A 129259-nucleotide genomic window follows, 5' to 3' on the forward strand; every position below is an offset into this window, starting at 1 on the left:
AGTCGATAACCTTCTCTTTTCCCCGATCACTTCCACTATTTCTTCTTTCTTGATCTATATTAACACAATTTAATATATTTTATCAACATTCTATTCAAATACAATTCATACACAATATTTTGGAAAATTTACATTTTTTTCCATAACTTTTCAAAAATGACACTTTTTCTCCAAAGCTCGTAAAAATAATATTCACTAAATTCTTAAATTCCAAACCTCACTAAATCATATTTCATGCTCATAACAGCCCTCAATTTCACAAAATTACAACTTTATGCACACTTTACTATCTTTCACAATTTAGTCATTTTTCAACATTTTTATCGAAATTTATCTAGTAAAACTCGTAATTAACACTTCAAACATTCATTATCTAACATCACTCATCAAATTACAACTATATCATGAATGGGTAAATTTTTAAACTTTAATTCCATTTAAAATAAATGGTAGAAACATGACATTCAAGCTTCAATAAGCATAAAAATACGAAAATAATTAAAAACGGGGCAAGAAATCACTTACAATTGAGCTTAGAAAAATCAAGAACCCTAGCTATGGTAACATGTAATTTTTGGCAGCAAGCTCCAATTTTGAAGAAGATGAACACTTATTTTCATCTTATTTTGTCTTTTATTCAATTTTGACAAAAATGCCCTTGACCCATTTACTTAGATATTTTTCTAGAATTACCCTTATGTGTCCATAACACTAATTTATGGTCTATTTGCCATATAAACGCTTCCAATTTCATGCAATAATTCAATTAAGTCACTTAATCACTAACTAGACACACTTTGCATTTTTTTTCTCAATTTAGTCCTAAAAATTCAATTAGACACTAAATCATTAAAATTTCCTATCCATATTTTCACACAATATTTCAATCAATCGGTAATTAATAAAAATTTATAAAATTAAATTATTTCACTTCGAATTTGTGGTTACGAAACCACTGTTCCGATTAGGCCCTATTTCGGGCTATCACAATAGCCCTAATAATCAATTACAAACTCAAAAATGTATATACAAATTAATATATCAAATTATGCTTGTGACCAAACAGGGAATTAAAGCTACTAATATGTCTTGACCCAACAGAGAATCCGAGATAATGTGTCCTCAACTCAATTGGGAATTAAAGAACTCTCCTCTCAATCCAACATAGAATACAAGAGTCAAATAAAATGCGCCAAATGCTAATTGTACCAAAGTGCTAGAATAATTCCCGACCCCTATAGCTCTAGAGAACTATCAAATAATGTGTGCCGAACACTAAAATTTTTTTCAATGCAAACAAATCTTATGACATATCAACTATATTTAAAGACTTTCGTTTAATAAAGCATTTTCACAAATTAACATTATCAAAAAATATATCATTCATTATTCCCAACTAATTAATATGGAATCACTTTAACACACATTAACCATTTTAAATTCATCAAATCATAGTAAATCATTTCACATCAATAATTCATCATGATACCACAATCAATGACATACCATTCTCAATATCAAACCAAACAGTGCATTATATAAATATCATTAAACCATCATTAATAATTCTTTAACACAAGGTAAATTGTATTATTTATTATTTTTATATTATTATTTATTTTATTTTATTTTATTATATATACTTAACACATTATTAAATATCTAACATTAATCAAAATTTCATTTAAATTAAAAGATACAGTAACACTTATCCCAAATCAAATGAACCAACTATTTCATCCATTAAACATATATTATTCACAAATCACCGTATCAGCCAAATATCAATAATAAATTCTCTAATCTAAACTATTTAATTAAGTCTTATAAAGAAAATGAATTAGGTTAGTACAAACTGTAACCGTCTTGTGTACTTTATTTTTCGAGGTTTCGATTATCTTTTTAGCTCATTACATTAGTATTTTAGAGTGTATTTGGATGGGCAGTGCGTTTATCTGCAGTTAATATAAAAATAACGGTGACGATGAGATTAAATACTGTAACAATATTGTAGCATAAGATAAAAAATAAACTAAATACACCACATTACACCCCACCGCTCATCCAAACTTACCCTTAGCTAGCTTGACTTGAGTTCTCCGGCACATGAGAATTAAGCTTTCTTTCACTATCTAACAACAATTGAACATAGCTAGTTTCCCATTACATTTTCTCCTCTGCCTTCACCCACGTCTTTCTCTCTATTTTCTTCTCTCTAAACCTTTTCTAATTTTTGTCAAATGGAGACGAAAAATTTAGCCCCCTACAGCCGGTTAATGCTTAGCATTCGAGTGGGTTTGTTGTCATTAAATAATAATGACACTTAGCACATCAACTTAATCTTATTACTCTCAACGACATCTAGCCATTATCTCTTAATTATTCTTTAAAATTTATTTCATAATATCAAATTTCTCCACTTAGTAATCGACTCAAGTTTAGCTTCCACTAACTTGGGCAAATTGCCTTTTAACTCCATTTTTATATTATGGTACAATTATAGTTAAACCCCTCCAAGTTTACCAAAATCTCAATTTAATTACTAAGTTTTCTGTCCTTCAGGGTTGCAATTTTGGTTACTTCTAGCAGGATCAAGTTGATTCGGATATTTTTAACAATATCTAGGTGGTTGCTCCACCTGAGGTTGTTGGTAATACTTTTTTAGGCCGAATGGTTGACCATATTGGTTGTAAGCAACATAACCCTGATATTATGCGATTACTTGTTGCTAATAATATTGCTCCTGATTAGAATACTCCCCCTAACAGTGTTGGTTATCTCCATACTGGTTAGAACACTAGTTTTGGAAACCCTTTTTGTATTTGAACTTTTTTTCTTGCACTTTTGAAATGTTCCTAGCCAGTCAAGCTATAGCTTCTTCCTCAAATTCCCACTAACAACACTAACTATTATAACAATTAAGTAACGCAAATGTTGGGGTAAATTGTGATGGTGGCTTACACCATGTATGGTGCAAAAAGCCACTGAGACTAGAGGCCTAGGATGATGTTTTAGCATAACGATGGCCAATGGTTGATCTTGTATCGTGTCTCTTCCCTTGATCTTTGAAAAGAGAGGTGCTTATAGAGGGTGGTTTAAAGTTTATTTGTCGTAAAATGATTGTCTTATTAGTAGAATCAAATTTAGACATAAGTTAAGGTATGACATAGATGTATCTTCATGCGAGGTTGGTGTGCTTGGAAAGTTGAGAGAACTAATAAAATTCGATTTGAGGTTGCATCTATCCTTGATTGAATTATGACGTTGCTTTTCATAGTGTGGGGTATCCAAGTACGGGGTGCTTATTATGTATAACAATAGTAAATGAACTTATAAATAATCTCATTTCACTAATATGTTAAAAGGGCGTTTGGTTCACAGAATGTAATATCACTTCTAATTATAGGATCACTAAAATGTAAAATTTTTTAGTACATTATCGGGTATGTTACATTACTTTATTTGGTTCATCTAATTGAAATGTAATTTTTTTTGTTATTTATTTGATAAAATATAAAATTAACTAAAAGTGCATTTTACTAGGCTATCATTACTATAAAATTTGCATTTTGTTTTTTCGGCATGAATAAAGAAAGAACTTGAAACAATTTTAGAAATCTTTAATATACAAATTAATCATACACACTTGAAATTTAGTTTTTCTTTTGAAGGATCAAATAAAGTTTATATGTGATATAAATTCAAGGTATAAAAAACCATGTGTTGATACATTATTTTAAGAGTGTATAAATTGGAATAATTAGAGAAATTTTAAGCTACAAAAACTATTGGTCACAGAAAAATAACCCAAGCACATTGTTTAAGAATAAAACAGGATGACTGGGAAAAAACAATTTTTGGGCATTGATCAACCCATACTAAAAAATTGAATGCAACTATCACTATAATTACCATGAAAAATTAAACACAGATATTTTAAATTTTATCTTAATTATGAAAAATATAATATATATATATCAAATAAAAATAAAAATAAAAATATATATCAAATAAAAATAAAAATAAAAATCACATTCTTTTCCTTTTTAATAAAGATTATTATTTAATACGATAAAATATATGATGAAATTTTTTAATTCTAAAAGTGAAGTTAAGAAAGCTAATTGAGTTCTTCCTTGATTGGTATCGATATTATTGTCTATACAAGAGGATATAGATTAAACCGTGTTGAAGTGCTTTTATCATCCCATTGAAGAGTTGGAAGGAATTATAGATAGTTAAAAGTAATTTGTATTCTTAAAAAAAAAGTGAAGTTAAGAAATTACCATGAATTTTATTTATATTTTTTAGATATTAATTAAGTATACTTATCATCTCCACCATATCGAATAATTATCTTTTAAATAAATATGTTTTATTTTATTTAAGGGGTAAAACTGACCAAAATTATTATTTTTTTAAAATTATCATAGAATGAAGATTACCCAAAATATAATATTACCTAAGGAAAAGTTGATAATAAAATGACTACACTTTTATATTATGCTGGAATCTCACAAAATCTCAGATTACTTGAAGTAAACATCTCTCAATATATCTTAGATTCCAATTATGATAAGATAATTAAACATCACATAAACCAAACATGCTGTTAGATTAATCCTTGAATTGCTTCAAATTGGTAACAAAATTCTACCGGTTTGATTTTAATATCAATCAATACCGATGGTACCAGTCTGTATCCACAAATACTAGTAGTCAACACCATTAAATGTGTTTCATTGGTCATTTGCAACTCTACATTTAGGTACAACAAAATTCAAGCTGCTCTGCATTCTTCAAAATTGTTCAAATGCCCCACATCTGAACCCACAATAACATCACTCATATATATAGAATCATTTATATTTATATATGTATAGACCCTGCTAGAATTTTCCAAATTTTCAACACCATCATAAAAATAAATAATAAACACAGAAGCAACAAAAGATGGCATACTTACTAATCTAAGAGTCCTCCTTCCATTCCTTGTTGTCCCTAATTGCGAAACTGAATCCCAGGGACGGAATCAATGTCTATTTTTTCCACGACCTGTGCTTGGCCTGCATTTGCATGGACTTTTTCTACTACTTGGTTTAAACCAGGCATGATTTTTGAAGCCTCCATTTGACTTGAAGTCGGATCAGTAATCTTTGAAGCAACATCGTCCCCGTTAGTCAATTTAACTGAATCAGTTTGATCGTCACAGACCACGGAGGAATTTTCAACATCTGGAACCTCATGGTTGCTATGAAGAGGATTTGCAGCCATTAACTGCTCATTTTTAGAATTATCAGCAACCTCGGGAGCCAATGCCACATCTGCAGAAGGCATCTCTCGCTCACTCGAGTCACTTGTTATCTTTGCATCTTTGAGATTATTCGTCGCCTCGGTACCTAATGTTTCTGAACCCAACGCAGTAAAAGAATCAGTTTGGATTGATTCGGGTTTATGCGAATCATCCGAACCAATAGCCGAATTGCTTGTAGGATTGTCTTGAGAACGATCAGCTTTTTTCCCCAAGAATTTTGTTTTCAACATTTTCTTCTTGAATCGTGATTTCTTTGGCTTAGGAGCCTTCACAGTCGTCTCATCAGGATTGCTAGCTGTCTCGATTGCCCTCTTTCTACAAGGAATAACCGTTAACTGAGAGTTGCCAAGTGCCCTATCAGTTAATTGAGATGTACTCAACTGAATAGCCAGTAGAGCAACTCTAGCAGCTTTGATCTCTGCTTCTTTTTTCGTTTTCGCTGAAGCTCCAATATACCGAATGCCTCCTATCTCAACTGTACATGAGTAGTGAGGCAATCGACCCGTTGCTTCATCCTTCTGAATCTGATAAACCGGAATAGCATAATTCATCTTCTGCGCATACTCCTGTAGTAGATTTTTGCACAAGCCTGTCTCGTGCTGAAGCAGACATCACATCGAAACTCATTAATCTACTACTCCAAAAAACTTACAACAAAATTATATTACTTATCATTGCAAGCTACGAATTTCAAGTATGAAGTGCAGTTCATAATTGAAAATGCCACCACTAAATGGATCTCATACCCGAAACCACATTACGACGAAATGAAGAAACTTACAACAGGTTGAGAGATGCTTTCATTAGCTTCACCGGCTTTGAACAACTCCAAGAGAGCCACTTCAGCTGCCGATTGCTCTGCAGCCTTGCGATTAAAAAACCCGGGTAACGAATCGTATTTAACATTGTTTACAGTTACAGTTGATCGGAAAGAAGGTTTATGGGACGGTCCTTCCTTGAAAGTCTCGTATACAGGTGTTGGAAGACCCACCTTTTGTGCATACTCCTGCAATTGGCTCTTGAAAACATAGCAATTCGAAACACCTGAAAATAATATAAGCATAAATGGAAGCAAAGGTAAGTTGCAGTCCCACTTAAATTGAAAATTAAGAGCTCTATAAGCATAATAAGGATCATTCCCTTAAAATAATCAACAGAGAGCTATGAACATTCTACTTAAATTCAAAACACTTAAACACAACATAATTCATCATAGTAATAATTGAATTCCCCCCCCAAAAAAAAGCTTTTCACGATAATTTTTTTTTTACAATTTATCAACTAATTGAATAAATTCTACATACATGATACACAGTAAATGATACTCAAATTAGATATAAATGTATCAATTTATTCAATTGGAAGAGAGATTAAAACCAGAAAAAAAAAAGTTAAAAAAGAAAAAAGAAATTCCAGCAAAGAAATAATTTTTTTAATACCTGAGAAGTTTTCGTTGGTGGGCATGACTTAATTTGATACTTGAAAGAATCTGACTAACTGAAACTTTGAAGGAAATAAGAAGAAAAATCATATATTTTGGGTTTGATTTTGATAGGAAGAGACTGTGAAAACTTTCTAGTAGCAATGAAGTGAACGAAAAAGGGTTTCTGATTCTCTTTAAAAGAGTTCCCCCAAAATTCGCGTACACGGGAGTTAATGAATGCGAATGATCATTACCGCACGATGTGATCTTAGGGGTTGAATCCTACTGTCAATGAAAATTTTCAGATTTTTTTTTTATTTTTGTAGCCAAAATAAAAACTTTCAGGTTTTTTTTTTCATTTCTTTTGGGTAAATTTTATAAATAGTCACTCAACTATCAGCTTTTTTTTTAGTCATCCAAGTTTAAAATTTTCTATTTTAATCACTAATTATATCAAAATTTAATATTTTAGTCAGGATGTTGACATATTAACACGACATTTTTTATTTGTATAGTAATAAATTCAATTCTTCAATAGTTATAGATTCTATCATTTCGGTCCTAATTAAAAAAAAACAACAAATTTAACCCTCAACTTTACACATTTTGTCAATTTAGTTTGATTCTTTAAAATTGAAAAAATTTTGAAAAAATATTTAAAATTTTTCAATAAAATAAATAAAAATTTATAAAAAAATGAATTCATATTTTTCTCTATTTTTGACATAAAATTTATTTATTAATACAAATTTTATAAATAAAAAATGTTCTTAAAAAACACACAAACAAGACTTAAATCATATTCAAACTATCCTTTTTTTAGTTTTATTTTATAAATAATATTTTATTTATTATACATCTGACTTTATTTTTTAATCCTTGCCAAATTTGTCAAGCACTAGCCATACCTTCCCTTACAACCACTGACACCAATAATCTTTACTCTGGACTTTTCGATCTCCACATCCTCCATCGTCGTGCCATCGAACTAGGAATTGGTTTGTGGAGTTGTTGACGTGGCCTTCCACCTTCTGGGTCTCCGATACTTTATTCTCACCTATATATTCCCAATCATGTTTGCTCTCAGGCACAACCTCAAATGCAATAATTTTTGTTTGGGGATAATGGCAAACCCCCTATACTTTAACAAAATTTTCAATGTGAAATCAATAGCTTTAATTTGTCCAATGTGGTACTTGTACTTTTTCTTGCGTTGTGTGAAGATGTCTTCATTTTTCCAATATAAATGAGTGGACTCGATTTTGTTAGGACTATGCATCGTGCTCTGTTAGTTGTTTTGAATGGGTACGAGACTCCTAGAACCTTTAGAGAACTCGAACTCAAGTTCCGTTAGCTTTGGATAGAGAATTTTAAACAAAGTCTTGCATTACCCAAAATAGTTGCTTCTATTTTTTTTCCAAAAAGAAAAGAAAATATCCTGATCTAAACAACAAAGGATTCAAATCCTGATGAAGTATTTAGGAAGTTGGTAAACAATGACAATCTTTCTACCTAAAATATCACAAGGGGGTCATTACTTGTAGGCAAGTGAAGATTTTGTAAAATGATGTCCTTTTTTCTATGATCAATACAGATGCTAATATTGATAACGATTATGATAACCTTGAGCAATAAGTAAACAAAGTAAAGCCAGACGGCCAGTTAAATAGAATTAGAAAAAGAATTTGGGTGGGTTATGGCATGGCTGCTTTTTGGTAATTAGGGTTGGGTCTAGTCGAATGATATTGCCCATATTTTGTGCAGGGCCAGGGGCCTAGCTAAACGTGAAAGGTGTTATTATCTTGTCTAGGCTTGGACTTCAGCCTATTAAAATTAACCCCAAATAAATAAAACCCAAATCGAATAAAAAGGGAAGTAACCCAAAATTTATCGTATTAGCTAGAATCTAGAAACCCTAAAACTGAAAGCAAAGCAGATACTTATTATAATTGTTGTTATTGTTGTTGTTGAGTTTTGCCATCACTTTTAGATCATGTTCTATTTGTTGATGTTTATGCTTGCAAGTTTTGATACCTTCTAATTTATATCATTGTAGGTTATGGAACGAAGTACCTATCGTCGATTGAGCAGTTTCCCTGTGCACTTCCCCACACACCTGAAATCAGTGTTCATGTGATCCCATTGGATTCAGTCCCACCGGGTAAGGCTGAAGTATCAATCGACCGCCTAAATTATTCTAGATTTATTCAAGGAATAAAGTAGAGATTTTAATAATTATATTAGTTATTAATGGAAAGCTTTAAATCTCTAACAACTCTAAACCCTCCAATTTCTTTGTTGCTTTGTTGCTTACTGTCTCTCTAAATTCCTAACAGCCGATCCACTTTTCTCCATCGACTCGTTATCCCAAACTCTCAGCTATAGCAGGTTAGTATTTCTAGGAAATGTTTTTATTTATTTATTTAGCTAAGTGATTTGAAAATTGTGGGAAGTTCCTGTTGATTGATCAATAATGCAGTTCAATGCTAAGGGATTCTAATAACAAGTTGCATTTGTATGTTTAACGCGTACAGTTTTGATAATTTTTGCTATTGCGTCTGTACTTTTTGTTTAATTTTATCAGGTATGCAATTGGAGTATCGAAATTTGGGTTAGCAAGTAAATCGGGCTAAATTGGAGCACAAACAATAGAAATTGGCTGAATTGAAATTTTTGAGAAATTTATGATTGATCAGATTTTCTATTTGACTTTGTAAAAGCTAGATTTAGAAAAAAAATTGATATAAAATCTGATTTGATGTGGTTGGTTGTTAGATGAATTAGATTAATTTTAGCATATCAGATGTATATACCTTGTATGGTTGGCTTTGGAAAACACACTGGAAGTTGAATGTAACAATTTATTTCTTTCTTTTCTTTCACGCGGCAGTGTTAATTCAAACATTCTGCTATTCTTTTTCCATTTTATTAATTTAGATTTAATTGTTTCTCAAGTCCTTTATCTGTTCTTCCATTCATCATTACCATTAAATTCCTTTTATAAACCAACAAGGCGGACATTAAAGGGGCCACAGGTGACTTGTGTATACAGAAGTAGGTTCTCCTTGAACCTTTGAAGGGAGCCCAAGATATTCTGGGAAGTTTGCTGCTTGAAAGCTGCCAGCACCTTCCACTACTTCAAAAGGGTAGTATCAACCTACTATTGACACTCCTTAGTGATCCTTTCCACTTCGATGGAGTGCCTCAGAGTGACCTTCTTTAGATTTGCCTCAACGATTATGTGCCTATCCTTTTCGACAGCGAGCTCAACTTCACACTCCTCTGCTTTAGTTTCCATCATCACCAGGCGCTCGGTGATGACTCACTGTTGCTCATTTATTATTTTATTTTTTTCTCTCACCTTTTTGTACAGCTCGCGTACCCTGTTTAGATCATCCCGAGTATCAACGAGCTCCTTATCACGGGCCTCCGTGTACCTCAATCCAAGAGTGCCAACCTTAGACAATAGACGGTGTAAAGATAAGGGTAAGTCCTCTACAGCCTCAACAGGCACCCTTTCACCTGTGGGAGCCATCGGAGAATTTTCGCAAACAGGGGAGAAAGAGTATCCTCGGTAATAGTAATCAATGAGCTCGCTTGGCCAACGATTGGCAAGTTCGTTAGAGGGGAAGAATGGATAGGGGTAACTATAGTAGCAAAGCCTCCACTATCAACCATCATCTTCTAGCGGTGCTCCAGTTAAGGACCACTACCTTCCTCCTCACTAGAGGGGTTGACATGTGTGGCCTAAGTTGAAGTCCTGCGCCTCTTGCCACTACCACTTATTAAAGCATCAATGTCAATGGCTTCATTATGCTCGTGTGAGATGCTATCACTATCAGTGTCGCTTAAACTACCTTTGCTGCCCTGATTGCCTTTTGCACCAACAAGAACAATAGAATCAGTAGAAGTGACAAGTGAGTACCTCTAACCCCCTCTCTTGCTCAAATTTTGGGAAGGCAAAGCGACGAAGCACTATCCTGTAATAGTGGTAGAAGTAGTTAGCGAGTTTCCTCATGCGCCCCGTCAATTTTATCTCCATAGGGTAGAGGGAATCAATGGGTTAAATGCACCTCATTGGTGGCCCACCAACTGATCACGCGACCTCTTAATTCTCGCCAACCCTCTAACCATTCGGGAAAAAATTCTCCAGACAGATACTCCTAGCAATTAGAACCTATAAACTAAAAAAATAGTTTCATCATTTTTTCTTTAAAAACAGAGAGAAAGCTCTCTCTCTCTCTTCTCCGGCCATGGGCCAACGTGCCGGCCGCCGGTCGTCGGCGCCAGCGCCGCCGTGCATGGCCGAAGAGAGACCAAAAGTTTCCCCTTTTTTGCTTTCTGCCCCTCGAGCACTCCGGTACCACCGAACAAAGGTAAAAAACCCTCTTTTTTTCTTTTATTTCAAATATAAATAATAAAATAGCAAGAAAAAGAACAAAAAGAAAAAGAAGGCCACCACCTTAAAACACGATTTCGGTTCTTTTATTTCTCAAAATGATGTTTTTTTTTTTGCTTTTGATTCACTAGTGTCTCCCCCTTTACAATGGTTTGCAATCGGTTTCTTTATACCGAAATAAAAAACGAAATCCCTCCAAAAATTACATTTTACTCGGCTTTTATAGCCGATTGCTATTGCTTGTATTGTCTTTGCTTGCTTTTTTCTTCTTTGCAGGTGGCGGTGCAAGTAGCCGATGTGGCGGTGGCGGTGGCGGTGGCAGGAGACCAAAAGTCTTCATGTGTGGCACTAAGGCTAGGGGGCAGGAGGCTGCGGCGCTAGGGTTTCAGTTTCTGAAACCCTAGGCTGACTTTGGGGGGATTGGGCTGTTGGGCCTCGGGCTGTAATGGGTATTGGGTTTGCTGGGCTTCGGGTTAAAATTTTGTAAAGGGACTGTTGGGTTTATTTTTGGGCCGGGCAAAATATGGGCCTTACACTATATACAAGAGTGAAGTGGATGATCTCTATTTATAATTTCTACCTCTTATATATCTAACGAATAATATTCACTCAAACGGAAGATCAATATCAATTTTAGTCTAAAATATCTACACTAAAGGAATTTAGCTTAAGTAAGGTGGTGGAGAGTTTTCTAAGTGCTTATAGAGTCTTTTTTGGGCATCGAAGGATTTGTCTCTCGCACCTTTTGGATGCCTCCATTGCATGATATTATTTGGATCATGCCCCATGTGGGTTTGGTAGCTACTCTAACCTTATTGCATGAACCTAATTCAATTAGTGGCTGAAATGGGCTTTAAGTTGCAGGGCTCAAATGAAAAACTGGGCTAAGCGTCTAATAGGAAATGCCTATTTTGTTGGTAAATTGATTAGGGACTTTTTTAGAAAATTGACCCTAAAATGTTTAAAAATTATGAAAATAACTTAAGTCACAAATTATTTAGGAAAACGACCTAAAATTTACAATGTTAACGGGTGCCACCACTTCCTAAGGTGGTAGCACCCCAACAACCCACTTAATTATGTTTGTCAATGATTAGTTGAGAATTTTTTTTTTGTGCCGCCACTTTCCAAGGCGGCACCCATATGAGCTTTTTTAAATATTGTATTTTCATAGGTATTGTCGAAGTAAAAAGAAAAAAAATTTAATTCTGGTGACAAGTTTTTAAGTGGTGGTACTAGTGTAGGAATTTTTTATTAATCTTTGGTGCTGCCTCCTTCAATGGAGGACCAGTTAGGAATTTTTTTAATATTTTTTGGTGTCGCCTACTTCTATTGAGGCACCAGTGTAGGAGTTTTTTTTCATATTTTTTGGTGTCGCCTCCTTCAATAGAGGCACCAAATTTTAGTAAAAAAATAAATTTGGTACCAACTCCAAATGTGGTGGCATCAGGAATTTTTTTTTGAATTTTTTGGTACCGTCAATTCATATGGAGTCACTGAATCAATAAAAAAAATAAAAATAAAAAATCTCTGGTGCCTACTCCACCAAATGTATGAAACATCAAAATTTTTAAAATAAAAAAATAACTACCAAATCAAACATATTTTTTATTTAAGTATCCAATTATATGGAAAAACACATTTATTTTTCTCATTATCTAAACAATTTTTCTTCCACTGGCCGTATTTCTATATATATGACTAACGGATCAAATATTGCTTAACATAATAACATTTCAACTATTACAATAATAATAATAAATTAATTAAAATTATCACATTATAGAGTTGATAATTTAGTTATATCAATATTTACTCCGGTTCTATCAACTTCTACTTGAATCAGTTCAATTAGGAACCCCACAGTATTCAACTTTGGTTGCTCTTGGGGGACAACATTCTGCCGGCACTTCCCCCCTTGAAAGTACTTCCCACACCGGCACTTCATCGTTTGAAAACCAGTGATTTTTTTTATTGATTGGGTCACCCCACATGAATTGGCAACACCAAAAAATTCAAAAAAAAATCCTCGTGCTGTTACATCTGGAATTGGCACCAAAATTTTTTTTACTAAAATTTGATGCCTCCATTAAAGGAGGCGACACTAGACCTGTCCATGGGCCGTCGGGCCGGGCCCGAAATATGGGAGGGTTCGTGTAAAAATATAGGCTCGAAATATGAGCTTGGGCAAAAAAACTAGGCCCGTTTAAAAAATGGGTCGGGCTCGGGCTCAACTTTTTTGGCCCGAGCCCGGCCTGGCCCGGCCCGGCCCGAATATAATAAATATATTTTTTATTTTTATTTTTTAATTTTTAATTTTAAAATAATTTAAAAATATTTTTATTTTTTTATTTTTAAAACATTTTTTTGTGTTTATTAAAAATCGGGCCGGGCCGGGCAGGGCTCGGGCTTATTATTTTTTTCTCGGGCCGGGCCTGGGCAAAATTTTAGGCACATATTTTGGGTCGGGCCGGGCCCGGGCCTAAGAGGTGGGCTAAATTTTTTTCCGGGCCCGGCCCGGCCCATGGATAGGTCTAGGCGGCACCAAAAAACATTAAAAAAAATTCTTAACCGGTGCCTCCATTGAAGGAAGCGGCACCATAAATTAATAAAAAAATTCCTACACTGGTGCCGCCACTTAAAAACCTGTCACCAAATTTTTTATTCTTTTTATTTCGGGATTACCCATGAAAATATGATATTTGAAAAAACTCATACGGGTGCAAAATTATTTTTTTTTAGCTAATCATTGACAAACATAATTGAGTGATGATTGGATGAGTTTTTGGGGTGGTGCTGTCTTGGGAAGTGGCGGCACCCATTAACACGGTAGATTTTAGGTCATTTTCCTAAACAATCTGGAACTTGGGTCATTTTTATAATTTTTTAATATTTTAAGGTTAGTTTTCTAAAAAAGCCTCGATTATCTTATACTGTACATATTTAAGGGTCAAGCTATTTGTCCAAATTAAAAAGTTTATTTGATATTTTGAGAGGGTTTGAATAAAAGAATTAGGCTCAAAATAGTTTTAAACAACAAAATGAGTCTCGTTTAAAGTATAAACTGAGTCTGAACTCTCATATTTAAGCCTCGAATTTGAATGGATTTATTTATCAAGTTTACACTGTTCTTCTATTTTTATATCATCTTAAAATTTAACATACATGCGCATGATTTGATTCTTACTGATCAGCTCTATGAACATTCGAACGCATATTAATTTTGATGTTCTTTTTCCTTCTGGATTTATCACGTTTATTTGATGATATTTGACAATTTCGTCTTTTTATGTGTGGGTGACCCCGATGTTATTTGGGCTTGGGATTAAAATTGGTTGGTTTAGTTTGTACATGGGTTATGAGATTTGGATTTAATATGTATATTATCTATAAATCTATAGTGGGTAAATTTCAAAAATAGTCATTAAATTTTGGTGAACTTTTTTTTACTACTAAATTATGAAAAATTATATTTTGATCACAAAAGTTATCGACTTATAATGTCTTGCTCACTTGTACATTAATAGTTGTTACAGCCTTAAGAGAAAACTAAGGTGACACATTAGTTCATGTGTTAATATCTAATTTGATCCCTAGACTAGAGTTAAAACATTCTATTTAGTGCTTTTACAACATTTTTTTTACAATAATTCTGAAAATGTTGTTAGTCATATAGCTTTATTTAAAATCTTGTTAATTAGTTAGCAGTTATATTTTCTGTTATCCTCTTTCTGTTATTTTTTCATTTCCACTTGTATATAACAGTATCTTTTGTATCAAATACATGAGCAATTTCTTTTTACTTTCATTCTACATGGTATCAGATGTGATATTTCTCTATTATAATTCCTTGTCCTTTCTTGTTTTCCAAACAATTTTCTTCTTGATTTTCCTTTCCTACGATGACCCTCCATGATCATACATTACCTTCTAGTCCATACTATCTTCATCCAAATGAAAACCCAGCTTTGGTTCTTGTTTCTCCCATCCTATCAAGCTCGAATTATCATTCTTGGTCTCGAGCAATGACAATGGCACTTTTATCCAAGAACAAGCTCCAGTTTGTTAATGGCACCATCACAGTTCCGCTTCGAACAGACCCTCTTTACTCAGCTTGGGAACGATGTAATACTATGGTGCTTTCTTGGTTGCACCATTCCATCTCACCTTCGATCATGAACAGTGTTCTTTGGCTTGATTTTGCTTCTGATGTTTGGCGCGATCTCCGGGAACGTTTTTCTCAGGGAGATGTTTTCCGCATTTCTGATCTTCAAGAAGAAATCAATGCATTCAAACAAGATGATCGCTCAGTCACTGATTATTTTACTGAGTTAAAGATCCTCTGGGATGAATTGATGAATTTTAGACCAATTCCAGTTTGTTCTTGTCCCACATCTTGCTCTTGTGGTGTTTTTGCTACTCTTCAAAAGTATCATGATAATGATTATGTGATTCGATTCCTTAAAGGTCTCTATGATCGTTTTGCTGCTGTTCGTTCTCAAATCATGCTCATTGATCCGTTGCCTACGATCAACAAAGCGTTTTCTTTGGTTATTCAACAAGAACGTCACCTACTTGCTGCTAGCTCTTCCCAACTGTTTGTCAGTAACACACTGCGCCAACATCCTTCTTCAAGGAAATCTCAGCCGAAATCGGCTTCTGACTCACGGCAGTGCACCTTTTGTGGCAAATCCAGGCATACTGTTGATACATGCTATGAGAAGCATGGTTATCCACCTGGTTACAAGTCTCGTGGTCGGACTTCTCGTGCAAACGCAGTACTTACTGATGGTGAGGCACCATCTTTGGACGCTTCACAGTCTGTTGCTATTTTGCCACCTGATTCTCCTGTTACTTTGACACAAGATCAGTTACAGCAGTTCCTTACACTGCTTCCATCTTCTACCTCCCCTACTCATGTTACCAATACCGCCTCTTCTTTACCTTTACAGCCTTCTGTATCTTCAGGTAACCTCTTTTCTTTTCAACCCCACCATTGGATCATTGATACTGGTGCAACTGATCACATTACATACTCTTTATCTTTTTTTGCCTCTTTTCATTCCATTAAACCAGTATATATTAATCTTCCAAATGGTACCAAAGTTTGTGCTCGAATTTCTGGTACAGTCATTTTTAGTAATAGCCTATACATTACTAATGTTCTTTATGTTCCCCAATTTACTTTCAATCTTTTATCTGTAACCAAACTCACTGCTACACTACCTTGCTCTTTTACTTTTCACAAAACTTATTGCTCTTTACAGGCCCTTCCATCTTTGACGATGATTGGTACAGCTAAAGTTCTACATGGTCTCTATATTTTGGACTCACCAGCTCAAACTCTCTCTATTACCACACCAATTGCCTTATCAGCTACCAACACGTCATGTTCCCTTTGGCATCCTCGTCTCGGTCATCTTTCTGACTCCAGATTGAAGCTACTTTCTCCTTACATACCTTCCTTGTCCATATCACCTAATGCACCTTGTAAAGCTTGTCATTTGGCAAAACAAAAGAAAATATCCTTTCCTGTAAGCACTTCTGTATCCAATGAAAAATTTGCCCTTGTTCATATGGATATTTGGGGCCCAACCGATATTGTTTCTATTACTGGTCATCGTTACTTTCTTACTATTGTTGATGATTTCAGTCGCTTTACTTGGATTATCTTATTAAGAACAAAATCTGAAGTTCGTACCCATATTCAGAATTTTTTTACCCTTGTTGAAACTCAATTTTCATCCAAAATTAAAGTCATTCGAACTGATAATGGCAGTGAGTTTGCCATTCCAGCTTTTTATGCTTCCAAAGGCGTTATTCATCAAACCTCTTGTGTTGAAACCCCGCAACAAAACGGTCTTGTTGAACGTAAGCACCAGCATATTCTCAATGTCTCACGAGCTCTATTATTTCATGCTGGTTTACCTAAGCATTTTTGGGGACATGCTGTTCTTCATTCATTTTTTCTTATCAACCGCACCCCAACACCTCTTTTAGCTAACCTCACTCCTTTTGACCATTTATACCAAACTAAACCATCTTTTCAGCACCTACGGGTTTTTGGCTGTCTTTGTTTTGCAATCACCCTTACTGCTCATCGCCACAAATTTGATCCTCGAGCTCGTGAGTGTGTTTTTCTTGGATTCCCACCACATGTCAAAGGTTACATTCTTTTTTATCTGTCAACTCATGTCATTTTTGTCTCAAAAAATGTTCATTTTCATGAGTATGTTTTTCCTTTTTCCTCTCAACCATCTTCTTCCTCCTCCATCCCACAATTAACCTTTGACCCCTCCATTACTTATGATTTGCCACTTCAACCACAGGTTTCACCTCCCGTACCCTCGCAACCCTCTAGGCCACCTCGTCTTAGGAAACCACCATCATATTTAGACCAATACCACTGTTTTTTAAGCAATGCTGCTACCAATTATTGTCAATACTCTACACCCTTTACCCTTGCTCTTAATGCCTCTTCTATACCAACTACATATTTACAAGCTAGTAAAATTCCTCATTGGCAAAAAGCAATGCAAGCTGAAATTTCTGCTCTTGAACAAAATAACACTTGGATCATTACGGATTTACCTCCAGGCAAGACTGCCATTGGCTGTAAATGGGTCTATCGAGTGAAATATCGAGCTGATGGTTCTATTGAGCGTTACAAGGCTCGCTTGGTTGCCAAGGGATTTACACAAACCGAGGGAGTCGATTATTTTGATACTTTTTCCCCTGTCGCCAAGCTTACTACTGTTCGTTTACTGCTTGCTATTGCTGCTTCCAAGAACTGGTTTTTGCACCAGCTTGATGTCAATAATGCGTTTTTGCATGGAGATTTGATTGAAGAAGTTTATATGGTTTTGCCCCCTGGTTTTGCTTCCTCTACTCCACATAAGGTCTGTAAATTGCAAAAGTCGTTATATGGCCTAAAGCAAGCAAGTCGCCAATGGTTTGCTAAACTCACAACAGCTCTCACTTCTATTGGTTATGTTCAATCTACTTCAGATTTCTCATTGTTTGTTAAAAAGGATGACACTTCTTTCACTGCCTTACTAGTTTATGTTGATGATGTTATTCTAGCTGGTGATCATTTCAATGAAATAACACGAGTAAAAGATTTTCTGGATTCTACTTTCAGCATAAAGGATTTAGGTGATCTGCAGTATTTTCTTGGTCTTGAAGTTGCTCGCAGTTCTGCTGGCATTTCTCTTTGTCAGCGAAAGTATACTCTTGACCTCCTGTCTGACTTTGGCTTCTCTGATTGCAAGCCTATTACGACTCCTATGGTTACCAAACTCCCTCGTGATGCTTCTGACGAATTGCTTCCTGATAATACTATCTTCAGAAAACTCATTGGTCGTCTACTGTATCTTGTCTCTACTCGACTTGACATCGCTTTTGCAATCTAGCAGTTGAGTCAGTTTTTGGATCAGCCCACAGTTGCTCATCTTCATGCTGCTCATCGTGTTCTCCGTTACCTGAAAGGCTGCCTTGATTTTGGACTTTTCTTTTCTGCTTCTTCCGCACCTATACTGAAGGCCTTTAGTGACTCGAACTGGGCTGGCTGTCCTCTTACAAGACGTTCTGTAACTGGTTATTGCCTTTTTTATGGAGATTCTCTTGTTAGTAGGAAAGCTAAGAAGCAAAGCACTATATCCCGATCCTCTTCCGAAGCAGAATATCGTGCCCTTACATCTACTGCTTGTGAAATTCAGTGGCTTCGATTTCTTCTATGTGACTTGCATTTATCTCTTCCTGGCCCTACTGCTCTGTTTTGTGACAACAGTTCTGCTCTTCAAATTGCTGCCAATCCTACATTTCATGAACGTACTAAACACATCGAAATTGACTGTCATCTTGTTCGTGAAAAGGTGTTGTCCGGTGTTGTTAAACTACTTCCTTGTTCTTCCAAGGACCAACTTACTGATATTTTCACTAAAGCCCTTGCTGCTGCTCCTTTTCAGTCTATTTTGTCCAAGCTAGGACTGTTTCCTATCCACTCACTAGCTTGAGGGGGCTGTTAGTCATATAGCTTTATTTAAAATCTTGTTAATTAGTTAGCAGTTAGCAGTTATATTTTCTGTTATCCTCTTTCTGTTATTTTTTCATTTCCACTTGTATATAACAGTATCTTTTGTATCAAATACATGAGCAATTTCTTTTTACTTTCATTCTACAAAATTTATAATAAAGTATTAAAATATAAAAAAAATCTTAAAATTTTCTAAAAATTATATAATAAACATGTATTTGCAAATTAAAAAAAAATATTTGTTTCTTGGATACAAACATTTGTACAATCTAGTCATAAATTTACTAAAACAAAAATCTATTCGTATAGCGTACAAACATTTAACTATTTTGCATAATATATTGGACATTAAAATTCTCCGAATTTTAAAAAAAATTTATATTTTTTAATTTTTTTCAAATTTATTGTTAAAAATGTTGTAAAAGTACCAAATTAAATGTTTTTAGCTATAATTTAGGATCAAATTGGACATTAACCCTTGAATTAATGTGTTATTTCACTTTTCTATTAAGGTTGCAACAATCAAAATGTGACTTTTTATATTTCGGTGACAAAAACAAAATCATCAAAGTTTAGTGACCATTTTTGTAATTTATCCTTCATAATACATATAAAAGTCAATATTTTTTAAACCAGACCGGTAGTTAAACCAATCAAGCCATTGATTCATTAGTCCAATCAATTAGATTAAAAAATATTATTAATATAAAAATAAATAATAATATTATAGATAATCTATTCAACATAATACGAAGTAAATATAAAATTCAAAAACACTTAGATAGTCTTCATTAGAAATTTACATTTTTTTACTTTTTTAATATAAAAATATTATTAATATAATATAAAAATATTATTTATTAGATTAAAGGTGTTTTTTTATATATGTAATAATTTAAAATAATTTTATTAATTTTATAATTATTATCTTTGAGTACATATTAAATTATATAGAAATCAAAACTAAAATCTAGTGTCATACATGTATTAGTGAAACATTTTTATTCACTCATTTATTCTTAGAAATTTATATGAGCATGTTTTTTTTTCCCTTAGACTCAGTTTGTAGATAAAAAAGTGTGATTCGACTAAACAAAATATATAATTATATTTTTTTCATATTTGATTCTCTATTTTTGGTATATTCCTTTTTTTTCATTTAAATTTTTTTGTTTCTTTTTAATGATAATCCTAGCCGTCATATTCAATTGTCGATTTCAACTTTTTTTTTATAATAATAACCGATGTCGCTTGACACAATGGTGACACCTAAAAAGATATTTTTTAGAAAAAGTTTAATGTGTTTCACCTGATATGTTGGAGGCACAAAAAAAAATTTAAAATATTTATCAATGTCGCCTAACATACTGACACCCTTTTTTTTAAAAAAAATTTTCGATGTTGCTTGACAGACTGGTGACACCCATTAAAAGAAAAATATATTTTTTCCGCCGTGAATGCTCGTATTTTTAATTGGTATTTTGAAAAATATATACTAGTGCCGCCTCGCACAATAACGATACCTAAAAAATTTATATATTTTTAAAAGCCAATGATTGATTAATGATGAGGGGCGTGTCCCGATGTGTTAATCAACACCAGCAATCACTATGAAGAACAAATCATTTACATACACAAAATTTTATTTTAGGTTATTTTTATAGATAATTAATTTTTTTGAGTCAGGTGAATAAAAAATCCACATTAGAACTCCAAAGGGTGAACCAAACCAAACCTCCTTTGTGAAATTGCACTTGCAAAAGAGAAGATTCGTGGACTCTACTTCAGCTTGAGAGAATGTGCAATCCCTGCTCACAAATCTATTTTTTTTCTTTGACTTTCAGCTTATATATTTTAAATTTAAAAAGAGACACTATTGTATAAAATGCTATTCATTAATAAAAAATATTATTTATTGTATTAATAAATTATTATTTAAAATAATAAGGTAATAAAAGTGAAAATATATATGTATGTATGTTTAATAATTTTCAAAATAAAAATATTGAAACTTATTAAATTTCAAAACTACACATAAATTTTGATTTAGTGTTTAATACTTTACATGAATTTTGATTTTATGTAGTTTTGCACTTCTAACACGATTATCAGTATAGCACAATTTTAAGTTTATATACTGCGTGCACAAGTGATTATATTTATTTAATATAAAAATAAATTGATTTATTTATTTCTTTAAATGTGCACGATTGAATCAAAATCAAAATTTTATGTATATTTTTTTTAACTACAATCAAAGTTTTATGTGTGTAATTGCACAAAATTAAAATTTGTGTATCGAATTGCACATTAAACTAATATTCATATATAAATTTAAGATTTATTTTAAAGTATTAATATTTTTTTACTATAATAAATCCATTAAAGAGAAAATAGAGAAGAAAGGGAAGGAAGTGTGTATTCATTAATGAAGTAAATCTTGTTACATGTATGAACATCTCTCTAATGGTGAATAGGGGTGAGTATTCGATCGGGTCGAGTCGAATTGAGCCAAAAAATTTCTAGTTAGTCGAGTTGATGAATCCTATTTTAGCAACCGAACTCAGTTTAAATTGTTTTCGAATCGAATCAAGTAAAAAAATTTCGAGTCGAGTTAACGAATCATATTATTTATACTCGATATTCTGTTTACATGGACCGATTATTTAACTAGTGGACAAAGTACAAGATTATTTAACTACATAAACAATATAATAGTTTTGCCTTTTAACTTAATAGGTGAACATTTATTAAAATGACGTAGTTTTACTTTTTAACTTAATGGTTTTGACTTTTAACTTTAGAAAAGGTAAACATTTATCAAAACGATATAGTTTTGCCTTTTTTTATTCAAATTTTTAGATAACTTGAATTGTGTAATTCATATTCGAGTTAAACCGAAAAACTTGATTTTTTATTCGAGTTTATCCGAATAAGTCGAACTGTTTAATTCAAAATTTGAATTTTTTATCAAGTTTTTCGAATCAAATCAGATTTTGCTCACCCTAGCTCCTAGTGAAAGATAACATTAAGAATAAGAAATTGGTTTTCACACCATTTCTATCTGCAGAAAGAATATAATAATACAAGTTCAACAATGGTGTCTAATAAGAAAGTGTCTATCTTGAAGACTTACTTAAATTCTTGTAGCTTGTAACAATTGATGATCCTTTTGATTGCTTAGAGTTCCTTAACTTGATTCCAAACAAGAATGACCGAAGCGGAATTCGAGACATCGATGATCTCCGAGACTTTGATGGTTGAGACATTGATGATATTAAGGACCCAAGTTCTTTCTCCAAGCTGTTCATTTGCTTCTCAACCTCATGCTTGAGTTGCCACACATGTTCAAACCCGGATTTTAATTCATTAGATACCTTGGTAAGTTCATGTTTCATGTTCGTAACTTCACCTTTGAACTTGGTTGCTTGATATACACTTATCAACTCATCGCCACTAGCTATTTCATTTTGGATTTTGCATATGGAGGTATATCTGCTTTCAATTTCATCTGTCAAAACTCCATTGTTTTCTAACCATAGTGTTAAGCCGGTTCTTATTTCTTGGAACTGACAATAAACGGGTCGGATTTCGGATTGCATATGTTCCATTCTTCCTTCATAATGGTTTCTTTTTCTCAATGTTGATAACTTGGCTTTCAAGTTATTGACTGAAGTTTGATATTTCTTTATTTGATTAAAAGCTGCACTAAATCTCAACCAAAACACGAGATTTTCCTCGAGTAATTCGTCGATACTTGATCTAATTTTGTTCTCCACGACTGATTGGCTTGTACGTTTGTTGTTTTCTCCTGCTTTCTCGGATGATTCTTTGGAACTTCCGTGTGTAGTTGACTCGACTTCGACTGTGATTTCTTTTCTAATGGATCTATCTTTCCCCTGCTCTGAAGGTGATGCTTCGATAGAATTGGTTAACGTAGATTGCTCGCTCGGACTTTCACGGTTTACTTCGTGGTCTTCTATTGAATATACATGCTTGTTTTCATCTAAAAACCCGATTTTTCGATGTAAAGATTGAACCTCTCTATCTCTAGAGGCCACTGCGTTCTTTAGTTCCTTTATCTGCATGGCCAATTCGAAGAACCCATCTCGGTTGTTCTTATCGACTTCATTAAGCTTCTTTTTTACCTCTTCATAGTTCTCAAGAACCGAAGAGTACTTGTCGACGACAACCTGTTCTCTGTCATCGAGTCCATCCAAGTACAACTGCCTCCAGTTCGGTTGCTCTTCTTCTTCGTCATCGGTCTCAATTTCATTGATCTCAGCATCTGGTATACTTCTTGCCATATCCGACAAGTATTGCTTCTTTGCTTTATCTTCTTTGGTAGAAACCAGACCCTTACTCGAATAAGCATCAAACACATTGCTTGTTTCACAAGCAACATTGTTTTTCCCTTCAGCTGAAACATCCTTATCTTTCAAAGCCTGCTCGATTTGATGATCTTCGGTTTCTCCGTCGACATCAGAATCGGCTTCAGCTTTTACTGATAAATGATCAACATTACAACTCAGTTCAGCCGAATGTGTTTTGAGGCCGTTCATTTCGTGTACAACAGTATCCACAAGATCTTTAACTTTACTTAATTCCCCTTCCAACAAGTTCATCCTGCTGTTTATGATTTCCCGGCCTTCCTTCTCGGCTTCCTTGTCTTCTTCCGGGACCTCATCCGCATCGGATTTTGATCTCTTTTCTAAATCCTTTTCAGACAAAAATGTAGTTTCCCAATTAACAACTCTTTGTACAAGCTCATCAATTTTCACTACAAGTTCAGACATCATACGAGAAGCATTATTCGAGCTTCCTTCGAGCTTCTCATCGGTCTCGTTCCACGATACTTCCGAAACATGTTTCTCTTTTTCAACAATAAGAACTTCATGAACCTTGTTATCAACATTCTTAATTGGAACATGCTTCTTTTGCTGATTTATTTGTGGAGCACTAAATCTATTCCTCAAAGCTTCAAATCCCAAATGTACATGCTTAATCTTTTCGGAATCCACATTCACATCCTCGATCGGCAACTCGTGTTTATCATCGGTAACGGATCCAAGCCCGAACTCAACCCGTAAATTGCTTACTCTCCTTTGCTTTTCAGCTACTTGATTATCCACTTCACAAAATTTCTTATACCCTTCCACATATGCTCTCTTCAAACACTCTCTTTCAGTTTCCATATCTGAAATCTCCTTCGACAACTTATCGATTTCATCGAGTGCCTCGTCTTTGTTCAACCCCGAACTCGGAACCGCTGATCCTAAAGCTTTGTTCACTTTTCCTTTATGAAACCAAACTCTCGAACCGGGATCTTTTTCATCATCAAGCGAATAAGGGACTTGTTCAGGGAAAACAGTAGCAATGGTTCGATTGGCACTTTGAAGATCTTTTGATAAATGATCATATCTTTCAGCTAATGCTTGGTAAGAACGGTAACATTCTTCAACAATGCTTACAAGTTCTGGTCTTTTCTTGAAATAAATTTCTGCCCTTTTTGCAAATGAATCCCCATCATCATCAATAATTTTCAACATGCTCCTCACTTTCTCCTCCATATCTGTCGTTCATTTTCAACAATCTTTTTAGAACAAAAATGGGTCCTCAAATATAAGTTTTAAACTATATTTTTCGTGTTAGATACATGGGTTAAACTACTTGGAAGGTCCCTGTATTATAGGAACTGCATCAAATTAGCCCCTTTATTATTAAATGGATTAATTTAGTCCTTATATTATTAAAAATAATAAAAAAATTCAAATTGTAATAGAGTTAACATTTATTATTTAAATCAATAAATGTTAATTTTGTTCCAATTTGACATTATTTGATTCTTTTTAATATTACAGTGGCTAAATGAATCTATTTAATAGTAAAGAGACTAATTTGATCAAATTCCTATAATATAGGGATCTCTCAAATTCATTCACGGATATATACAATATACAATGCTCATACCCGAAGTTTTTAAGAACAAATATTTAAGATAAAAATAGAAATGTCCTTCTCAATTTTGAAATTGGTCCCTCTAAAAAAATAAGAATTATGAATTTCAAAAGTGAGTAATTAAGGACAATTAAACGTAGTGTTAAACTCTTTCGTCAATTGTAATAATTTTGATCGATACAATAATAAATTTAACCCTCAATATTTATATATTTTATCAATTCAGTCTTAATTCTAAAAACTCCAACAAATTTAACTCAACAAATTGACAAAATGTGTAAAATTTAATAACTAAATTTATTATTATGTCAATTAAATTTATTTCGAAAATAACCTTTAAATTGTTCCGATCAATTTCGAAATTAAGAGGAACATAGCGGTGTTTTTACCGATATTTAGTCAAACAAAAGAAGGGTATGGACCAACCAATCTGGATTGTTGTGAATCTTGTGATATTTGTGCAAATAACCCAATAAATTTGTAAAAAAACGAAAGAAAACAAAAAGGGCATTTACCTTGAAGATTTTGTTCAAGCCATTTTGATTGCTTGGTCCTAATGTGGCTAACCCACCACCATGAATATGCATTGCTTGCAGCTTTCTGCAACATCATCATGTGTATTGGTATTTGCGTCTCCCTTTGGAAGGAAAAAGAAGAAGAACTAATTCCTTCCAAAAAGGGATTGCCTTGAAGATCATCAAGAATCAAACTTGGCTAAACCTGCATCAGATGGGTAAGAAATGGAAGGGAACATAGCTCGCCTTGTTTATGGCTTTCAATCTTTTTCATTCCCTCAATTATAGAAATAGGCATTTATCCATATGGCAGTACCTCCACTCTTCTTCATTTGCCTGCTTGGGATTTTCTTTTTATAATCATTTTCTTTTTCCTTTTTTCTCTTTCCATTCAGTTATCAGTTTTTCTTTTCTTTTCTTTTTTCCATGTGTACATTTTTTCTCAAGAAACAAACGCTGTTTTTTGGAAAGATGGTTCAAACACAAGTTTTGGGAAAATCTCGTTTTCCATTTTGTTCAACAGATTTGTTATAATGGATGCTTCTTGCCACAATCATACTGTTTTGATTTTTTTTTTGGCTTAATGACAAATTTAGCCACTAATATTTACATATTTTATCAAAATGGTCCTAATTATATTTTTGAAATTTTTTCTATCATTAACTTTATTATTTTTTCAAATTGCTTTCTTTTATAAATTTGATAAAAGTACAGTTAAAAAATTTAATGAGATGATGTAGAATTTTATATGTGGAATATTTAGAATGAGATGTAATTTATTACTTAGATAAGTCAATAAAATAATTACACGTAAAAAATAATAAAATAAATAAATAATTCATAAAGTTAAAAAATAACTCGAAAATAAATATAATTATCTAAAAAGAATTTTAAAATGAATGCACTCTCAGTATTTTCAGTTTATTTTATTAATTATCTTTTTGAAACCTTACAGGAAACAAATGTATGTATTCATTTTGAATTTTTTTAGATAATTATATTTATTTTTTAATTAAGAGTTATTTTTTTAATTTCATGTATGATTTATTTATTTTTTTTATTTTTCACATGTATTTATCTTAGTTTTTAAAAAAAGTTGATAGCCAAAAAAGCTCAAAAATACAATTATTATCATTTTAACAAAACATGTAAACGTTAGTGGCACTTTTTTTTAAAAAGATAAACTATTAATAATGGGATTAAATTATTAATAAGTTTACGTTTTAATCATTCAACTTCAAAAAGTTACAAAATAGTCGTTGAACTATTCAAATGTTTTCATTTAAGTCACTAAACTATTCGAAAGTTCGTATTTGTCACAGAACTATTAAGTTTTTTTAAAAATTTCGATTAGCGAGTTCTAAACAATAATTCAACAATCGATGCTTTGGATCATACTCATCAATGATTTAAATTTTAGTTTGCAAATTAATGACATTCAAGTTGTTTAATGAAAAAGCAATTAATAATAACAAAGAAGAATGAGAGTTTTCAATGACACAGGTGGTGGGAACGGAAAAGATCATACAATAACTATTTTAATAGTCCGATAACTTAAATAAAAATTTTCGAATAGTTAAATGATCATTTTATAACTTTTTAAAGTTGAAAAGTGTGAAGTGAAGCGAAGCGAAAATCAATTATCTTCGAACAAAAACAGCTTTGTGCACCATTTAGAGGTGCTCGTGGGCTGGGCCGGGCCGGGCCCATAAAAAATTTTTGACCCAAGTCCTAGGCCCGAACCCGGCCCAGCCCGAAATATGGGCATGAAATTTTGCCCAGGCCCGGCCCGGGAAAAATCATAAGCTCGGGCCCGGCCCAGCCCATTTTTTTAATAAATACCAAAAATTATTTTAAAAATTAAAAAAGTATTTTAAAAGTATTTTAAAATTAAAAATATTTTAAAATTAAAAATAATAAAAAAAGTATTTTAAAAATATTTTAAAATTAAAAAATTTAAAAAATAAATATATTTATTATATCGGGCGGAGCCAGGGCCGGGCCAGGCCAAAAAAGTGGTGCCCGAGACCGGCCCGTTTTCTAAACGGGCCTCGTTTTTTACCCAAGCCCATATTTCGGACCTATATTTTTACCCAAACCCTCCCATATTTCGGGCGGGCTGTCAGGCCAGGTCGGGCCGCCCGGCCATGAGCACCTCTAGCACCATTATAATGTCTTAATCATAGGGCAACAAGGACAGCCATTGATTTGGAGAAAGAAACTAATGTTTATATACAAAATACTTTATTCACATATTATTTACAGTAAATCATACAGCATAAAATCTGGTTCGATTTTTAGTAAGTACAAAAAACCATATTTACACTAAAGAATTCAATGCGCACACACACACACAACTTTCATGCTCCAAGTGAAGTCCTCCAACGAATCACACACACGCATAAATGAACAAACACCGATCTTCAGCTCCCGAAAGAAACAGCAGAAAAGGACATGTCTGGTCTGATATTCACATCGTGTTTGTCTCTTAGCTACCCTTTTTTGCTGCTCGTTAGTTGATAATAGCTCAGATTTCAGTTTTACAGTATATACAGCACCTTTATACAATATTTATATCGACGATGAAACACGAGACCAAGTTCTTCCAGTAGATGGAGTAATAGAATAAAGATCCATAAGGAATCTTCGTTAGTCCGGGATATTAGCTAGTCTGCAGAGATGAAAGCCACTGTTCCACGTAATTTTTGCTTGCTTCACATTGAAGAAACATAAGACACAGACAGAGTTAGCATAATGACATACACACTTGGACAAATTCTATGAAAGCTTACAGCATCACATTGGAGAACATAACACATTATAAACAAAAGATGAACAGCAGCTACCTAATCGTAACTACTCACCATTTCGGCCAAAGTAGGTCCTGAATTCTACATTATATACACACTCCTTACAAGAGCAACTTGCCAATAAAATCAATTATCTTCTGAATGACATTAAAATCGTGATGAGCTAGACTGAACAACAATAAAAGTTCATTGGAGGCTCGTCCAAAATCGAGATGAGCTATCAATGAGTTACAACGTCCAAAACCTCAAGTATTGTTAGTCCTCCCTACTTCCCTAATGCAATCTTGAACATTCTGTCAGCCCCTAGAAAAGAACCATGAAGGCCCTTGCACTAGGAGTCAAATTGCATTTTGTTCCGTCTACTCAAAAAATAGACAAATTAATCCCTATACGTTAGATAAAAGAAAAAATTGGTTCTTTTTAATAAAAATTCCATCCAATTATATTGTTAAAAAACCAGTGTAACTACAAATACCAGACTAATTTGTTCTATAATCTAAGATACAGGGACTAATTTGCCTATTTTTTTAGTATAGGAGGCAAAATTCAACCTGACTCCTAGTATAAAAGCTTCCATGGTAATATTTACAGTCGACCCATTGAACAATTCAAGCAATTCAACAGTATAAAAGTTCAACAAACAAAAAAAAAAAAAAACTAAACAAGTTCCATATGCGTTCATAGTGCCAAAAATAGTGTTAGCAAATGGAAAATGACCTGCAATGTGCTATCCTATCCTGCATCTTAACCTTTTTTCCATATACATATATATATAACATACTTACATAACAGTCAAATACTTGGGAAATTAGAAATGGACAATACCAGCAGAATAATAGTTAGGAATGTTGACAATGGCACCCAAAAGGTTGTTCTTTGGATCTTCCAACATATCATCTTGTCTATGACCATAACATGGAACCAACACAGCAAAGCTATTGTCTGATTCATCATCACTGTTGAAACCAGGTCCATGAGGTTCCATCCATCCAATGGAGTAATCTGAACCATCGGATTCGGACCCCGAAACACACCCTCCGTCCGATGGGACGATAACTACATCATATTCCCTATCTATCTTTCTTTCTTCACGGCTATGCCATTTCCTCCTAACTTTTCTAGATGAAGACGCCATATTAGCTCTCTTAACCAATGGAAACTTCAGATTATCCGAATCTAATAAACCGGAATCCGGCGAAGAACTTAAAGAAGATCCATTAGCAATTCTAGGTTCTTGATGTTTACCACTCCATAACCACCATGAAAGGTGAGTAAAAGCCACAGCCATATGTATATAATCAACTAAAGCGCAATCTAATATGCAAATCCCCAGCAAAATCCAAAATCAACAAATAGGCAATTTGATCACCACTTTCTGCATTTAAAAACAAAATCACATACTCAAACAAAACTGCATTGAAATCATAATTCTCTAAAGCAAAAGCAACCCTTTACTTTAAACCTTTATAATTAAATTGGATTCCTCTCAAATTTCCATTTTTTGAGCTAGAAAAAAAATAAAAAAAAAGGCAGTACAAAGAATTTAGACAAATTTCAAAGGAGAATAAGTGAATTTAGAAAAGAAAAAAAACCCTTTTCTGCTAAAAATAGATTTCTCAAATTTGACTATCTATTTTCCTCTCCTTTTTTCTTTTTCTTTTTTTTGTCAAATTTTCATTTACATTTTCTCAATCAGTACCGAACAGAATTTCAAATAAATCTGAAAATAAACCATTTAAAAATATACAAAAAAAAGGGGAAGACTTTTAAAGCTTTATCAGCAAAAGAGGAAAAGAAAAAAAGAACCCAAACATCGTTCCTTGTGTTTCAAATATAAAGAGGAAAATTCAATGGAGACTTGAAAGAACAAAAAGAAAAAAAAATCAATCAAAGTACCTTCAAAAAGCCACCCAAAGTAAAAGAAAAATACCACCTAGATTTTCAGATATTCTGCAAAGGAAAAAAAAAAGGAAAAAAGAAAACGGTGATGGAATCCAAATTCTACAAATTTTTTAACCTCACTTCACTTCCAAGAATCAATCTTTTTTTGCTTTAAAAAGAGAGATTCCCATGGAGAAAAAAGGAGAGTTCTTTTTGGGTTTATATTAATATCAGCCACTTATATATTTTAACAGCAGGTGAAAATAATAATATAATAATAATGTAAAATTATGATTTATTTACTAGGGAGTCTTATTCCATGAGCTCGAGAGTAGGGGAAAACTTTTGAAGTTAGTGAATTAAGGGTATTTTTGGGAGTTCAGATATAAACTTTTAGTTTTTTGTAGTTACGGATTACGGGAGAGGTGGGATTATTTTATTAGAAATGAGATTGGCCATAGAGGATTAACGACATTTGACTGAAATGGATTGCCAGGTCAGAAATGTGGGGCGGTAGAAAGGGTGATGTGGCGGGTTTGACCCGAAAGAAGCGTGTGAGTGTAGCTCAAGTAACCGATGCCCACTTCCCGGGAAATTCCAACCTCTTTGCGTTGTATTTTCTGTGCCTCTAATTTCCCCCATTTTCTCTAATTAAAAAATAATTTAAGGTTAAATATATTTACAAAAAAATAGGACTAAATTTAGTATTAAATCAATAAAAAGGGTCCATATTTAAAAAATTAAATATGAAATTGAAAAAAAATTATTAAGTTGATGGATAAAATATTGCTTTGTCCATGATAAGTTGAAGCCTTTGATATTCCCATACTTATCCTCTTTTAGCAAAAATGAATTATTTGTTTACAATGATTATCAATTCTTATTATTATTTTCTTAAAAAGATATTTGATTAAATTATTATTTCACTAATTTGGGGTTAGATTTAAATAAATAAAAATTATTTCGAGTTGGTTCGGTCTGAATTTAATTTAAATAATAAAGATATTTTAAGATTTAAATTTAACTGTGAAAATATATAAAATATTAATTAAAATATATTTTATTATTTGATTAGTTTGGTCCCTATATATTCTTTTAATTTTATAATTGTAGTTTGAAGACAAATGGAAGCAATTAAATCCTCGGTTAAATGTTGTTATTAGTCCTTTACTATATTCTTCAATTTGATCATTCATAGTTGTTATGCTTTTCAATTTTAAAATTTTAATATTAGTATATACTGCACCCGTTAAATTCATTACTTAGACTTTTTATAAGTAATATATGAAAATAATAAGTAAGATTTTGAAAATATTATAATTTAATAAATTTAACAGATACCGTTTGATAAGACTAGAATTTCAATTTTTGAAGGAAAAATAATTAAATTAAACTACAAAAACTAAATTCGTAACTTATGCACATTACAAGGACCAAAAACAAAATTTAACCTATTTTTTAGAAAAAAAGGATAAAGGTAAGGACAACATCATAAACCAAAATCTTTGGTTGGCTAACATTTCTCCACCAGAAGGAAAAATTGTCCAAAAATATTCCCAAAATCTTTCAAAAGAAATTCCCATTTTGTTTGAATCATTGAGACGACAACTCCCCCACCAATGGTGCACATGGAAAGATCTATTATGTGACAAAAGCTTATGCACTTTTTAAAATTTTCCAAATCACTATTATTTTTTAGTATAAAAATTTGGTATATTTTTAGTGCATGAGTAAATGTTGGCCATATATAATAAGATTGAGAAATAAATGATATGACTCTGGGAAATAAATGTGAAGCCTTAGGGACCCACATTTGTTTACAAGTGGGCCTAATTTTTCGGCTTGATTTGGACAGATAAATTATTGGACAAAAAAATTTGTTAAATGGATCTACATGAATCAAACTAAGTCATTGTGTAATATAAAAATGATTTTATTTTATTTTTTATCCATCATTAAATTCATAATCTTTTATATTGATAAAAATATTAATATTAATTAAATTAAGATTCAATCAACATAATTTTATTATTTTTAAATAATAACTCTAATAATTTGAATAAAAATAATAAAAAAAGAAAAATCATATCGCAATATGGATAGGTCTACTCCTTATAAGCTCACCATATTTGGACACAATTATTTGGTTAAATTTTGATACCAGTCCCTGTACTTTGTAAAAATTATAAATTTAATCTCCATACTATTCAAATTGATCAAATTTAATCCTTATACTTTTCAAATTTTAAAATTTTAATCCTAACTCAAATAATAGAAGATAAATTCGTTTAGTTAAATTCAATTACTAGTCCTATACAATGTGTACAATTGTAAATTTAATCTATATTCTCTAATTAGATCAGTCTAAATCCATATACTTTTAGATTTTCAATCCTAGTCTTGATGCAAATGCCAATCTTTAATCCATTAATTAAATTTTTATTGAGTAATATGTGAAAATAACAAATTAAAATGACATTATACATATCATAATATGTTTGTAGCATCCGATTTTGGAAATAAAAAAAACTGAAATTAATAAATTTAATAATTATCGTTTGACAAGAACAATTTTAAAATTTAAAAAATATAAAGACTGAAAATGACCAAATTAAAATACAAAAACTAAATATATAACTTTCATAAAGTACAACTACTGATAGCCTAATTGTTTAGTTTGAGTCACCTACATCTACAAGCTTTGGTTGGAATTATTGGTTGTTAAAAGTTAAAGCCAATCAACAACCTCTTCTAAGACATGTTATTTGGAAATTTTTAAGAAATCTAGGCTAGGGGAAATGAACTTTGATGAAAGAAATTTAAAAAATAAAAAGTACTTGAAGATAATATCAAAATAATCTAAATTTGGATGGCATAAATTTAATACTTCATCTAATACCAAGAACTCAATAACTTCCACGTATTTTAACACCATGGTCACTTCAATATGTCCTACACGTTTCAGCTTATGAAATCGGTTAAATTATAATCCAATTTTAATTAAATAAATTATTAAAAATATATATAAAACTCAATTCAACTGATTTTTCAGTTTCAAATTACTCCCTCAAAATTCAATTCAACCCTTTTGTTTAGTTCGGTTCTAACAACCATTAGCAACATGTTTAAAGTTTAAATTTTTTCTCGAACCCATCTCTCCTTATAAAATTTGTATGCTTATTTCAATAAAAAAACACTCAAAATCCCATGTGAAACTTAGTAAAGGAATAACTCTAGTAGCCAATGCTATAGTTCGCCTGACTACAATGCTTTCGAGCAAGTAACTCGTACACTTTCAGAAAATTTTCCAGGGTACTTGGAAATATATACTATACGGGCTAACCTGAAATTTTGTTTGTTCTTCTTGTTCCTCTTGTATTTTCCATCACAGGTAATGGCTGATCCTTAGTATCAGGTTGAATGACTGTTTTTTGGCCTTTCTTTCTAGGGTCAAGTTTTACAGCAGTTGGTTTGACCTGTAAGAATTCGAACTTGTCATTAGCAACAAGAGGAAAATTTTCTTACTTAAACATAGGCTACCATTGCTTCTGCTTTCGTTCATTTCAATCTTTGGGAAGAAGGCCCTCAAACAATCTTTAATGTACATAATATCAAAATGTGGAAATGAAAAGGTGTGCGGCAGGAAAGCATACCATTGTGTTCCCAATCTCTCGTAATGGCTGCTTTCTAGGTCCGCAATCTTCATTTGTATCGGGAATGTTTTTAACAGTTTTATTTTGAATCAGGATAGTATCATGAATCGTGCCTTTCAGTTCTTCAACAATATCTTCTGGCGTCTTTGGTTGTGGCATGTCGTCCAATTTGAAAGGAACTTTTTTATTATTCGTGCACTTGGCCAATGCGCAGCCACAAGATGCCCCGCAGCTGCTCCCTGCTGCTCGACATCCGCATTTGAGGGTCTTACACAAAGACTTTTTGGAACAGGAGCAGCACACACCTGAAGGTTTCTCTATCATTGAAGTATTTCCCTGAGAACACTCAGATTCAGATGCATCTGTGCCAGATGCATGAATATTACTCCCAATGGAAACAGAAGTCTGGACCAAGTCAGCCTGATTAACAAAAATCAAACCTCAACAATTAGATATTATAAAGTTAGAGAATCTTAATCCATGTTAGTATCTATGGTTTGAAATTAAAAGCACTATGCTACAGGAAACTGAACTAACTTGTGACCTATCTGCTGGAACGAGTTGTGCCTTTGACATTTTCATTTGGCTAACCATACAACTTAGTTTAGCAACTTCTTCTCTTAGATCTGTTAACTCTGAATCAGCTATGGAAGTTTCATTATCGCCTGTCCTGCAGCTTGAACTAGCAGGAAAGAACAGATTTAATAATCATTAGAGCAGTAGTAACAAAAGGACAAAGCAACCTTTTAGGTGAACGAAAAAGCAAGAGCGTGAGCCTACCTGGATTTTTCCTCCCTTAGCATCTCCAATTCCAGCTTGAGTTTCTTTATCTCATCAACCATCCTAGAAAACAATGTACACTTAAATCGATTTTATGTATAAACAAATCAAGCCAACAGTGAACTTTGAGCATGATCCCATAGCTGATTCAAACCAGGACTACAGGGGAATTATTGTTTACAGAACTCACTTTTCAATTCGATGTTCGTATTTTGAACATACTTCATCAAGCTTCAGTTTGGCTTCAAAGTCATTCTCAATACCCTGCATCAGTGCCATTACAGAAACACCATCATTACCATCATCAAACAATTGCCCCTACCCTCCCAGCCCCCATAGACACAAAATAAAGAGTGAGAAAAAGGGGGGAAACACTAAAATCAACTTTCAGATGCAGTATAAAATGGTGGAAAACTGCCTCTATCATTCAGTTAAAAAATAAAAAGAATAAGCATGACATCATGATGATCCATTTAACCGCTCAGGGTACATGTACAAATCCCTTTTCAACCAATTGCAACTAAGGTACATGTTTAAAAAGAAAGCATTTCTTCATGGATCTATAACACATACCTGAGTTCCAATGTTGATGCCGATTCTAGCACCTATTTATGGTTTACGCAAACGAGAAGTCAATAAATCATAATCAAACTAAATATATATATAGGAGGAGTTCTTATTTTCCAACCAGCTATTTTGCCGGATGTAGCCTTTCTAGATTCAGTTAGCTGTTTTAGACGTTTTGCTGCCACAAAAGCTTCTTTTGTTTTCTGCTGCAATACCTGAGATAGAGGCATAAAAGAAAAGGAAAAAAACTTAAGAATATATTTACCAAATACTAGTCAACAGAAAATAAAGTAAGGTAACATAAAAAGAAGACTGATATACATGCTTTTGCCTCTGAATGAGAGTTGAGAGCACATGCTTCTCATACTTGTTCCTCCTTTGCTCTTTCTTAAGCTGTTAAAAGGAAAATGAATAATTAACATATGATGAAGCCTTCCCAGTCAAAAACTGCTATCTCACAGGGTGTCTTCTTGAAATAACTAAGGAAGAACAGCTTATATTTTAACAGATGATGCGAAAAGGATGATTAGGTGAGCAATCATGGGCAGTTCTGAGATAGCGGCATATGCTTAATATTCAGCTTACAGAAGAAAACAAAGTAATTACCAGCATAGACACGTTAAAAGTTTTTGTTTTCTTTTTATTGTATGCCTCATGCAGAACATTTTTGTATGGTTGAATTGCTTAAGCATCTCACACTTTAAGAGTGAATACAAAATCTATTGAGCGTTCAGAGTAAAAGAGAAAAGCTCAGTAACATATGCCAGTGTATTAAAGATGCTAATCAGTAATCACAATACTTGAACACCACAAGGTCGTTCTCAACTACATATCTATGATAAGACAGAAAATATGATCCAGCACAGTCATTTTGAAAAGAAAGAATAAAATGCAAAACCTAAACATATAAGCATGGTAGTTCCTAGAATTTACGGTGATAACCAGAGCATCATTTAAGCACGGCTAATATGCAATAAATACCTACCTGAAGAATTTCCTTTTCAAGCGAAGCCTTGCATAACCTGAACTGCATCGATTCAAGCTTCATCTTGCATTGGAGCTGAACCTAAATAAAGGAAACTTCCAGCGATAATAAAAGCAACAAAATGAATATCATAGTTCTACACAAATGCTCATCTAAATCAAGTACTCACCTTTTGCACCTTTAATCTTTGAATCTCATCCTGGAACTGTTCTGACATTTCATCTGATTTAGGCTTTTTTGCCGAGAGTTGAGACTGTATGCCTAGTTTCCTCAACTCCACAATCTGAGAAAGTTGAACATAGCTTAGTATTGAACCTTGATTGTAGTTCCCCATTTAACGAAGATGTGAAACAAATACCTTCGCAGAGGTCTCTGAATTTCGAGAATGCCCTTGATCCAGTTTTTGAACACCAACACAGGAGTTTGGTGAAACATCAACCGCTTTGCTCCTTAGCTCCTCAATCGCCCTCTGCCATTCCAAAAACACGTTTATTAAAAGTTGAAGGCATAAAACTGAATTTTACATTTAATCATCTGATGCAGTCTTCATAAGATTTTTAGTTGCTTCCTCAATCACCACAAATCGATAATGTAAATGATAGAAGCACAATTCAATAGCATTTCCTCGGAATCATTAAAATCTCAATGCCTTAAATCATTACCCTGAATGTTCTTAGCAACCAAACAGATTCCACTAGATTAAAAAAATTTTAAAGAGGACAACAGTTTTGTTCACTCAACTGCAATCAGATCTATTACATTCCTGCATTTCAAAATAACTAAATAGACTCACTTAAAAAAAAACCAGAGATTCACCTTATAAAGAAAGAATTAGAACAAAAACGAAAACCAGAAAATCGAATCACTGAATCACCTTAAGAGTTTCGTTTTCTAGCTCCAAATCTCGGATCCTATTAGCCTGATTTCCCTTCTCACCCGATACGATCAAAGGCGAAGTAGAAGAATCGGCGGAGCCGCTCTTTTGCTTAGAACGACGATTTGGCTTCTTCATTTTCCTTTTTCTATTTCCTGAAAAGTGAACTGAAATCCGAAGCAACGATGATTCAGATGAAAATGATCGAAAACAAATATTATTGCAAAATAATCGATCAATCAATTATTTTCCAAGAAAAATAAGTGGAAAAAAGCAGGAATAGGATACCAGAGCTGCTCTTTGGTCTGCCTAAACTCAGCTTAGCGTCTGGAGTTGGGAGAAAGGAGCGCAATTCTTTCTAAAAATCAAATTTTGAATTTCGTTTTCGGGGAATAATAAAATATCCGCTAATGATAGTATTTTTATTGTATTATGATGCCACGTCAGCTTCTTCTAATGGAGAGTCTCTCTTTTTGTATATTAAAATTGAAGGTTATTCGACCAAAAAAAAATTAAATATTAAATGTTAATTTTGAATTTTATCTTTGATTTAAACAATAAAATGATATTTAAATTACATTAATTGTTTAAATTTGGTGTTTAAATCTTTTTTGTAAGAATTAATAAATAAATTATTAGATCCTTACTCATTTTATCCCAACTATTAATCTTATTAAAAAAATTTCAACCAATCACAATTTAGCATGAAAATATCTATTTATTTTTTAAAAAAATATTACTAAAATCCATAAATTCATTTAAAAATAATTTAAAATTATTAAATTTAAACGGTAAGTAAACCAGCTCCTATTCCACTTACTGACTACCTCCTCGTATACTTTCAAAATAAGCACTCTCAAATAGGTTATTTATCTATGTCATTGAAAAATCATATTTATTTCCTTAAAACCCTAAAAATTAAACTATGCTGAAGTCACCTAAATCATTAACTCTAAATCTACTAAACTCTAAATGTTAATTTTCAATTAAGGTTTAAGGTATTTGAGTGGGATAAGAGGAATGGAACCCTAAATGTTGAACCCAATTCATACACCTTCAATCCTATATGTTAATGTTTCAATTTAAAATTTAAAATTATGAGAAAATGAATTAGAGTTTTAGGGTCTGATATTTTTGTGAAATGGAAGAAAAGAAATGGGTTAAACACGTATTCATAAGCAAAACCGATTAGGGCCTAGACATTATGAGAGACAAAGTCTTTTGGTTAATCTCTCTGAAAAAGTAGTATGAACTTGACACCAACATATGTTAAGATCAATATAGTCACTTTAATCAAACTTTAACAACAATAATTAAATCCTCTAAAGAATCTGCACAAATTAGACCTCAGCACTTATAAATATCGATATCAGATTAAAGCTCCTCATCTCCTTCCCCTTAACACTAAAAAAACCCCAAACAAAAATTCTTTTCAACTTAAACCATAAATCTTTACAATTTTACTCAAACAGATATAAGTATTTTTTTATTACATTTATATATTAATTGAAATAACACTTCAAATGTATACTCTTGGAGTCTCAATAACTCAAATCCGATATCATAAAGGATTGGGAACATTTGAACAAGAATTAAAGAACTATTTGATAGAACCGAATCATAATAGTTTTTGTTGCACATATTATAAGCCTAATGGCAAGCAACAAATAATTTGGAAATGTTATATCGAGATTAAAGATGAACATATTTAGTGTAGAACTTCAATGAAATCGCCTGTAACTACAATAAAAAAATATATACTTTGTATCAAGTTCGACTATTAGAGAAGAAAAGAAATAAGTTTTAAATGATAGGAGGGATAAGGATCCTCTTAGTTAACTCAACAATGTATATTAATTATATAATTGCTCATTCTTTCCTTTGAGTTTCCCATTTTGATATATATAAGATTGGATAAAAAAAAATACTCCATTGTTGAAACATCATGGATATAGGGTTAAGATGGTTCTCATCACCATGCTCTTACTTAGCACAAGTGTCAAAGCCAGGGGCGAATTAAAATTTTTTTTTAACAAGGATAGGAAGTTAATTATACTTTTTTTATAGATCAAAATATGGGTTTATTATATATTAATTTAGAACTTTGTAATTGTAACGACCCGATAGTCAGGGGTGTCGGAAAGTGTATTTTCGAGACTCTGTTTCTGTAAATTGGACTCAAAAATATTTTAATAAGTATTTACGAAGCTAGTTGTGTAGTTAATTAGGTATTGGTTAAGAGAATTTGCTTGAATTAAGAGTGATTAGGTAAAAGGACTAAATTGCATATAAGATGAAAGTTAAATTATAGGTTAAAGAAAAATTAAAAGGACTAAAGAAGTGCATAAGAGTAAAAATTATATATGTATTAATAATAAATTAAAGTTAAAATATATATTATAATATATTTTACTTAAGTATTAAGTATATATATTTTATATTATAATAATAACAAATAAAGAAAGAAAAAGAAATAGAAAGAACAAACGAAAAAGAAAGAAACAGAAAGGAAAGAAAAGAAAAAGGGAAGGAAAGGAGAAAGCAAGTTAGGGTTTCAAAGATTCAAGTTTAATTGGTTAGTTAATTTAGTCTATTTTCTTGTAATTTTTATGTTTTTGAAATCCCGATATTAAATACTACCTGACTCATGTCGAAATTTTAGAAATTATTGAGCTTTTTAGTGTTTTCTATGTTGAATAATTTTAGTATTAGGGATTAAATTGATAGATTTTTAAGTTAGAAATGAAAAAGGATTGAATTGTAGAATAAATTATAAATTTTGAGTAATAGGGGCTAAATTGTGAAAAATTCAAAATTTAGGGATTTAAATGAAAATAGGGAGTTAAATTTAGTCTAAAGTGGAATTTTTATGAAAATAAAGAATTAAATGTAAAGAAATAAAGTTAGTCTCGGTTTAGGGACTAAATTGGAATTTAGGCAAATATTGAGTAAAAATTGAAATATTAAATATGAGATTGAATTGTATTGTATTGATGATTTTTTTAATTGTTTTAATTCCGTAGCTAACGTCATACCAGAATCCTCGACTAAAAAAGGAAAAGATAAAGTCGACGAGGAATAGCTCGGAATTTCTAGTTTGTATTTCTATAATCTGAAGCTAGTTATTAATTGTTGTGATTTTTATTTAATGTATATGGTAAGTGTGAGGTGAGTAATTGATATTTTGATAATTGATTGAATGAATTGAATTAGTAGATATATATATTGAATGGATTGATTTTTGAATTGAAATGAATATATGTGTAATTATGTGATTATATGAAAAATCAGTATTGGATATTGATTATATCTAAAATGTGAAATTAAACCCTATTAACTATATCGGGCTGAGTCGGATATAGATGGCATGCCATAAGTTTGGAAGAGTTCAGGGATTTCTTCGACTTCGAGTCGATGAGACACTGGGTGTCAATTTACTACTTTGGATTAATTCGATGAGACACTAGGTGTCAATTTACTTCGGTTTAGCCGATGAGACACTGGGTGTCAAATTATTACTTCAATTATCCGATGAGGCACTGGGTGTCAAATTGGTGTGTTTTGGTTGGATCCGTGTATTCTTCCAAGTCTGAGTCGTGTTAATAAGGGTAAATGAATAATAAAGTTTTGTGGTTGATATTGACATGGCATGGTATGAGAAATGGAAGTGAAATAGTAAATTGAAAATATATTGTGAAAAGCTATTTATATAGCAAGTATGTGAATTGAGATATTTGTGAAACAAATAAAATATGATATGGTTGTTGTAATAAATAAATATTAATATGTGTTTATATTTCAATTGTATATTGTAAATTCTTATCTTTAAATATTCGGATTATAAAAATACTATTGAGTTTTACTCAGCGTATGATTTGTTTTTCGTGCGCAGGTTAGGTACTTAATTTTGATTGCCGGTTCAGCATCCAACAACGATCCCGATCTCAAATGTGGTGATGCTTATCCTTTTGTGTCGGCATGTACCTAGGGTATCTAACTATTAATCATTTTGTGGATTGATTGTAAATAAGATTATAAGTTAATATTGGTTGGTTATATACATATAAATATGTATTTATGTTGAGGTCATATTATGGCATGTTTAAGTTAATGTTTAAATGAACATGAAATAGGCAAAATAGATTGAATTTGGCATGTTTACAAATTAGACTTGAATGATACTTTGATGATATGATTTGATGATATAATTGTGGTATCAATGAGGGTACATTGGTTAGACACCTAGGGTACATTGCTTAGGCACCTAGGATGTATGTTTTGATATAATTTGGATGTGTTTGATCGTATTTTGAATTGGTTAAATGAATGATCTTTTGAGTTGCTTATTGTCCAAGCTTACAGGGAATGGTAAACTTGTTGTTTAAGGTTCATTTTGAGTCCACACGGCCGGACACACGGGCATGTGACTAGACCGTGTGAGACATACGGCTAGCACACGGGCGTGCGAGGCCATTTTGAAAGGGCACATGGTTTGGCACACGGGCATGTGGCTTGACCGTGTAACCCAAGTTAGAAAGTTACACGAGTATAGATATGGGTTGGGACACAACCATGTGTCCCTATTTCGAATACCCACACTACCTGAGACACGGGCATGTCTCCTGACCGTGTGAACCCTGCAGCTTTGAAAATTTTTAATATTTCGCGAGAATTTTTTGAGTTTCTGAATTAGTCCCGACTTGTTTCTAACACGTATTTTGGGCCTCGAGGGCTCGAATAAGGGACAAAATGTATGAGTTTGATTGGTTTTGACTTGAATATTATATAATATGAAATGTTTGAAATTATGTCTGTTTGATCGGTGATGCTCCGAAATCCTATTCCGACGACGAATGTGGGTTAGGGATATTACAGTAAATTTTGAAGGAACTAAATAAAAAAATCATTTTTGGGAGAATTAATTTATATTTTTTTTTATTTATAAAATGACTGAATTAAAAAAATTTATTATAGGAGATCAAAGCTCAATTTCTCTATATATAAATTTATAGTTTATGATAAAAAGACTAAATTGAAAAAAAATATATTTTTAGGGCCAAACCCTTGACTACCCTCTTAAAATTCGCCACAAGTCGAAGCATTATTAACTATGAAAAAGATCTTACAGATTAATTGTTATTAAAATTTATTGTATTCCCTAAATCATATTTAAGGTTAAACTAGATGATGTTTCTATATCTAATTGATGTTCTAGGAAGTTCATTTTTGTAACAATAAGTAGGCATGGAAAGAAAATTAGTTTGAATATAAATGCAATAAGTGAATTATATTAAAGAAAAGAAAGATAATTAGATATTGTTATCGGTGTAGAAGGACATAAATTCGAGTGCGTTGAAGTACATTAATATCTTATTTAAAGGCTAGGAGGGGTCATCAGTAATTATAGGCATTCTATAAAAAAACAAATATGATAAAAACCTAAAATAATATTAATGTTAAAAAAGTAAAGCATTAAATTAACATTTATAAAAAATAAAACTTATAGCATATTTAAAGGTTATTAAAATTGAAGTAAAAATAATTCTTCGTATTTAAAATGAAAACCATTCATCTAAAAAGCTTTATTCAGACTAATAATTACATAAATAAATAATAAAAGTTATATAAACAACATTAAATAAATGACTAACTAAATATCCCAACCACTTTCAACTTAAAAGAAAAATAAAAAAAAAAGTACAATATTAGAAATAAAATCCCCACCGGAGGCAATATTTTTTCACCGAACCAATGAAAAATAAGCCCCCAGGGGAAAAGCTCCCATGCTCCTACCGCACCCCCGATTGTTGGGGTTCGGCAAGTTCCCATGGAACGCTAATAAACTAGTTCTCCAACTGTTAAAACGACGTCAACTCATCATCACTTTCAAGGATCCAACTCTTCATGTTGGATCCTTCTTGTATAGGTTAAAGGGCAAGGAAGAAAAAGAAAGAAAAAATAATCTAGGGAAAAGGAACTAACATCATAGTTTAACGGCGGCAGTTCTCTTTTTCTTCTGATGTTGTTGGAGCAAGGACGGTGGTTGTTTCCTTGTTGGTTGATTCATGTGGTTGACTAGCATTTCTTACTCGAAGCAATTTGTTGCTAATTGATGAAGCTGCTGATCGTATTGTGCTTGTTGGGCGCTCATCTGAATGTTTTGGAGGATCTACATTTTTTGGACTTTGGGGTGTTGTTGCAGTATTCTCTCGCTGTGAAGATGGTGGAGCAACAGGAACCAGTTGAACCACTGATTTTCTCCATTTCTTTCTCTTGTTAGGCTTTGGTGCATTATGTTTAGCCTGTCAAAAAAGAGTAATCTCAGCATGATTCTCTAAATCTATTGTCAACAACAGGCAAGAATTTTCCATATTTGAGTTATGTAAGGTCATAAATTGGTAGAAGTAAATTGGAGGCCAATTGGCTCATTTATTAAAAAATGATTAAATTAATCTCTGCATAATAGAACATACAAAATGAAATCTAACGTCTAATATAATGATCTTCATGGTACTTTTACCGCAAAATGAAATCTATCGTCAAATATAATGATCTTACCGCAAAATGAAATCTATCGTCAAATATAATGATCTCCATGGTACTTTTACCGTGATAAATCTTACCAATACGTTTCCAATGTCCGTGAGAGCTTTTCTTGCATCACCATTGTCATTTGTTTCAACTGCCTTCTCACTCTCTAATGCATTCTGTAATAGCACTGCACCATGAGCAACAAGGATCTTCTCTTCTTCATTAGTGCCAATATCATTTGCCATGTTTACTTCTATTTCTCTATTGGAACATTTGGCCGAAGAGCAATCACACGCCTGTCCACAACAACTTCCATTTGCTCTACAATGGCATTTTGATGTCTTGCACAAAGAGTTGTTACAATTGCAGCATAATAATCCATCAGTTCTCCCTTTAACCTCATTAACGTCTCCCTTGTTATTTTCCAAGTCATTGGCATCTGATTTATGAATTCCCATACTTAAAGCTTTGTCTCTAGCTCTATGAGCTTTTCTCCTATCCGGCTCTTTTTGGGATTTCACCCAGTCATCATCATCGCTCGCGTTCACGTCTGAATGTTCTGACGGAGATGTATCCATGTCCTCTGTAAAATTTACTGAGTTTCCCTGTTCCTATAATCATAATTTTCAAGTCAGAAGTAATTACTAGAAACCATTCCACTTTTTGTAAAGGAGGGGAGTGAAACCGACCAGTTTCCACAACTCATCAGTTTCGCCATTTGAGTGCGGGATGTAAGAATCCGCTGTTTCTCTAATGGAGTGTTTAATGATTGCATTCTGTTATAAGACTCATGTATACCAAATCAGAGTCTAGATTACAAGCACAAGGGACATCAAAGTAGAATATCGAAGAACCTTATTTTTAACACCAATAAGAAATGAAACTAACCTTCAATTTCACTTCACGCGTGAGAGCAGCCTTTTCTGCAGCAAGTTGTCTAGTTAGACCACTAAGTACCACCACCTTTTCATTCAGATCTTTCATTTCTGCATCTTTTTCTCGGCAATGAACTTCTTTATCTCGCAATGAGCACCTTCAAAGAAGGGATATCAGGTAAATACTTGAAGCAAAACTATGATAACGAAGCAAAAAGTGGAAGCAAATCAATTTAGTAAACAATGGAAATAGAAAGATTTCATGTGAATGCGATTTTTCTATTTGGAAAGATGCGTTACCTTGAGGATGATGCTAAATTGAAAAGATGATTCATAATATGTCTTGCATCACCAAGAGACCGAACATGGTTCCACCGTCCTCTTCCACTAAAAGTACGTTCACGTTCTTCAGCTTCAGACAGTTGTGAGGCCATAGCGACCAGAGTGCTAGAAGTAGCAGCAAGCATGTTTTCTAGAGCAAAAATCCTTGAGTTTCTTGCCTCAGCGGACATTGTCTCGTGATAATCTCTGCTGCATTTTGGTAGCATTAAAAGAAAAGTACCTTCACTAATATGGGAAGAAGAAAAAAGAAAAAAAACAATTTAAATTAAGAAGAGAAAAAACAAAAGCAAAAGTTTTAACCTTAATTCACTGTGCTTAAGTATCTCAGATTCTTCCTTCAGTCTTGAAACCTCCTTGGCCATCTTGGCTCTCCTATAGTACAAACAAACAGAACATATTTTGATATATCAACGCCATTATAATAAAAGCACCATAAGAAAGCTTCCATTTCCAAGCTGAGATCTTCCGTAATAGAAATTAATAGATATTAAGCCTTATGTTGAAAAAATTCTGTCATCCTCCACAAATCGAAGAGCATTTTGAAATCTAATTTATCTTTTACAGAATGACAAACAGTCATTTCTTTTCTTGCCTTTCCCTTGGAGGAGGGAGGAAGCACATTGGCAACCTTGGTCAATGCACAATCTTGTCTAAAATAAGTAGACAAGAAAATAAAGACGAAAAATAAAACTGAATACGAGACAATATAAAGAAATGTAAATGATCATGTTTTAACAAGCATTCAAACATCAAAGAAACAATTAAATGGTCAACCTTGTCAAACCAGAAGATCTAAAATAGTAGACATTAGCAACGTAGACCATAACTAAAACAATAATAAAGAAAGAAGGTTAAAGGCATTCAGCTCAGACTCCAAAGATTTAAAGCAGTGCACTCGTGAACCAGTGTTGAAGAGTACTAAAAGTAAATCCTGAATTGCAACAAATCAATGCTCAGACCATATAAGAGAAATAAACTGGAAGGCTAATCTATTTATAGCTTGAAATGGTATCTGCACATGGATTATTAAAAAGGACTCACTCTTCCACTTGATGTTCATATTCAGAGCGTACTTCATGTACCCGTACTGTGACCTCAAGTTCATGCTCCACAGTCTGCAGTATTGTCTTCAACAGAAGAAAACATTTTATATCAAAAAAGAAAGCCACTTAGAACATGAACTAAAATCTACAAGTAAAAAATATAACCCCTATCATGTCAATTCAGTAAGATATGTTAGACCAAAACTGATTGGTCTAAGCAATTCCAAATCATTCTAGTTAATCTGTTTGCTGCTATCAATACCTGAACTCCAGGACCATTGCCATTTCCAGCGCCTGCACATCAAATATATTATTGCCATTGAGTGATAATTACACCAAAAAGAAAAAGAGAGAGAGAGAGAATAAACTGCATGATGCAAAAATGGTTCTTACTAGAAGCTTCACGCGAGGAAGCCTTTCGGGATTCTAGAAGTTCCCTTAGCCTTTTTGTAGCCATAGCAGCCTCTTCAGTCTTCCTTTGCAAAACCTAACATGCATAAGGAAAGAGTGAATGCAGTTCCATAGAATTAGAAAGATCAAAGCTTTCCATGTAAAAATAAATGTCCCCCACCATCTTTTGCCTCTGATTTTGAGCTAAGAGCTTGTGCATCTCATACTCATTTCTTCTTCCCTCTTTCTTAAGCTGGTTGTCAGAAAAAAAGAGATTAATCATATGTTGAAAGAAAATTGTTGCTAGATACAATTCCCAGAATTTGCATGTACCTGATGGACCTCTTTCTCTCGCGATGCTTTCCATAGCCTAAACTGCTCGGATTCTTGCTTGATCTTTTGTTGCAGTTGAACCTAGAAAAATACACACACACATTATTTCTGGTAGCAAAAATTCTATTCCACTTTTGAAAGAAACAATTCCAGTTTTTAAGATGAAAAAATGGAGAGCTTGGGTCAATATTCACCTTCTGAGATTTGATTCTCTGAATCTCTTCCTGAAGTCTCTTGGCTGCTTCATCACTTCTTTGTTTTTGTCTCAAAAGCTGAGCTTGAGCATCTTGCTTCTTCTTCAACTCTGCAACCTGTAAAGCAAAAAGCTATATAGTAACTGATAACTGCTGTTGGTAGCAGGGGAAAAAAAATTCAAAACGCACCTGTGACTCAAGGACATTTAATTTGTGCAGGTATTCTTCCCTTAACTTTTGAGCACCAACATCAGAAGGAGAAGAAATATTGGCTAGATTTTGTCTGAGCTGATCAATTTCTTTCTGAAAATTGACAAATAAAAAGAAAAGGAATTAATATTATAGGATACCACTAATCACAAAATAACACTAACTTTAACAAGGGACTAACCTGCAAAGCCTTTTTCTCTAGTTCCAACTCATTAACTTTCTTCTCATAATGTTGTCTAAGAACTGAGGTGTCAGAACTTGTAAAACGTTTCATTTCAGCCTTAAACATATAAAAAGCCATTACGAAATATATAAAATGAAAGAACATGTGAAGGAGAAGGTAAAACCAAAATGGTCAGAAAAATATTTTGCATTTGAGTGATAACATAAACATCTTAACAAGTGATTCACAAAAAATTGTGGCAATAACTAGATCAAGCTGTTCTGCCTCTATAAGGACAGCAGGTCAAAAAATCCTGTAAACACTTCACTGCCAAATCTTCTTGAATCTTCTCATGTATTGGTAGCAGTAACATAAAAAAGAGAAACTGAACAACCAAAGTAAAACTGTAATGAACTAAGCACATTACCTCTTTCTGTTCAAGTCTTTTGTCCAACTCCATTAGTTCCAAGTCCAATTTTTCTTGGAGAGTAGAATGTTCAAGCTCCTTTTCATTATCCTCAATCTCATCTGGGTGAAGGAAGAATTATTCATATATGCCTTAGCTCTATGGTAAACTCTTGAAAAGTTGAAAAGTGAATCAAAGAAGAGTTGAAATGACAAAAATAGAAGAAGAGAAGAAATTAAGAATAACTTTGGCTGACAATTATGTGTTTACTTTTCAACAATGTAATACGTCTTATGATTGAACATACAAGAAAAGTTTAACAAATAAAAGGAGTTAAGTGTCTGACAAAATAATGAATAGTAACTAGAAGGTCACTACTTGCCCAATTTACCTGAAGAAAAATAATCATTTCCAGAAGAAAATAGCAAGTCCTTTGAGGTTTCATCTTCATCTTCATCTTCATCTTCATCTATGCAATCAGAAATTCGTTTACAGTTTGAGCTGCTTAAGCTTTTCACGCGTATCAATTCTCCTTCCAACTCTTGAATTTTCAAAAGATAAGTTTTCATCAAGTCAAAATCCTGGAATAATGCAAAAGCACGTGTGAACCAAAAATTATCTTTATTAAGGACTAGATTCAATAGCTGGCACAGACCTTACCTGATTCTGGTTAAATTCAATCTCATCCCATGATTTACCATTACGAACTAATTCAATTTTCATTATCAGTTTGTCTTTCTCAACCTGAAATATTAAATTTACATGAGATTCTGTTTTCTGTTTGACCAGCTACACAAGTATACTTCAAGCAAAAGGGAATTTTACATTTATAACAACTTAAACAACTAAAGACAAAAACAAAAGGGAAAGAACACCTGAGCATCAAGTGCACGTTGAGCTAATTGTTCATTAGTGAGTCTACGTTCTTGAAGCTCTTGTCGTAGCTCTCCATTGCTTGCTTCAAGTAAAGATACTTTGTGCTTGAGAATCTGGAGGGGGATAAAAACTTTAAGCAAGCAGGTAAAGAAAGTCTGGAGATATGTTTGGATGTTCTATGTAAAAGTACCTGAAGTTCATCAAATGATGCATTACCATCACCACGATAAAACAAAAGTTCAGCTTGCAATTGCTCAATTTGGCTCCGCATTGCTTGCAACTGAGATGCCATTGGATCACGGTTTACCTAATCAAGTAGAAGATGAGAGGTTGTTAGAACAAGAATTATAATACCCAACAAAGAACATTTCTTTTGCAAGTATTTACACGAGTGTCTTACAACTGCCTTATTCTGAATGTTTCGAGCACGATTGGCATATTTCAAGGTGTTTAGCGTTTCTTCAGCATTGGTGTCAGCCGGACTAACACAAGCTACAAGCAAATATAGAAAAAACAAATACTTCTGCATACTAAAAAATTGAAAGTAAAATCCTGTTACTAGTAATATATCAATAGTGACAACTTTTAATGCTATAAAAGATAAAAACAACATACCAATCATCACTGTTTTGCTGTTTCCTCCAAGAGAATCCTGAGAATTTAAAATTCCACAAAAAATGTTAGGTTCCCTTCTGGAGTAAGTAGTTTCATTGAAGGCCATTTTTATAAATATATTTTTATGTTTCATGCAAATTTAATTACAAAACAAGGAGAATTATAGCCAGTACATTTAAAACTAATAACATTCCAGATCCAAAGAAACACGAATATCACCACATCCAAGTAAAAAGTCTTAGAAAAGAAAACTGAACATATTTTCCTGTTCTTGATTTAAGAAACATCCATTTTCTAGATGTTAATGCTTTTCCATCATAAAATGTGACACAATAAGTCATGACTAAACGAGCTCACTTCTGATTGGCTAGTGCTTGACAAACAGTCTCCGCGTCACAAACGTATTGAGTATTTTTATGCATTAAACCTATGGCTAAATGAAAACTGAGTTATAACAATTTGATTTATCCTGTTCGACTTTTTTCTGAACAGTCTACTTCAACAAAATGAAAGCATCCAATTAAAATTACAAGTAGTTGAAATGATTGTTCATAAATATCTGGATAGATCACTATTTAAAAAAAATTTGCATTAATTAGAATAAAAAGAACCAAAGAGCCTGCCTGTAACAAGCGAGTCAACTTGCTATCACGATATGGTACATGTCCCCCTTCTTTCCTCTTCTTCTCATCTCCCAAGGCACTAATCACATTCCCTAGAGCTAGTAAACCTTTATTGATATGAATTCCTGAAAGAACAAAATGTCAAAATTTTAGATAAATAAATAAGTTTCATGTTGTGGCTTATTTAGAACCTATCACTATTTTAGTAAATAACATAAGGCATTGGAAAACAAATAATCAGATATACCTTCTTTAAACCGCATTCCATTTGCACCTGTTCGTTTTGCACGTTCTGAGCCAGCAAGGTCCACTAAATGAAGCTTTGCACATAAGATGTCATCAGCGGTATCATCATTTACCCCACTTAGGCAGCTAGCAATCTTCTTCTGCTCCATGCTTATTGTAAAGATCGCATGTGAACGACTGGAAACAGTGTGACGAGCATTGCATTTGAAATAAGCACAAATTTACAAAATATACGAAAATTACATGATTTATGACTATATAAACCTTATATATCTAATACATTGAACACAAACTAAAAAATCATTCTATACTCGTCAAAAACTAAGTAAATTGAGATATAAGCCAATTGCAGAACTTTTTTGTATCATTTAAATGATATTATTACAACGGTCGTGGTATTTTAAACCAAAGAGAATATTGATTCTGGTAAAACCAAAAAAAGGGCAAAAACTACTAAAACATATAGCTTCATAACCCTCACCTTGATTGGCTGTTCATATTGGTACTTCCTGTAGCACGAGATAAAGAACCTCGTGCTAAATTTGATGCCATCTCTTCTTTTGTCCGAACTTCTGCCTCAGTCACCCCAGAAAGTGTTATTCCTCCATTCCCTGCTTCCCTAATTTGTATCGGAGGTCTTCCAAGACCTGTAGGCTTCGGAAGGGATGCCCCTTCAACTTTAGACAATGAAGCTTGATGTGAGTCGAGTAAGTCGAACACTTCTTCCTTGAATATCTATCAAATTCAAATATTATACTGCATAAGTAGATTACCTGATAAAAAAAAAGTTAAAAGAAATATTTTTTAGCCAACGAAATTACCTCAATAAATGATACTCTTATCAAAAATTCCGTGGAGTGTTTCATTGTCTCAACTCTCCTAAATATGCTATCCATAACTTTAGGTATAATCCCACCATTACTTCCCTCCCCCGTGTAATTGGTTCCCATCGTATATGTTTTACCAGAACCCGTCTAAAGAAAACCAGAAATACAACATCATTGCTACTCAATAGTAAAATTTTATTGGGAAAAAAAACTTAATAATAATTAAGAAAACCCTCAATAAAACAAAATGAAACTAACCTGACCATATGCAAGTACAGTTGCATTATAACCATGAAAAAGTGCATCAATCAAAGGAGCAACACAATCATCATAAATAGCAAAAGAAGGCGATCCCGCTCCCCCATAAACGTAATCATAAGTAAAGGCATGAGACTCAATTTGAACCTATAATCGTAACCATAAAACAATAAATAAACAGGAATTTCTTTCGATATAAATTTTCAAATTCAATAACTTCATTATGATTAATACCTGAGGTTCGCCGGGAAGGACGGTGATGCAATCAGTGCATCCATGGAGAAGCTCTGCACTAATCAACGGTCGAATATTAACGGCGACTCTCACGGAATCGGGACTCTCCATCTCCTATATAATGCGATCAAAATCTAAATAAAAAAAAACCTAAATCAACGAAAAGAAAAAGGATAATCAAAGTATCAAACCATGAAAAACATCTTTAAAATTCACTGAAAATCAAATGCATCACATCTAAAATCCATTAACTGAGAAAATTAATTATTAAACCCTAAACCTGATTGAAGAACACAATGCTTGAAGGAGATGGAGCTTTTTTCTTTCTTTCTTCTTTTGTGTTTTTGGTTTTAAGTTTCTCTCAGACGTTAAAAATTTTGAATTTTCGGAGGAAAAAAAAGACGGAAGGTCTGAATTCAAAAATGTTAAATTGAGAGTAAGAGAGTTAATCTCACGTGACTTTCACGTGAGGTAACGTCCGACAACGAGACAGACAGGTAGGATAAGGTTAAAAATTGGGCGGTAGTTAGGGGCTTAGGCTTAAGGAGCGGTTAAGGTTGGCGCGCATTGGTCTAATCCTGTCTTAAACCTTTTTAAATCATTGATTATAACTAATTAAAACTGATTTTGAGTAAATTAAAGAAAATTAGATGGAGTTTGATTTACGTCACATGTTTTATTTTCCTATAAATAGAAGCCACATATTGGCGATAAGAAAAGGACACTTTAGTCAAATCAATTATTGTATCGAAAATGAAATTTATTGTAAAGAAAAAAAAAGTACTGAAAAATAAAATAAAATAAATACAGATTATCCCTCCTTTTTAGTTATTGCACGTAATAGATATATTTTTAATTTATAAATAATGTAATTTTATTTTAATATTTAATATAATTATATAAAGTAATATTATATAAGGTGTTTAATAAAATTAAATATATTAATTATTTTGATTACTAAAATTTTAAAATAATAAAACTTTAAAACCTTAATTAAAATCTTAATGAAATTTATAATGATAAATTTTAATTTTATATTATTCAAAATTTCGTAATATAAATTATATCTTTTATATTTAAAATTTAATAAGAAAATTAAAATATTATTCTAATATTAATGTAGTAATATTATAAATAATAATGTGTATATTTTTTCAAGTCAAAAGATTCCAAACTCATACTTATTTATGTACACACATATTATAAAATATGTATTATTAACCTAATAAAAATTTTAAAATCACGCATCCTTGTGTAATAGAATATATATCGTGTTTAAAAAAAATGCTTTTGGAGTATATAAATGTAAATAATTTGCAATATTACTCACTTTATCCAAACCCATTTTTGCTTAGAATAGTCTAAAATAAAAAATATATAAATTAGTAAATTTATCGATTTTTTTTATATTTTCAGTGTACTTTTATTTTGATTGATATTTTTTATTATATATTTTTTATATTCAGTCCATGTTCGGAATTTATAACTGTCCCTCCCAACAATATTGTTTTCAAGATTTGAACTTGAGTTTTTCTTTTAAAAATATAATATGCGCTTACCATTACACTCAAAAACTTATTAGTTTTTTATTATATTTTTTAAGTAAAAGTAAATTTACAATTGTAATTTAACTTTATATTAAATTTTACTCATTAACTTTTGTTTGATTAAATTTTATTAGTAAAATTTGATTTATTATTGAATTTTGTTATTCAAATTTAATTTAACATATTTTAGAGAGAGAATTAAATAAATTTTTTTAAAATTTTTTATTTTAATAGATAAAAATAATTAATATAATACTAGAAATTAATAAAACAAGTACTTTATAAAAAATAAAACTAAGTTATTCTCTTTTCGTTTTTTATGCATGTATTTATAAGTCTTTCTTCCAGGTTAGTTTATTAAATTTTAATACATTAAGAACTAATTTTTTTTAATTATTAAAATAAATTATTCGAAATAACACTTTTTTCTTGTTAAATTTTTGTTTTATATCATTAAAGTCAATATTGAGTGATAAAATTTTAATTAAAAAAATCACAATTTGTGATAAAAGTTAAAGTTTTGTGGTAAAATTCAAACGCATAAAAATTGAGTAACAAATTTGCCCATTTTTTCAACGTATCAGTAAATAATAATTAAAATATAGTGACAAATTTTAATATAACGAATTTACATTTAACCCTAAAATAACATATTATATAAGTAAAAGAATAAGTTAAGTGTCAAATTCAATAAATTAAGCTCACTTTATATTAATATAATAGAATTTTTTAAATGGTTCACCAATTTAATTAAATAAATTATAAGATAAAAAATGAAAAAAATTAGTTCAACCATTATACCAATTTACAGGTCAATTGATTTAATTCTTTTAATTGGGTCAATATTTTAATCGATTTTCGATTTAATTAATCCAATCAATTATTTGAGTTTAATTCAAACAACACTAAATGTTTCCCTTAGTATTAAGTTTCCTTTTTATATTTTATTTTTATAAAAGAAATTAAATAAACATTTTTTGTGCTTAATACGAAATTAAGTAATGAGATTTTAGTAATAATGTAAATAGTTGTATATGCTTAAAAACCTCGTGAGGTCAAAAAGGGAAGAGAGATTGTTCCAATGGATAAAATTCAACGCCACGTTAAGTATTTAGCAACCCCAAATCGCCGCATAAGGTTAAAAAAATATCACTACCTACGAACTTTACACCTTCAGAACTCGTTGTTAGATTAGACCACGTCCGCCTCAACAAATATCATTTCACTACCGTGTACGTTAGCTCTACTGTAGCGGCCGCTTCCGCCATCTCCACCCCCTTTCTCTTTAAAAGAAAATCTCAGCATCCCTTATCTCCAAAAAACAAAACAAAAAAAAAAAACACTCCGGGAAAGTATATTATATTTAGTCTCGACGGTAACGGATCTTATTTATTTATTCATTTTTTTCTCAGTTATATTAATTTATTTTGGTTCAATTTTGAAATTTCCCCTTTTTTCGATGGTAATTTTTGACCCTTTTTTTTTCTGTATTTCTAATTTCATGTTAAATTAGCGAATTATTTTTGTTTCGTCATTTATTTTTAGGTAATCAGGTTTAGTTTTTGTTTTGTCTGAATTTCATTTTTATAATCAGGCTTTTCTTTTACGATCTAGGGATTTTAGTTTGTGCTTCCTATAAATTATCCTTTTTAGTTACTCATTTCAGTTTCACTTGTTGCAATTCTTAACTTAGTTTGGTTCTTTTGTTGTAATTGAATCTTTAATTTCTATTTTCTTTTTGTTTCTTTTCTACTTGCAGGTATTAGTTGTTTGGAAAAATTTGTTGCTTGTTTGAGCTTTTTTTATGGTATAAAGTTAGTTGGAAGTAAGGTTGTATAAGGTGATATTGTCTTCCTGAAAGAATTTTGATCCCTTTCTTGTAAAAGGATATGGCGCTTGTTGCTACTATGCAATTGTCTAATGAACTGAAAGTTCACGATAGTCATGGATGCAGTCGCCAGAACATTGTATGTGATATTTAATCTTGTTGTTCAACCATTGGTATGTCTTCTTTTAAGTATTTGCTACTGAATATGTGAATGTCTACAGGGTGTTGTAGAAAAAGGCCGATTACATTTAGTTCGTACCAATCTTTCCTCGCATGCTATGGTATGATTTTCGTTTTCGCTGATGAATGAAGAGGCTTTTGTTTGCAATCTTTGTTTGGCTTTTAAATTATTACTCTCTATTTGCCAATTTTGTTCATTTACTTCTATATTGGCATACATGAGAGTTGGTTTGTGTCCGTGTGATACTACTTTTAAAAATTCTAATCTCTCAATAATGTCTGAGACATGAAAATTTCTTCTGTTTCTTATCCAGCGACAGGATGCTTGGAGTCTACATCTTTTGGGCAGTGCTTGTAGGCCCATAAGACCTGTATATTCCAGGTCTAATGTCATTCTCTGCCGATCTGTTCTGATTCCTACTGGGGGAAATGAGGTTCCTATACTAAAATCTGCGAGCATGTGTTTGACAAGGTGATCCATATTTGTTTCTTACTTTCTGTATTCTTGTAGATTTTTCTTCTTCTTTTTTTCTGTCTAAATACGAAAGTAGATACTTGGATTGTCAATCCTGTAGACATTTATGAATTACCTTATTTCTAACAGAACTCTAGCTAAATAGCTAAATTATTATGCATAGATTTCAGTTGTGCAGCCTTCCACAGCACCCTTCCCTACAGTAACCCTCCACAGATAAAGGCAATCATGTGTAACTCATCGACCCGACCTTGGTCTTCAAAATGCCATAGATTCATATGCTTTTTTATATTACAAAGATGCTTGAGCTGATCTACTACATTGAGCCTTTTCTTGCTTTCTAGTGCACTGATTTTCAGAAAGAATATTTGAGACTGACTCGTTTAAAGAATAAAGCCTTCTCAGTTTAGTTTTGTAATTTTTAAAATAAATGCAGTGCTAAACAGATATTTATCTTGGATAGGGATTTTCTTCTTTTATTTAGGGAGGTGCTAAGTGGTAGTTGGAAAACTTTCCTCACTAAGTTCTGAGAAGCATTTTTTCTCAACTTTGCTATTTATTTGAGAAGACTTGATAATGTCTTCTAATACTGATTATGCTATATTTCTCCTCCCCTTTTGGGGACAGCTAATTAGTTTTATAGTCAAATTAACGTTCTTTTTGGGTATAGTTAAGGGGATGAATTGAAGTTCTATTAGGTGAAGCTAGTTTAATGCTATTTTCTTGTATATCTTACAGCAACTTTTCCTTTTGTTCCTTAATATATAATCTCTGCTCTTTGATATGTCAGGGCATTTGGTAATTTACATGGAAGTCCTATAATACCTCAGTTGATCCCAGCGGTTGCGATTATTGCTTTTGCTGCTTGGGGTCTTGGGCCACTTATGCAGCTGGGCAGGGTTATCCTTTTCCATGTAAACACTTCACACTATTCTACATGCTTTTCTATTCTATGGTGGTTGAACTCTTTTATTAATTCTCTGTCTTGCTTTTTTCTACAGAGGAGCAATAGCAGTTGGAAGAAAAGTAGAACACATCATATTATGAGCTATTATCTTCGACCCATGCTGCTGTGTACTGGAGTGACACTTATCTGCAGGTGCCCCGAAAGGGATTAGAGTTGAATATTCATAGTTTTCCTGCCATTATGCTAGGTCTGACAATACTGTAGTTTCTTTCAGAGCATTAGATCCAGTAGTTTTACCCTCAGAAGCAAGTCAGGCTGTTAAGCAACGACTCCTACATTTTGTGCGATCATTATCAACAGTTCTTGCTTTTTCTTATTGTTTGTCAATGTGAGTTCAATGGACTGCTTTTACTTGGTATTCTTTAAACAAATGACTAATTTTGCTTATATATGTATGTTTTTTTTGTATTTCTATATTGATTAAATTGGACTACTTATCTTCATTTACCTTTTTGGTTGGAATGGGTTAGTTAGAGGATAGAAGAGGAGGCTCATGTGTGTAGATATTATTTCTGTGTTTACAGGGATTGGCATGCTAGTTTTTAAGAGTGCTTTGCTGCATGCGTATTAAGTTTTAACATTTCATCATTCTTGAGCATGTTATTAAGATAGCTTGTTGATTGTCCATTTATTTCTGCATGTCAGCCTAATTTTAGGAGCTTGAACTAATACGCAACCATGCATTTCTATTGCAGCCTGATTCAACAGGCCCAAAAATTCTTTTTGGAGATGAATGACTCCAATGATGCACGAAATGTATGTTCTGTCACTTTCTCATTATTCTACTTCTAAATTTTTTTTGAAGCACCTGCATCAGTTATCAAATTGCAGTGTGGTGGTAATGGTGTATCTTAGTTCTAGCAACTTAGGTCACTCTGATAATATTCCTGTAGTCTCTACCATTTGGTAAATGATACCCTGTCTGCAATGTTTTTCAGGAAACTTTTTAGTTTTGTTTTTTCCCTTAGATCATCTGTTAAACATCTGATGATTTGTGGAATAATAATGTATCTGAGAGCACTTACAGATTGCAATGGGCAAACCTGAAAACAAATTTTTGTTCTATTGATAGATGGGCTTTGACTTTGCTGGAAAAGCTGTTTATACTGCAGTATGGGTTGCTGCTGTATCATTGTTCATGGAGTTGTTAGGTTTTTCCACCCAAAGGTGGGTAACTGCTGGAGGACTTGGTACAGTATTGATCACCCTTGCTGGTCGTGAGGTAAATCAGCTGCCTTTATCCTTGTGATGCATAAAAGAGATTAAATTGCTTCTTATTTGTTGAAAAACCTCATTAGTGTCCTAGGTAATAAGTATCATGCATACAATGTAATTAAATATCAACCATGGATGAATATCAGACTGAAATCTGAAAGTATCTTGAGTGAATTATCCTAAAACTTCTGTGTTCATTGAGCCATAATTCTTCATGGTTGCCTTAAAAAGAAAATCGAGATATTCTTACATATCATAGTGTATATTATAATGTAAATTTACATAAGAATGGTGGTTAAAGCCTGTGGGGTTCCTTGATCTGTTTATTTCTTCGATGCACTCACAATATCATGTTTCTCAACTCTGGCATTACCTATTATTATTATGCATGTAACCAGTATGTTGGTTCTTGCCCATGATACATTCATGTTATCTTTATCTATATACTTATCAAGTTCTTAATTTGAAGCTCTTTTTGATCATTTTTCCGACTCAAATTTTTTTCTCGTGAATTCAGATATTTACAAATTTTCTTTCAAGTGTAATGATCCATGCAACAAGACCGTTTGTTGTCAATGAGTGGATTCAAACTAAAATAGACGGCTATGAAGTTTCAGGGACAGTCGAGGTTTGTGCTTACTTTGCCTCTGTTTAGCTATCCAAGGCATTGTACATCTTGATTGATTTTGTTTACTTTACTGTTTCAGCATGTAGGATGGTGGTCGCCAACAATTATAAGAGGCGATGACCGTGAAGCAGTTCACATTCCAAACCACAAGTTCACTGTGAATGTTGTGAGGAACATTAGCCAGAAGACTCATTGGCGCATCAAGAATTACTTTGCCATTAGTCATTTGGATGTTAACAAAATCAATGTAAGAGCCTGTAGTTCGTCTTGCTGTTAACTTGTAAAGTAAGGACTAGCTTGTCTTCCTTTTAGAGTTCATGAACCCTTGAAATTTTCTTCTATGCAGAATGTAGTAGCAGACATGCGGAAGGTTTTAGCCAAAAATCCTCAAGTAGAGCAGCAAAGATTGCATAGAAGAGTATTTTTGGAAAGTATCGATCCACAAAACCAGGCTCTTTTGGTGAGAGTTTTTACTTTTGGCATATTTTTCCCAAAAAAAATATTTCTCTGATTGCTTTTTGTTGAAATTGCTACATTGCAGTTTGTTCATAGATCTGATAGTTCATTTTGGCCCTTAAAGTTTATTTGAGCTGATGTAGCTTGTTCATAACAGTAGTTAAACTTCATTTTGGTCTATTGGCTGCCCATCTAAGCCCATTAGTTTATTTTGTCTTTCTTGCATTTATGTAATCGACATACTAACAAAATGCAAAATTTCAGCCTAGACTTTTGTGGCTGTTAACTCTTTGTTTTTTGGAGCAATGGAAATTGCTTCAGTTTGAAGTTTTTAACTCCTTTCTATTTGTTCATATTGTTTCAGATATTGGTATCTTGTTTTGTGAAAACTTCACATATTGAAGAATACCTGTGTGTTAAGGTAAACCCATTTGTACTTTGTGCTTCATGTAAAGATATGCTGATATAATATGAAATGGTGATTTAGAATCTCCATCTTAAAAAATAACATATATATTTATGAAATGGTGCATCATATATTATTGATAGTCCCTTTCTCCCATGGATAACAGTAGTGGATACGTTCCAAAAGCATGATAAAAAGAAGCATTGACAGTCTTTGCTCGGATGATAATATAATTTACGGTTAATTTATCCGTATGGCGTATGTACATTCATGACATGCATAGGTCCCGCGTACATTTGAAAAGCCTACATTCTGCTTGTATCTGATGATTGTATTGCAACAGGAAGCCATAATGTTGGATCTTCTCAGAGTTATTAGCCATCATCGTGCCCGGCTTGCCACCCCTATCCGCACAGTTCAGAAAATATACAGTGAGCCTGAAATTGAAGATATACCCTTTGCTGATACTATTTTCAGACGTTCTGGAGCGGCTACCAACCGTCCACTTCTCCTCATTGAACCCGATTATAAAATCAACAGTGATGACAAAGCCAAAGCTCCAACACGTGCAAACGAAGAAATACTAACTCCAACCTCAACATCTGACTCGAAGGGAAATACTAACTCCGGATCAGCATTGGACTCCAAAGAAGACAAGGTTATGGCTTCATCAACCAATAATTCTGGTTTAAGTTCAAACGAAAGTGGGAACTCGGTGCCTGTTGGTTCAGTTGAAGTCAACTCTGAAAAGCAACTCAGTGAGAGCAAGGGTGAAACCCGAAAGACAACAAGCTCGGGAAGGGTTCCAGTACCTAATCCACAATCCGCAAATGAAGAATCCGAAATCCCATTGGGTGATTCACAAGCAAAGCAGGATGTTGATAATAAGCCTGTACCGGTACCATCGGTAGCCAGGCCGGCTTCCTTGGAAGAGAACATCGTTCTTGGTGTTGCACTGGAGGGCTCAAAACTGACCCTTCCAATCGAGGAAGAAATGTCTGCAGAAATAGAGGAAATGGGCAGTCACCAGAGTGGAAGTAGGTCTCATTCGGTCGGCCAGGACAAGAAAGACAATGAGAAGTCGGTAGTTCATGGTGGCGCACCGAATAATTAGAGTGCTAAATCGCGCCTGATTGCCATTTATATATATATTTATAATGCTTAGCTGTGTTTTTTGAAGCTAGCATTATTGTTATTACCACTACTATTATTATTCATTGTGTACTCATCATTTGTAAATAGGTGGTTGGATTTAAAGGGAGAACTAAGTAGAGGGGGAAAGATACTAAGTTAGCATTCAATATTATTGTGGTATTTTGTTATTCAAGAATCTGATGACTCCAGTAGTTCCATATCTCGTTTTCTTCATTCCTTTCTTTTTAGGTAATATGCTGCATTCCCTTTTCTTTTCGCTTCAAGCTTTGATTCTTTTTCGATGAATAAATTCATAAATTGGTATTTAAATTATAATTTTTTTTCATTTTGGTGCATAAACTATTTTTGCCTATGTCAAACCGTTAAGTGTATTTAACTCAAAATTTGGTACTTAAACTATGCATTTTTTTCCATTTTAGTACCTAAATATTTTTTGGGTCACAAGTGATATTTAAACTATTTTTTTCCTAAATTGGTACTTTTGTTAATTCAAACATTAATTAAAGCATAGAGTCTATTAAAATTAACATGTGGCAAAAAAAAGACTTAAGTTTTATTCTTTTCCTTTTTCCTTTATTCTTTCTTTAAAACTAGCCACAAGTTTTCAATTTAATCGGTTCATTTGGTTCAATCAAATAAATTATTAAAAAATTATAAAAATAAAATATTTTAAAAAACAGAGAAAATTGATTCATTTGAATTTTTAGCTTGGTTTAATCGGTTTGTATCGGTTTCACCCTTACCTCCGGACCAGTGCCCGACTAGTTTCGGTCTAGTTCTAAAAATTGATTTTAATCAATAAATAACTTTTTCAATCCCATCAGGTAGAGTAAGCAAGTGGTGAAGTTCAAAAATAGAATTAATCGCCAATATCCAACCTTGGGATGACAAATTTTAAGCATTGCTAGTATTGCTAAACATTATGAAGGAGTAAGAAAGAAAAAATAGGAAAGTATAAAAAATAAAAAGAGATAGAATAATGTAAAAGAAAAAAGAAAATAAAAGAATTAAAAATATTTTTCAAAGTTTATATGATGTAATGGTTTATTATTGGTTGGAATTTTTTTAACGAATACAGTATTTTGGTGTAAATTGGGTAACATAATAACAGTTTAGGTACCACTTATGACCAAAAAACTATTTAAGTACCAAAAAGAAAAAATTTGTATAGTTTAAGTACCAATTTGTAGGTTAATCTCTTTTTAGAATAGATTTAAAAACAATTTAACTAATAGAAATATCAATTTGGAGAAAAAAAGTAGTTCATATATCACTTATGACGAAAAAGTTTAACTACCAAAATGAAAAAAAAAGTTTAAATACCAATTTGTAGATTAAGCCTAATTCAATTTGGTTCTCAAATTTTTTATATTAATTTTGGGTTTTTTGACAAAATGATTTTTTTTTCTTTTTTGGTGAAAAACAAATAAAAAAATTACAACCAACTAAATTAAAACAAAAATAATCTCTAGAAACAACTGCAATCCTTCTCTCCTGTCAAACCCATTTTGACTATTCAATCGATTTCTCTGTTTTCTTTAATTTCATTAATATTTTTAAAGATTTAATTTTTTAAATAAATCAATAACTCTGATATTACAATTTTCGTTTTTATCCCCAATAATATGGAAAAAAATTAATTATTTAAATAATATTGAATATTTCTTTTACCTAAATAATATTGACCTGGTGTTAGGAACCCAAATGGCATTTGAGAATTATTTATTTATTTATTTTAAGCTAAATCTACATTTGAAATGATGATTTGGAAAATATAAATTTGCGTGTGGCCCCATAAAATATAAATGAAGATTGTGAGGTGAATTCATTAAGTCATACACTAAAAGATTCTGTAGAGGAAAGTTAAGTTCGAATTACGTTAACAACTTTTTTTGTGTCATTCAGTGTACCCACATATATTGGCATACCTTTCTATTAGTTTTGAATTTTTCATTCAGTATTAGAGTCACATACCTAAAGTATTTGTGAGATCTTATGTCTGGTAGTTGTGCAATATAAGTATGAAAGAATACAATCTACTACATGTTCACCGCTCTCGAATAAGGGTGGGTTTGGATGGGCGATTGGGTGCGGTGCGGTGCGTTTAGCTTACTTTTTGTCTCACGCTACAGTATCGCTACAGTATCTAATCTCACCGCCACCGCTGTTTTTACACTAACCGCAGGTAAACGCACCGCCCATCCAAACTCACACTAAATCTAATTATGTCTATTGAAAAGTCTGGACGAGAGATCAATTCTAATCAGATGAGAGCCTCCTTGAACCGAAACAAATGGTATATGTACCATAAAGCTTGAAGCTACTTAAACCTCTAAAGAAGATAAGAGTAGTGAATTGCAAATCAAAGCATCATACCTTATTTTCAATAAAAGATTTGAAAGTGCTCACGAAGCATAGACTATTCTAGAAATTACACATGAAGAAAAACTTGAAATGCTTACCACCAAGTTTGAAGACCATTTCTGAATTTTATGATGAAATTTGCGATATAACTGATGAAGCTTCTTCTCTTGACGAGGAAAACTAGAAGGTGAAAATAGTTCGAAAGACACTACATTCGTTACCCTAGAAGTCTACAATTAAGGTGGCATCTATTGAGCATGTAAATGATGAGGCTAAATAGGTCACTACCATGCATGTAAATGAGCTGATACATTCATTACAGATTTTTGAAATGAATCCGGGAGAAGCTCAAAAAGTTGAAGTCCAGCATAATAGAAGCATTTCTTGTGATGTGAAAGCTGATGTTGGCACATTTAATGGCATAATTGCCTCTTTAAAGAGTTGCAAGAATAATCGTCTCTTATAAGGAATTTTGGTAAAGCTATCCAAAAGGAGTCAATGTAGAAAATTGTAGAAAATAGAAATAAAAAGAAAATAATTCAACGTGATGATACAGAAGTTATGAGCATGTCAAGTTTGAGTGCGTCAACACTCGTGATCAATAAAGTATTCACTTATCGTACAAGGATCTAAATTTTCTTCATGTGAATTATACATTTTTATTTCTGCTTTATAAACCTAAACAAGTAGATGTCTTAGGCTAAGTTACATTCTAGTCCAAACTCGGAAAAGAATTTTATAGATTGTTTTGTTAGGAATATTATTTAATAGAAACAAATAGCATTAAGTGAAAACAATGAAATTAAATAACTCTACTTAAGAAATAATCATCTGAAAGTAAAATCTCTTGAACTGAAATTAGGGGATCCTCGAAAAGCTTCAACCCAATTTGATTATCATTCGTACATTTCGCCATTTGATCAGCAACCATATTCTGAGATCTAAGGATGTGACTAATTCTTGTCTTCCAATGCCTCTTAAGGTAACAATTGATGAGACGTAATTCAACTAGATTACTACTGGCAGCTCTCCCTATAAGAACGGACTCCACAAGTAGTGCATTGTTACATTCTATCTCCAACTATCTGTAACCTTTCTCCCATGCAATAAGTAAACCTTCAAGAATCGCTCGAGCTTCAATGTGAAAGACCATTTCTTTACCAACTTTCAAGGTGCACAACAATTTTGAATGCATACATTCACAAAAATATAAATAATAAAGAATTTCTCATCACAAACTTAATCATATCTATTTATTGAGGTGTGTCGGATGATGCACATGCCATAAAATATTTCAAGGAATTTAGCAAATATTCATCTCCTCTATTTAATCTTTTTATTTTCATTTTTTTGTATTTAATTGCTTATCAACCTTATTAATATATACCTCATAGTCATTTACTAATTATGAGTTCTCAATAAAAGTAATTAAATAAATAACTTTTCTCCACATTTCTTCTGTATATTTGACTTATTTTCCCTTAATACAATACACATACACTAAAATCAATAAAACCTAAATTTACTAACATCTCATTTCGGGTACATTTATTTCACAAATAAACATAACTTGGGTTAAAACTCCACCTTACATATATAATAATATGAATAATCTTACAAAGGCTAACTGTTTATTCAACATACTTCATCTCTTCTCATTTGCTTTGGCTAAGTGAAAGGAAGCCTGCAAAACACAACGAAAAAACTAAGCATAAACTCTCATCCGCCAATAGAGTTCATTTGAGTTAAATTGAGATCTCAATTTACTATTGAGAATATATAAAATATCTAAACTTACCCTAATCTAAGAGAAGTATCAGAGCTATCATCCTCTAATGGAGGGCAGCTACTGCTGCAACTGCAAACATTTGTAACAGATTCTGATGACACACCTTCTTCCCCAACAACATCTGAATCTCTTTTTCTCTTGTACAATGTTGCCATCTGAAAACCCCCCCATAATTTCTTTTATGATATAATTTTGAAACAATAACAACAATACAGCTTGATAAACCAACTACCTACTTTCTCTTTAAGTTGCTTGTTCTCTTCCAACAACCTCGCTCCCTGCACATCAATATCAATTTTTGTGATCCCTAGTATTGTTGGACTTTTTAACGTCATTTCATTACAATAGTCAAGTCTATAATAATAGCAGCAACCATAAATTATAAACTACACTTTTTTTCTCAATTTTTTTTTTGTAAAATTAGTTGCATTTCTAAGTGAACCAATAAAATATTTAAATTTTATATTAAACCTATATTAATAGTATTTTATTAAATAAACATAATTTTTTTATTAAACATATAAGCTAAATCTCATTAATTAATAATATCATTAATATATTATAATTTTTAATTTAAGAATTTAAGAATTTATTAAAAAATTTAAATATAATTTAAATTTCAAATATTTAGATATTATTATAGATATATAACAGTCACATCTTCATAACATCCAAAATTTTGATGGACAAATAAGATTATTATAAAAATGGTTGACTATACTAACCTTAGTTTCAAGTGAAGAGATCTCGTTCATAATCCGATTGCTCTGTAAAATATTTTTAATTGTTAAAAAAAAAAATCAAGATGGGAAGCACAAATTAGTGAACATGTATATGTGTAAACCTTGGTTTCCAAAACGCATTTAAGTCCAGATTCAAGCATCCCCTCTAGTTGCTGCAATTCCTCGATGTTCAGTCCTTGAAGATCTTCCCCTCTCATCTGCCTGTTCAAAAGTTTAACTTAAAATTAAATATCAAATACCCTTTCGGATTGGTGTTTAAATCAGTCAGATTACTGATTCTCGATTTAATTAATCTAACCAATTCAAAATAAATAAATTTTTAAAAATAAAAATTATTAAAATAATAATTCAACTAATTTAATCGGTTTTTTAATCTCATTCGTATCATTTCCCAATTCAATCAAATTTTTATCAATCTCTAATCCATTCCTAATCTTAATTCAAACAACCAAACAGATTAGGGATTACTAACCTTAATTGGTGGGTCTTGTCAACTATTTCCTTGCTCAATCGTATGTTGTTATTGTTCTCCAGCTATAATAGAAAAATAGCATATTTACATTATCACTCCATTAAAAGCTATACTTTCAAAGATATTTGCAAACACATTCCATCTTTTAATATGAAAAAAGGTAAATAAATAAATAAAAACATTTTCGGTCCTTCTTAATACGAAAATAAGTAAATTAGTTTCTCTAAAAATTTAAAGTAATTTGATCTCTGCCAATTTCAAAAGTAGGCAACTAAGAACAAATAATCACAACGTTAATATTTTTTTGTCAATTGTACATATTTTTTTACCAATATAATAACAAATTTAGCATACAAAATTTATACTTGTTTCAATTTGGTCTTTACATTTACACAAAATATACAAACATTGAGGGCTAAATTTGTATCATACCAATCAAAATTACGTATAGTTGACGGAAAACATTAACATCATGATTAATTGTCTTTTGTTGTTTACTTTCGAAATTGAAAAAGATTAAATTACTTCATCTTTTTTCGAAGATTCAACTTATTTAATATCAAAATTGAAAAAGACCAAAAAAGTGTTTTTACCTACGAAATAACAATAGAAAGAAAATGTAAAGGAAAAATAGAAATAATAAGTAGATAATTAGAAGGATCTGAAGGCATGCAGGGAAAAATGAGATGAATTTTCGTAAAATACCTGGAGATCAAGAGAAGGTCGGCCCAATTTGTTGATATTGTTGGAGTGCAAATTATATCTTCCCAAAATATCTTTCATACTTCACATAAAGGGGAAAAAAATGATAACATTATTGTTTAGGTGAAGATTAACATGAAGCAAGAGGCAATTTCTAATACCAATTGCTGATATTTAGTTATAGTTATTACAAGATGAGAAAAGATTATACCCAAGAATGACTTTATATCAACACATGTGACTTCCACTCAAATCATAATCAAAATTGTATGAAAAATTAATTGAATTATTAAGACCTAATTAACAGTGAAATTAAACAATACTACCACAAAAACCTCCCTAAATTCGGCTTTACGAATTAAGTAATACCAACTTAGTTAAGTGAATGGGTGTTTAATTTTGATTAAAAATTAAAAATAAATTTATTTTTAAAAAGACTACAAATCTTTTTTAGCAATTAATTTTTTTAACTCAAAAATGGGTGTCTACTTTTTAGAATTAATATTTTGTATTATCAAGATTTATAGGCAATAATATGCTTTTCATTGATAAGGTTAACTAATTTTATCCATAGAAAAATATGACATATATCATATCAACATTAATAATAACACATTCAAGAATATGTGTATGAAGCCGATTGAGTTTTAGCTCGATTGGCATAGGCATTGTTGCCAATGCAAGAGGATATAGGTTTGAGCGCGCTGAAGTGCATTATCCTCTTATTTATGGGTTGGTAAGGGACTATGGGTAGTTTTAGGTATTATCTTAAAAAGAACAGATATAATCAGAATTTATAATAAGATTATTCAAAAAAAATGTGTATAAAAAATAACCCTTTAAACAAATATATATATATATAAGCCTTAGTACATGCATTCAACAGAAAGCATCATTTCATCCTCTAAATCATTCATAATATATTGTTTGGCTCATTCCATTACAGCATTCTTCTTATTTGTAAACAAGTAATTTGGCTTTTATAAATCATAACTGTTAGAGCCAATATAGAAAGGACTAAATCAAAACATATACTTTATTCTTTTAATATCATAGTTTTGATGGAAAATATCCCACATTTCGAAATATGCCTTTGATACTAACAAGTAGTCACTTCCCAAATCTATACAAATGGAACAACAAAAAAGGTGTCTATAAATTATATAAAACAACATATATTATATTGTATAGCAATATGTGTCACTAAAGATTCCCAACATATACCATCATGGAACAGTAATCTAAGGGCATAAGGATAGTAAAACAGGAAAAAGTACCAAAAATCATCTAAGAATGACAATCAATTAATAAGTTAAGCCATAAATCGTAAAATCCCAACATGAACACTACGTGACCGATGTATTGCCAACAAATATGTTTATAAACAGCTTTCATGATCCATGTAGAATGAAAAATTGAAGTAAAAAGTTTATAATCCATAAAGGGTTTCTTCATAAACTCAAAGTAGAGAAAGTTCATAGTCACAAAACCCAGGCCATAGCTATGAGATATTAATGGAAGGTTTTTCATCTTCATAAAGGGTACGATCTAAAAGAAGAACTTGCTGCAATAGTTACACATACAAATCTAAAAAAGAGAGTGCAAATTTTATATACCTGGAGCTAGCGAATTCAAATAGTTTCCCAGTTGCCGAGAAAATGATGAGAGCAACCTCAGCATCACAAAGAACTGAAAGCTCTTCAGCTTTCTTGAAAAGCCCTCTTCTTCTCTTAGAAAAAGTCACTTGCCTTGCAGTCAAGTTGTCAATCTTCTTGATCTTGATCTTCTCCCTTGCCATTTTTCTTCACTATCTTATCTTCTTCCTCAAAACAAAACAAAACAAAAAAAGTGATTCAAGTTTATCATTTCTCCATAGAAATAACAACTTGTATTATAATACGTAAGAATGACTTAAAAAAAGAAAGATCCAAGTGAGGTTTTCTTAATTTTTGTGCTTGTGTTCATAACAAAAAAAAAATTATATGAAAACCCTAGTGAAAAAAAAAAGAACATGTTCATCAGATCCAGGTGAATGAAATAGAAAAAAAGTACCAAAAACCCACTAATTTTAGCTCATTAACATGCACAAAAAAAATACAAAGGTCAAAGACTAGTGATTTATTTTCTGAAGTTTTACCTTATAAAGAAACTGGTATTTGGTTCTGAATTTGGAAGCTTGAAGTTCGGTAAAAGAAAGCAAAAGGCTCCCAATTAAAGAAAGTTAAAAACCCAGATGGAGAGAGAAAGAGGATGCTGAGCGTAAATTTGCTGCCTCAATAAAGGAAAGATTTAACTATTTTACCTTCCTTTTATATAAATAAATAATTAATTAACTGCAATTTCATATATATTTTTTAATATTTTCAAAAACCCTTTCCTTTTTGGTTAAAAGAGAAAAACTCGTTTTCTTTATTTTCTTCATTTCAACAAGCTTTTTTTGGGGGGTCTTTTTCATGTGAGGATGCCGGCTTTCCGTACATCATGGATAGTAATGATGGAAGGTATTAACCCCCACTTTGTAGCTACTGCACCAGCCTCCAATGGCACATCACTGCAACAGTATCTTTTTTTAAGACTTAATTTAAAAAAATACCCTCTAAATTATACCCGTATTTTCAAACCCCTACTTAAATTTTTTTTGGTCAAATGTGATATTTAAACTCAAGGGAAAAGCCATATATTTTTTTAGGAATCGAAATTAAATTATATTTTTTTTATATAGTAAAAATATAATTTTATTATTTTAATAATTTTTATTATTATAATTTTTAAATAATTAAATTAAATTTTTATTATTTTTAGAAGGTTAAAGTATAATTTTACCATTATTAATATAAAATTTTATAACTTAAAAAAGAAACTTAAATAAAAATTTTAAGGGGACCGAAATCCCTACTAACCCCCGGCTCCCCTTTGCTCAAATTTAACTTTTGTTACTCATTTTACCCAAAAGTTAACTCTATTAAAAAAAATTAACCAGAAAAATATTAAATGTAATAAAAAAAGTAATAGGTAAAAAAAATTACCTAACTTAAGAACCAACATTTGTATTTAATTAATATTAATTTAATACTTTCAATTATATATTGATTATTTATATATTTTTTTAAATTTAAAAATACTATTACGATTTTTTTAATTTTTCTTTATTTTTTGGAATTATTTTACATAAATAATTATGTGGTATTGCTTACATGGCATTTTTACCACAGGATGCTTGGTGATTGGGCGACATTATTATTTTTTTGTTGAATGAGAGAGTAATAATACAGTTAAATGAGACTTGTACATTTTTTTTACCTTTTTATTATATTTAATATTTTCTATTTTTCATTTCAAATTCCATCAAAAAAGGGTAAATCAAATAAATAAATAAAAAGATGTAATTTCACATTATCGCTATCCATTTTCAATAGGAGCATGACAAATTAGATTTTTCTTCCTTATTTTTAGCTTTTTCCTTCAGAAAAAATTCAAATCCAACTAAAATGTTAAAAATCAAGAGGAAAATAGATAAGGATGATGTGAAATCATTGTATACAATCTCTTTTCAAGTCAAATATTGATGACATGGCAACCCTCATGATTTTTTTTCTCGTAACAGTGTTAACTTTTGGGATAAATTTAGTAATGAAAGTTGAGTTTGAATATCATATTTGACCAAAAAGAGTTTATATACCATTTTAAGAACAAGAGTATAGTTTAGGGTTTTTTTATTAAATTCCGTTATGTTTAAACCGTTATTCGCTACAACAATAAAAAAAATCAAAACACATTTATTTATCAAATTTAATGTAAAATGTGCTTATTCTTTTAATTTTAGTTTTTATATAATATTTAAAATCAATTAAAAAAAACAATATGCGAAGGGTTTAAGTTTTTCTACACATGAATTCCTTAAAATCTGTGTTATTTAGGGTGAGTTTTGATGAGCGTTGCGTTTAGCTGCGGTTAGTGTAAAAGCAACGATGGCGGTGAGATTAGATACTGTAGCGATACTGTAGCGTGAGACAAAAAGTAAGCTAAACGCACCGCACCGCACCCAATCGCCCATCCAAAGCCACCCTTAATAAATACAATCTACTTTATTTAACGTAGTTTTACTTTTAAAATTATAATAAGGGAAATTATTTGATACTCTATCAGGGGAGGTCTTATAGAAATATGTTAAAATATTAAAAATAATATATATGTCATAATTTTAATACTGCTTGTAAAATAAAAGAAACTGTATATCAAATATTCACCCTTATAATAAATCTAAATTAATTATGAGTTTTCATATTATTTATCTTAAATAGATTTCAATGTAAATTTATTTAGGGTAAACTATTCTGCAAGTCACTCTAAAACAATATTATTTTTATTTTGGTCAATTTAGTCACTCTAATTAAGATAATGGTTCGATCCGTAATTGCCATTAAAAATTTCGTTAATCCACTAAAGGGTTGCTGATGTTGCATTTTTTGACTTCTGGCTAAAGCTAGGAATCTCTTTATAATTAGCGTAAAATATTTTTTTTCTGTTTATTTGCAACATAAAAACCGTCAATCCTCATCATCGCCTAACACCTAGCATAAAAACCACCAATCTTCATCACCACTCAACACCCACCGCCTCCATCTTTATCGCTCCTCACTCTACTGCCCCCGCACCATAAGATCCCTGCAACAAAGTATTTCACAATACCTTAATAGAAACTAAATTAATATTTTCTCTTACTTAATAGCAAAGTTTGCCTCTCTTTTTTTAGTGGAGTTCGATTTTTACCCTAAATATAAATTGAATTTGGTATTTTATTGTTAAGTTTCATTTCATTTCGTTCATGATAGTATATATTATAAGATTCAATCAAACCTTGACATATGAAATTATGCAAATAAAAAAAAACATTTATTACAATAAAATATCAATGAGATAATGTGTTTATAATGTAAAATTTGAAATTGTATGTATTTAGAATAAATCAATATTAGGTAGTTTCTTTGCAAAGATGTGGTTGGAAAATTTGAAGTAATATTATTATTACTAATGAATGTTTTTGGTGGAAAAATATGAGATTTAATTATAAAAAAATGTTTGGGGACAAATATGCTAATTCTTAAAAAAGAGTAGGGTTGTAATGAAAAAGTTGTAATCAAATTTGGGTTCAATTTTAAAATTATTTGTAATATTTAATGACTAAAAGTGTAATTGATCCATGCAGAACCCCTTTTATGCAATGGAAAAATCATGGAGGGTCTTCATTGCAATTATCCATTCCACAATTAAATTATAATTTTTTAAGTATTATTAAATTAATTTAATTAAAACATATTGAGTAAATGGTGGTCATAACTTTTACCTTAAAATACACGTTGGTAAATTTGTTTCAATTTATAATAATAGAGAAATTAATTAAATACACTATTAAACTTTAAAATTAAATAATTTTATAAATTAAATTAAATATTGAATAGTATTATTAAACTTATTTTAGATAATTGAAAAACAAAAGTGAAATATATTGTTTAAAGAAATCAGTACCGTGCTTAGGAAACATGTTTAGTCATGCGTATCACCTAGCGACCCGGAACTCGACTTGGAATCCAATCCAATTTTATCAGGTACGTCACATTGAGTGACCTTCAATTCACTCACTCTACGAGCTCATTCACCATACGGCTCGCAATTCCTCCAGCTCATCACTTCGCTCCCGCTTGCCACCTTTGCTAGCTAGTTGATCCGCAATTTGTCACCTCCCTATTCACCGACTAGCCAGTTCACCACTCTCCAGCTTCACCTCCCAGCTCATCTATTCGCGAGAAAGTCCCTTCAAAAATACCTATGAGGTTACGTGTCAAACTTAGAAAGGTAATATGCTATTGTGTTTGACAATATGTCTCATCAAGAAACTGTACCTTATAGATATGAAAATAATTCTCATGAGAAGGGGTTAGAAAAAAAACCCTCAACAAAAGGAAAAATATTGTGGTAATAAAGTATTTTAAATAATTAAAATTTCATTATTATCTATGTAAACAATATAGAGAAAAAGATGGTAGGAGTAAAACACGTTACGCAATCGTCTTGGAAAAAAATTCAATTCTGGTTTCTTAGTTGATGGGTCTTTTTTTTTTTGTTAAATCATAAAATAAAAAGTGTAGCGACGTAAAAATTTTGGTTTGGGGTCGCTAAATTGTGGCGATTTATTAGGAAATTGGAAATTGAAATTTGGTTTTAAAATAAACCGGGAGTCGCCACCGATCCTTTTTCTAGGTGTGATCGGACACCTATTAGATTTTTCTTTAAAAACGAGGAGAAGGCCGAGTTAAGGTCTACGTTAAAAGTCAGAGAAAAATTAGGGTTCGGGAGTCGGTTACGCGCGAGGAAGGTATTAGCACCCTCGCGACGCCCAAAAATTGGTATCTCCTAAACACGTGTTGTCTTGACTTTTAAAAATACGAGTTCAATGTTAAAATTTAGTCGTGATCCAATTAAAAGAGGACGAGAGATTTTAGTTTATTCCGGTTTTTTGAGAAGGATATGCCGTTTTAACACGAGTCAATTGACGTTCACCCAACATAGCGATGAACTCGATGACTTAATGTTAAATCGGTATATTTCCTTGTTTATTGAAATTAATTAGCAAAACAAGTATATGATTTTCGAAATAATGCAAAGTAAATTGATATGAAATAAAAATAAATAAATGATAGGGCTAGGCATATATTGAAACAAATAACCAATGTGACAATAATATTAAAATGATAAAGATCTATACGACATTTAGCGCAATACTAGAATTAAACACGAAATAGAAACAATGAAGATATACATAAGATGATATAAAAATATGTACATGGAAATGTATAAGAACTATATATAACTAGTAATATTAAAAATATATAGAACATATATAGAACATATACAATACGTACCTACCTTAGAAATGATAATAATAATAAAACTATTTTGTACACTACACAAATACATACACACATATATATATATAGATATATAAACAATAGTATTAAGAATATATAATATAATATTAGAAACATGTATATAATAGTGTAAAAGAAAAATATGACAAGTAAGACTAAAATATATATAATAATAATATAAAAAGTAGATAAAATATAATGATATAAAAATAAAATAAGAATAAAGTAATAGGTAATAATAAATACAATAACATTAAAAATGAGAAAAGGTAAGAAGAAGGACTAAAATTAAAATAAAATCGAAGTTATGGGGCCAATTTAAAATAAAAACAAAGAAAAGGGACTTAATTGTAACACACGTGCAACTTGGAGGGTCAAAAGCGCAATAAACCCAGGTATTAAAACGCTGCGCAGCGTGGGGGACCAGAATGAATTCGGGGCAAAACAGCGGGGCCAAATTTAAAATATAAAAAACTTGATTATAAAACGTTGAAAAAGCGGAGGGGCCAACTGCGCAAATAGCCCCTCCCTTAAAAAACGCGCGGATCCCCTCGTGGGTCGGGTCGGGTCGGTCCGACCCAGGGCAAAACGACGTCGTTTTATGCCCTGGGTCATTTACGCAAAACGACGCCGTTCTATTAACAGTATAAAAGCTAAGTTTCCTTTCTTATTTTCATTTCAGCTGAGTCTTAGAAAAAAAAAGGAGAAAGGGATTTTTCTCTCTGGGGAAGCCCAGAAATCGGCCAGGAAAGCCACCGCATGCCGTCGCAGCTCCACCGCGCCGGCCACCGTACACGGTGGCCAGAAATCGCCTTAGGTAAAAAAAATTTCTTCTTTTTTATTTTTTTGTATTTTAATATATATGCATATATAGGTGAATGTAAATCTGAAAATAAAGAAAAATGAGAAAATATTAGAAACCTTGATTTGTCTTTGCCGTTGTTCTCTTCTTCTTTCCCTTTTTGCTAGTAACGTTTCCGATTTTAGGGTGTTTAAATCTCTCCTTTTTGATGTTTGATCTATGCTACTTATGATGCTTTTGCTTTTGTATATTTGTTGTTGAAATCTGGTTTTGTTGAGATTTTTCGAATTTTAAACTGCCCAGTAAAAAGAAAGAAAGGCCAGCCCCCCTTATTTCAGTCCTTCATTTCGGGTTTTATAACCCCTTTTTACATCCTTTTTCTATTATTCTGTCCTGTTTTTTTGTCTTGATCTTGCAGGGTATGGAGGTGCTGGTGGTGGAGGAGGAGCATGCAGCGGCAGATGGTGTCAGACGCGTGGGGGTATGGGGCCGCTATAGTGGAGCAGTGTATGGGGCAGAAGCATGGGCGATGGCTAGGTATGGGGTGACCAGGGATGGTGCTGGTGTCAGAGGAGTAGAGGAGGCTGAAGAGGGGAGAGCGGCTAAAGACTTTGGTGGCTAGGGTTTGCTGCTGAAAATTTTAGATAGTGGGCTTGGGTTGTTAGGGTTTGTAAATTGGGCTCAGGTAGTTTTAGGATTGGGCTAGGTTGGTTTAGGGTATTGGGCTAGGTTAGTTGGGTTTTGGGGGTGGCCCAAAATTGGCCTGTACAGCTGCCCCTCTTTGCTCATTGTCGTGTAACGGGAATGGAGCAAAGACATAATGAAAGGCCAATTTTGCCTGGTCTTGCTGGGTCTTGACTTCATTGGTGCTCTTCTAGTTCAGATAATCTTCTTCCAGTCCACTGCATCTTGTAGCTTTAGATTCAATCCACTACATCCTCTGACATATGCCTTGTAGCTTCGATCTATTCCACTGTAACTTCAAAGATATGTGATTTGTGGCTTTGATCTGCTTCCATGTAGCTTCATAAAGATAAGATCTGCAGCTTCAATCTGCTCTTTCATCACTTTAGTGAGATGAGATTCGTGATCTTCTCTTTTGTAACTCTAGCGAGACAAGGCTTGATATCCTCGATCAGTTCCACTGCGACCTCAGGGAGACAAGACTTGCAATTTTTGACCGGTTCCACTATAGTTTCAGGGAGACCAAGTCTGGTGTCTTTCATCAACTTCAATTCTTTATTCTTACTTGGTATGTGATATTGAGCCCAACTCATTTCTCGCAATATGAATTGACTCTTTAAAAACAAAAACTAAAGATACCTCAACATGTGAACTGAGGCTCAACTTACTTTTCGCAATATGAGTTGATTGTTTTGACAACAGAAATTGAAATTACCTCAGCGTGTCCCGAGGCTCAACTCATGTCTCGCAATATGAGTTGAATTTTGAAAAGCAGAAATTGAAAATACCTCAATGTGTCTTGAGGCTCAACTCATTTCTCGCAATATGAATTGAATTTTGAAAAGCAAAAATTGAAAATACCTCAACGTGTCTTGAGGCTCAACTCATTTCTCGCAATATGAGTTGAATTTTGAAAACAGAAATTGAAATTACCTCAACGTGTCTTGAGGCTCAACTCATTTCTCGCAATATGAGTTGAATTTTGAAAAGCAGAAATTGAAAATACCTCAACGTGTCTTGAGGCTCAACTCATTTCTCGCAATATGAGTTGAATTTTGAAAAGCAAAAATTGAAAATACCTCAACGTGTCTTGAGGCTCAACTCATTTCTCGCAATATGAGTTGAATTTTGAAAACAGAAATTGAAATTACCTCAACGTGTCTTGAGGCTCAACTCATTTCTCGCAATATGAGTTGATTTTCCTTAGAAAGCATGAATATTAAACATCAAAATACCAAAACCAGTCCTTTGGTAGAACTCGGGTGTCTTTTCCTTTGATTCAGTACGACTCTCATTCAAGATTTCTTGCTTTACTGGATTACCTGTATATGCCATGCATGATGTCATCATGATATGCACATGTTTATCTTAAATGCCTTTATGCCTACATGATTATGCAGTGCTCTTTAAGCATATTGGTCGTATGTCATTTTCGCCATGATTGTTGAGGATCTGCGTTCATCGCTTTGATTCTCGACCTTCTCTTCAGGCCTCATACCTGTCTTCGAGCTTTACGAGTAATCGACGTTTCTCAGATATCACCCTTTTGCCCTTGGTTAAACTTTGTTCTTGCTTTGAAGATCTTGCACTTATCAAATTCTTATCCGGGTAATGCTTGACATTTCTTTTGTTTAGAGTATGTCATTTCACCATTTATCATTAAATAAACACATAATTAGATGCATGAAAATGGTCAGGTAGGGACAAAAAAGATATCTCATATTCCTTTATTTCAAATGTGACAAACAAAGAAAGTTAACCAATGAGAGTAAAAATGTCAAAAAGAAAGAAAAGTTCGTATTCAACGGATACAAATGCTCTAGATATTCAACACATGAACTCTTCCACGTTCCTCAATCAATAATCTTTTCGAGCATGGCTTCTTGCGTAGAAAATTTCGAGCTTTCAGAAGTGCTTCAAATACTGTAGTCTCACTACTTGACCTATCGTTCGACCGCCAGGTTTGTTTCATTAGGACGCCCTCTCGGGTTTTCATCCTAATCTTTTTGTACTAATCAAGACGCCCTTTTCGGGTTTTCGCCCTGATCCCTTTTTTTTTAGATGCCCTTTTCGGGTTTTCATCTTAAGCATAATATTTCTTCACCGCATTTGAATTCACCAGATTCGGTAACTCCTTCCCATCCATCTCGATAAGGATTAAAGTTCCTCCTGAGAATGCCTTTTTTACAACGTATGGTCCTTCCCAATTTGGTGCCCATTTTCCTCGCAGGTCTTTTTGTATTGGGAGAATCTTTCTCAGAACGAGTTCTCCTTCATGGAACTCTCTTGGTCGTACATTCTTGTCATGGGCTGCAATCATTCTCTTTTGGTACATTTGCCCATGACAAATTGCCCTTAGACGTTTTTCTTCAATGAGGTTCAACTGATCATATCGAGCTCGAACCCATTCTGCTTCTTCTAACTTTGATTCCATCAATACTCGCAGAGAGGGGATCTCAACCTCGATAGGTAGCACAGCTTCCATTCCATAGACTAGAGAGAAAGGAGTTGCTCCCGTAGATGTTCGCACAGATGTGCGATATGCAAACAAAGCAAATGAAAGTTTCTCGTGCCAATCTTTATATGTCTCAGTCATTTTCCCAATGATCCTCTTAATGTTCTTGTTAGCTGCTTCAACAGCCCCGTTCATCTTTGGGCGATAGGGCGAGGAATTATGATGCTTTATTTGGAACTGCTCGCACACTTCTTTCATCATCTTATTGTTCAGATTCGTGGCATTATCTGAGATGATTCTTTCAGGCAAACCATATCGGCAAATGATTTCCTTTTTCAAAAACTTGCACACTGCAGTCTTCGTCACATTGGCAAACGAAGCGGCTTCAATCCATTTTGTGAAGTAATCGATAACCATAAAAATAAATCGATGTCCATTTAAAGCTTTTGGAGAAATTGGCCCTATGACATCCATGCCCCACATAGAAAAAGGCCACGGAGAAGTCATGACATGAAGGGGTGAATGGGGCTAAATGAATTTTATCGCCGTAGATTGGACATTTGTGGCATTTTCTGGCAAAATTGATGCAGTCACTTTCCATTGTCAGCCAATAATAACCGAGTCTCATGATCTTTCTGGCCATATTGAAACCATTGGCATGCGTTCCGCAAATTCCCTCATGAACCTCTTCAAGTATTTTTCTGGCTTCAACATCATCCACACATCTCAAAAGCATCTGATCCTTTCCTCTTTTATACAGGATATCCCCATCAAGAACAAATCCCGCTGCCATACTTCTAATTGTTCTTTTATCGTTCTCATTCGCTTGTTCGGGATACCTTTGATTCTTGATATATTCTAAGATATCATGAAACCAAGGCCGTCCGTCTACTTCTTTCTCAATGCTACAACAGTGTGCAGGGACCTCGTATATGCTCATTTTGAGGGGCATTATTTCTGCTTCTCTACTTGCTTTGAACATTGAAGCCAAAGTGGCTAGGGCATCAGCTAGTTGGTTATCTTCTCGTGAGAAGTAATGAAAAGTTATTTCTTTGAATTCCTTGATCAATCCAGCCACTAAATCGTTGTACTTAATCAATTTTGAGTCCCTCAATTCCCATTCTCCACGGATTTGGTAAATCACTAGGGCTGAGTCCCCGTACACCTCCAAGATCTCGATGTTTCGTTCGATAGCTGCACGAAGCCCCATGATACATGCCTCATATTCTGCGATATTGTTGGTACAGAAGAAGTTCAGTCTTGCAGTGAACGGATAATGATTCCCGTCTGGTGATACCAGGATTGCTCCAATTCCATGCCCTAAAGCATTTGACGCACCATCAAAGCACATCTTCCATGACTTTTCTTTTGATGACTCGGATTCTATTTTTGTGATACACATTAAGTCTTCGTCTGGGAAATCGAATCTTAAAGGCTCATATTCCTCTGTCGTTCGAGTTGCTAAGAAGTCAGCTATTGCGCTCCCTTTTATTGACTTCTGACTTACATAGGCAATGTCATATTCCGAAAGGAGAATCTGCCATCGTGCCATTCTTCCTGATAGTGCCGGCGATTCCATCATGTATTTTATTGGGTCCAGCTTTGAAATTAGCCATGTCGTGTGATACAACATATATTGCCTGAGTCTCCGAGCTACCCAAACCAGAGCGCAACAATATTTCTCAATGGACGAATATTTTGCCTCATATTCAGTGAACTTTTTGCTGAGGTAGTAGATCGCCTTTTCTTTTCTCCCTGACTCATCATGTTGCCCCAGTACGCAACCCATTGAGTTTTCAAACACGGTCAGGTACAAAATTAAGGGTTTTCCAGGGGTCAGTGGTACTAGCACAGGAGGATTAGACAGATACCGTTTTATCTTATCGAAGGCCACTTGGCACTCCTCGTTCCATTCTCCCAGGTTATGTTTTCGAAGGAGTCGAAAAATTGGGTCGCATTGGTTGGTAAGTTGAGCAATGAATCGAGCAATGTAATTCAACCTCCCTAAAAATCCCCTGACTTCCTTTTGTGTGCGCGGGGGAGGTAATTCTTGGATGGCTTTTATTTTATCTAGATCAACTTCGATACCTCTTTCACTAACAATGAAGCCTAGCAATTTTCCCGAGGTAGCCCCGAATGTACATTTGGCTGGATTAAGCTTTAGCTGAAACTTTCTCAGCCTTTCGAACAACTTCTTGAGGTTCATTACATGTTCTTCTTCTCCTCGAGATTTAGCAATCATATCATCGACGTAGACCTCTATTTCCTTATGCATCATGTCATGGAATAATGTCACCATAGCCCTCTGATATGTTGCCCCAGCATTCTTTAACCCGAATGGCATCACCTTGTAGCAGAACGTTCCCCACATTGTTATGAAGGTAGTTTTCTCCATATCCTCAGGGGCCATCTTGATCTGATTATACCCCGAGAATCCATCCATGAAAGAAAATAATGAATGTTTTGCTGTGTTGTCCACCGTGTCAATACGTGGCAAGGGAAAATTATCTTTTCGGCTTGCTCGATTCAGGTCACGGTAATCCACGCACATTCGTACTTTTCCATCTTTCTTTGGTACCGGGACTATGTTAGCCACCCATTCTGGATATTTGGAGGCTTGTAGGAAGCCAGCGTCAGATTGCTTCTTGACTTCCTCTTTTATTTTCAACAGCATTTCGGGCCTCATCCGTCTTAATTTTTACTGGATCGGCTTGCATTCTGGCTTTAATGGGAGCTTATGGACCACTAAATCTTCATCTAGCCCTGGCATGTCCTGGTATGACCATGCGAAAACATCTTTGTATTCGTGGAGTAAAGTGATCAAACTATGCCTGGTACTTTCTGAAATAGAAGTCCCAATCTTCAATTCTTGTTTCCTCTCTTTAGTGCCCAAATTTATTGTTTCCACAGATTCTTCATGAGGCAGAACCTGTTTATCCTCTTGTTCCACCATTCTTAACAATTCAGGAGACGAGACATAATCTTCAGCATTTTTTTCAGCTTCAAATTCTCCTAAGCAAACAGCCTTCTCAAAATCAATTTCAAGATTCGTAACGGGCTTATTCATGTCGTCAATATCTGAGCACCTGAAAGTTGAATGGAAAAGGAAGCTATAGGGGGACATCCAAGTATTGGAAACAACGAACAAATGTTATGTCATGGCAAAGAGGCAAATGTAAGGATAGGCTATGAAATGAGAAAATGATTATGAAATTAGTGATAATGCGAAAAATCGTGACAAAATGCATCTTCATTGATATTCATTTAAATGATAAAGAGCGAATGCAAACTCTTACAAAAGAATTCTATTATATCTAAGGACACAATAGAAGGTTGATGTTTAGCATTACTCTGAAGGCTTATAAACTACAAGAAGCTCCTCAGCAATCCAATTGTTCAACATGAAACCAGGAGGGCAAGGGCGTATCCTCGAGACATCTTTACTTGCACCAGCTTCTTTGTCAATGACATTTATACTGACATTCTGAAAATCCCTTTCAATTAATCCCAACATGTTTCGTGGATCATCTTGTCCAGGGTACATCATTCCCGCAGATATAAATGTTTTTGACAAAGGAGGGTACTCTATTGGTTCCTATTCTGGTTCTCAGCCTAAAGTTCTTGCAATTCTTCTCTCTTGATCCTTCTTCCACTGTCTTCTTCTTTGGTGCATGTCAGGCTGGAACCCCAAACCGTATCGGGCCTTGTGGTGCACTGGCTTTAAAGCCCTCACTATTCCTTGCAGATGTCTCCCTAAACCTCTTCTCGCACGAGCTCCCCTTCCTACGGTCAACTTGACACCCATTCTGGTATTTCTCGACAGTTTTGGCATCGGAATTCTATTTCCATCAGCGACGAAAGTGGCATTGATGAATTCAAGGGATCGAAAGGAACATTCCACTGCGTCATTGCTTACTTCCAAGTATGGCGCATCAGCAGAGATAGATGCGACGATGTCTTCTTCGCCCTCGACTGTGACCAAACAGCCATCCATGATGAATTTCACCTTTTGATGGAGGGATGATGGGACTGCTCCAGCAGAATGAATCCAAGGTCTTCCCAAAAGGCAGTTATAAGAGGGTGTAATGTCCATGACTTGGAATTCGACCTCATAGATGTAGGGGCCCACTTCCAAAGGGATTTCGATCTTTCCCATGACTTCGCGCTTCGTCCCGTCGAATGCCCTTACCATGGAATGACAGGGCTTTAAGTAGGACAAATCCATCGGTATTCTAGAAAGTGTAGCCAATGGCATAACATTTATCGCTGACCCATTATCGATGAGTACGTTCGGTATTATGTAGCCCTTGCAGCGGGTCGTGATATGCAGCGCTTTCACCGAGCCTCTACCATTTGGCGGTATCTCATCATCACTAAAAGAGATAAAGTTGTCCGCATTCAGATTGTTTACCCACCTATCAAGCTTTTCGACAGATATGTTGTTGGCCACGTAAGCTTGATTTAACACCTTCAATAAAGCGTTCCGGTGTGGCTCTGAATTTAATAGTAGAGATAGAATTGAGATTCGTGCTGGCTGCTTGCTCAATTGTTCCACCACACTATATTCGATGTGCTTAATAAATTTCAAGAATTCTTGAGCTTCTTCCTCATTCACAGGCTTTTTAGTTTCTTGCACGGGTGGAATTTCTTGCTCGACTTCGACCTCGTACATCATTGCTTTCCCTTTTTGCTTCGAGTCGCTACTTTTCTTTACCGATTCAACTTTTTTAGAATAGCATCGTCCACTTCGAGTAAAATGACCTACCTCCCCAACATCTTCAGTTATGGCTTTGGACTTTTCAACTTCCGGTGTAACGATATTAACATCATATTTCCACGGTACTGTTTTGTTGTCCTTATACGGGAAAGGAGATGGTACTTCAATTACCATCTGTGGTTTCAATGGCTCTCTCATCGTGTCGTAATAAATTACCAACGGTCGATCAGCACTATAAGGGGGCCCTGATGATTGGCTATCAGAGACGCATACTTTTCTTTCGTTGGCATCTTCACTCTTGTTAAGGACCTTGATCTCCTTATTATCCATCCGGTCTTGAAGTAACCTTTTAAAGTCCTCGCATGACTGAATGTCGTGCCCAACAATCCCATGAAAATTGTAAAAACTTTGACCTTCTTCTCCAAAAACTCTATCAGAGTGACAGAGCAATCCTTTCTTAACCAATATCTCCCAGATTTTCTGCAGAGGCGTCCTTATTTCTGCCACACATCTTCTGACCTTCCATTCATCCTCTTTCCCCACTGTGCTCACATTCCCTTCGGTATGGTTAGGGAACGGGTTCCCCGTGGCGTTACTAGCACTATCGAATCGTAGGATACCCGCGTCAATGAGTCATTGAACTCTCCTTTTGAAAGCGAGACAGTTCTCAGTAGAGTGCCATTGGTTCCCTGCGTGGTATGCACAACTAGCGTTTGGATCGTACCACTTTGGGTATGGAGGTTTAAGGGGTGCCATGTAATGGGGAGAAATTAGCTGTTTTTCTAAAAGTTTTGGGTATAATTCCCCATACGACACAGGGATGGAGGTAAATTGCGGTCTCTCGGGATTATGCCTTGATTGGCTTTGGGCGGGTACCGTGTTTTGTGGGAAATTAGTGACGGGTCTTTGGTTGTTCGTGGCGTATACAGGGCAGGACGGATGTGGTGCTTGGTAGTAAGGGGTTTGAGGGGGATAATAGGAATTCAGGGGTGAAAATTTCGAGGTCGGGGTTGGTTAGGATACGAATTGGGAATGTAACGACTCCCAGTTCCCACAATGTGGGCTTCTGGCTCTTTTTTCCTTAAGGGTGCTGCTTTTCTTGAGCCTTCTGATCCTTCCATTCTACCGCTCTTGACAGTATTCTTTATGAGTTCACCGGATATTACAATATTCGCGAAATCTTTCGTGGCACTTCCCACTAGTTTGTCATAAAACGGTGCCTTTAAAGTATTGATAAAGAGAACGGTTATCTCCGTTTTTGTTAGTGAGGGTTCCACTTGAGCTGAGACGTCTCTCCATCTCTGCGCATACTGTCTAAAGGTCTCTGATGGCTTTTTCTCCATCATTTGCAAGGTCATACGGTCTGGCACCATATCCGATACATGCTTGTACTGTTCGTAAAATGCTGACGCCAAGTCCTTCCAGGATCGAATCTTTTCTCTACTAAGTTGATTGTACCACCGAAGAGCTGACCCTGTTAGACTATCTTGAAAGTAATGTATGAGTAGTTTATCCTCATTCACATAACCGGTCATTTTTCGACAGAACATAATTAGATGTGCTTTTGGGCACCTTGTCCCATCATACTTCTCAAAATCAAACACTTTGAACTTCGGGGGCAAAATTAGATCAGGTACCAAACTGAGTTCCTTGGCACCTAGTGCGGAGAAGACTTCAGTGCCTTCTATTGCTTTGAGTCTTTCCTCTAGACTCCTATATTTTGCGTCATGGTTATCCAATTTCAACTTGGCTACCTCTGCTGGGTCATCCAGATCTGGAACTAGTGGATTAGCAGAACTAGCCCCTGGGTTCGACGCTAACATTCCTTGCCCCAAATTAGTGGGTGGAGCAGGTGGCATGGGTCGATGCTCCAAGCCAGTGGGTTCCTCTTGAGTATACCCTCTTTGTATTGTATATGCGGGCGGTGGAGTGAATCCCGGGGGATAGAGTGGATCCTGATCATGGTGAATTCTTGACCGAGGTTCCATAACATCGGGGTTCTGCATGGGCCATTTTCCTTTGACCAAAGTTGTCATCATCTCCATCATTTTAGCCATCTGATCTCTTTGCTCGAGTGATTCCTCTCGAGATATCACCATTAGGTCTCTCGTCTCTTGTTGCGATTTGGCCAGTTGCTCTTGTAATTCCTTTTGAGCTTTTTCCATCCTTTCAATTCTCTCATTGAATTCATTTTCCATTACTCTAGCTTGTCGGCGCGTTTTATACGGATGACGTGGTTCCAGTCTTGAAGTCTGGCAACTGCGAATTGTACGTTTTAACCTCAGCGAACGAGTATGGGATATGCAATGAATGAACTGATGCATGAATGAATGCATGAATGTCAAATGAGTGTCAGTTATGAATGAAATGTAAGAAATTGGTGTTGATTTCAAGATAGCCCCATATTTAGGCATTTCATTTATCAACATAGTCTATTACACAAAGTTCTCATTTTTCCAACAGTTACACAAATTTCCTAGCCACATTGCCTTGTTTCTTCACTTGCTCTAAAAACTCTGATATGCTCGATCTTTGGCTCGGGGGGAATTGGCAACTGAGAACTTCGGCTTCATCTGATAATTGAACAACTTGCATAGCCACTTTACGAATTTCATTGATCAAGAAGTCAAGTTGCATTTCTTTTTCTTTGAGGGTTCCTTCATACGCGTGAATGTCCTTATCGTACTGCTCACTCTTTTCTTCTAGAGCCTTCAAGAGGTTATCTAATTGTTGTTGACGAGATTGCAGCATATTTTCTAGATCTCGTGTTTTCCTTTTTAATTCTTGATGTTCAGACTGACTATTCGCCAATTTTGCAGCCACTATTTCATACTCGGCGTTCTTCCTTCTTAACTCTATCACAGCGCGCGCAGCCTTTTCCTCCTCTTTCTTTGCTTTTCCCTTCCAAAACTCCATTCCTCCCTTGATATTGCTAATTTCTTCCTTCCATTCTGCTGTCGACTTGCCCAACCCGCTATTCTTTATAGTGTTTCTTAATTTCTTGTTTTCCAAATGAAGGTCCCTTAAGTCGTTTCTCACAATCTCGGCTTCTCTTTGTACTTTTTCAGTCCTGGACCTTTCAACCTGAACTTCAGTCTTCAGTTGATAGTTTTCTTCTTGAAGGGCACTAAGGTCCCGAGACATCTTGGCCTTTTCTCGTTCGAATTCTTGTCTTGCCATTTCTAGCTCAGACGGCGTTTCCTCCGAGAAAGGATTCTGGATGGTGTAGTTTGTTAATGAGATTTGCTGACTATTTACCCGTTGCTTCCTCCATATGTCGTAATCTTGGGTAAGGGTATCACCATACAAAGCTAATTCCATGAAATGAATTTCCTTCCAATACTTTGCAGTGTCTCGGACTCTCTTCATATATCCTTCACACGCGAAAGTGAACTCGAACTGTGCTAATCCTCCAGTTGCGGGGAAGAATTGTCGCGAAAAAAACTGCCTTTGGACTAATAGCGGGGCATATCCAACTCCTCCCCATAACCCGAGTAAAGGTACCCAATCTTGGCTTCCACATTTGTATAGCAGAACTGAAGGACGGATCCAGGGTGCTCTCCATGTTATATTCTCGGCGCGAAGATTCTGAAAAACTGATACCCAATGTTGCTTGGTGACTTCCTTCGACAACATATGGAACGGAGTGCGCTCTACCTTCCAGAAGTGACTCAAAATCCAAACATTGAGCAACTGCGCGCATCCGATAAATCGTCCCTCCCCTTTTCTTCGACAACTACCCAGGGACCTGAAGGTCTCGGCTAGGATGGTCGGGACAGGGTTGATTCCTTGTTTTAACCTTTCGAAGAAATCAACTACTGCAACTTCGAGATGTCCGAGAACTTTTGGGAAAATGACCAAACCGTAAATGGCCAAAGCGAATAGATTTACCCTTTTCAGCATGTTGGGATGGTTTAGAGCCAAATCTCGTAGGGAGGACCATGGAATGAAAATGGTTTCATTCTTCTTCTTTATCTGTTTTTCGGCCCATGCATCAGTCATGTCTGTTAGTCTCACTAACTTTTTCTTGACGGTCATCGGCTTAGGCTCCTTCACATATATTTTGCCGAATTGTACATTGTTGATGCGGAGTAAAGCAGCATACTCTTCTATGGTTGGAGTCATGTCTTCTTGATTGAAGGTGAAACACTGATAAGCTGGGTCCCAGAACCGAACCATGGCTTGAATCAACTGTTCGTCTACACGGATGGTGATCAGGTGAGCTATATCTCCATACCTCTCAGTGAAAATGTCTCTAGTGTCTGAATCCCACTGATTCCAAATTCGAACCAAATCCTCAATGTTATTTTGGCGAACATTTACAGTTATATGTTCGGGCAAATTGGCGACACACCCTTCCACTAGACTATCCCCCTTTTCTTTTTGAATTTTTAGAGACCAGTCCCGAACCATGGCACTCTTCTCGATTATTTGTGTAATTGACTCCTCCATCAGAAACCCGTTTTTTGGCAACCAACCTTTAGTCAACACCTTCTTAATATGATGCCTATGATGCATGATGAAAATAAAAGTGAAAACAAACAAACTTGGTTAGTAAACACAACAAATATAATTTGAAAAACAAATTAAACTACCCAATCCAATTATTTTGCACAAACAGTGTAACTGGATGGCAAAAGGTATTTTCCCCGTGTACTTGTTTTGGTAACAGAGGTTCGGCATGGCTCTAATTGGATAGCTCGTATGGTTCACTATATGCGGTTTTGGTTCTAGGTGGGTACTCGAATTGACCGTACTATCATCTGCTAAGATTAGCACAGAGCCTCGGTCATGGCCCATCATAGGCTTACGAGATCAATTCGAGGGATTACATTTACTTATGCCTATGCGGAGGGACAAGTTAACTCACGAAAGCATAAGTCATATGTAACCCGAAAGTATTCACTAGCCTGTGCGGAGGGACGAGTTAACTCACGAAGGCGTAGCGTTTACTTTCACTTAAACGGACGGAGCGCGGGTAGAGAGCTCATGTTATGCGAAAATGTAAGTACACGATGTGTGGGGAACAACTCATAAACCTTTACGTTTCACTTAAAGAAACTAAACCAAAATTAAAACCATAAAAATTGAAACACTGAAAAACAACCAAATAAGCAAGTTAGAAGAAATATTTACAGCACGATACAGATGCATGAATTTTGAAAACGAGATTTTTTGGATCATGACCAAATATTTACTTTGAACAAGGAAATTTAAAAATTTTGACAAAATGTGTTTAATTCCAGACACGACTCTCAATAAGGCTTTCCCCAGTGGAGTCGCCAGCTGTAGCGACGTAAAAATTTTGGTTTGGGGTCGCTAAATTGTGGCGATTTATTAGGAAATTGGAAATTGAAATTTGGTTTTAAAATAAACCAGAAGTCGCCACCGATCCTTTTTCTAGGTGTGATCGGACACCTATTAGATTTTTCTTTAAAAACGAGGAGAAGGCCGAGTTAAGGTCTACGTTAAAAGTCAGAGAAAAATTAGGGTTCGGGAGTCGGTTACGCGCGAGGAAGGTATTAGCACCCTCGCGACGCCCAAAAATTGGTATCTCCTAAACACGTGTTGTCTTGACTTTTAAAAATACGAGTTCAATGTTAAAATTTAGTCGTGATCCAATTAAAAGAGGACGTGAGATTTTAGTTTATTCCGATTTTTTGAGAAGGATATGCCGTTTTAACACGAGTCAATTGACGTTCACCCAACATAGCGATGAACTCGATGACTTAATGTTAAATCGGTATATTTCCTTGTTTATTGAAATTAATTAGCAAAACAAGTATATGATTTTCGAAATAATGCAAAGTAAATTGATATGAAATAAAAATAAATAAATGATAGGGCTAGGCATATATTGAAACAAATAACCAATGTGACAATAATATTAAAATGATAAAGATCTATACGACATTTAGTGCAATACTAGAATTAAACACGAAATAGAAACAATGAATATATACATAAGATGATATAAAAATATGTACATGGAAATGTATAAGAACTATATATAACTAGTAATATTAAAAATATATATAACATATATAGAACATATACAATACGTACCTACCTTAGAAATGATAATAATAATAAAACTATTTTGTACACTACACAAATACATACACACATATATATATAGATATATAAACAATAGTATTAAGAATATATAATATAATATTAGAAACATGTATATAATAGTGTAAAAGAAAAATATGACAAGTAAGACTAAAATATATATAATAATAATATAAAAAGTATATAAAATATAATGATATAAAAATAAAATAAGAATAAAGTAATAGGTAATAATAAATACAATAACATTAAAAATGAGAAAAGGTAAGAAAAAGGACTAAAATTAAAATAAAATTGAAGTTATGGGGCCAATTTAAAATAAAAACAAAGAAAAGGGACTTAATTGTAACATACGTGCAACTTGGAGGGTCAAAAGCGCAATAAACCCAGGTATTAAAACGCTGCGCAGCGTGGGGGACCAGAATGAATTCGGGGCAAAACAGCGGGGCCAAATTTAAAATATAAAAAACTTGATTATAAAATGTTGAAAAAGCGGAGGGGCCAACTGCGCAAATAGCCCCTCCCTTAAAAAACGCGCGGATCCCCTCGTGGGTCGGGTCGGGTCGGTCCGACCCAGGGCAAAACGACGTCGTTTTATGCCCTGGGTCATTTATGCAAAACGACGCCGTTCTATTAACAGTATAAAAGCTAAGTTTCCTTTCTTATTTTCATTTCAGCTGAGTCTTAGAAAAAAAAAAGGAGAAAGGGATTTTTCTCTCTGGGGAAGCCCAGAAACCGGCCAAGAAAGCCACCGCACGCCGTCGCAGCTCCACCGCGCCGGCCACCGTACAGGTGGCCGGAAATCGCCTTAGGTAAAAAAAATTTCTTCTTTTTTATTTTTTTGTATTTTAATATATATGCATATATAGGTGAATGTAAATCTGAAAATAAAGAAAAATGAGAAAATATTAGAAACCTTGATTTGTCTTTGCCGTTGTTCTCTTCTTCTTTCCCTTTTTGCTAGTAACGTTTCCGATTTTAGGGTGTTTAAATCTCTCATTTTTTATGTTTGATCTATGCTACTTATGATGCTTTTGCTTTTGTATATTTGTTGTTGAAATCTGGTTTTGTTGAGATTTTTCGAATTTTAAACTGCCCAGTAAAGAGAAAGAAAGGCCAGCCCCCTTATTTCAGTCCTTCATTTCGGGTTTTATAACCCTTTTTACATCTTTTTTCTATTATTCTGTCCTGTTTTTTGTCTTGATCTTGCAGGGTATGAAGGTGCTGGTGGTGGAGGAGGAGCATGCAGCGGCAGATGGTGTCAGACGCGTGGGGGTATGGGGCCGCTATAGTGGAGCAGTGTATGGGGCAGAAGCATGGGCGATGGCTAGGTATGGGGTGACCAGGGATGGTGCTGGTGTCAGAGGAGTAGAGGAGGCTGAAGAGGGGAGAGCGGCTGAAGACTTTGGTGGCTAGGGTTTGCTGCTGAAAATTTTAGATAGTGGGCTTGGGTTGTTAGGGTTTGTAAATTGGGCTCAGGTAGTTTTAGGATTGGGCTAGGTTGGTTTAGGGTATTGGGCTAGGTTAGTAGTTTTAGGATTGGGCTAGGTTGGTTTAGGGTATTGGGCTAGGTTAGTTGGGTTTTGGGGGTGGCCCAAAATTGGCCTGTACAAAAAGGAAAGAAAATAAATAAATTAATATAACATTTAAAATATTTTAAATTACTTAGTATTAATAACTGAATCAATTGGTCTAAATTGTTGTTTAAGCCCGGCACAGATTAAAAACACTAAACTCGAGCTAAATTTGACCTGCTCATATTAAAAATTTTTATATAAAAATAAATTTATAAAATATAATACACGAAATATACTACAAATTAAAATAAATATTTTCTAACAAATTGAAAATAAGTTAAAAAGATTATACTTAAGATAGTACTAAAATAATTGCAACTTAGCAAGTAAATATCTCCAAAATAGTAGCAAATTTAACAATAAAACAAGAGTTATACAATACTCAAACGATAACAATAAAATAGTAGCAATATAATAGCGAAATAGTAACAAAGCAATAGCAAAAAAAGAGAAGTTTAGGTTGATTCAAGCCAGGTCGAGCTTGAGGTAAAAAAAATCCTTCTTGAGGCCTGGACTAGTTTATTTAGAAAACGGATTTTTTTTTTGTTTAAGCCCATTTTTCGGACTTCTATTTTTATCCAAATCATCTCACTTTTTGAACGAGCCTTCAAGCCTAGGCAATGGTCTCGTCTATGATCAAGTCTAACTGAACTCTGATTTCATGTAAATACTTAAAATCGAAATCTGATTATAAAAAAATCAATAAAAATATAAAACAGGTGGTAAAAGTAAAAGAAATATTTATAATGAATGAAATAAGATAAATATAAAACATCATAAGAGAACTAAAAATAAATATAAATGACTAAAAAAAAGTAAAAGTGAATATAAAAAGTGACATATTCGAAAAAAATACAGGTGTGGAAGAAAAAAAATATCACCGAAGGGAAAAGATATTAATGCATTAAATGTAAGAGAAAAGTATTATATTTTTTTTATTTTTTCAAATTTTTTTCAAATTTTATAAGTGCCGCCAAGGTATCAAACAACACCAAAAAAAATTATTTTTATTTTTTCAACTTTTTCCTCTGTCATATTAAAAAAAGAAAAAGTTTACTGATGGGATGTCACCAATACATCATGTTACACTCAAAATTACTGTAACAAAAACATCATTTTCATAATTAATTTATTCCAACATTATTTTTATTAAAAAACCGAATAATGATAGTAAATATATCATATGGTTCAAGAGTCAAAGACATGTAACTGTCCCTAATTTATAAGAAAAATTAACTTAAACGTGAAATTATATAAAAAAATTGTAAATTTATAATAAATTGCGTAAATTATTTGTGAAAAATGGCTGTCCCAAATTTTGACTTTGTAATATAATAATTAATATATTTATAAATGTGAATTAATGAAATCACACTTTTCATTTTAAACACATTTTTCCATACTCAATGATTTTGTCATATAATTAGATGGGCAGTGCGTTAATTATAATTAGTATAAAAATAATGATGATAATAAAATTAAATATAATAATAATACTATAATATAAGACAAAAAAAATAAATGCGCGGCATTAAAAATAAAACCAATAACACAGTCAACCCCACGTTCTACAGCTATTACACAATTTAAATGCTACTGTGATGTCTCATACGGTAATCTATGCCACTTGCAAAAATATAAACATATCCATCTAAACATGATCAAAACCTTGCTTTAGTATATATATTTGTAATTTATTAAATGAAATATTTAAAATTATCCCGTCATAAATAATTTTTATTAATTTTAATGGAAAAATAAATAGTTTTTATCAGGTCCGTCCTTGGGGTCGTTTGGAGGTGTGGTTGCCTAGGGCCTAAGGTTGAAAGGAGTCTAAATATTATTTTCTAGTTGTTAAAGGGCTGATTTTTTTTTTTTTACTTTTAAAGGTCAATAAATTTTTTTTGCTAACTTTTAAGGGGCCCAAAAAACTTTTTTTTAGCTTTTAAGGGTCTAAAATTTTTTACCAACTTTTAAGGGACTTAAAAAAATTTTCCGACTTTTAAAGAACTTGAAATTCCATTTTATTGTTTTGTCAAGGGCCCTAAAAATATTAAAATCGGGCTTAGTTTTCATCAAATATACATATTGTCTTTAGACATTCACATATATATATATGAAAATTTATTTTATGAATCTTTCTTATCACGTTATCCATTGTTCCTGCCAATTAAAAATTCGAAATTTAATAAATAACTAAATCAAATTATTTAATTTTCCATTATCAGTATTTCAATAATTACACGAATGTTGTCACTTTTACGCATACATGATCTAATTGACACGTGTGAATTTCTTTTAATTATAATATCTAATAAAAAATATAATTGAGGTTGTTTATTAGCTTTGTTGTAGTACGACTTGGGTAGTTTAAATAGGTGGGCGAATGTGACATTTAGTTTGGAAAAATCGAAATTAAGAATAGAAATTTTTAACAAACGAGTCTTGAAATTGTTATTATTTTGACACAAGGAAAGAATGTGTAAAATTTATTTTCTTGTGTCGAAGGCTAGAAAGACAAAGAATACTCATTATAATTATTTGTTCTTCTCATTTAGATTTACCCTTTTAGTGATTTTATTTGTTTTTACCACATGAATTGTCGCTTTTTATGTAAATAATAATAATAATCAATTTGGATAAGAATTTTGATGATATATTCTCACTTTTCATCATAATGATTAAAAATAATATTAATTATTTATATTTTATATGTTAGTAAATTATATGCATTTTTTAAAAAACATTCTTACATTTATATTATATTTTGGATCCATATGGTTTAAATATGCTTCATTCTGAATTTGAGTTGTCACTTTAGATCGATAAAATAACCTAATTGATACAATATTGAGATTTGGAGGACTTAATTAGAATATTTTCAAAACTGTAAACCAATTTATAATCTAAGTCATAGTTTGTGAATGTTCAATACAATTACACTGTACAATTTAAATCAAATTGTTCATGTGGTAGGTACAAATTGTTCATGAGAGTAATAAAATGACCTAACTAATATGATATCTTTTATGCTTCATTCAAAGTGGAGATTACAAGAGATCATTATGTTTCGCTCCTAAGCACTGAGCTTAAAATCTCTCCCCAAGAAAACAAGCTTGAAGGTTGAATAGATCAATTCTCGAACATTCAAAAATTGTTAGAGTTTTGTGATCCGAATCTCTTCATTTGTTAAAAAAATAAAAGAGAGAGGCAAAATAGGGGATCTGTGCCCCTGCAATACGAACCATGCAACACGGCAAAATAGACATTGATTATAACAGGGTTGTTTAACCCTTAAATAGATGTAGTCGAACTCCTTTTGTATCGTGTGGTTTTCAACATAATGAATTCTCCTCCTCTGCTCGTGATTTTTTCCGATAAGAATTTTCCATGTAAAATCTGTATGTTTTTCTTTTTCTTTTTATTACTTTGCGATCATTCTACTGCCATTATAGACATTTATTATAACATAAACAAAGCCAAAAGCTAGCAACACCGTCCGTAAAACACATGGATCACACAATGAAGGAGAACAAGGAACTCTTATTTAAGGGTAGCTTTTGTTAAATTTTGTTAGCTCAATATGTTTATTTTCCATCAATCATATGATACATCACATAAGGGTAGCTTAATCAACATGCCAATTTGATAAATTTTGATAAAAAAATATTTACGATTTTAACCATTGGATTGAGATTTTTAAAACAAAATAGTTAAATGACATAATTTCTAACCTTTTAAGTACTTAGATTAAATCTCAAATTTTGTCAAAGTACGAAGCCTATCAGCAAATTTTCCCTATTTGAAAAATATCATAGAATAAAAATTACATCATTAATCCAACAATTTCAATTTTATTCTTGAAATTGACACCATAAAAAGAAAATATAGAGAAAATCTATCTCATTGATCATTTTTATGAAATGTAGAACCAAAAAAGTAAATCATTACTATGAAAAAGCTGAAGGTAGGGATAGTGAGTTTTTCAAGAGAGAGGAGGAAAAGAGTTGATGAGTTATGATGGTTAAAATCTGCTGTTAGTCCCTATACTTTAATAAAATTTGGGATTTAATCTTTGTACTTAAAAAAAAGTTAGAAATTAAGTCTTTCTAGTTCTTCAATTTAAAAATTCTAACCCAATCGTTATCTTCATTGGTTTTTTTGTTAAAATTTGTCAACTTACCGTGTTTATTTATTGTCAATCATATACCACGTCATATGAGGATAGTTTAACCAAAATTCCAAATTGACAAAATTTGATAGAAAATACTTGATAAAAAGACCTCTCTAGTCTCTCTCAAAAAATTGGAGCAATATAATACCGTTCAATTTTAAAAGTGAGTAACTAAGGACAATTAATTACAAAGTTAATGTTATTCTTCAATTGTGCATAATTTTGATTGGTACAATAACAAATTTAGCCCTCAATATTTATATATTTTGTCAATTTTATTTTAATTTTTAAAAAAGAAACAAATTTAGCCTCCACATTTACACATTTACAAAGACATTGCAAGCTAAATTTGTTAAATCATGACCAAATTGATAGAATATTTAAATTACGAGAGCTAAATTTGCTATTGCACCGGCCAAAATTATGTGAATAAAATCGACAGAAAACATTAACATTATGATTATTTGTCCTTAATTGTTCACTTTCGAAATTGGCAGAGATTAAATTACTCTGAATTTTTGAGATGAACCAATTTGCTCGATATTAAAATTAAGAGAGATGGGAGAGGTATTTTTACCAAAATACTTACAAAGAGACTAGGATAATATTTTGAAATCTAAAACTAAGGAGGACTCGATTTCTAACTTTTTAAGGACTAAATCTCCAATTTTGTCAAAGTACAGGAACTAACATCATATTTTAACCAATTATGATTTTAGTCTAGTAATGGGCTTTCTGACTGGGAAAAGACTCATTAACTCTCAGGAGAGTCGGCCCATGCAAACCATAGCCACATATCAATAAACAAAAAGCCCCCACCGAGTGCCCCCAGCGGCCACCTGCACTTTCAGAGTTTTTTTGGGCATTGAAAACCTACTTTAATAATGGAGTGGTAGAGGGGGGCGGGGGGGCCTGGGTATTGGCAAAGGTTACAGGTTTTGTTGGCATTTATAACTACTGAAACAGTTGGAAAGTGATGGAAGACAGCTCAATACTGGGCATCCTCGTTGTATCCTAGTTTTTCAATATTGGCATTCTTTCGTGGGGCACCCTTTTCTTAGGGACCAGTAATTTTTACACCTTTTTAAATGAATAAATAACTAATGCCTGGATTTAGGAATCGGTATAGATTAATGAAATCGGAAAAAATTTTGATTCAACTAATTCTTTTATATTTATGAATTTTATAATAATTTATTTAATTGAACAAGACGGACCGGTTAAATTGATTGAATTAACGAATTGGTGACTTGATCGAAGTTACAATTATCAATCTGATTCTTTAATTAAAATATTTAACTATTTGATATTTAAAAATGTTGAACATGTTTTTTTTTATTTCAATGTGTGAGATATTATTAAAAAAAATTACAACAATGTGAAATAGGTAAAAACTTACGTGAAACTCAATAACAAAAATCCAACCAAACTCAATCCCTAAAATCCCTAGTAATCAACTTCACTACCACCAAGTCTACCAAGATGAGGGACAACCCAATCAAACCCAATCCTTAAAACCCCTAGTAATCAACTTTGCTACCACCAAGTCAACGAAGAAGAGGGAGAAAATAGGGGTGGATAACTGATCGGTTTGGTTTAGAAATTTCTAAAATTAAAACAATCGACTTTCATTTTGTAAAAATTGAAATTGACCCAAGTTTTGATTAAAAAAAAAACATGATATTTTTTCGATTGAGTTGGTTTGCAAAAAAAAAAAAAAAATAATAAATTTTCTACTTATATATATATATATGGTGAATTACAAGAGGAAGGCAAAAACCCTAACAGCAACGCGACTAACGTTACTTAAATCTAGGTCATACTTGGGGCGATAAACACCCTGACCATCAGACCAACACACAGGCTACACCTAGGACGGTAAACCTATTAATTATGACTCGATAATTTGAGCCAAAATTTGACTCGATTTAATTTGGCTACCAAGAGTCAACCACTCGAACCCAAAGTAACTAAAATCCAAATTAACATAACCCAAAATAATTTACATACTAAACAAACCACACTTAAATGAACTAAACAATTGGCCCAAAATAATCTAAACTTGAAGTAACCATATTACAAAATTATTTGAATAACTTTAAACCCAAAATAACTTGAACTAAATCCATCCTAATTCACCTAACTAACAAAATCAACATATGAAACTAATTCCAAGCTTTGAAGATAAAATTTAAAATTTGGTTATGAAATATTTAAATTTTAATATTATTATAAGGATAATTATTTTGTTTGTTGTTTGCAAATACTCTACAAATAAATTTAAGAGGAAGTTATTTTCTTTTATCATTATTATTAATTATTTGATTATATTTAAAAACATATGGTAACTTACATATCAACCTCAATTAATATTGTAAAAATCGATCAACTGATAGAATTGATCAAACCATCATTTCTCAGTTCAACAATCGGTTCAACAATAATTAAATAAAAAATACAATAATTCATAAATTGTTCACTAGGTCTTTGTTTTGATTTTTTTTTAAATTTTGGGTAAACTACTAAAATAGTCACTTTTATTTTCCTCAAGTTATATTTTAGTCACTTAAGTTAACATGTTGTAACATTTTAGTCACTAAGCGTTAACGGCATGGAAAGCTGACGTGACACGTTAAATCATCATTTCAAACAAAAATTTTAGATTAAATTATATAATTGGTCCCACATTTATTCATTTTGAACAATTTATTTTTTTTCTTTTATGTTCTTTTAATTATTATTATTATTTTCCATTGGCAAACGAAAATATTGAGGCAACAGTCCATATTGATTCATAAACCCAAAATGAAAAAAAAAAAGTTTATGAGAGAGGTCCAACTTTATAAAATGTTACAGAAAGGCCCAATTGAGTCTACCTAAGTTTAGGTTTGAAAGTCAAGCAATTTAATAATCCTCACACTCGTGGGCTTGGCTCACGGTCCATTCCCTAGCTAATTTATAGCGTATTTGGTTCGCATATGAACAAAGTTCGATTCATTTCGGAAAAAAAATCGAGTTAATAAAATCGAGTTATTAGAATTAAGTTTTGAGTAGAGTTGAATTTTAAAATTCGGATAACAGATTAGTGTAAATACTCATTTAGTTCTCATCAATTTTGAAAATGAGCAAATTGATCTCTCTCTCAACAAAAATAAAAAAAGAAAAAAAATCAAAATAATTTTCAAAGATTCAAAATTTTATAAAATCCATTATAATGGATATCATATTGGAATTGTGGATGATGAAACGATTAATTTCTATATATTGTATTAGAGAACTATCGTCTTTTACTCTAGTTTGTACTGTGCATATATTAGTATGGTTAAATCATGTGTAATGGTAAACTAGAAGTTTACATTAGTATAGTTGAATGCATGCAAACTAAACATGAAGTTTACTATTCCAAATATACTAATTAGTTGGTATGATCGGTTAGACCATCTCGATCAATAATGACACGACAAAAAATTTACATACAAGTTTATTAAAAAACCCAAAGATTCTTTATTTTAAATATTTTTTAAGTGTTGCTTGTTCTCAAAGAATATGAATTATTATGATCTCACTTACAAAAATTGATCAGATTGAATCTCTAGCATTTCTGAGAGGAATATAGATGCATTTATCCAACAAGTGGATGTTTTAATTTCGGTAGATGCATCTACAAGTTATGAGTTATCAACTCGCAACCTGTAGTTTGTAAGATTACTTGTTTAATAATTTATTTACCAACAAAACTTTCAGATTATGTAATTGAGATGATTCTTGTTAATGTTGGTGCTTGATTATTATATGCTAGATTGTCAATGTGAGTAACTATCGAAAAAGCATGTTGTTTATTTATATAAAATGGTTTAACAAAATTAATAATTAAATGCATTCAATTTGCAGCTAAATTATTATTTTTAATAACAAATTTTTTGTATATAAAGATATGATATTTTATATGAATTAACACTTATACACAGCATGTCAATAAATAGGACAAGGTATCGATGTTGTCAAGAATATCAGTGAAGGGAGAATCAAGCCTAAGGGTAGATATGTGGTTTGCACGACCCATAGGATCCTATGGCCACATTGTGATTCTCATTCTAAATCTCGCACTCTCCCGACCGATTGTACCAACCATGACAAAAATAGAACAACGAAACCAAAAGGCAACATAAAAGCTAAAATATAAAAAAGGCAGAAAGTCACCCATCAACCAACCTCTGCACTTGACGTAGCCTTTGGCATCATGAGGCTTCCAACAGTGAGATGGTGGCAGGTGAACAACAGAGCCCGAGGAGCATCGTTGAGCCAAAAGAGACGGTACAGATACCAACCGAACCAGCGGTTACAAAACCACTCAGCCACCCCCTTCCAGGCAATCAGAAGATAAAACAACAAAGGGGACGATAATGACCGACAAACCACTTCAAAACATCACCGACAACCTCTTATACAACTAACCATTATATTTCCAATAATATCTTTCTTTCTTTTTTGGTGTTGGGGTAATATTGGAGCCCTTGAAAATAGTAGAAGTACTAAGATTCAATGTAAATGCGCAAAGCACTATGGTGCTCCTTATAAGCATTAAAATAAACTATTCCATTCTTTCGAGCTCATCTATCCTACACTAGGGTAAACCAAATAAATATAAAGTAGATGGCCACTTGCTTAGTCCATAAATTATTACATTCTTTTAATTTCCAAGGTAAATCTTCCTTTGTATAATCCAAATATGTTACCCATTTTGTAGGTTAAAAAATTCTTCTCTATGGTTGTTCAAAATAATTACCACAACAATGTAACAAAAGCCTATTAATATATTAAGATTAGATCCGGTCCGAAGGTCCGTCTGAAAAGTGAAAATGTTTGAATAAAAATATAGGTCCAAAAAATGGGTTAGGGCAAAAAAAAAGGTCCGTTTAGAAAACAGGTTGGGCCTTAAGTAAAGTTTTTTTGCCCGAGTTCGGCCCAGCCTGGATTTGCAAAAAAAAAACTGTTGTTTTGCTGCTATTTTCCATAGTTTTGCTGTTATTTTCCCACTATTTTATTGTCATTTCACTATTTTGTTGTTATTGTTTAGATATTGTATAACTCTTTTTATTATTATTAATTTTACTATTATTTTAGATAGGAGTGTTGAAATGGTTAACCGAACTGAATTAGTATTAATTAAATTAACTGAACTTTTTAATCATTTAACCGTTAACCAAACATAAAATTTTTCAGAAAGAATTAACTGAACCAAAATATTTCGATTAATTCAACCAAAATTTATATGTTTTTATTTTTTTGATAAAACAAATATAAAACATATAAAAATAAATTGATAATGTTAATTTAGATATACTAATAACATTATAGAAAGACTACGACCAGAATTAAACCTTTCCTTTTTCAAGCTTAGACTAAGGAAAAATTAGATAGAAAAATTATGGATCCAATGCTGAAAGATCTTTGACAGCCCGATTATTATTGGGTAAAGGCTCAATACCAATTTCAACCTAGAAAGAAAGAAAAAAATTATGATTTTTATGTATATAATTATAATTTAATTTCAAGATTTTTAATAAATAATATTATATCAAATGTAAATTTAGGTTAATTATATATGTTTATATGTAAAATACAAATAAAATTATTAATTGAGTTCAATAAATTAATTTAAAGATTATAACTTATTTTTAAATGTAATTATGAAAGAATTAATAACCGAAGAAAAATTAAATATAATTTAAAATATCTAATCTTGCTAATAATTAGTATTAATTGATATAAGTCAATGCAACCAATATGAACTGCTACCAGTATGATACTAACTACGTTGCTTAGAATACTCATATAAAAAATAAAATATTATAAAAAATAATTTAATTTCATATATAAAGTGATTTTGAAGAAAATTCCATAAACCTGAATTATATAATTTATTTTTAATTTCAAATAAGTTGATTTCATATTTTAAAATTCATTATATTTAGTGACTAAATTAAGTGCATGATTTATATGTTTCAATTAATATTTTCTAAAACACATATTTTTTTTATTAATTGCAATTTTTCCAATGAAAAAAAATAGTTTTTGAAAATAAAATCGAATAAAAAATTTCAAATTTGAGTTTTTATTTTGCAGGGTATTATTCGAATAATGTAATTATATCATATAATTGTATAATATTTTTAATTTTCAAAATAAATATATTCGTTAAAATTATTTTAAATGTTTTTGTTGACGCAAATAGGATGAATTTTGTTTATTTTAGTCATTATTTTGATGGACAGTGCGGTGCGGTGCGTTTAGCTTATTTTTTGTCTCATGCTATATTACCGTTACAGTGTCTAATCTCATCAATACCGTTGTTTTTACATTAATCGCAGATAAACACACCACCCATCTAAATTCGCCATTAAAAAGTAAACATATTAAAGATTTGGTGTTTTGAATAAATATTTTATAACATTGGACCCAACCCATCTAATTCATCTACATTTATATAGTAATAAAATTTTTACTGCATTTAAATTAATTATAAAATATATCATCAATATATTTAGTTAGTACATATAATAAATAATGAAATGTAAGGTTTGAAACTAATTAATAATAACATATGAAATAAGTACGGTATTAAAAAGAAAAAAAATTGCGAGTAGAATAAAATTTAAACACATAAATACATCTTATTGAGAATACTACATGCATTACAATTGTTTACTATGGTATTGCCATCAATCTTGAGTTTGTATCGAGTTGGCTTTTAATTAGATTTGTTCATGGATTGGGTTATCTACTCAAGCCAAAAGGCTTGCCTGAAATATGGGAGGGTATAAGCAAATACATTAGACTCAGAAAAGGGATTTGAGTAAAAAAAATTAGGTCTGTTTAAGATATGAGTTGAGCTTGGAATTGAACATTTATAGCTTGTAATGTTTTATATTATGTTATCTTTATATATTATGTAATTTATAACACATAAACAACTATAATGTAAACATTAGAACATATTAAGATAGCTGCATATAAAATTTTAATAAATAAGTGAATTTATTATTATTTTAAATAAAATGGCCGGGCTTAAATCCCATCACATATAAATTTTTATTGGTATTTTTAATAAATAAAAAGATTAAATAACCTCAAATAGTATAATTTATTTTAAATATGGAAAGATATTTTTATAAATATATTACTTTTGATATAGGTCCAAATATATTTTGATATATGTTTTATTAATGTATACAATTATTCTGACATATGTCCAAATATATTTTGATTATTAATTTGATCGTGTTTTAAAATATAATATTATTTATAATTTAATTTAATAATAATTAAAATGTTTTTATAAAGGATGTAATACATTATTTTTAATATATGATTATATTAAAATATAATATTATTTGTAATTTAATTTAATAATAATTAAAATATTTTTATAAAGGATATTTTTTCAAAAATAGGGATTTTTAGTTTATTTTTTCCTGAAATGGTAAATTTTGATTTGAAACATTGAATCTATGTGCCAGATCTTGACTGTCTACTTAACACAGTCATTTCCACTGTAAAGGAAAGTTGTTTTTTTCATTACACTAGTTAATTATCGAAAAAAATTTACTATTCATGATGAAAAGACCAAAAAGGCCCAAATTTCCTCTCCAATAAACTTAAAACTATATGTAATTTAATTAAAAAACAAACACCAATTTCGTCCATATGGACTTAAAAATTTCCAACATAAACAGTCAAAATAAAAGCTCAACAAATCGAAAATCCCAATCGTTTTGTTTTTTCTTATTTTCCAAACAGACCCTTAAGAAAATGGAGGAAAATGGCAGTAGAGCTGAAGCCCTACGCCTTCTAGGGATCGCCGAGAAGCTTCTCCAAAATCGTGATTTCAACGGCTCAAGGGAGTTCGCAATCTTAGCTCAAGAAACCGAGCCCTTATTAGACGGGTCGGATCAGGTCCTAGCCGTCGCCGATGTCCTCCTCGCCACCGACAAAAAAATAAACGGTCAACACGATTGGTACTCCATCTTGCAAGTTGATCGCCGATCCGAAGGCAACGATCTCATCAAGAAACAGTATCGTCGCTTAGCTCTCCTTCTTCACCCCGACAAAAACAAGTACCCTTTCGCCGATCATGCGTTTAAGTTTGTAGCCGATGCATGGTCCGTTTTATCGAACAGCTCAAAAAAATCTCAATTCGACAAAGAATTAAGCTTTTTCACCAGGATTGATTTCAGCAACGCCGGCGATCGTTCGAATCAGTCCGGGAAATTACCGGTCACTAGAAGAGGGAAAAATCAGGACGGTGTTCAACACCGGTCACCGAATTCCACAACCCAAAATGAAAACCAAAGGCCTAGATCGTCAACATTTTGGACAACTTGTCCGTACTGTTACAGGTTGTTCGAGTATCCTAAGTTCTACGAAGGTTGTTGTTTAAAGTGTCAGAATTGCCGGAGATCTTTTCACGCGGTTTCGATTCCGACACTTCCGCCGTTGGTCCCCGGGAAAGAAGCGTATTATTGTCGCTGGGGTTTTTTTCCGTTAGGGTTTATGTCCGGTAATCAAGAAGATGGAGCAAAACCACCGACCGGGTTTCCTAGTTGGATGCCTTCTACCATGCCTGGAGTCCAGCAAGAGAACGAAAGAAATGGAGGCAATGTGCCAGCTCCGTTGCAACCACCACTGCAAGCAGCTGTTCCACCAGCACCAGCAGCAGCTGTTCCTAAGACAACCGTGAAAAAGGTGGTTGAAAGGAACACTCCGGCGGCTGTTTCTGGTGGAAACGCGCCCAATTCCACCCCAAGGAAGAGAGGGAGACCAAGGAAGAATCCCCTTTGAGGTTTCGATTAGCAATGCAATGTTGTTTTTTTTTTCTTTTAAATATTTGCCTTAAAAGAAACCTGACGGAATTGCTGGAGTGTTTTATGAAGGGAGAACAAAGGGTAATAGCTGAAGATGAAACTTTGCTATGTTGGGTGGAAATTGTAGGTATTTCTGTGGTTTTTAATTGTTGTTGTTTGTAGATTGTAGATTGTTTTAATGTACTAACTAGCACATCGGTGATTATGTAACATTATGATATGCAGCAATAATATGTTAGCAAGTTCTTTAGTTACTGATTTCGAGCAATCTCTCTTGTTGTCGTTGAGTTGAACCGCTGTATTATCTTGTCAATGTCTTGTAGGGAAATATGGTTAGAGTACCACTGATATTGGTACTTTCCGAACTAGGAGATATTTCAGAACATTACCATAATTGTCGTTATCAGCCGCTCTACCAGTTGTTTGTTATGTTTCCTTCATTCCTTATTAACTTGTATTGTTAGACTTCATATTAATTTTAATAATGATAGCAATAGCAGTATTTGAATAGCCAAGGAATCCAGAGAGAGATCAAATTGCAGTGCTATTTGTGTTTTGGGCTTGTTTTGCCAAAGCACTTTTAATGGCTCGACATAGCAAGGAGAGATTGATCCCGGGTTACCCAGTCTTTTTATTCTGATTCGATCAGGTATGTTTGCCTCACTTGGTGATCATGCACTTCTAAATTAAGTTAAATCCTTGCTTCTGTTCATATAGGTCAAACCTGTAAGGTTGGTGCCGATCGCCGAGCAAAGAGCATGGTAAAAAAAGACCAAAACTAGGTGAGAAACCCCAAATGACATTTGGTATAGCTATATATAATCTCTTTATTCACATTGTTACTACCCCAAATGACAAGTAGCAGATGATGATCGATAAATACGGACTAGCCGAGGATGGCCAATTCTTTTTCTATGGTAGCCCCAATGAAGAAATCAAAATTAGTAATGCTACTTGCAAATATAGCCATAGAAATGTTTTATTACAATTTCATGTTGCAGGCTGTGACATACTGAGTGATGCAGTTTCTATTTTAACTTGTTTTTTGCAAGTTCTTGCTGATACTTTCTAACACAACTGCAGGCATATGGATACTATATTTGAACCGGAAGCTCGAGTTTTGAAGAAATCCGGTAACGGGTAAAAACGAAGGAGATTTTTCACTCCATATCTTACTCATCTTGTTGCTGTAGATTTTAGGCAACGAATTGATTTCAAGAGTACTTTGCCTTCAGCATAACCAGCGGGTGAGATGTTTAATAGTATGCTTTAGGACATGATATTAAAGCGATTGGTCCAGTAACAAATTATATTCGGTAAAAGTATCATAGAAGTCCCTGTATTAAAAGTTGGGTTATATTTTACCATTTTTACTTAAAAAATAACAAATTAGTCCTTATACATTTTCTTACAAAGTTTATGGATCTCTAAACTTAATTTTTAGACCTCATTGGCACGAAGGTAACTTGCTTATGCTGGAAATATATATTTATTGAATCAACAAATTTTTTTATGTAAAAAAACATTTTCTTTTTGAAAATTTATTGCAAACCCAATATAAATATAAATTTATGTGCAACTAATTACAATTAACTAGACCTGCTAATGGGTCGGGTAATTTGTCCAGGTCTATCGGAAAACAGAAAGATTTGGACAAAATATGAGACTTGAAAAATGAATTTGGGTAAAATTTTAGTTATATGGGTTGGGTCTTGAGTAAGATGTTTTTGGTCCAAGTTTGGTCTGACCTGAATATATTATGTTATAAAAAATATTATATTAATTATATGTGTTAAATAACATTTATATATATTTATATTAAATCACTAATCCAATAAGAATTAAATTCATTATTCAAAATCTAAAAAAAAAACATAAATAATTAACTCAACCTAAAATATAAAAAGGGTAAACTACACCCATGGTCACTTTTGTTTATTTTAGGTTACATTTCAGTTACTTATGTTCGAAATGTTACATTTTAGTAACTTACGTTATTGTGTTGTAACATTTTAGTCACTGAGCCGTTAATTGTCGTTAATGGTGTAATGGTAAGCTGACGTGGCACATTAAATTATTATTTCAAACAAAAATTTTAGGTTAAATTATACAATTGTTCTCCATAATTTTTCGTTTTGAGCAATTTAATTTTTTTATATTCTTTTAACTTTCTTTCTTTTTTCTTTTTTTTTCCATTATCTTCTACTTCTCCCCCTGTTTTTCTACATTCTTTATTTCTTTTAACATACCAGGAATTCGAATTGGTAGTGAAAAAGAAGTATGGTATGAGTTTATGGGTTTTGGTTATAGGCAAATGATGACAGTCGACTTCCTACTTCTTTTTTCATTGCCAATTTGACTTCCTAATATGTTAAAAGAAATGGGAAATGTATGAAAACAGAGGGAGAAACAAAAAAGAATGGAAAAAAAGAGGAAAGTTTAAAGAACATAAAAGAAAAAAATTAAATTACTTAAAACGAAAAAAATATGGGGATCAGTTGTATAATTTAACCTAAAATTTTGTTTGAAATGATGATTTAACGTGCCACGTCAGCTTACCGTTACACCATTAACGACGATTAATGGCTCAGTGACTAAAATGTTACAACACGATAACGTAAATGACTAAAACGTAACATTTCAAACATAAGTGACTAAAACGTAAACTAAGGTAAACAAAAGTGACCATGGGTGTAGTTTACCCATATAAAAATTTTAAAATTATATTTAATACAATAAAATATTTATCATATTTATTTTTGTTTTTAATATAATAAATCAATTACTATATTTATGGTAGTGTCTTTTAATATAAATATTTTTAATGTTTTAATTTAACATTTTTAGTGCATTTAGTATATTATATTTTTTAAAAGTTATTTTAAATAAAAGTTAATTTAAAAAATAAATCGAGTTGGGTTCAAATTTACCTTTCTTAAATTAGATCAGATTTTAACAAAAAGATAAACTTAATTTCCAGATCAAACTGGATTCAAACTTAAAAAATTAATCTAAATATTTTACATGAAACCGACTTGTATATTGCACAAGGACGAATTGAGCTAAACAAAATTCATTCAAAGTATATTACAAGGAAAATAATTGTACCATATAGTGATGCTATGTTATTTGTATTCTTTTTTTAATATTTTAATGTGACATGAACAATTTCGTCTTAAATTATAATATTTTTATTTTAAAAAGAATTAAATTCAAATAAAAATCAGGATGAAATTAATGAGATTGGGCTGAAAATTTTTTCATATTACAATCGCAAAATATCGAACCTAGACTTTCAAGTGTCAAAGTTTCATCGGCTATTGAGTCAACAACTTAAACACACGTGGATGTAAAAAGAAAATAATTGGTGAAAAAACATTCAGAAGAAAACAAGCGAAAACTTTAAATGAAGACAAAATAAAAATAGAAGTCGGAGCTGAATTTGCAGAGAGAATAAAACAGAGGAGACGATTCAAAAAGAAGCTTCAATCATGATCTCACAGTTCTTCGTGCTTTCTCAGCGAGGCGATAACATAGTGTTTCGCGATTGTCAGTTTCCTTTACTACTCTCATCTTCTTAATTTCTCTATGGATCTCAACTTCACTTTTCTCTTTCGGTTTTCTATGTTCTTTTTTCTTTACATTGAAATTTTAGCGATATGGGAATTGTAATTGCATCCTTTACTTTTAATTTAATCTGTGCGATAATTGAGTTTATAGATCTGGATGATTTCATTTCGATCCTTTCTCAGTTCTTCTAGGCTGTATCTTGAAATATAATTTATGTTAATTTAGCTCTCGATTTTGCCTTTCTTTTCGTTTTTTTTTTCTCCTAGCTTCGATGTCAGATACTTTTAGATTAGCCTTCAATGCTTTTTTACTGATAAAGAGCGATTCAAGGCTTGAATTGATTTTGCATGTTAACTTTTATGTAAAAATCAATAGGAATAATTGGCCTGTCATGTAAGAATTTCTGAATAATGAAATGCATGATGCCTATAGAAATATCACGGCATTTATTTTGAATTTTCATGATTGGCACTTAAGCATGTACGTAATTGCAAGATATGTATAGATTATTATTTATAAGATTGGTTTCCAGTTATGATTTGATTATGTTAAATGGAAAGATTTGTATAAAGCAAGACTCAAGAGATTAGTAATTGTTACCACAGATCGCGGTGAAGTAGCAAAGGGTAGTGCAGAGATATTCTTTCGTAAAGTTAAGTTTTGGAAAGAGGATGGTCAAGAGGAGGCGCCCCCTGTCTTTGTAGGTATTACCTTACTAAAGAATGTAATGACAGGCAGTATACTTTTATACTGGCTGAACAAATGATATGCATTAATTAGAGTAATCAACATATGATAGGTTCCGGTTTTAGTTTGATTCATTCTTCTCCTATTTTTGTTATCAAAAGCTGTTGTATTCCAATGCATATTTTACTTGATTATTGCAGTACCTCAGCTGTTGCAATGCCCTAATAACTTTGTGTAACTGTTTTCGATTGATAGAACGTGGATGGTGTGAGCTACTTCCATGTGAAGGTTGTTGGGCTGCTGTTTGTTGCAACCACAAGAGTTAATGTGTCCCCGTCTCTTGTCCTGGAACTTCTGCAAAGGATTGCTCGTGTTATTAAGGATTATTTAGGGGTTTTAAGTGAAGATTCACTTCGGAAAAACTTTGTACTTGTATATGAGTTGCTTGATGAAGTCATTGTAAGTTCTTTTTCATTCTAAACCTTTTAGTGTTATAGTCTCTCTATTTATTATAAAAAGGCTCACTGCTGTTAACCAACTATCAAAAGATTAGCCCATCATGGCTTAGCATCTAGAATTCCATATGAATTATAATATACTGCATTTTAGAATCTCTGTGTACATTAGAAAACATTTTTTCTCTGTTGTATATGTTTTATTACTCTGCTGAAGTGTACTGTTAGTTGTGCACTGTTCTTCTGAAAAGATTTAAACAGATTCTGCTACTGTTTCTATGTCATTTCTTTTCCATCTAGGACTTCGGTTATATGCAAACAACCTCTACTGAAGTTTTGAAGTCCTACATATTTAATGAGCCAATTGTGGTTGATGCTGCGCGTTTGCAACCTCTTGGCCCTGCTGCCATCTTTATGGTATGATGAGAGTGCTTGATTATCAACCCTTGTAATGGTACTCCATAAGTTTATCAACATGCACTTGTGAAGTTAATTTATCAAATTTGGATGCTTGCAGCAAGGAACTAAAAGGATGCCTGGCACAGCAATTACAAAATCTGTTGTAGCTAATGAGCCTGGAGGTCGGAAGAGAGAGGAAATTTTTGTGGATATAATTGAGAAAATCAGTGTTACATTTAGCTCTAGTGTGAGTAACTGTCTTTTTTATCAGATTCAATATTTTGAAGTGTTTAAATTTTTAGTTATTGGAAATTTTATAATCTAATACTGATGCATGAAGTCTATAGTGGGGTTGGTGTGATGGTGTCACACCAACTGGCTCCTGTTAAGTTTTTTGTGAATTATTTTAAATATTAGCGGTTTTGAGAAAAAAGCTTTTGCCTCATTCTCTTCCTTTCTGAACCAAATGAAGTTAAAAGCAGCTAATATATGTTCTTTCACTCCCCCATTATTTTCGATGCTTATTTACTCTCTCCAGTTGCTTGTTGCAGGTAATTGTTATTTTTAAACAAAAAATCACTCCACAATACATGTATAGATGCTCCAATGCACTGCATGATTGACTTATTAACCAATTGAGTGATGTTTTAAACAGGGATATATACTGACTTCTGAGATTGATGGCACTATTCAAATGAAAAGTTATCTGACAGGAAATCCAGAAATCCGATTAGCACTTAATGAAGACTTGAGTATTGGAAGAGGAGGGGAATCGGCCAATGGTATTGCCCTCTCTTGTTCCTATTGACCATGCATTATTTTGAGATTTGTGTTCCATAGAGTTGCTTCTAATTATTTATTTATTTTTTATTGATGAAGTCAATTTTTTAGGGTTATTGACTTGCTTCAACTTTAAGGAGTATTAGTTTATACCAGCATGATTCTCAACTTTAAATGTTGCAATTATTATCTTTGATATGAGTCTGACTGTTCTTCGCAATATGGTTATCCTACTTCGTGTACTTACCTTTCACCCACTATTTCAATCAATGATTTGTCATTCTACTGTGTCTGCTTGTTGTGACAGATTATAGGAGTTCATATGGTTCGGGGGCTGTGATCCTTGATGATTGTAATTTTCATGAATCAGTGCGCCTTGATAGTTTCGATATGGATAGGACTCTGGCTCTGGTGAGTGAAATCTAGATTATAGCTGCCGGAAAATCGTGGAGAGATTGAAGAGACCACTAAATATCTTTGCATCATTTTGGTTTATGTTTCATTCTACTATTGTCTTTTAGGTACCACCGGATGGTGAATTTCCTGTCATGAACTACCGAATGACACAGGAATTCAAGCCTCCTTTTCATATTAATTGCTTAATTGAAGAAGCAGGACACCTTAAGGTGAGCTTGTCTTGTTTGACCTCCATATGTCATAATGGTTCTATCATATGCTTTTTCCCCTATTTCATAATCATGCAATATTTCCCTAATAATAATAAGATAAAAGAACTTATTTCATCCATACGTAATCTATTTAGTTCTGTAATAGATTTGAAATATAGGGCATTATTCCTGATTCAATTATTTATGCTTTTCTATTGACATTTTAGGCTGAAGTGATTCTTAAAGTACGAGCAGAGTTCCCCTCAAACATTACTGCAAACACAGTTGTTTTAGAGATGCCACTTCCTAAATATACTACCAGGTATTTTCTTTTCCCTTGGGCTCTATCTTTTGAGGTGGGATAAAAATATAAATATATCTGTGGATTACATCTTTTGTGCTTGGTGTTTATAGAGCTAGTTTTGAGTTGGAACCTGGAGTTACTGGGCAAAGAACAGATTTCAAAGGAGCAAACAAGAAACTTGAATGGGATTTAGAAAAGGTGAAAAAAATTTAGAGATGGTTTCCACCATCAAATGTATTTTCCCTTTTCATATAATCATTATTTTGTAACCTTGACAGTTTGTTGGTGGAGTTGAACATACACTGCGTGCGAAGCTGACTTTTTCTCAGGAATTGCATGGTATGCATTGTCCATTATTTAATTTTTGGAAAGAATAATTTTTCTAAAGTCAATGTGACAAGTTCTTTTGTGAATGTTCTATATTTATATCTCATCGATGAAAGAATTATGGTTTAATTCAGCAAACATCATAAAGGAAGCTTGACCAGTTAGCATGACTTTCACAATACCGATGTATAATGTTTCAAGGCTTCAGGTAAAAATACTGTCTGGCGCTAATTGTCTTGAGATTGAGACTATTATATTCCAGCCGATCAAAACCAAAATTTTAATCATATCTATGATAAAGTCTGGGATGGCTCTAATTAGGAATTCCCAAATGTTATTTCATTTTATATTATGTTATAGAAATATTTTCCACCCCTTTAAATCTGATCAGCGCCATGATGGATATTCATTAATTTGGCCACTTAAATCAGGGATCATAACTCTGCTGAAAAGCTATCACCTATGAGGTCCTTTTTCTTGCCATCTTAAATGCTTTGATAAGATCATTTCGAATAAACAATATAAGGGCAACATAAGGGCCGTTGTTCATAGTAAAAGCTAACTCACGAGCCGTTTGATAGCACAGTGGACGAGGGTTCAAGTCTCAGCATTGTTTCTAAATCCTAATTCTGTCTCTAAGTTACTCCAATTACCTAATGCTAATAATTGCTCTTCTGGTGTAGGTGAAATACTTGCAGATAGCAAAGAAATCTAGTTCCTATAATCCATATCGATGGATGAGATATGTTACTCAGGCCAATTCATATGTTGCTCGAATATAATAAGGTGAAATCCCCCTTCCCCCCTAAAAAAAAGGTTCATATTTGTTATCTCCTGGATTATACACTATTTTTCTTCACCAGATTATACATTTTGTTGAACTATCCCATATATTCAAGTTGCTTCGTCTGTTGAATTTCTCTGTTTTGTATATTACGGGTCTTTGGATTGACAATTTGGTACAGTTTAATATTTGACAGAATTAGATATCACCTCCTACGATTTAGAGCTGTTCTTTTGGAAATCCTATGTATCCTGTAAGATTAGAGCTGTTGTGGCCTAAACGATCTTTTTATTCCGATGTGCAAGCTATGCACTCCATATGAGATAGATGTAGGTGAAAGTATGTAGGAGATCCCTATATCCCTGTATCAAATTGGTTAAATTGGTTCCTCTATTATTAAATGGATTAATTTAGTCTCTGTACTATATTAAAAAGAATTAAATAAGATCAAATCGGAATAGAGTTAACATTTAAAGGCATATAATTTACTATTTATCAAAGTTAATATTTTTAAAGTTTTTATGATTTTGTAAATATTTTTAGAATTGAATTGCAATTTAAAAACTATTTTTGAAAATATTTTTTATACAGCAGTACACTTTAGACTTATTCAATTTTTTAATAGTATAGAGATTAAATTGATACATTTAATAATAGATAAATTAATTTGATAAATTCTTATAATGTAGAAATCTATATGGTAATTTAATATATATATATAGCTCAAGGTATTAAGTGTCTCCTACCTTGCCGAAGCTGTAAAATTCAGGCTTCTTTACTGCACACCCCTTTATTATTTGCAGCAAATAGTATTGTCTGAATAGTTGTGCCTATTTACCGACAATCGTTATCCTTAACTGTGGGCTATCTGGTCTTTCTAGGCCATTACCCTTTTCTTCCTCAGAGCTCAGACAAAAATACAAATGCTTTACAGCCACCATTACCTTTTTCCCCGCCAAGATTTTTCCTAATTTGTCATCATTAAGCACAGGTTAAATCATAATAATAATTTTATGTTGAAGGTATCGCATGAGGCGGGATTTGCTTGGGGGGCTGCCTTTTACATTCCACATATCTTATTGGTTAACCAAAATAAGAACAAATATAATAATTATCAAAATTTCTGACTTTGAGTGCATAAAAATCCAAAACATTATTATATTAGGTTAAAATATGCTATTGCTCCTTATATTTTTATTTTTTAAATTTTAAAATTTAAGTTTAATTGTTAACACTTTTAATTTTTTTTATTAAATTTATTAGTATGATATTTTAAAATAAAAATGGCTCACTTAATAGTAATGTTGACGTTGTAGTCAATTTATTTTAACAAAATAATTTTAACAATGTTAACAAATTGGGTTTAAAATTAAAAAAATAAAAAATAGAGAGATTAAATTTTATAAAAAGTACAGATATTTATATCATATTTTAATCATTATATTATAGTCCTCGATTTTACTGTGACCAAGTTCCACATTATTACATACATGCTCTGGAAAATATGAAAGAAAGAGATCATCCTTGGATACCCCTGGCCACTTTAATAGCTTAATTTAAGCACATGACAATCGGTTTTTGTTCATACGTATTTATACGAGTAATCTCTGGTATCTATAAACATATTTCTGTATCTATATAGTGCTCATGGTGTTTTTATTTCATATTTTAATTAAGTTTTCAAGTCTAAAACAAAACCACATTTTCGTCAAAATGAGCTGAGATTTGGAACACTTATAATAGAAGTGAAGTGATAAGGTCCCGGTCTTGTAAAATTAGGTTGATCATGCTGAGGGATCGAATTGAATCAAAGGCTTATCCAATCTAGATAGCATGGACCTTAAATATGAAAACTGTTCAAAGGGGTGAAATTCAGAACAAAATTATTAGTTTATGTTTTGGTGACTCGATTTTAAAAAGTAAAATATTTAAAAGTTTTCATCTAAGTTATTAAACTATTCGAAAATTTTTATATAAGTCATTGAATTATTATGTTCCTTTTAAAAAGTCTGATTAATAAGCTACAAATGACGATTCGATGATCAGTACGATAAGTCAATATTCATCATAAGTAAAAGAACATATTTTAAATTTAAGTCTATTTAACGATCTATTTGACGGTCAATGTTAACGATTGGAAAGAAAAATGTTTGAATTTTGATTCATAAATTTGTGACATGAAAAAAAGATTAAATTATAAAAAAGAAAAAGAATAAAAGTTTTTGATTGACAGTTTAATGACTTAAATAAATAAATAAATTTAAAAATTTGATAATTTTTTAAAATGTAAATTTATAAAATTTTAATAACTTGGGTGTACGTTTAAAGAGAAGAATTTTAGATTGAATTTTCAACTTCTTGAATGGTAGCCAAATGCATACTTTATTGAAGAATTTATTCAATATTTTATTTTACTGACTGGTTTAATCCAGTCCAAAAGTTTATCATCTGAAAATCAACTTGCCAACCGAACATGAAGACCTTTAAACAAAGTCTACTAATATCCCTTCCTTTATCACTTTGTCCAAATTTCTTGTTTGGCCCTACTTTACAAAGTGTTTTACTTGGTTTAAAAGCTCCCCCAGGCCCCTATTATTCTAAGCTACACCACTCTATTCTCTTTATTTCTTCTCATTCTTCTGCTCTCCCACTGTTTCTCTCTTCACCCTTTGCCATTCATCTCCAAAGAAATTTATTATTTTAACCAGAGAGGAAACAAGAAACAATTTGGAGCCATTTAGTTAAAAAAATGAAAGGTGAATTTCTAGAACCCCAAAATGAAGGTGAAAACCCCAATAATAATATGTTTTCAAAGCTTCACCACCCTTTTTCTCATCACTTTCAACTCAGTCATGATTCCGATGACACCCCCACTCCCAAACGCCCGACCCGTGGCAGTGGCGGCGGAGGAAGCGACGGAGCTAGCATTGAAGTCAGCCGCAGACCTAGGGGCCGTCCTCCTGGTTCCAAAAACAAGCCCAAGCCACCACTTGTCGTCACTCCTGATCCTCACCCTCCCATGAGTCCTTACATTCTCGAAATTCCTAGTGGAAACGACGTCGTTGAAGCTCTCTCCCGTTTCTCTCGTCTCAAAAACATTGGACTCTGTGTTCTAACGGGATCCGGCGCCGTTTCAGATGTTACTCTTCGTCAACCTACGACTACTACTCCATCTCCAGCTACTGTTACTTTCCATGGCAGATTCGATATCTTATCCCTCTCCGCTACGTTCTTACCCCAAACGGCGTCGTGTCACGTGCCTAACTCGTTCTCCATCTCTTTAGCCGGTCCTCAAGGGCAGATCGTCGGGGGTTTCGTAGCCGGTTCGTTGGTTGCGGCTGCCACCGTGTTTATAGTAGCTGCCACGGTTAACAACCCTTCCTATCATCGTTTACCAGGAGAAGACGACGAAACAAGAAACACGGTGTCATCTAGTGGTGGTGATGATGGTGGTAAAGGACAGTCGCCGTCTTCTGGTGGTGGTGGAGATGGAAGTCGCGGTGGTGGGGCTGATTCTTGTGGTGTTTCAATGTATAGTTGTCACATGGGTAGTGGTTCAGATGTGATTTGGGCCCCTACCGCAAGACCACCACCGCCTCCACCGCCTTATTAATGAGTTCAAAGTTTTTGGCTTTTTCAGCTTTTCTTTTTCAAAAAGAAAAGAAAGGAAATTTAAAGGTTTCTTCACTTTGAAGCACTGTGAATCAATGGAGCTTAGGGTATCCCGTTTTCTTTTTTGTTCTTTCCATTTTGGGTAATGTAGTGTTCTGTTTCGTGAACATATTATTATCATTGCTTACCTTTCTTTAAATTTTAATCTGGAATTATTAGACAATCAATGGAAATTTGGTTTCTTCACATTTAGTTTTTCATTATATTCTAATATAGATCTGAATATTTTGAAGTAAATTTGACTTCAATAGAAAATTATATTTAAAGATAAATTAATATCATTTGGGCAAAAAATAAATTAATATAGTAATATAATTGAATTATAATAATGTTATTTTTAAAATTTGTATATGCAATTTTTTTTTGTTTATTTTACCAAATATGTTAAAATTTTATACATTAATTTTTAATAAAAAATAATTTTTTTACATGAATTTCTAGTTACTTTTACCTAATTTATCCTTTATTAAAATCATTATTATTTACATGAAAATAAAAAAATTCACATACCATCACTTTTGTTCTTTTTCTTTCAAAATTTATAATTATTGTTATTTGTTACTTTATTCTTGAGAAATGTGTTAAAAGAAGAGAAAAATGTAGAAGCGTAGGAGAGGAATGGAGAGGAGAGGGCTAAAAAGCAAAGAGTGGGGGTTAGCTTTAGCCATTGATTGAGCCTGGAAACTTGTGATACGTCAACATCAAAACTTTCTTCTTTTCTGTTTCTAAAACTGGGTTTTTTTTAAGTCTAGAAAATCTCGTTCACTACATTACAAATGCATCAGATTCATTTGTTTAATAATATATATATAGATAGGGCTGGAAGCTGAGAGCGTATCAGACTTGTTTTTGCTTCGGAGTTTGAAACTGATTAAACACATCTCTGCAAACTCACTGCTGCTGAAAGCTAATAATGCTTTTAACTTTGCTTCTTCATTGCATGAATTTGAACAGACAAGGGTGAGTTTCATTTGGTTTCACTCATTTTTTTAATTATTTATTATAATTCCATTTAGTTTTGTTGATATAAAGATTAGATAAGACGAAGATAACGGTGGTGTTGGCGGTAAGTAAGGTGGAACCGCCGTATGTCGGTGGAAGAAAAGAGGAGTGAACAGGGAGAGGGATGAGGAGGAAGATCCTTTCTTCGGTTGGGTTAAAGGTTTATATATATTTAAATATCATCGCGAGATGTTGGGTGCCATCTTCTCATATAAATATGTTAAAAATAAATTGTTTAAATAGGTTGTTTATCATAAATTTAAGTAGGGTAATAATTGAACATACTTTCAATCACTTTAGATGTTATATGATCGTTGTCATTAGAAATAATAATTTATGAACGAGCTCACAGAAGGGCGTAATTGAAAATTGGTTATGGGGAGTGTGCTTGAGAGGTTGTACTTAGTGGATGTCTTTTAGATCAATGAGTGTATGCGATGAGAAATTATTTTATAAACTCTTCTGATTATATTATTTATGATCTTATTCAGTTATTTAATACAATTTTAACAATTTTTTTCACATAATTTTCATGCTTTTTATCCTGAATCTTAAACTCAGAATCTCAAACCCTTAACCCAAAATCTTAAACTTTAAACTTAAAACACAAAATTTTAGGGATTATATTATTATTTAAATTCATATTAAAAAATATGCTTTGAATTTTTTAGAATATTTTTATTTTATTATGTAATTTAATGTGATAAATTTAATAATAATTTTTTATAGAAAAATTTAGATTGTGAAATTCTAACAATAAGAATATGACAAACTATAAATTTAATATATCTAAAAATCAATAGACAACAGTAGAAACTTCAATAAATAGGAAAAAACAATATGCATACTTAATTTAGGTATTACAACCATAATTACAATAGGTTAAACAGATTTCAGCCATGAGCCCATTAATCAATATTAAAGTTGTTGATACAAGGAAGAAATGGTTGGAAGAAATGAGAATGATGGTTTCCTCAAGATTATTGTATTGAGAGTGTATATATATATTTCTAGTTATGTGTCTTTTTATCCGCGTTTGATAGTTGATTTATGCAAATTTGTTTACACGTGCGTTAGGATTTAAATCTTAGGTCAATTGTCGCTCTACGAGACTCCTCTAATCTGCTTGATGATTGATCGGTGCTCTTCATAGGTGAAAGGCAATCAATATAACAGTTGTCCTCAAATTAAAAGGGAACACTATAAAATGATCTTTCACAACGCTAGTGACCATTGAGATTTTGAAAGGGTTGTGCGTTAGGTGCACAAAGGGCTTCGAAGTGCTTGAGTTTTTGAAGAGTCGCACATCTGTTACACAAGTGAAGCACGTCGTTTTTCCTTTGTAACAACAACCTTGAATTTCATTTATGAGGAGCACATATTATCATAAAAGTGGTTGTATGAAACGATTGATGGGATAGTGCTTTATGCTTCAAAAGTTTTATAAATAGGTTGTATGAAATAAGAAGGGATTGCATGAACCTGTGATTCCACATCATCCTTATTCTTTCTCGATAGGAGAACGACAAATCAGATTTTTCTTCCCGACAAAATTCAAATCAAACTAAAAATGCTAAAAATTAGAAGGAAAAATCTGATTTGTCATTCTCCTAATAAAAAAGGATAGGGCTCACGCGGAATCACAATTTTATAGAATCATTTCTCGTATGAAACAATAAATAGGTATTTAGCACTTTATAAATTGAAATGCGTACATATTCCAATTCCGAAAGCAACCTTTTATAATTTCAATTAAAGACCTTAAAAGGTGAATTATCCAATATAAAATTAACATTTTTATAACTTCATTACTCTCCGTCTTATTGATATCAAATTTCAAGAAAGTTAATTGTCAATTTTTCCAATTATTACCCATAATATTATATATTCTCTATTAAGGGTGTTCAAAATTCGGTTAATTGGTCGATTAACCGGTCTAATTCAGTCAGAGGTCGGTTAATATTTTTTAAAAGTTCGATTATCAGTTAATTCGGTTCGAAATCGGATAATTAACCGAATTAACTAAACTTCATAATTAATAATACAAATTATATGTAGTTTTAATTCGGTTAATTTGGTCAAATGAACATTATCAATTTATTCATTCTTTATAAGTTCTATACTTGTTTTAACAAAAAAAAACCAAAAACATATAAATTTTGGTTAACTCGGTTAACCGGCCGAATTAACCGAAATATTTCGGTTCGATTAACGATTAAATGATTGAAAAATTCGATTCGATTAACCGTTTAAACACCCCTATTCTGCATCATATTTTCATAATTAAATGATTAAATAAAATCACTATTTGATATTAATATTTATTTATCTACTATTCACGCATTGGTACACTCAACATTATAATCAGTTTTTATTTGAAATTAAATAACGTGAATGGGGTTTGAAATTTTTTTGTTTTTGAGATATTTTCAAATTAGGTCCTTCAACTTTTTGTTAGGCATATAATTTAAATCTAATTTGTTTTTAATATTTTCAATTAAGTGTAAAGCTTATCTTCTTAATTTATCCTTTAATTATTGTAAAGCTCATAGTAAATTTATCCAATTTCAATTCATTACAAAGATTATAATTAGTATAAGAATTTACTTATAATAAATTTTAAAATATACAAACCTTTATTTTTCATTGGACTACTTTTTTAAGCTTATAATTTGAATAAAAAATTACTTATATTAATTTTTAAAAAAACATTTTAACTAATAAAGTTTAAAAATTTTATGTAGATTTTATAATAAATTATTTATACAATTATTCTAATTTTAAACAATATGTATACAATTTTAATTTTTTTATAGGGTACAATATAGGTATTTCACAATATTAAAATATAGTATTTAAATATTTACAACAGACAATATTTTATACATTATTTTATATTATTTGTAAAATTGTATAAAAGTTTTAATAATTTTTATAAATAAATTTATTATTTCATAATTAATACATACAACTAACTTGTGTATTACACGAGATAAAAAAAATGTAACAAACTATGGTAAAATATCAAGAGAAAGATACAATACAATATAAGGCAAAGTTATCATTCCATTTCTCGTATTATTTACGGGCCTCGTATATGCTTCTATTTATGAGTCTTCTAAGACTTTTGACATTTTAAGACAATGACCAAATTCCAGTTTTAGCTTCTACATTATATTTAAATTTGAGATTTAATCAATATACTTTAAATTTTGATATAATTTGATTTATTTTGCTTTTATATTGTTAACTATTTCGATTAAAAAATTGACGTCAATTTTTTTTAAAAGCACTATCCGAACAAATTTTTTTATCATAATAAATTCCAATAATTGCTTTAAGAAACCCATATCGACGTTTTTTGTTGTTACATAATTACCAAATAATTTTTTATGAATATTTAACCAAATTTAAAGGGTTGTTAATTATCCACATTCGATATTTGTAAGACTGTAAAAACTCTAGTTTTTGACCATTCCCAAGTTTAATATTGTTGGTAAAAGCACTATAGAGGTCTTTGTATTAAAAGTTGGATTGCATTTTATTCTCTCTATTTAAAAAATGAATAAATTAGTCATTGTATGTTAGATCAGATAGCAAATTAGTCTTTCCGTTAAAATCTCATCCATTTCTATTGTTAAAATTTGGTCACTATATATCAGCATGAGATATACGTGGCATGCCACATGTAACTGCTTTCCATTAGCTACATCAATTTTTAACAATAAAAATAAATAATATTTTTAATAAAAATGACTAGTTTACCCCTTTATCTAATGTATAAAAACTATCTTATCTATTTTTTAATAAATAAAACAAGATGTAGTCTAACCTTTAATACGAAATTTTGTATTATAGTTTTACCTTAATTGTTTGAAAAGAGTTATCCATGTACTTTGTTTTTTTAGCCTTGTGTCAGACAATAATGGTCAACAATATATCTAAAAGGATATTTGACTCACATGATCTATTTTTATAATATTTTAGTAAGAAAGCCTTAACTTTGGTTATAGATGACATAACCAAACTTCCTATATACCGAATAGATTAAGTTTGCTTAATGAAATGTTCCTTTTTTCGACAAATCATAAGTGTTTTCATCCGTTTTACGACCTGAAATTAATCCTATTTAAACTAGAAGAATATTCAAGTGATGCACTCCAGATATCAAAATTAATGAAATGTTCTTTTTTCGACAAATCATAAGTGTTTTCATCCGTTTTACGACCTTAAATTAATCCTATTCAAACCAGAAGAATATTCAAGTGATGCACTCCCGATATCAGAATTAAAACAACTTTGCTAAGATGGTAAGTATGTTCTTGGAGAAGAAGACAGGTACAAGGTAGCAAGTAGCAATAGCATTTGTCTTTGAGCCGAAAAGAAGACTTATATAATGTTTTGTTTTAACAAATTAAGACCTTTAAGACCAACAACCCATTATCCATTGTCTCTTTAATGCTTTGCCCCGACATCTTAGAGATATCATTGCCAAGTTTCATTGAAAAAGGGTGGGCGGATATCCACCTTTTTCCCTTTCCAGGAAAAAGATGGAAGGAAAAAATAATAATAATAATAATAAAGCATGCAAAAACATGCAATCAATGCATCGGGGGTATTAAGACAGTACTTTTATGTGTGAAAAGGAAAATAAAAAAAAAGAAGAAGGAAAATGAACAAGTCAATGTGTGTCATTGCCCATTTCCATTCCACATGTTGTTATGAATGCCATGCTTGGCACTGACTTCTCATTGCCAAAGACTTTTTCCTTGCCTTTCCATGGCGTTTACTCGGTTTATGCTATACTCATAAAGTGGGTCTGAAAAAAGTTAGGTAAACTTTCATTAAATTATCTGGTCATTTAATTTCAAAAAGTTATAAAATGATTACTGAACTATTCGAAAGTTTTCATTTAAGTCACTGATGTAGACGAAGAAAAGCTGAACTATAAAAGAGAAAGAAATAAAGAGCTTTTTATTGGTGTAGGTAGTACAAAAAGAAAAAATCATACAATAACGATTTTAATAATCCGATGGCTAAAATAAAATTTTCAAATAGTTCAGTAAGAGAGCAAAAGGACCCTAACGACCCAAACCACCAAGGCTAAACAAAGCAAAAAAAAAAAAGAAAAAAAAAGAAAAGGGATGATCATCCCGAGATACCTTGGGCTCCTTAGTTGGGAGGGCTATCACAAGGACCCTTGGAAGGTATTTAAGGCTATTAAGCATCGAAGTAGCAATACCTTGGGCTCCTAAGTAGCAATGGAAGTTTGTTAAATTTTTTTAATTAAATTTATTGGTATGAAATTCACTTGGTAATTAAGTAATAAAAAATGACATTATAATTAACTTATGTTTGATAAAAAAGTAAATCAATAGTATTAACAGTTAAATTTAAATTTTAAAATTTGAAAAATAAAACTAAACTCTTAAAAGTAAAAGTACGAGATTCTAAATTTTCATTGTGATATATCTTGACCTTTTATTATAACAACTACACCATGAATGTAACACTCCTTACCTAGTCCGATTGTTGGACCCAGATTATAGGATGCTACAAAAGTTAACGGAACAAATCATATACAACCTTTTATTGTTTAATTGAATGTTTAAAGTTGAAATTGTATGTGGTTTCCTTCGTTATTTGTTGTATTATTCTATAGCTCAGATCTCGCACCGGACCGAATTAGATGTGTTACAATAAATGAAGTAATTAAAACTATTTTTATTTGTATGGACAAATTTTGAATTAAATTTGTGAATATTTATAAACAAAAAGAAATGGAATGGAAAAGGAATCCAACTTGTATGGTATTCAAAACGCACTTTAAACTTTTCATAATTATTGCTTCCCAATCTACTTTTCTTAACCAACAATCAAACTCAAATCCTTTGACCAAACAAAAAAAAATTCCTTTCTAAAATCTTTTTTTTTTTTTATAATTTCTGCAATGGTAAATGGTGGGATAAAGGCCTAAATCAAGATTTTGAAATTGAAGTTTGACCTTGCATGATGAACCTTCAAATGAGGACAAGAGCTACCATATCAAACCTTCAGAGGACTGAGAGAAAATTGGAAATCAATTTCGACCGTGGTGTTGAGTTTGATTTAATTTAATTTAATTTTTTATTATTTAAGTATATTCAGTTTAGTTTTTTTTTTAATTTTTAATTTAAAAATAAATATTCTATAGCACAATAAATGTGATCTTGTTTATATAAACGACAGAATTTTATGAATAAATACATTATAAATGCTTAGTATTATAACTTCTAATTAAGTCATGCCATGTTTTTTTTTTTAAAAAAAATCTATTATTTATTACATTCCCCTATAATAATTAAATAATTAAATTATTTCAACTTTGAATGATTTGATATTAGAGTAAAATCTCGCGCAATAAAAATATCATAGAGATCTTTGTATTCGAAAATAATAAATTAATCCATATAAATTAGATTAAAAGGCAAATCAATTCTTCTATTAAAAATTTCATTGATATTTCACTATCAAAAGTGATCTCCATATGTCAACATGAAATACTCATAACATGTCATGTGTAACTTTTTATTTATTCCATTAATCACACTAATCGTAACAATAAAAATAGATGAAAATTTTAACCGAAAAGATCAATTTACTTTTTGCTTTAATATACAGGAACTAATTAAAAAGAGAAAAATACAATGCATAAATCTCCATCGTAGCCAAATCAAATCCTTACCAATTACTTGAGAAATTACTCTTTTCTTCTTGTAATGAAATGTTGTATAAAAATATACTATTAGTATTAACAAGAAATGTGTAACATGAACAAAATGGTAATCACTGATTTCTTCCAACAAAGCCAGCCAGCCAACTGGCTACAATATACTACATCACATACATCCTTTCTCCAATTCTTATTTACCTCCTCTAATTCCAGAACTCAGTAATAAAACTTTTTTAATTTGTTCTTTTCTTCAATGATTTTCTAAAGTATACCTCATTTAATGAGTTAACTCGTCCTAATAACTCTGAGTCAGTTTCCCTAGAGCTACTACTATTACTATAACTACCTACGTCTCTACATTGTTTACTCGTGTTGGAGTGGAAAAGAGGATCAATTTCAGGCGAACCTGAATCGTATCGGTCTAAATCAGCTAAGGGTGAATGCTTTGAGTAAAGAGGAGAAGAGGAAGGGGAAGATGAAGCATCGGAATCGCCAAATACAGAATCCAGTGAGTCATCTTGTGTGCTATCAGTACAGGAAGAAGTATTATCAGAATTGCTGCCAAAAAGAGAAGAAGTATCACTTGATGAATCCTCTTCTAAAATCTTTTGTAACCGATTGTATTTCGAATAAAAGGATTCGATACTCCCTGAACTATCAGGATGAGTTGAACTTGACTTTGGATAATTCTTTGAATTTATTTTTGATAGAATGGACTTACTTCTGCTCCTTATCGATCTTGGGGCTCTAGGTGAGCACCTGCAAGGTAATATTTTTGTAAAACAAAAGAATGAGCGTATGGATTTTAGTAGCGAACAATGTGATTTGAGATTTCATTATACCTTGCGTAAAAAAGCATGTACGCGCCTTTTGTTAGAACATTACCAAGTTCAGAGGATGTTACCTGCCAAATTATCACCAACACAAGAAACTTGAGAAATTATTTAATCAAGTAGTTCTTAGGTCTCCTATCAAACAGGAAATTTAATAAATTCGAAGCGAAGAATCTAAAAGTTATCACCTATTATCACTATCATGGCAGCAAAAAGTTAATCAGCGAATATGGCAAAAAACTTTTGACATTCACAGGGAATAAAAAACCGGAACATTCTATAAAATGTAAGGGATTTGGTAGGGTACGTAATTGAAACATAGATTGAAGATTACGCACCAAAAATAAATGAAATAGCTTAGAGACCAGAAGATGCAGATGATAATTATAGAGTACATTACCTTGCTATCATCAATCTTGAACCACTTGTTTTGGGCATTTTTAACGTAACAGACATAGTGACCTGAAAATGCAGCATTCATAATATCCAAGTGAACCACCACACCATAGAGCCTGTAAATGGGTGAATTGTCGCTTGTCCCACTCGTATACGGCGCCAAGTTCAAGATCTCAGGGAATTGAATCGCTTTGTTAAGCTTCCCAAATTTACCAGACTGCAACATAAAACACATGTAAGCTGTAAGAATCTGCAAAGAGAAAAGCAGAGCTCTCTATAAAAGGAGTACCTGAAATCGCTTCAAAGCAATTGTGAGGACATTTGGAGCCTCTGATATTGTCAACTTCTTTTTGGCCTTCTCGTAAGAGTTGCATCTAAAGAAAACAAGCTTAGACAGAATGAGCAAACCTCTAAGAACCGTATATTATCATACATAGTAACACCACCAATATCAATAGGCAAAGGAACTCAACACTAGAAAGAAATGCTTTTCGGTAAAATAAAATCAGTAAGTATAATAACCACCTTTGCAGGATCACATAACACAGCAGACAAAATAATGTAATGACAACAACACTTCAACATAGCTTCTAAAATTTCGGAAAATGTGTTTCTCCAGAAGCACCAAATTACGGCTTATGTGCTTTTTTGAAGTATGCTACTCATAGAAACAAGAACATATTTCTGAGAAGTTAAAAACCTAAGCCAGAGAAAATGAAAATACTAGCTTTGATTTGAGCATCTACCCTTGCATCAGTTTAAGTAAGAAGAGAATTTCCCTGTTATATCTCCAAATATTAAATTGTCAAAATCTAAGCAAGATGAAGACTAAGGTCAACAAATAAAAAAAATAATAGTATTTTACTTTTAAAATACAATTATCCCCATAAAAGTTCAACTTCAGCTCTTTATGCATGATAATAATATCAATACAATATCTAAAGAGCTTTAGGGGAAAAATGTAGTAAACCAACCTGCCACATTGGTACTTATTTTCTCCATCTAAAATCTCAGTCCTCGTAAAGCGATGAAGAGCCTCTTCCAGGGTCTCTATGTCTCCTTCAATCTCAACCGTAAGATCCATCATTCTTTCATGACGTTCAGACTTGCCTTGACATTTCACACACATTATCTGCAGAAAATAATACATGCATCATTTGCAATATAACAAAGAACAGTTCAAGCAGTTAAGACATCTGGTGCCTAAACAGAGAGAGAGTAGCTTGATCATAAACGAATACCTTTGACCGGAGAAAACCTCCAAATGTTAGGCCTATTAAAGTCGTTTCTTCTTCTGAACACCCTGATGAACGCACCCCAGCTTCTTTAAGACAATCAAATTGCATCACATCAATAACATACCTGTAAAATATGACTCATCAATAAATTACAGGAGCATTTTTGAAAGGATTACTCATCTCTCATGAAAAAAATGTTATTGAAGAGGTTCATGCAATAAAAATTGGTAAATCTATATCACCTTAAAAATTCATGTGCATCCTCCTCCTTCCCTTGAACAAGTTGGCCACAAATATTTTGTAGTTGAGACAGTATCCCTTTAGGGGACAGTGGAGATTTTCCCTCCTTGGCCTTCAAAATTAAATTTTCTAAATCACAGGTGAAACACCATTCTTTCTTTGCACCTAATAAAGCAATTTATAGTAAGAATCATCCAACATGCTACCTCAAAAATCAAAATCTAATTAATTCCAGATTCAGAAACAATACGGCTGCATACATGCTTTTGAATGGAGTCCCTGAAGAAAGTAAGCAGTCAAGGGAGGAGTGAATGTCAAGCATTGGAGAATAGCATTGGCATAACAGCTGCACAAAGTAAATGGCGCATTAAGAACAGAAAGAAACCTCATAGGCAACTAAAAAACCAAAGACACCTAGCAAGGTCCCACAAATCAAAAAATGAAAAACCTTGAGGCAGCATCTGGGACCTTGGATTTTAGAATTTGGATTTGGATTTGGATTGTTAAAATAGTGTAAATTAAAGTAGTAAAATATTTAGAAATGCAGCATTAATTACAATTTCTCAAATCCATGGATTTGTTAGATGCCTATTTAGTAGTAAATTTGAAATTCTTAAGATATTTTTGGATTTGACAAATCCATGTTTTTATGCTTTTCAAACATTTATTATATTGAATCCCAACTAATTTGTCCATAATATATGCATTTCACTCCTACTATTTACATAATAAATGAAATCCAAATCCAAATTTTCAAATTCGTGTTCCCAAACAAAGCTTTAAGGAATAGAATAAAACCAGCAGATAATGACAGCATGGATGATTTAAGTGAAGGAATATGAGCAATTAAAATTACTGTAATTAGCACTTCTCCTCTGGCTCTTTCTCCATTATACACTCACATTTGAGTAACAAAATCAAAGAATAATGTTCCATATCGAACTGATCACTATAGGCTATTCAACACAAGGAATAACAGCATGGGCTAGTGAGAGCCAAAGTGATAATTGAGTGTAATTCAATGATAAAGATACTTCACCAAGTAACCAAATAAAGGTTAAGAAACAATGCCATGATAAACAAAGGCGAAAATATTTTGATTTGCAGTCACCGTTTTCTAGTCCAAAAATATCATATTACAGCAGGTCACCTGACAACAATAAGTAATAAGGAACAAATAAAATCACTTTTCTGTCCTAATCACATATGATCTGTGTCATTAACAAAGCATGAGAAAAAAGAAAATAAACAAAATATGATAACAGGAAAAGCAATATTCCATATATAGTTTTTCCATAAGTGTTTGCCATACTAAAAAACCAATCTTATATTACCTGTTCCCACAGTTTACAAGGCCACATGGTTGCAGATTCGCCTTGCTCCCACTGTAAAGCTTGACAAAAGATTCGTAAGGAAAAAGTACCTGCAAAGACAAAAGAAAATTGAACTAAAAGCTAATTGGTCAGAGGCTATGCTACTATGGTAAAAAAAATTAAACTTCAAGCAAACCTTGTCATTATAATTTCCAGAATCCTCATTACCAACTCCTAAAGGATAGTGTTTGGGCAACTTAGATCCTCTGAATTGATCAGCAATTTTCCGCATGGAGGCTTTCAATCCATGTGTGCTATCAGAAGAACTTGAAACCTTAGGTAACGTAGCAGCATTGGCATGAACACCACCAAAATTTCCAGATTTAGCATTAGGAACCGCATGCAATCTGGCACTAGATGAATAAGCATCAGAAGACTTTAATAGATGAGAAGCGCTAGGTCCATTAATAACAGAACTAGAATCTGACTTTTCAGAACATGACGATGACAAGCTACTGACTAACGGAACATCTCTATTGATAGCTTCTCTGGGTTTTGGGATAGGTGAAACATTGGTAGACCCGCACTCCACATGGTTAGCACATTCAGAATTTGAGGATGAGGATCTGCTGACATTTGGAGCATCCAAATCAACATTTTCTGGCAAAGTTACTCCATTAGAAAGCTGGGTGTACCCTGAAGCACTCCGAGGAGCATCATCCAATTTGGCAGCTTTAACCGTCAAGCCTTGTGGAGGCAAGGAAGAAGCATTTTGAGACAAACTGAATGAAAAATGTAAGGAAGATCCAGGATCAAGTGAGGCACTTTCACCGCCTTCTTTAGGATTTGACTGAAAAGTCTCATCATTAGCATCATTCGTAGATACAACTGGTTCCAGAGTTCTGCCCCAGAAACCAGAAGATAAAGTACGAACCTCAGAAGTTGAGCCCTCAGACATATCACTAATACCTGAAGAACTGCCACTTGCTCTGCATTGGATCTCTCCGCCTTGATCAGGCTTCATCTGATTTGATGCATTTAATTTAGAAAATTTACCTACAGAATCAACCAAGCTGGCAAATTTTGGGGATGACAAATTGGTTTGATCCACGTTGCTGACACCAGAAGCAGTCCACAACGTGTCAAGTTTAGAATCATCAGCAGATGAAGATATCTCAAGTCTACAAGGCTCATTTGAACCAACACTCTCACACACAGAAACATCATCAGACGATTCACTACCAGTTACAGAAGAAGAAAACCCAGAAAATGAAGTACTGGAAGATTCTGAAGCAATGCTCCTTCCTTCCCCATCAGCCTGGAACTCAACCTTAATATCATCATCCTTCTCAAGTAAAACTGCAGAACAGCTAGTAGAACTAGACAGTGCAGGTTCAGTGGTGGAATTATGTAACCCAGATTCTTTGGAGGATGATTTAGTTGGCTCTGCATGCTGCTTTTCTTTAGATTCAAATCCGTCTCCAATTTGGTGTTGCTCCGTCACCTTCTGACCAAAATCACAATCACTTCCCTCATCATGATTTTGGTGTATGGCAACTGCAGCCGGATAACATTCTTCCTTGTGACCTTGTCGCCAGTGAATAACTTGACACTGAGTAGAACTGAGACAACCAAATTGTAAATAAATAAACAAAAGGTTAAAAACAACTTTTCCAGCAGAAAATAAATAATGCTTAAAACATCTATAATTCATGATAAATGTACCATAAAGTCACATCCTCAGAATTACAATAACATGATATGGAAAAGCTAAATTATTTTCTGCATTCATTAGAGTGGTCTCTTCTTTTTTTTCACCCATTAAATGAATCACATTTTAACTATTTGCAAGCGCACTACATGCACCTCCTCAAGTCCTCAACTCCTAAACTGCATGGGAAAATAACTCCTAAATTGCAAACAAGATAAGACACTTAAAAGGTCATATTCAAGAGAATGGTTAAAAAGCTTTCTAATGTCCCATCTTTGGGAGGCTCGAACATGAGCATATACAAATTGAATCATTTGCCCAAAATCAGCAAAAACCGTCCATATTGCAGTTTTCAAGACAATCTCGAAACACCCATCCATGATAGAGTGTAAAGGTTGAATCTATCGTGTAATTTTCACCAATCCAAGTCTTCTAAATTGCTTTATTTCTGACTTCATAAAGCCAAGCTCATTCAACTCCTAATAAATGCATCTAGACAGATAACAGAGAACTTAAATAACAACCAGATTTTTTGTGAACTAGTTGAAGCATTCTCTAATTAAATATTAGCATACCATTTAAGAAATTACCATCAAATAAAAAATCAGAATCATCTCCTATTCAAACTAAATCCCTAAAAAAATCAATAAAACAATAACACAGAATTAGCAAGTTTACTTACCAATACCGGACAGCTTTGCAGCGAGCACACCGTGTAGTAGTAGGGCAATAGCAAACTGCACATTGATGATAGTTACGCGAAACCGGAACACTACCGTATCCAATTGATGCCTCAAGCTCAGCCCTAGCAGCCTCTTCCGACGCTAAAATCATAAGCCTCTTGATCTCCGCTTGCCTGGCTATTGATAACCTCCATTTCCGCCTAATGAAAAAGCCGAACAAAGGAATAATGATGGAAACCACAAGGACCAGGCTCGAAAACCCTAGATCCCCAAAAAGAAGCATCTATCCTGTACCCAAAAGGCATCAAACTGGATCTTCAAACCCTAAACTTCCTAATTCTCACCACCACACACAGATTACAACGAAAAGCTCTGGCGATTGATAGGGAATAAAAACAAACCCGACCTTGATCTCAAGAAATTAAAAACAAAAATTGAAAATAAAATCATAAAATTAAAAATAAAATAAAAATAAAAAAGGAAACTGACAGTGAGAGGAGAATGTTAGATTTTGCTTGGGTTCACAGAAAACATAAATTTTACTCTCCTTCAGCTCGCGGATTTTCGGGTAATGAAAATTCTTCCGCTTTGTCTAAATCGATATTTTAGAAAGAGAGACGAATTAAAGTCAATTATATTATATTCTCTTTTCTAACCGTCTTAAGGGGTAAAATATCGAAAAATAACAACAATTTAATTTTGTTAGAAATTGGTAAAAGTAAGTTGTGTGTACTGTATTTGAAAGTAGATTGTATTTTATTTTTATTTAAAAAACAAATAAATTATTTTATTTAAAATTTTACTTGTGTTACTAAAATTTGATATGATTGACAAACTTAAATTAATAATGATAAAATTATATTTTAATCTTAAAATAATAAAAATTTAATTTAGTTATTAAAAAATTATAAAACATAAATTATTAAAATAATAAAATTATATTTTAATAAAAATATATAATTTAGTACCGACACCGTAATAATT

At 32.6% G+C, this 129259-nt stretch overlaps 12 protein-coding genes and 1 long non-coding RNA gene across 25 annotated transcripts; 6 read left to right on the forward strand and 7 right to left on the reverse strand.

The window, feature by feature from the left end:
• Positions 1-4596: 4596 nt before the first annotated feature.
• LOC107942931 (double-stranded RNA-binding protein 1) lies at positions 4597-7030 on the reverse strand. Its single transcript, XM_016876667.2, has 3 exons — positions 6754-7030; positions 6096-6358; positions 4597-5913 (listed from the first exon to the last, which is right to left on the reverse strand). The coding sequence occupies exons 1-3, from the start codon at positions 6776-6778 to the stop codon at positions 5002-5004; spliced, it is 1200 nt and encodes a 399-aa protein (XP_016732156.2). The 5' UTR covers positions 6779-7030; the 3' UTR covers positions 4597-5001.
• Positions 7031-8572: 1542 nt separating this feature from the next.
• On the forward strand, positions 8573-11709 carry LOC107944904 (uncharacterized). 2 transcript variants are annotated; one of them, XR_005914407.1, is made up of 4 exons: positions 8597-8898; positions 9074-9125; positions 9322-10654; positions 11413-11709. It is a non-coding gene; the product is annotated as an uncharacterized lncRNA (long non-coding RNA). The 2 variants fall into 2 exon arrangements; XR_001696378.2 differs by lacking the exon at positions 11413-11709 and having other exon boundaries at positions 8573-8898; positions 9322-9619.
• Positions 11710-14851: 3142 nt separating this feature from the next.
• Positions 14852-17010, forward strand: LOC121218204 (uncharacterized). The gene is made up of 2 exons (XM_041095057.1): positions 14852-16104; positions 16404-17010. Exons 1-2 carry the CDS (start codon positions 15039-15041, stop codon positions 16436-16438), a joined length of 1101 nt encoding a protein of 366 aa, XP_040950991.1. The 5' UTR covers positions 14852-15038; the 3' UTR covers positions 16439-17010.
• A 5196-nt stretch (positions 17011-22206) lies between these two features.
• LOC121218205 (protein NETWORKED 2A) lies at positions 22207-26131 on the reverse strand. Its single transcript, XM_041095058.1, has 2 exons — positions 25645-26131; positions 22207-24743 (listed from the first exon to the last, which is right to left on the reverse strand). The coding sequence occupies exons 1-2, from the start codon at positions 25742-25744 to the stop codon at positions 22291-22293; spliced, it is 2553 nt and encodes an 850-aa protein (XP_040950992.1). The 5' UTR covers positions 25745-26131; the 3' UTR covers positions 22207-22290.
• Positions 26132-27871: 1740 nt separating this feature from the next.
• On the reverse strand, positions 27872-30547 carry LOC121218206 (uncharacterized). The gene is made up of 3 exons (XM_041095059.1): positions 30351-30547; positions 29280-29829; positions 27872-28356 (listed from the first exon to the last, which is right to left on the reverse strand). Exons 2-3 carry the CDS (start codon positions 29740-29742, stop codon positions 28307-28309), a joined length of 513 nt encoding a protein of 170 aa, XP_040950993.1. The 5' UTR covers positions 29743-29829; positions 30351-30547; the 3' UTR covers positions 27872-28306.
• Positions 30548-33495: 2948 nt separating this feature from the next.
• Positions 33496-37635, reverse strand: LOC107944049 (kinesin-like protein KIN-4C). Its single transcript, XM_041095060.1, has 13 exons — positions 37483-37635; positions 37195-37361; positions 36679-36789; positions 36490-36603; positions 36321-36401; positions 35657-35728; positions 35457-35550; positions 35342-35373; positions 34959-35032; positions 34769-34831; positions 34526-34670; positions 33989-34408; positions 33496-33811 (listed from the first exon to the last, which is right to left on the reverse strand). Exons 2-13 carry the CDS (start codon positions 37330-37332, stop codon positions 33674-33676), a joined length of 1482 nt encoding a protein of 493 aa, XP_040950994.1. The 5' UTR covers positions 37333-37361; positions 37483-37635; the 3' UTR covers positions 33496-33673.
• A 5126-nt stretch (positions 37636-42761) lies between these two features.
• LOC107944047 (kinesin-like protein KIN-4C) lies at positions 42762-51789 on the reverse strand. 6 transcript variants are annotated; one of them, XM_041095061.1, is made up of 28 exons: positions 51641-51789; positions 51361-51474; positions 51127-51273; positions 50863-51015; positions 50523-50776; positions 50043-50218; positions 49796-49920; positions 49173-49209; positions 48958-49049; positions 48748-48864; positions 48557-48670; positions 48342-48425; positions 48073-48262; positions 47703-47803; positions 47294-47392; positions 47092-47205; positions 46903-47019; positions 46709-46789; positions 46557-46628; positions 46379-46472; positions 46248-46279; positions 45984-46069; positions 45243-45314; positions 44901-45131; positions 44614-44758; positions 44415-44501; positions 43818-44336; positions 42762-43496 (listed from the first exon to the last, which is right to left on the reverse strand). In XM_041095061.1, exons 2-28 carry the CDS (start codon positions 51469-51471, stop codon positions 43185-43187), a joined length of 3762 nt encoding a protein of 1253 aa, XP_040950995.1. In that variant the 5' UTR covers positions 51472-51474; positions 51641-51789; the 3' UTR covers positions 42762-43184. The 6 variants fall into 6 exon arrangements, with proteins under 6 accessions (XP_040950995.1, XP_016733346.1, XP_040950996.1 ...); XM_016877857.2 differs by having other exon boundaries at positions 49796-49902; positions 51361-51494; positions 51641-51780; XM_041095062.1 differs by having other exon boundaries at positions 45984-46057; positions 51361-51494; positions 51641-51780.
• A 2192-nt stretch (positions 51790-53981) lies between these two features.
• On the forward strand, positions 53982-60430 carry LOC107944050 (mechanosensitive ion channel protein 3, chloroplastic). 2 transcript variants are annotated; one of them, XM_016877861.2, is made up of 14 exons: positions 53982-54282; positions 54667-54874; positions 54957-55016; positions 55230-55387; positions 56181-56304; positions 56392-56489; positions 56572-56685; positions 57053-57113; positions 57430-57579; positions 58090-58200; positions 58280-58447; positions 58547-58660; positions 59021-59077; positions 59406-60430. In XM_016877861.2, the coding sequence occupies exons 2-14, from the start codon at positions 54797-54799 to the stop codon at positions 60174-60176; spliced, it is 2064 nt and encodes a 687-aa protein (XP_016733350.2). In that variant the 5' UTR covers positions 53982-54282; positions 54667-54796; the 3' UTR covers positions 60177-60430. The 2 variants fall into 2 exon arrangements, with proteins under 2 accessions (XP_016733350.2, XP_040950997.1); XM_041095063.1 differs by lacking the exon at positions 59021-59077.
• A 3579-nt stretch (positions 60431-64009) lies between these two features.
• On the reverse strand, positions 64010-68743 carry LOC121218207 (MADS-box protein SVP). Of its 5 annotated transcripts, none has more exons than XM_041095064.1 (9): positions 68425-68743; positions 67904-68106; positions 66291-66369; positions 65586-65647; positions 65215-65314; positions 65096-65137; positions 64607-64648; positions 64380-64525; positions 64010-64265 (listed from the first exon to the last, which is right to left on the reverse strand). In XM_041095064.1, exons 2-9 carry the CDS (start codon positions 68083-68085, stop codon positions 64250-64252), a joined length of 669 nt encoding a protein of 222 aa, XP_040950998.1. In that variant the 5' UTR covers positions 68086-68106; positions 68425-68743; the 3' UTR covers positions 64010-64249. The 5 variants fall into 5 exon arrangements, with proteins under 5 accessions (XP_040950998.1, XP_040950999.1, XP_040951000.1 ...); XM_041095065.1 differs by having other exon boundaries at positions 67904-68103; positions 68425-68581; XM_041095066.1 differs by having other exon boundaries at positions 67904-68110; positions 68425-68577.
• Positions 68744-101397: 32654 nt separating this feature from the next.
• Positions 101398-102815, forward strand: LOC107943317 (dnaJ homolog subfamily C member 14). Its single transcript, XM_041095069.1, has one exon. The coding sequence runs from the start codon at positions 101405-101407 to the stop codon at positions 102536-102538; it is 1134 nt and encodes a 377-aa protein (XP_040951003.1). The 5' UTR covers positions 101398-101404; the 3' UTR covers positions 102539-102815.
• A 3113-nt stretch (positions 102816-105928) lies between these two features.
• Positions 105929-110622, forward strand: LOC107943315 (AP-4 complex subunit mu). 2 transcript variants are annotated; one of them, XR_001695995.2, is made up of 13 exons: positions 105929-106110; positions 106737-106831; positions 107074-107277; positions 107574-107690; positions 107791-107919; positions 108328-108454; positions 108760-108863; positions 108974-109078; positions 109288-109382; positions 109475-109562; positions 109643-109703; positions 109826-109899; positions 110375-110497. XR_001695995.2 is itself a non-coding variant. In XM_016877065.2 (12 exons), the coding sequence occupies exons 1-12, from the start codon at positions 106053-106055 to the stop codon at positions 110404-110406; spliced, it is 1215 nt and encodes a 404-aa protein (XP_016732554.1). In that variant the 5' UTR covers positions 105929-106052; the 3' UTR covers positions 110407-110622. The 2 variants fall into 2 exon arrangements, 1 of the variants encoding a protein (XP_016732554.1); XM_016877065.2 differs by lacking the exon at positions 109826-109899 and having other exon boundaries at positions 110375-110622.
• Positions 110623-112954: 2332 nt separating this feature from the next.
• LOC107943316 (AT-hook motif nuclear-localized protein 28) lies at positions 112955-114333 on the forward strand. Its single transcript, XM_016877066.2, has one exon. The coding sequence runs from the start codon at positions 113225-113227 to the stop codon at positions 114086-114088; it is 864 nt and encodes a 287-aa protein (XP_016732555.1). The 5' UTR covers positions 112955-113224; the 3' UTR covers positions 114089-114333.
• A 7580-nt stretch (positions 114334-121913) lies between these two features.
• LOC107943318 (ubiquitin carboxyl-terminal hydrolase 16) lies at positions 121914-128911 on the reverse strand. The gene is made up of 11 exons (XM_016877068.2): positions 128275-128911; positions 126078-127503; positions 125903-125991; positions 124829-124914; positions 124571-124733; positions 124332-124452; positions 124065-124222; positions 123380-123464; positions 123095-123307; positions 122704-122765; positions 121914-122620 (listed from the first exon to the last, which is right to left on the reverse strand). Exons 1-11 carry the CDS (start codon positions 128556-128558, stop codon positions 122095-122097), a joined length of 3213 nt encoding a protein of 1070 aa, XP_016732557.2. The 5' UTR covers positions 128559-128911; the 3' UTR covers positions 121914-122094.
• Between the last annotated feature and the right edge of the window lie 348 nt (positions 128912-129259).

Source organism: Gossypium hirsutum, chromosome D06 (genome assembly GCF_007990345.1).
Source record: "Gossypium hirsutum isolate 1008001.06 chromosome D06, Gossypium_hirsutum_v2.1, whole genome shotgun sequence".
Taxonomy (NCBI): Eukaryota; Viridiplantae; Streptophyta; class Magnoliopsida; order Malvales; family Malvaceae; genus Gossypium; species Gossypium hirsutum.

Bases quoted from the DNA above. Each gene is read 5' to 3' on its own strand.
- LOC107943318 (XM_016877068.2), bottom strand. From the start codon at position 128,558: ATGCTTCTTTTTGGGGATCTAGGGTTTTCGAGCCTGGTCCTTGTGGTT. The intron at 124,734-124,828 runs GTATGCAGCCGT...TTGCTTTATTAG, and splicing joins GGGACTCCATTCAAAAGCAT to GTGCAAAGAAAGAATGGTGT. The intron at 122,766-123,094 runs GTAATGTACTCT...ATAATTTGGCAG, and splicing joins TCAAGATTGATGATAGCAAG to GTAACATCCTCTGAACTTGG.
- LOC107944047 (XM_041095061.1), bottom strand. From the start codon at position 51,471: ATGGAGAGTCCCGATTCCGTGAGAGTCGCCGTTAATATTCGACCGTTG. The intron at 51,016-51,126 runs GTTAGTTTCATT...GGTTTTCTTTAG, and splicing joins CTGTACTTGCATATGGTCAG to ACGGGTTCTGGTAAAACATA. The intron at 44,759-44,900 runs GTAACGCATCTT...CCTTCTTTGAAG, and splicing joins AATTTAGCATCATCCTCAAG to GTGCTCATTGCGAGATAAAG.
- LOC121218206 (XM_041095059.1), bottom strand. From the start codon at position 29,742: ATGGCTGTGGCTTTTACTCACCTTTCATGGTGGTTATGGAGTGGTAAA. The intron at 28,357-29,279 runs GTATTGTCCATT...TTCAATGTGAAG, and splicing joins TCCTAACTATTATTCTGCTG to CAAGCAAAAATTACGTGGAA.
- LOC107944049 (XM_041095060.1), bottom strand. From the start codon at position 37,332: ATGAAGAAGCCAAATCGTCGTTCTAAGCAAAAGAGCGGCTCCGCCGAT. The intron at 35,551-35,656 runs GTATATCAGTCT...CCTCTATCTCAG, and splicing joins TCATTCAGAGGCAAAAGCAT to GTATTGCAGCAGAAAACAAA. The intron at 34,832-34,958 runs GTGAGTTCTGTA...ATTGTTTTCTAG, and splicing joins TACGAACATCGAATTGAAAA to GATGGTTGATGAGATAAAGA.
- LOC107943315 (XM_016877065.2), top strand. From the start codon at position 106,053: ATGATCTCACAGTTCTTCGTGCTTTCTCAGCGAGGCGATAACATAGTG. The intron at 107,691-107,790 runs GTATGATGAGAG...GGATGCTTGCAG, and splicing joins GCCCTGCTGCCATCTTTATG to CAAGGAACTAAAAGGATGCC. The intron at 109,563-109,642 runs GTGAAAAAAATT...TAACCTTGACAG, and splicing joins TTGAATGGGATTTAGAAAAG to TTTGTTGGTGGAGTTGAACA.
- LOC107943317 (XM_041095069.1), top strand. From the start codon at position 101,405: ATGGACTTAAAAATTTCCAACATAAACAGTCAAAATAAAAGCTCAACA.
- LOC107944050 (XM_016877861.2), top strand. From the start codon at position 54,797: ATGGCGCTTGTTGCTACTATGCAATTGTCTAATGAACTGAAAGTTCAC. The intron at 56,686-57,052 runs GTGAGTTCAATG...TTTCTATTGCAG, and splicing joins TTTTCTTATTGTTTGTCAAT to CCTGATTCAACAGGCCCAAA. The intron at 58,448-58,546 runs GTAAGAGCCTGT...TCTTCTATGCAG, and splicing joins TGGATGTTAACAAAATCAAT to AATGTAGTAGCAGACATGCG.
- LOC107942931 (XM_016876667.2), bottom strand. From the start codon at position 6,778: ATGCCCACCAACGAAAACTTCTCAG. The intron at 6,359-6,753 runs GTATTAAAAAAA...TATTATTTTCAG, and splicing joins CACCAACGAAAACTTCTCAG to GTGTTTCGAATTGCTATGTT. The intron at 5,914-6,095 runs GTAAGTTTCTTC...TGTCTGCTTCAG, and splicing joins AAAGCATCTCTCAACCTGTT to CACGAGACAGGCTTGTGCAA.
- LOC107943316 (XM_016877066.2), top strand. From the start codon at position 113,225: ATGAAAGGTGAATTTCTAGAACCCCAAAATGAAGGTGAAAACCCCAAT.
- LOC121218205 (XM_041095058.1), bottom strand. From the start codon at position 25,744: ATGATGATGTTGCAGAAAGCTGCAAGCAATGCATATTCATGGTGGTGG. The intron at 24,744-25,644 runs GTAAATGCCCTT...AATGAACGACAG, and splicing joins GCTTGAACAAAATCTTCAAG to ATATGGAGGAGAAAGTGAGG.
- LOC121218207 (XM_041095064.1), bottom strand. From the start codon at position 68,085: ATGGCAAGGGAGAAGATCAAGATCAAGAAGATTGACAACTTGACTGCA. The intron at 65,315-65,585 runs GTTAGTAATCCC...ACTTTTGAACAG, and splicing joins GACAAGACCCACCAATTAAG to GCAGATGAGAGGGGAAGATC. The intron at 65,138-65,214 runs GTTTACACATAT...AATATTTTACAG, and splicing joins AATGCGTTTTGGAAACCAAG to AGCAATCGGATTATGAACGA.
- LOC121218204 (XM_041095057.1), top strand. From the start codon at position 15,039: ATGACCCTCCATGATCATACATTACCTTCTAGTCCATACTATCTTCAT. The intron at 16,105-16,403 runs GTAACCTCTTTT...TGCTCTTTACAG, and splicing joins ACAGCCTTCTGTATCTTCAG to GCCCTTCCATCTTTGACGAT.